The 144,179-nt window shown below is 42.1% G+C and overlaps 2 protein-coding genes across 3 annotated transcripts in view; one reads left to right on the forward strand and one right to left on the reverse strand.

The window, feature by feature from the left end:
* The window catches only part of LOC137660303 (nucleoporin NUP188-like), a 163,798-nt gene extending 132,259 nt beyond the window's left edge, over window positions 1-31,539 (forward strand). The window contains exons 26-28 of the mRNA XM_068395097.1: window positions 9,483-9,686; window positions 23,751-23,936; window positions 31,075-31,539. Of these exons, the coding sequence (XP_068251198.1) occupies window positions 9,483-9,686; window positions 23,751-23,936; window positions 31,075-31,230 (546 nt within the window). The 3' untranslated portion in view covers window positions 31,231-31,539. The remainder of the gene's footprint in view (window positions 1-9,482; window positions 9,687-23,750; window positions 23,937-31,074) is intronic.
* Window positions 31,540-42,171: 10,632 nt separating this feature from the next.
* On the reverse strand, window positions 42,172-117,443 carry LOC137660304 (pre-mRNA-splicing factor SPF27-like). 2 transcript variants are annotated; one of them, XM_068395099.1, is made up of 7 exons: window positions 117,247-117,443; window positions 101,926-102,082; window positions 68,219-68,311; window positions 58,411-58,583; window positions 46,829-46,939; window positions 46,385-46,581; window positions 42,172-42,422 (listed from the first exon to the last, which is right to left on the reverse strand). In XM_068395099.1, the coding sequence occupies exons 2-6, from the start codon at window positions 101,998-102,000 to the stop codon at window positions 46,398-46,400; spliced, it is 636 nt and encodes a 211-aa protein (XP_068251200.1). In that variant the 5' UTR covers window positions 102,001-102,082; window positions 117,247-117,443; the 3' UTR covers window positions 42,172-42,422; window positions 46,385-46,397. The 2 variants fall into 2 exon arrangements, with proteins under 2 accessions (XP_068251200.1, XP_068251199.1); XM_068395098.1 differs by having other exon boundaries at window positions 117,150-117,440.
* Window positions 117,444-144,179: the final 26,736 nt, after the last annotated feature.

Here is a 144,179-nt window from a genome sequence, read left to right on the forward strand (position 1 = left end):
ACTAAGATCTTCCAACCCTGTCGCTCATGAGAGATTAGAACAGGTGACTTCTCAAGTCCAATATAAGCACTCGTAATTGCACCAAGATACCACGTTGTGCTCTCCAACCAAGGACAGGCATTTGATGCCCCCGTAATGTTTGCAGACTGGCTGGCGACTATCCTGGGGGAGGAAATACTTCAGTGAAACATTGAGACCATCGATGTCATCGAAGAAGTCCAGAAGACCATTTCTCTCCCGGCGAGAGATACAGACCGTTACCAAGAATATTCCTCTTGGGAAAGAGATCCTGGTGTATTCTCGCCTCATTCGCAAGGTAAAAGGATGCATGTCGGAATGTACCCATCCCCAAATAGACATATTGGCACATGGTACAGGACCTCATGTACCCGCTACCTAAACTCTTGATATTTCAAGAACTAACACACTACCAGTAGGAATAAAGTGGTCTTTCCACTTATTGGATGTTTGTCTTTTCTCTTGCTCTTCAGGAGAGTGAGAAGCAGTCATCATCATCATTTCCTCTTATACCTATTGACGCAAAGGGCCTCGGTTAGATTTCGCCAGTCATCTCTGTCTTGAATTGTTAATTCAATACTTCTCTATTCATCTCCTACTTTGCACTTCATAGTCCGCAGCCATTTAGGCCTGGGTCCTCCAATTCTTCTAGTGCCATGTAGAGCCCAGCTGAATATTTGGTGAACTAATCTCTTTTGAGAGTGTGAAGAGCATGCCCAAACCATCTCCGTCTACCCCTCATCATGATCTCGTCCCCATATGGCACTCGAGTAATCTCTCTTATAGTTTCATTTCTAATATTGTCCTACCATTTAACCCCCCAATATCCTTTTGAGAGCTTTGTTCTCAAATCTACTAAATCTATATCATTGTCATACCATGACTCATGTCCATAGAGTAACACAGATCTTACTAAACTGATATATGCCATGATTTTTATATGTAATTTCAGGCAATTTGACTTCCAAATTTTACTTAACCTAGCCATTGTTTGATTTGCTTTTTTAAATTTTTCACTAAACTCTAATTCTAAAGACCACTGTATTGCAGATCATAGTTCCCAAATACTTGAATGATTCTACCTCACTAATCCTTTCACCTTTCAATGGCATTTAATCTTCCATTGCATACTCTGTTCTCATCATCTCTGTCTTTCTTCTACTGTATTTATTTTCAGCCCAACCTCATGTGATATTTCATGCATTCTGGTAAGCAAGCCTTGCAAATCCTGTGGGGTTCTGCTAACAAGGACAGCATCATCATCATACTCTAGGTTTGCTAAATTCCTATCACCAATCCAGTCCAATCCTTCTCCACCATCTCTTATTGTTCTATGCTTTACAAAATCCATGAGGAGGATAAACAACATAGGTGACAAACATTCCCTTGGAGTACTCCGCTGTTCACTGGAAATTCATTTGATAAGACTCCACTAACATTAACTTTGCACTTGCTATGCTCATACATACATACATACATATACCAAGGCACTTCCCCCAATTTTTGGGGGTAGCCGACATCAAACAAATGAAAAAAATAGGGGACCTCTCCTCTCTACGTTCCTCCCAGCCTGACAAGGGACTCAACTGAGTTCGGCTGGTACTGCTAGGGTACCACAGCCCACCCTCCCCTGTTATCCACCACAGAGGAAGCTTCATAACGCTGAATCCCCTACTGCTGCTGCCTCCGCGGTCATCAACGGCACCGGAGGAAGCAGCAGGGCCTACCAGAACTGCGTCACAATCGCTCGCCATTCATATAGCACGCTCTCTTGCCTCTCTCACATATATCCTCCTATCACCCAGAGCTTTCTTCACTCCATCCATCTACCCAAACTTTTGCCTTCCTCTTCTACTTCTCCCATCAACTCTTGCATTCATCACCTTCTTTAGCAGACAGCCATTTTCCATTCTCTCAACATGGCCAAACCACCTCAACACATTCATATCCACTCTAGCTGCTAACTTATTTCTTACACCCGTTCTCACCATCACCACTTCATTCCTAACCCTACCTACTCGAGATACACCAGTCATACTCCTTAGACACTTCATCTCAAACACATTCAATTTCTGTCTCTCCGTCACTTTCATTCCCCACAACTCCGATCCATACATCACAGTTGGTATAATCACTTTCTCATATAGAACTCTCTTTACATTCATGTCTAACCCTCTATTTTTTACTACACCCTTAACTGCCCCCCAACACTTTGCACCCTTCATTCACTCCCTGACGTACATTTGCTTCCACTCCACCATTTGCTGCAACAACAGACCCCAAGTACTTAAACTGATCCACCTCCTCAAGTAACTCTCCATTCAACATAACATTCAAACCTTGCACTTCCTTCCCTTCTCGTACATCTCATAACTTTACTCTTACCCACATAACTCTCAACTTCCTTCTCTCACACACCCTTTCAAATTCTGTCACTAATTGGTCATGAACAGACTTAATCAAATTCACATATTTAAGAGGAATTCTATATTAATGCAGGACTCTCCGCAAAATTGGCCGGTGCACATTATCAAAGGCTTTTTCATAGTCCACAAATGCTATCAAAACTGTATTGATATATTCTATGCATTGCTGTACAACATGTCTCAAAATAAAGATTTTGTCAGTGCAACATCTACCTTTTCAAAATCCTGCTTTTCATCTCTCAGCTTTTCATCAATCTTTCTCTTCACTCTCTTTAGAATAAGCATAGTATATATTTTCATAACTAATGTAAGTGTTATGTCTGTAATTATTGCAATCAGTCAGGTCTCCTTTTTTTTTTGCCATTTTCACCAACACTCCTAACTCCCATTCATCAGGTTTTGCCTCTTTATGCCACATTGTACAAAATAATCTTATTATATTCTGGAAGTCACTTCATTTTCGGCCAGCATCATCTCAAAGTATTCTGGGAGTCATTTAATTATCGGCAGTGCATGCCAATAATTTCCCAATAATGGAAACACCTATCCAAATAGGGTAGAGTCATCAAAGCACAGGACAATTGATCAGGCAGTCCTATTAGACATCGATCGATCCCTCTGCATGGTTTGTTGGAGAAGTAGCACTGTACCAAAACTCAGCACCACCTTATGTGTAAGTAACAACAAAACACTTATTTCTATCTAACAACACTCATTGATACTGTAGTGTATTATATTACTGTAATATATGTATAGTGCTATCACTACAGCAAAGCTTAATTAGCTAAGGTGAGACGACACATCACTTGTAAGTGATTGCTGTCTTTGTGAGGCCCATTCTCAACCCTACCAGCTTGCCGATTAATACATAGCCTGTATCTGCATACTGCATATTAAAGTATTTTGTACTGTATACAGTTGAAATACGATCGCTAGAGAGTTATAGGGTCCTTTGACTGGCCAGACAGTACTACATTGAATACTTCTCTCTGGTGACGGTTCACTTTCCCTTTGCTTACACATACACAGAATAGTTTGGCATATTCTTTACAGATTCTCCTCTGTCCTCATACACCCGACAACACTGAGATTACCAAACAATTCTTTTTCACCCAACGGGTCAACTACTGCACTGTAATTGTTTAGTGGCTACTTTCCTCCTAGTTAGGGTAGAAGAGACTTTAGCTATGGTAAGCAGCTCTTCTAGAAGGACACTCCCAAATCAAACCATTGTTCTCTAGTCTTGGGTAATGCCATAGCTCTGTACCATGGTTTTCCACTGTCTTGTGTTAGAGTTCTCTTGCTTGAGGGTACAATCAGGCACAGTGTTCTATCTAATTTCACTTCCTCTTGTTTTGTTGAATTTATATAGGAAATATTTATTTTAATGTTATTGTTCTTAAAATATTTCATTTCTCCTTATTTCCTTTCCTCACTGGGCTATTTTTCCTGTTGGGGCCACTGGGCTTATAGCATCTTGCTTTTCCAACGAGGGTTGTAACTTAGCAAGTAGTAAGAATAATAATAATAATAATAATAATACTGTTAGTAGTTCTTTTCCAATGAACGTATGAATATTCATCGTAAGATAATTACTATAACAGTAAAAATAAAAAAAAGACTAGTTCAAGTACAACGCCACTTACGATTTACGAAGTTTTAAGCAGCGAAATCTTGTGACTCATGATAAAATCCTTGAGGTATTGAATAGGAGGTGTACATGTATACGTGTTCCTACATGCAACAAATCCTTATGTAACTTGACACAAGTTGCTTTACAAACAGTTATTATTATTATTATTACTAGCTAAGCTACAACCTTAGTTGGAAAAGTGGGATGCTATAAGCCCAAGGGCTCCAACAAGGAAACATATCCCAGTGAAGAAAGGAAACAAGGAAATAGATAAACTACAAGAGATGTAATGAACAATTAAAATAAGTTATTTTAAGAACAGTAAGAACACTGAAATATATGTCATATATAAATTATAAAAACTTAAAAAAAAATAAGAGTAAGGAAGAGAAATAAGATAGAATAGTGGACCCAGGTGTACCCGCAAGCAAGAGAACTCTAACCCAAGACAGTGGAAGACCAAGGTAAACAGGCTATGGAACTACCCATGACTAGAGAACAATGGTTTGATTTTTTAGTGTCCTTCTCCAAGGAGAACTTCTTGCCATAGCTAAAGGGTCTCTTCTACCCTTACCAAGAGAAAGTAGCCCCTGAACAATTACAGTTCAGTAATCAACCCCTTGAGCAAAGAAAAATTTTTGTGGGATATTATTACGACTAGTGAATTACGTAAATTCCAGAGCTCTGAGAAAATTATGCAACTCCCAGACAGTAATATATATGAACACTGAATATCCAAAGGTCTCTTTACGTTACACTCAAAACAAAACTGGTCGATTACTTTACGTGAACTTCTAAAACCAACCCCTTACTTTTGTTCTTAGGGATGTGAGCCAAGTACTGGAATAAGTGTTGGTAATTGAAATAATACACACTTTTAAAGAATAAATATATTCTATAAAACATAACAATTAAAAAGAATTAACACCAAAAATAAATCACTCGAAATTTAAATCAGAACTATACCTGAGACTTACGACAAATCACTTCAGAAAATAATGAAACCCTTGTTTCACTAGAAATTAATTTTATAAAATATTTAATTTTGACAATTAATGAAAACAGTTAACACTTTAATGTATAAACCATAATGAAATTAACATATATGTAACTGTTACACTTATGTATGTCTTGTTTCACACAAGGTTACAGAATGGTTAAGCAAAATTTTTAATGCACTTCACTTTAACCTAACTATACAGGGCTAGTTACAAAATAATCTTCAATGTAAATTACATATAATACTCACTTCAATTTTCTTCTAAACAGATACAAAAATATATCAATGTTTCATGAACACTACACTTTTGAAAAAAAATACTATTCATGTATGAGAGGAGGCTTTAGCTGGAGAGGCACTTGAGAGACGGTTGGCCGAACGATGGCTTTCGTAATCAGGCTCGAATTCTCTGTCTGTCATGCCTTGCTAGGCCCCTTATATGTGCACCCTAATTCATTCCAGAACCTTCCAGTTCATCGTCTGGAAGCTTTGGGGGCAGGGCTTTACGGCACCAGAGTTGCCAACCTGTCAAGTTGATGACGGGTACCAACGTCACATGGCGAGGGCAACCTCTCGGCTAACTCCACCCACCACATCTCGTAACATTACAAAAAAGAGAAAATCTAACTAGAATCTTCAGGCACTTTCTAATCATAGAAAATAAGGACAAAATCCCTCGTGCTACCTCGTGTGTGTCATACAGCATACCTTAATAAGTTTACATAAGACTTCGTAACAAAACTACGTGAAATAAAGTTAATTCTTTAAAATGACGTAAATTTACATATATGGAACTGAATGAAAATACAATTAAAAGAATGATGGAAGTCTTGTGTAATTTACATATATTACTTAATCCTACGTGAATGGAACTCACCTTACGAGCTGGTTATACATCTCTTAAATACACAAATAAAATATGTGCATAAAATATCTTACTGTCATGAAGACCAGCCTCTTGAGAATATGCTTGACAAAAACTTTTGTGGAACAAAATTTCCATGATGATGGATGCTGGGAGAATGAGATAGACTTAGCGAGAGAAAGTGGCATTGTGCAGTGAGGGAAATGGCTCAAAAGCCAGGTGTAAAGAAGTGCTAGTGGTTTAAAAACGGACTACATGCAGAAGTTTGAAACAAGAGTTTCACGAAGAATCAAAACTTTATTTAATATATGCAGCTCTCAGTACTGTGGAATATTGAAATGGCAATTATAGAGGGCTGACTGTAATCCTATGTATAGTAGTACAATTTATTAAAATTTTATACAAATGTCATAAATATTTTTACTTCTCTCTATTGTTTCAAAGCTTATCCAGGTTAAGTAAAATATATGAACATGCATTTTAAAGTGCAGCTCTGAACTGTGTAGCATAGTGAAAAATGACAAATGTACTGCATACATGATACTGATCAGTATAAAAAAAGTATCCGCAAACATTAATGTGTGTAGTTAATTCCTGAACTGATTTTTTTAGAATTCCTAATCGTCTCTTGTCCGACAATGTCATATGTAAAATGGTAATGAGCATGCGCGATGAGGATCAAAGCGAAATACTATTAGTATGGGGGACTAATTGTTAGTCGTCAAGTAACAAAGGCTCTCGGAGGTAGCGAAACCAAAATGGCTGCCAGGGAGCGGTATCTCCGACTCCCGAAACTAAAACATTCAAGAAAATGAATATCACGGATATCGCTACTTACCAGAACCTCAAAACTCATAGTTTTAGTACTCAACTTGGTGGCAGAAGCTTGAATATCCGACATCTTGCGCAGGAAAACACTCAAAAACCGAAAGTCACAGGATCAAAGGAACGTGCGTGCAAATACTAAAGATGCTATGAAAGGAGTGAAGATGATCGCGTGGGTGGAGGTAGTAGTAGTAGCGATCAGTAGTGGAATGTAGAACGGCGCCTCGTAGTAACGGGGGTATTTGAAGAGGAGATATCTAAATGGCACGAGATCTCTGACAGTGGTTTTCACGCCCTAGTTATTATACCGACACCTTATATAAGTGAGCGAGCTGGGTTCATCCCTGGCATTCCAATGCAACTTTTTTCTCTGGTAATATATAGCAGTTATATACCTTATAAATGATGCTAAAAGGAGCATTTCACGAAGCGGCACAGGTTGAGCCCAGAAATAGATTTTTCCTTTGTCAAAATCCCTTTTTTGAGAAGTGTTATCTCATATCTAATTAGATGATCAGTCTTTTCCGACATTTGTAAGTTAAGACCTCATAATTTTAGGGGAGTGGATACCACTCAACCTTTTGATCCACAACACCTCAATTCCCTAACTTTTTTTTTTTACATTTTACTAAACTCGTCCTACCACAAAAAAATTTTAAGATAGGACTTGATGTTTTTTATCATATAGATGAATAAATTTCCTTTCCATTGATAACTATGTTACATATTTTATAAAATTTTCATATACGTAAATAATATTAGAGAAAAAAATGGTCATTACTGGATGTAAATTACAGTATGTCCAATGGCGTTGAAGGGATTAGAAATAGAGCCCATAAGTTACATTCAAAGGCACTCAAAGAGTTAATTTCATTAGGAGTTTGTCTTAGGAAAGGGTTATTGTTGCATAGTAAGGTTAGAATTCAGTTTTTGCTTCTCATTATTTGCTAAGTGTATTGATCTATTTAAATGAGTTAGGCTTTGCTTCCTATTGCTTCTCTGTAGGATTTTTAAAGATAAGTTTTGAGAAACTATTAGTTTATAGATGGTAGGTTTTTTTTGGGCCAAAAAGTTCTAAGTATAATTTGAGGTTTTGTGAGTATACATCCAGTAGTTAATAGTGAAGAAGCTTTATGTATATAGGAAAGCACTTAGTTAAGCTTGGTCCTCCTGCCAGAAATGTCTTGTTGTAGGGATTGATTTTGTCCAGATAGCCTCCCCTTCGAGGATTCAGTGGTGCGGTTGGCAGGAGAAGGATAAGTCTATATATCTGATGATGCATGGGTAGAATATTTTGAGTTAAAATGTGGTAAGTTTAGTTTTCGGATTGAATTCAATGGTTTTAGATGTTTTTTTAGGTTTAACCCAATCTGGTCGCCTTGCCAATTGGATACTGAACAATGTGACTTCCAGGTATGGGTCATTCAAATGAATTTAATGTAATTATAATGATACCCACTTCACGGCACTTTCCCCAATTTTAGCGATTTGCCGACATAAAAAAATACTGCTAGGGTGCCACAGCCTACCCTCCACCCTGTTAGCCACCACAAATTAATTTTCATATTCTGAATCCCCTATTGCCACTACCTCAGTGGTCACCAAGGTGACTGGATGAAGCAGCAGGGCCTATCGGAACTGTGTCACAATCACTCACCTTTCACATCTATCCTATCGCCTAGAACTTTCTTCACTCCATACATCCACCCAAACCTTGGCATTCTTCCTGTACTTCTACCATCAACTCTTGCATTCATCACCTTCTATAGCAGACAGCCATTTTCCATTCTCTCTACATGGTCAAACCACTTCAACACATTCATATCCACTCTAGTTGCTAATTCATTTCTTACGCTTGTTCTCACCCTCACTACTTCACTCCTAACACTATCTAATGAAGATACACCAGCCATACTCCTCAGGTACTTCATCGCAAACACATTCAATTTTTATCTCCACTTTCTTTCCCCACAGCTCCGATCCATATGTCACAGTTAGTACAATTACTTTCTCATACAGAACTCTACATTTCATTTCCAACCCTCTATTCTTTACCACTCCCTTCACTGCCCCCAATTTTTTACATCCTTCGTTCACTCTCTGACATACATCTGATTCCACTCCATCATTTGCAGCCACAACAGACCCCAAGCACTGAAACTGATCTACTTCCTCAAGTAACTCTCCATTCAACATGACATTCAACCTAGCACTACCCTCCCTTCTTGTGCATCTCATAATTTTACTCTTACCCACATTAACTCTTAACTTCCTTCTTATAGTCACATCATGTAATCTTGTCTCCCCCCCCTACTTTATATGGTATGGTAAATTTGTTAGAGGCTTCTCTCGGCTTCAATTAGAGTGATGTTCTATTTTGGTAAAGTTCTGATTCTTCACCAGCTAGCATCATTATCTAACACTGGAGGGAGTAAGTATTGTATATTAGCAAGAGTAAATTTTAATATTTTAATTTTATGGCTGAAAAGATCTTACTTTTAAGGATATAGCTCTGAAGCTCTGACTTCCAGGTAAGTATTGAAATAATTTTACGTAATTCTAAAAATTATGAATTTGTTTTCATAATACTTTTACTGTATATCTTTTCAATTTGAGTCATTTTAATTTACTATGTACTTCATTATCATGCAATTTGTTTCATTAAAATGCAGTGTGTACAGTTTATTGGACATTAATAACTTCTTCTAATTGTAGGTACTCTGCACCTGTCTTAGTGCTATAAATACATTGGGTCCAGACTTGACAGACTTGATGTGTGGGCCTGGGATTGATGTTGGGGCATGGACAATGTTTTTCCATCCTTCCTTTCGCCCAGTGTCTGCGCATGACCCTACTGCTCAACCAAGTTTAGCCTCCCTCACTTCTGTTCTGGATCTTTTTGACAGTCATGCATCCAAGGTAAGAGATTGTTTTCTGTTCATTTGCAGTGTAGAGTACTCAGTGTGTATTGTGTTAAGCTATCTGCATTATTATTTTTAGTTAAACTCTTGTGACCAGCTACATGAGAATTATTTATTTCAACTCCGTATTCTGGTTCAATTACCCAATAAACAGAATTTTATTACTAATAACATTTATTTCTTCTCTACTTACAGTGTAGTCATCCTGCTACTATCATAATCATACTGGCCTCCCAACTTTTAGGTAAAATAAGAAAATTCTCTCTCTCTCTCTATATATATATATTATATATATATATATATATATATATATATATATATATATATATATATATATATATGTATATATATATATATATATATATATATACATATATATATATATATATATATATATATATATATATATATATATATATATATATATATATATATATAAGTGAACCCTCGCTACTTCGCGGTTCGACCATCGCGAATTCACCACTTCGCGGATTTTTTAGATAACCCATATATATACAGTAACATATATATATATATATATATATATATATATATATATATATATATATATATATATATATATTATATATATGTATGCATGTATTTATGTATATATGTATGTATGTATATATGTAGGTATGTAGATATATATAATTGCTGTTCCAGGTGTTGAGGTGCCAGTGATGGGAGATGAGAATGAGAGAGAGATTACAATAGAGGAAGTGAGGAGAGCACTAGATGAAACGAGAGTAGGAAAAGCATCTGGTATGGATGGTGTGAAAGCTGAGATGTTGAAGGAAGGGGGTGTGACTGTCCTTGAATGGTTGGTGAGATTGTTTAATGTGTGTTTTGTGTTGTCAATGGTACCAGTAGATTGGGTCTGTGCATGTATTGTACCACTATATAAGGGTAAGGGAGATGTGCATGAGTGTTGTAATTCAAGAGGTATTAGTTTGTTGAGTGTAGTTGGAAAAGTGTATGGTAGAGTACTGATTAATAGGATTAAGGATAAAACAGAGAATGCAATCTTGGAAGTACAGGGTGGTTTTAGAAGAGGTAGGGGTTGTATGAATCAGATTTTTACAGTTAGGCAGATATGCGAGAAATATTTAGCAAAAGGTAAGGAGGTGTATGTTGCGTTTATGGATCTGGAGAAAGCATATGATAGAGTTGATAGGGAAGCAATGTGGAATGTGATGAGGTTATATGGAGTTGGTGGAAGGTTGTTGCAAGCAGTGAAAAGTTTCTACAAAGGTAGTAAAGCATGTGTTAGAATAGGAAATGAAGTGAGCGATTGGTTTCCGGTGAGAGTGGGGCTGAGACAGGGATGTGTGATGTCGCCGTGGTTGTTTAACTTGTATGTTGATGGAGTGGTGAGAGAGGTGAATGCTCGAGTGCTTAGACGAGTATTAAAACTGGTAGGCGAGAATGATCATGAATGGGAGGTAAATCAGTTGTTGTTTGCGGATGATACTGTACTGGTAGCAGACACAGAAGAGAAGCTTGACCGACTAGTGACAGAATTTGGAAGGGTGTGTGAGAGAAGGAAGTTGAGAGTTAATGTGGGTAAGAGTAAGGTTATGAGATGTACGAGAAGGGAAGGTGGTGCAAGGTTGAATGTCATGTTGAATGGAGAGTTACTTGAGGAGGTGGATCAGTTTAAGTACTTGGGGTCTGTTGTTGCAGCAAATGGTGGAGTGGAAGCAGATGTACGTCAGAGAGTGAATGAAGGTTGCAAAGTGTTGGGGGCAGTTAAGGGAGTAGTAAAAAATAGAGGGTTGGGCATGAATGTAAAGAGAGTTCTATATGAGAAAGTGATTGTACCAACTGTGATGTATGGATCGGAGTTGTGGGGAATGAAAGTGATGGAGAGACAGAAATTGAATGTGTTTGAGATGAAGTGTCTGAGGAGTATGGCTGGTGTATCTCGAGTAGATAGGGTTAGGAACGAAGTGGTGAGGGTGAGAACGGGTGTAAGAAATGAGTTAGCGGCTAGAGTGGATATGAATGTGTTGAGGTGGTTTGGCCATGTTGAGAGAATGGAAAATGGATGTCTGCTAAAGGTGATGAATGCAAGAGTTGATGGGAGAAGTACAAGAGGAAGGCCAAGGTTTGGGTGGATGGATGGTGTGAAGAAAGCTCTGGGTGATAGGAGGATAGATGTGAGAGAGGCAAGAGAGCGTGCTAGAAATAGGAATGAATGGCGAGCGATTGTGACGCAGTTCCGGTAGGCTCTGCTGCTTCCTCCGGTGCCTTAGATGACCGCGGAGGTAGCAGCAGTAGGGGACTCAGCAGTATGAAGCTTCATCTGTGGTGGAAATGTGGGAGGTTGGGCTGTGGCACCCTAGCAGTACCAGCTGAACTCGGCTGAGTTCCTGGTTAGGCTGGAGGAACGTAGAGAGTAGAGGTCCCCCTTTTTTTTTTTTTTTTTTTTTTCTTGTTGTTGTCGGCTACCCCCCAAAATTGGGGGAAGTGCCTTTGGTATATGTATGATGTATATGTGTATACATATAAATATATATATATATATATATATATATATATATATATATATATATATATATATATATATATATACTGTATATATATATATAAATAAATATATATATATATATATATATATATATATATATATATATATATATATATATATATATATATATATATATAATCTAAAGTAGGAAGATGTGATGTAGTTCTAAGGGAATAGTATGGGAAATATGTCTGGGTAATAAGCAAAGCTCTACCTCCAGTTTGTTTCTTCATTATGATCAGAGATAAATGTAAACAAAACATTGGTTGCCATTTTTTAACGTGCTTTTTAGCGTGTTTAGGAAACGCATGATATAAAATTGCCTTTAATATTTGTGCCTGTTTTAGTTTAGGGTACTGTAGTACATGCATTAAGTGTTCTGTACATTAAAGGGTAGTTTGTTAACAGTACTACGTACAAGGGAAGGTTTTAAAAGTCTGAATATACATGTTGAATAAATAGGTAAAAATGGTGTCACTACTTCGCGGATTTTCACCTATCGCGGCTGCGTCTGGAACCTATCTACCGCGATAAACGAGGGTTCACTGTATACATATATATATATATATATATATATATATATATATATATATATATATATATATATATATATATATATATATATATATATATATATATATATATATATATATATATATAAGGGATTTTGATGAAGGAAAAAATCTATTTCTGGGCAAGGAACCTGTGTCACCCAGTGAAATGCTCCTTAAGCAGCATTTCTAAGGCATAAATATTGCTAAATATAGCAGAGAAAAAAGCAATGGATGGAATGCCAGGAATTAACCTAGCTCGCTCACTCAATGAGTGTTGGTATAGATACTGGGGCGTGATAGAACCACGACCATAGGTCCCTCACCAGTTAGACCTCTCCTTCATCAACATCCCCTGGAACATCACCCGACTGCTGCCTCTACTCCTTGTTTTCAGCAGTAATCACCAAATCATCTACTTATAGCAACTCCCACAATTCTTCTTTTCTGATCTCTTCACTTAACACATCCAAGACCAGCGCAAATAAAAATGGGCTTAATGCTGACCACTGATACAATCCAACACTAACTTCAAAGGTTTCTGTTTCTCCAACAGCTGTTATTACTTTTGTCCTTTTGCTTTTGTATATCTTCCCCTATTATCCACCACAAGTAAAGCTCCATAGGCTGACTCCCCTACTGTTGCTATCTCAGCAGTCACCATGGTGACTCGAGGTAGCAGCAGGGCCTATTGGAACTGCGTCAATCATTCCTATTTCTAGCACACTCATTTGCCTCTCTTATATTTATTCTCCTGTCACCTAGGGTTTTCTTCACTCCATCCCTCCACTCAAACCTTGACCTTCCTCTTGTAGCCAACTTCTCCCATCAACTCTTGCATTCATCACCTTCTTCAGCAGATAACTATTTTACATCCCCTACATGGCCAAACCACCTAAAGACATTCATATCCACTCTAGCTGCTAATTTATTTCTCACTCCCATTCTCACCCTCACTAATTTGTTCCTCATCCTATCTAATCGAGATACACCAGCCAAACGCCTCAGACACTTCATCTCAAACACATTCAATTTCTGTCTCTGTCGCTTTCGTTCCCAGCAACTCAGATCCATAGATCACAGTTGGTTCAATCACTTTCGCATACAGAAATCTCTTTACATTTATCCCTAAGCTTCTATTCTTCACCCCTCCCTTCACAGCCCCCAACACTTTACATCCTTCATTCACTCCCTGGCATACATCTACTTTTTATCCCTAAGCTTCTATTCTTCACCACTCCCTTCACTGCCCCCAACACTTTACATCCTTCATTCACTCCCTGGCATACATCTACTTCCACTTCGTCATTTGCAGCAACTGCAGAACCTAAGTACTGAAACTGATCTACTCTCCATTCAATCTAGCACCATCCTCCCTTCTCGTACACATTAACTATCAACTTTCTTCTCTCACGCACCCTTCCAAACTCTGTCCCTAATTGATACAGCTCGTCCTCTGAGTCTGCAACCAATACAGTATCTTCCACAAACAACTACTGATTCACCTCCCACTCATATATCTAAGAATACACAAAATAAATAATTTTAATACTACTGATTTACTTATACACTATAAATTGTAAATATATAAACATAAATATTTTTGCAACGGAGGTTGATAAGTAGATGCTTGTACTAAACCTCATACTAGCCCTGATATATTGCCTAAATCTAGTTCTGCTTCATCACCGATATTAACTTGCTTCTATCGTGAGCTTTTCTTGTACCAACTTGACCTAAGGTGCCGTGTTTTTTATTTAAATGATTTGGCTTATGCCCGTATTCTAAAACCGAATGAAGACAACTTGTTTCTCCTTAAATTCTACTACCAAACTACCATTTTTATTTTAAATACTGTTCTTAATTAAATCAAGGGAGAAAGTTCAGTTTGTGCTGGGTAGCCAACGTAATGGTTATAACTACTGTATACTGTACCTTGATATTCCTCCCTTGGCCCTCTGTCAGGATGACCTGACATCCGAGGAAGTGGAGATGAGAAGGCAATTCTTTCTGTTTTATCTAGATGTTGAATAGCTAGTTAAAAAAAAGTTAAAAGTTAAAGTTGCGGGTTTTAGGTCTCCACAGAGACGATTTACATCGTCCTCCTCGGGTGACCATTAGCCAGCTGGGACTATCACTAGTCCCCTCTAACCTCCCCCCCAGGCGCCACGTGGGAGTACCCCCCGGTAGAAGGTCTCACAGTATTCGCGTCCCTGGGGGGGACCGAACTCGGGACCTCTATATTAGAGATCCGCGATGCTACCAACCTTGCTATCCGGAGTATAGTAACTTCAATGATATGAGCATGATGATTACAAAGTAAGATTAATTGAAATGATCATTATTTTCTAGTTTCTTTACAAAGGATTAAACTCTGTAAGTTTTGCTTTAGTGAATCCTCCTGATCTTTATTAGTTATTACTTCTGAAAAAGGAACTTTTCAAGAAAAATAAAAACAATGCTGACTTTACTCTACAATAACCCTAATCTGGTGGCACTTAATGTGTACGTAGTCTCCAGATTCTGGTTTGACCCATTACTCCTATCATTAGTCACTATTTTTCAGTTGTATCTGTGCTCAGGTCTCACTTTCACTGTGCTCTTAATGTTATGGAATTATCTTTCTTTCTCTTGTACTGTACTTGCATTTTTTCTGCCAATGCATATGACAGTGAAATCAAGGTCTATCACAAATTTCCTCATTATTGGCAAATCCCAACAGTGGAATGTTTTCAAAAGCTAAGGCTTTTTTTGCTTAAATAATTCATCTTTATTCCTTGCAATGTTAAAGTTTAGTACAACTATCCCACCATTTTAATTAATGTAGTGGTCAGTTAATGAAAATTCAGTGGAATTAATCACATACATACATATACCATGGCACTTCCCCCAATTTTGGGGGGTAGCCGACATCAAACAAATGAAAAAAAAAAAGGGGGACCTTTCCTCTCTACGTTCCTCCCAGCCCGACAAGGGACTCAACCAAGTTTGGTTGGTACTGCTAGGGTGCCACAGCCCAACTTCCCCTGTTATCCACCTCAGATGAAGCTTCATAACGCTGAATCCAATACTGCTGCTATCTCCGCGGTCATCCAAGGCACCGGAGGAAGCAGCAGGGCTACCGGAACTGCGTCACAATCGCTAGCCATTCATTCCTATTTCTAGCACACTCACTTGCCTCTCTCACATCTATCCTCCTATCATCCAGAGCTTCCTTCACTCCTTCCATCCACCCAAACCTTGGCATTCCTCTTCGACTTCTCCCATCAACTCTTGCATTCATCACCTTCTTTAGCAGACAGCAATTTTCCATTTTCTCAACACATTCATATCCACTCTAGCTAACTCATTTCTTACACCTGTTCTCACCCTCACTACTTCGTTCCTAACCCTATCTTCTCGAGATACACCAGCCATACTCCTTAGACACTTCATCTCAAACAGATTCAATTTCTGTCTCTCCGTCACTTTCATTCCCCACAACTCTGATCCATACATCACAGTTGGTACAATCTCTTTCTCATACAGAACTCTCTTTACATTCATGCCCAACCCTTTATTCTTTACCACTCTCTTAAGTGCCCTCAACACTTTGCTTCCACTCCACCATTTGCTGCAACAACAAACTGGAATTAATAAAATGAATTAATTTCAATAATTATCTGATCTTCATTGGTTGCCCTCCTGTTTTTTCTCTTTAGTGGTGGTTGTTAAGTTTCATTACACAATACAGCAAGAGAATTTGACTGCTAATGGTGGGCAATGATAAATCTCGACAAAGTCTGGCGACTACCGGGCTGACTAGCCTGGAAACTTGGTTTATTGCACCATGAAGAAATTTTTTTTTTTTTTTTTTTTTGGTTCAAAAGCTTACATTTTTGAAGATGATTTGGTAAGAATTGAAATGATAAATTTTATTATGAAAATTATATTTCTTCATAATTAACATTGCATCTTAATTTCATATTTTTCAATATCAAACTTACCCGATGATCATATAGCTGCATCCCTGCTGCCCGACAGAAAAAATCTACGGGCGGAATACGCCAGCGATCGCTATACAGGTGGGGTTGTACATCAACAGCGCCATCTGTCAAGTAGGTACTCAAGTACTCGATGTCAACAAAGAACCAATTTTCCCTCTGTCGTGCCACAGGCAAGACCTACTAAATACGCCGTCCCTAACTGGATTTGTTTTCACAACGATTTGGTGAAGTACACTATTCCAGTTTTGAGCTTTCGCTATGCAGGGGTTTTATCTTCATTTCAAAACTTGAACTCGTCTTGGCCGACCCTTCCCTTAGACGGAAGTGTTGGTGACGAAGAGAGTATGGACTCTCTTTCACTTTTAAATGGCCGACCCTTCCCTTAGACGGAAGTGTGTTTAGGTTTTTGGTAATTTTGCTTAACAAGTTATAGATCTATTTTTTTTATATCTCTCCGCCTTTATAGGCCTCTTCGATTAACTTTCCATTTATTATAAACTTATAAAAATTAATTTTTATGTTGTTTATATGCGACCTTTCCTAATAGTAGGCGGTCCTTACTTGGAACCGAAGTTAATTAACATTGAGCCCGTCATATCGTATTTACCTTTTAAGAATTTATACTTTTTTAATTTTAATGTTTTGAAAGAATTTCTTTGATAGTCTCGTACTGTTTTCAAAGATGAACTGACGTTTAGTTTAGTCTCCGCAGTTGTTGACGTTCAGAACGTTCAACATGCGCTCTATCGTTACGATAGAGAGAGAGTTTTTCACGGTTTCACGTTGCAGTAAGAGTAAACCGATTCTAGCGTTTCGTTCATTCTTTCTTAGCTTAAATGGTTTAAATTCTAATAAAGGAACTTTTTATTTGGGAAACCTTTCAGTTTTTTCCTTTAGCAAATAATATGTTTTAACGATATATAATTGGGCTCTTCTCTCAGGTTCTAAGTCAAGAGAGAAGAGAGAGAGAGATAGAGACGGAGGGAGAGAGAGGAGAATAAACGTTTTGTTCAAGCGTTTTTTTTTTTTTTTTTTTTTTTTTTTACTCTTCTCCCTAGTCGCTGTAGGGGAAGTAGGTAAAACGTTTCTAGAGTTTTATTCTTGTTCCCAGGCTTTATGCGGTGAGAGATTTTAAACGTAGTTTATTTGATCTAGTGTTTAGTCTCTTTTCCAGCCACTGAATTCTTTATCTTTAATTATGTTTTTCTGTTGCATTGTAAAACTCTTTTCGCAATTACTACCTTTTAATGAAGGATAGGATTGCGTGTTTCAGGTAGAAATCAGTTAAAGTTTCGATTTCAGTGAAATAAGTGCAAACAGAAAATCAAAAGTGATAAAGTGATATGCGCAAAGTGTTACAGTGTTGCGTTCGAGGGTTCGTCTGTTCGTGCCAGTTGTTCACCTAGTCCGGGACCTCTTACAAGCTCCCAAGCCCAGGGGAGAAGTAATGTCGAACGACTTATGGGTTCCACAGGCCTTGATCGACGAACAGACGTTTCCCTCGGTGGTTTCGGGTGTATCTACACACGTTGCCGACGTGATCGCCCCACCCACACAAAGACGAGAGAGCCCATTTATTCCTCGTCTGCGGAAGAGGTTTCTCGCAGAAACCATGGACCAAATCTTGCAGCTTTTTTAAGTGCAAGTCGGTCCCTTCCGCGCAAGTCCAACGGCCTAGGTGTAGCCACTGGGTCAGTTCGGATTCGCTGCAGTTATCCGACGACTGCACACCTCCCAAGAGAGGCAAGGTGGTACCGCAACAGGCAGTAACTCCGTCTGTTGCCGCACCAGCTGTTTTAGACCCTCAGTCACAACGGACAGTAGCTCCGTTTGTTGCCTTCATACAGGAGTATCGTGCTGAGAAGGTTGACACTGCACCTGTTAACCTACAACCTGCCACGGTTGTGCGCTCAGCAGATACTGCGGCTGCCTGCTCCCACACTCCACCTGTGAGAGCTCCACCACCGATGCGCAGTCGACCCTGCCAGACGCATGTTCATGCTGCACCCTCCGTTGACATGCGTGAGCTACCGCATCAGCAGTGGGAAGGTGCTGTCAAGCTGCCGTGTTTTGACGCAATGCGGCATGCTCCGCAGCCCACGGCAGTCCCTCCCACGCACCAGCACTCCGCTTTTGTTGTTGCCAGCTCCCACACTCCGACTACGGAGAAGGGTGACGATGCACCCGTTGGCCTACAGCCTGCCACGGTTGTGCGCCCAGCATGGCTGCCTGCTCCCACACTCTTGTTGTGAGAGCTCCTCCACCCATGCGCAGTCGACCCTGCCAGACTCATGCTGACTCCCACAGACACACGGAGCACTCCGTTGCCGTGCGTGAGCTATCACAAGCTGCCGTGTTTTGACACGGTGTGTCAGCCTCCGCAACACACTGTGGTTACCGCCACTCGCCCGCAGCAGACTAGTCAGTCAGGAGTTGAGGCTTCCCCACACAGCTTTGGTTGTTGCCAACTCACACGTTGCCTTCTGGTCTGCTACTAATGCACCAGTGCTGTATGTCCTCACGCACCTGTTGTGGTTGACAGTTCAGTTTTTGACAGTTCACAGACTGTCAAGCAATTACTTAACGTTGCCTTCTGGTCTGCTGCTTATGCACCAGTGAAACCCTCACTGAGATAACCTAGCTTTTCTCGGACATGGTTCCTGTAGATGAGAAAGTGCTGTTCTCCCTCCTTCTGATATTCCCTTGAGGACTCTGTCATTTGGAGAGGAGCCTTAAGCTGCTTAGCCTCCTATGGTCTTTAATTAAGCATAACATGCTTCCAGGGATGGTAAATGGTTCCGCTTCAGTCGCTAACCCCGTCTGTTGCCACACCTGCTCCCATAGACCTTGGGCTTTGTTGCAAGACATGCAGTCCAAGCTTAGTCCTTGATAGAGGATTTTTTACGGAGAAGAACCTTCTAGCCAACAACCTTCCTACCGGTTGGTTGTACGCCCTGTTGACGCTGAGGTATCCTACTCACGTCCGCCAGTTGAGATGGTTCCTCCACCGGTGCGACCCAGTGTGGGTTGCCAGTCGCACGTTGACGTTAAGCGACTCTCGGAGGTGGTTGTGGACGTTCAGTGTGTCACTAGGAAGAGGTTCAACAACCAGCAGAGGTGACTTGTTGTGACGCAGTGCGGCAACCTCAGCAACCCGATAAGGGGTTGTCTGCACAACCCAGACAGTCTAGACAGTTTCGGGTTGTCGCTGTACTTCCTCGCGTCCCCATGGTTGACAGTTCACAGACTGTGCAGCAGTACCATGATCTTGTGTCCGGCTCCGTCACGCATCCACCAGTGTGACCGGATTCAGCGAGTCAGATGTTGCCCACTCCGTTGCCGTTTCCTCATCAGTTTCGGATGAGGAACCCTCTGATGAGGACATGGCTGAACAAGACGATCAACCCCCAGCCCTGCTATCCATACAGAAGATGCTGAAGAAGGAACACGGCCCTGTCAGGCTGTGGATGAGTCTGGTTAGGACACTGTCATCCGTGGTTCAATTGGTGTCACTTGGAAGACTACACCTCCGTCCTCTTCGGTATCATCTAGCTCTTCACTGGAAAAGGACAAGACGCTAGAAGCGGTCTCGATCCCGGTTTCCGGAAGATAAGTCTGGTCTGACTTGATGAAAGGACTTTATCAACCTTTGAAAGGGTCTTCCCCTGACTGTTCAGACTCCCAACCACGTTCTCTTCTCAGACGCATCGGACGTAGGCTGGGGTGCGACCTTAGGCGGTAGGGAATGCTCGGGATTATTATTATTATTATTATTATTATTACTATCCAAGCTACAACCCTAGTTGGAAAAGCAAGATGCTATAAGCCCAGGGGCTCCAACAGGGAAAAATAGCCCAGTGAGGAAAGGAAATAAGGAAATAAATAAATGAAGAGAACAAATTAACAATAAATCATTCTAAAAACAGTAACAACGTCAAAACAGACATGTCATATATAAACTATTAACAGCATCAAAAACAAATATGTCATAAATAAACTATAAAAAGACTCATGTCCGCCTGGTCAACAAAAAAGCATTTGCTCCAACTTTGAACTTTTGAAGTTCTACTGATTCAACCACCCGATTAGGAAGATCATTCCACAACTTGGTAACAGCTGGAATAAAACTTCTAGAGTACTGCGTAGTATTGAGTCTATGGAACTCGAGTCAAAGGACAATGCATTTCAACTGCAAGAAGCTTCTGGCAGTACATCTGACCTGGAAAAGCTTCAGGTCTCTCCTTCAAGGCAAAGTAGTGGAGGTGAACACGGTCAACTCCCTGCTTTGAGGTACATCTCCTAGCAAGGAGGGACCTACTCTCTGACATGGTACGAGTTCGCAAGTGACCTCCTCTCCTGTTCAACAGGTCTAGACTTTTCACTAGTAACGAGTTTCATCCAAGGCAACTTGAATGTCTTAGCAGATTGTCTCAGTAGGAAGGGACAATAATTCCAACATATTGGACCCTCCACAAGGATGTATGCAAGAGACTTTGGGTCACCTGGGGCCAGCCAACCATAGATCTCTTCGCAACCTCGATGTCCAAGAGGCTCTCAATACTTTGCTCACCTTTCCCGGACCCAGCAGTAGTTCTTATAGATGCCTTTCTACTAGATTGGTCTCATCTAGATCTATATGCATTCCCTCCGTTCTAGATTGTCAACAAGGTACTGCAGAAGTTCGCCTCTCACGAAGGGACAAAGTTGACGCTAGTTACTTCCTTCTGGCCCGCGAGAGAATAACTTACCGAGGTACTTCGATGGCTAGTAGACGTTCCCAGATCTCTTCCCCTAAGGGTGGACCTGCTACGTCTGCCACGCGTAAAGAAGGTACTCCAAGGCCTCCACGCTCTTCGTCTCACTGCCTTCAGACTATCGAAAGACTCTCGAGACTAAAGGTTTTTCGAAGGAGGCAACCAGAGCGATTGCTAGAGCAAGGAGAACATCCACCCTTAGAGTCTACCAATCGAAGTAGGAAATCTTCCGAAACTGGTGCAAGTCAGTATCCGTATCCTCGACCAGTACCTCTGTAACTCAAATAGCTGACTTCCTCTTATATCTGAGGAAAGAACGATCTCTTTCAGCTCCCACTATCAAGGGTTACAGAAGCATGTTGGCATCAGTCTTCCGTCACAGAGGCTTAGATCTTTCCAACAATAAAGATCTACAGGACCTCCTTAAGTCTTTTGAGACCACGAAGGAGCGTCGTTTGGTTACACCTGGTTGGAATTTAGACGTGGTTCTAAGATTCCTTATGTCAGACAGGTTCGAACCACTTCAATCAGCCTCCCTGAAAGATCTCACCTTTAAGACTCTTTTCCTGATATGCTTAACCACAGCTAAAAGAGTCAGTGAGATTCATGCCTTCAGCAAGAACATCGGATTCTCATCCGAAACGGCTACATGTTCTACATCTTGGTTTTCTAGCCAAACACGAGCTGCCTTCTCGGCCTTGACCAATATCGTTCGATATTCCAAACTTATCGTATGGTTGGAAATGAACTAGAAAGAGTATTATGTCCTGTAAGAGCTCTTAAGTTCTATTTTAAAACCTTTACGAGGCCCGTCTGAAGCTTTATGGTGTTCAGTTAAGAATCCATCTTTGCCTATGTCAGAGAATTCTTTATCCTATTTTTATCAGACTGTTAATACGAGAAGCTCATTCCCTTCTGAATGAGGAAGACCAAGCTTGGCTGAAAGTAAGGACACACGAAGTTAGAGCTGTCACAACTTCCGTGGCCTTTAAACAAAATAGATCTCTGCAAAATATATTCGACGTAACCTATTGGAAAAGCAAATCAGTGTTCGCGTCTTTTATCTTAAGAATGTCCAGTCTCTTTACGAGAACTGCTACACTCTGGGACCATTCGTAGCAACGAGTGCAGTAGTGGTGGGGGCTCCACCACTACAATTCACTAATTCCAGAACCTTTTTAATCTTTCTCTTGAAATATTTTGGGTTGTCCGGAAGGCTAAGATGCCTTTCGCATCCTACTTGATTTGGCGGGTGGTCAAAATCATTTCTTGAGAAGCGCCTAGATTAGAGGTTTTGATGAGGACCTTTAGTATGGGTTGCAACCCTTCATACTTCAGCTCCTAGGAGTCGCTCAGCATCCTATGAGGATCGCGAGGCTCAGTAAGGAAGACGTACTTAAAAAGGCAGAGTAATTGTTCAAGTCGTCTTCCTTACCAGGTACTTATTTATTTTATGCTTGTTATTTTGAATAACTGCTAAAAAGAAATACGGAATACTTACCTCATAATGTCAACTTGTAATGCTAGTCTCTACCCACCCCCCTGGGTGTGAATCAGCTATATGATCATCGGGTAAGTTTGATATTGAAAAATGTTATTTTCCTTAGTAAAATAAATTTTTGAATATACTTACCCGATGATCATAAATTAAAGGACCCACCCTTCCTCCCCAATAGAGAACCAGTGGGACAGAGGAGAAAATTGGTTCTTTGTTGACATCGAGTACTTGAGTACCTACTTGACAGATGGCGCTGTTGATGTACACCCCCACCTGTATACCGATCACTGGCGTATTCCGCCCGTAGATTTTTTCTGTCGGGCAGCAGGGATGCAGCTATATGATCATCGGGTAAGTATATTCAAAAATTTATTTTACTAAGGAAAATAACATAATTTTTTTTATGATTTTATATTACCAAATGGGAATTTGGTGCAGTGCCAAATTTAAAGTCTGCTACAGTGGCAAGTGAATAAATTTTTGGTGTTTATATATTAATTTTGAATTTTCCCTTTTTTAATAGTAGTTATTGTTACTATTCAATTATTTATAATTGAAAAAAAGTAGATGAATACGTATACTGTATAGTATTGTACTAGAAAAAGAAAGCCAGAGGTTGCATGGGAAATTTTATATATTATGGTTGCAATTAACTAGTATACTTTTATGCACTTTGAAATTAATGTCTTTCAAACCCTTAGCTGAAAAAACTTTATTGACAAAAAGTATTTTCTCTTTAGGAAAGTAGAGGTGTGTCGCCTTGTCGAAGTGGTGCTCCAGAAATTGGACTAGATACCAGGGTTCTGGCTACATGTGCTGAGCAGGCACTACTGATCCTTCTAACCCAGTCAACTCTAGCACTTATGAGTCCAGAGACTGCCCCACGTGATGCACTTCGAGTACGCCATGGGCTCGGAGATGAAATGGTTTGTAATTTTTACCTTGATTCCTGTAGCTAGTTAATATATTTATACACCTGATTTTCTACCTCCTCAAAGAAATGAGTTGCTGAATCCAACTTGAATATTGTTAAGTATTTCAATGAGATCACTGGATCAAAATTTTAGATTGTCACAGGACTTGCCCAGTAATTTGTTGATAAATAATAGGCAAAAAATGGAGCACAGTGAGGTGGGTAGAGACCTAAGGGAATGGATAAAAAGTAATAGGCAGGAAACAGTCCAGTTTTGGAACATTTGGATGAGAATCTTTAAAACAATCTACTTTGTGATCTGCAAGGCTCACTATATGATATTACTTACTATAAAATAGAAGTAGCTGTAGATTTTATACAGGAATAAAAGCAATTACATGTATTACTGAAACACTTTATTCAGACTACTGGGCTGAAAGGATCTATAAGGAACCTTTATGAATTGTAAATTATGGCTACATATTCTCGGTGTAACATACCAGAGGCTGTTGCCCCACATTGAGAGAAAATAGCAGCAAGATTATACTAGTACATGGTAACATTTCATGCAATTTGCTGACAAAATTGTTCAACCATTTACATTAGTTACCTTGCCCAGTGTTTTTATCTACAGCCTCCGTGTACTTGTATTAACATCTTCCATTCGCTCTTTTGATAGGGAACTTCTACTAGTGCTCTTAGCCCCTGCATCCTCACAACTAACACATGTTACTCATTTCAGAAAATTTGCTCTTTTCTGTACTGTATCTTTTAAGACTTCACAATATCGTCTAAACCTTATAATAGATCCCAACAGATTTAGTAGTAGGCAATGGAACTCTAACAGGACCTCCTTTTTAGCTCGCAAGACCTATCAGTTGTCCAGATGTAAAATGACATTTATTTCTTACAGGTGAGGTCACCTTATCTAGATCCTTGACCCTTGCAAAGAACTATGGAGCTTTGCTTAAGTCGAAGAAAACGCATGAACTGATTCATCTGGCATCCACTTACCAACCTTAGAAATATTTTTCTAATTTGGATGATAGGCATGTGAAAATAAACATGTGACAGATTTTCCGAGAACAACCATAAAGACAGATGATGGGGTTTCATGAGAGAACTTTCTCACCACTAGGGATCTGTTGAGCCATGAGACATCTAATACTGGTTGCCACGCCCGATGACTTTGGCATCAAGAACAGGCAATGGTAAAAGGCAGGGAAGGACCTATGTAGAACTTCTCCAACAACTTTTAGACCTCCAGCAGCAAAGCCTTGGCCATAATACATTGTCCTGGAAGAGCTGCTGAAAGTAAAGGGTGAATCAGACCCTTTCTCCTCCTCAGAATCTGGAACTTTGAGAAATCTCTGACACTTTCTTCGATCCTTCCCTCTCTTAAATCTGTCACTCTTGACCCCGGTCTGTGAAAAATTGGCTAGATTTTTTTCGGTGGCAATTATCTCCCTAACAAGGGGTTCATACTTATGTGGATCCAATGCATTCTTCTTGATTTGGTTTTGACAGATGATGGCCTTTGCCTACTGGATCTGTGACCCTCTTTGGGCGTTCCAGTTATGTCGGTAAATGAACGTATTGTACCTGCTTTTCTGACACAGATTCAATGGCCATAGAGTCCACCACCATATCCTCTTTCTAAGTGATAGCATACTTTGCCAGTACTTTGAAAGAATTGGCAAAGCTATGTAGGTTAGTGCTGTCTGGAAAAAAGGCCCTTGCTATCTTGGCTTTCCATATTCTTTACTTGTGAGCTACCTTCGTTTTGAAGAAAAGGGATATATCTACATTGTATTCCTCTTTGCATGTTGACAGAGAGTAACACAGTTGTTCAGAATGGTGCCTAGCTGTGTTACTCTTTTACAAAAGTCCCACCCACAATGTCACAAGATTTGTTTTTTATTTCATTTCTTTTTTGCACAAGTATCATTTCTACAAAATATCATCTTCATGTCTTATATATTTCATATTTGCATTGAACATTGTTTTCACGAGTAAAAGTTAGCCAACTCCCATTATTTCCATTTATTGACATTCTATGTAGTATTTGTCATGTTCTTACATGAGCAGTCTATTTTCAAGCCTGTGATATACCAAAAACATGAATTACAGTGGAACCTCTACATACGAATGTCCTAATATACGAATTTTCCAACATCCGAAGTAAAATTCGACCAAATTTCTGTCTCGACACCCGAAGTGTTGCTCCAACATACCAAGTAAACATTACGCGTACGCGTGGAATTTTCTCGAAAGCGTCCAGTGTCGTTTGTTGTTGACGCCGCTAGACGGCAGCACATCGCAGGGACGCCAATCGAGCGTCAACTTGATCAGTCCTCACATCTCGTGCGCATCATGTGGTTGTCCTCTATTCGCTCAGTTTTAACAGTGTTTTTTATCTTCCTTTTTCACGTGTTGTTTTCTGTGTTCCGTAATCATGGGTCCTAAAAAGGAAGTAGTAGTAGTGGTGAGAAAAGGAGGAAGTCTATGCTTTCATTAGAATTAAAGCAAGAAATAATAGAAAAGCATGAGCGAGGTGTACGTGTTAGCGATCTGGCTAAACAATATGGCCGGAATATGTCTACGATCTCGACGATCATAAAACAGAAGGCAGCCATTAAATCAGTGAAACCTTCTTAGGGGATCACGATTATTTCCAAACGTCGTAGCCCTACCCTTGAAGATGTGGAACGACTTTTGTTAATATGGATCAAAGACAAGGAGATTGTTGGCGATATGATCACGGAAACGATCATTTGTGAGAAGCCCAGCGCTATCTACAGTGACTTGAAAGCGGTGCGCTCTCAGGGTGACGTGGGGGAGAGTTCAGCCAATCCTACGACGGAGGAATTCAAGGTGTCTCGAGGTTGGTTCGAGAAATTTAGGAAACGGACCGGGATTCATTCAGTTGTTCGTCATGGAGAAGCTTCGAGTTCGGACACCAAGGCTGCTAAAGACTTTGTTAAAAAGTTTGAAAGCATCGTGGCGGAGGAAGGTTCCGTAGAGCAGCAGGTGTTCAACTGTGATGAAACCTGTCTGTTTTGGAAAAAGATGCCTAGTCGAACGTACATTACCGCCGAAGAGAAGAAAATGCCTGGACATAAGCCAATGAAGGATCGGTTGACTCTTGCGCTTTGTGCCAACGCCAGCGGGGACTGCAAAATAAAGCCGTTATTGGTTTACCATTCCGAAAACCTTAGGGCATTTAAAGCACATAGAATTAATAAAGACCTGCTACATGTTCTATGGCGTTCTAATTCTAAGGCTTGGGTTACTAGGCATATCTTTGTGGAATGGGTAAACGTAGTTTTCGGCCCTGCTGTCAAGAAGTATCTTCAGGAGAGGAATTTGCCTTTGAAGTGCTTACTTTGTTTGGACAATGCACCCGCTCACCCCCCCCCGGACTCGAAGATGATATCATCGACGAATACAAATTCATCAAGGTGTTGTATCTTCCACCGAATACCACCCCTATCCTCCAGCCCATGGAGCAGCAAGTCATCTCTAATTTTAAGAAGCTGTACACCAAGCACTTATTTAAGCAGTGCTTTAATGTCACGCAAAGCACCAACCTAACTTTGCATGAATTTTGGAGGAGCCACTTTAATATCGTGCACTGCTTAATGATCATTGATCAGGCTTGGGAGGGAGTAACTCATCGGACCCTGAATTCCGCTTGAACGAAGCTTTGGCCTGATGCTGTTGCTCCCAGAGATTTCGAAGGTTTGGGGCCCGAGAATGAACCTGTGGTTGCCGCCAAGGAAGACGTCAAAGAGATTGTATCCCTTGGCAAGTCCATGGGTCTGGAGGTCGATGAAGATGACATCACTGAACTCGTCGATGAGCATCATGAAGAGCTCACCACCGAGGAACTCGAGGAGCTGCAAGCCATGTAGCATGATGAGTTCCAAGCGCAGTTGAGTGAGTCGGAGGAGATCGAGGAGGTAGGCCAAATCTTAGGTATGGCGTAAATAAAACAGATGTTGGCATATCATCAACACGTTGATTTCATCGACAAGCATCACCCACAGAAACTTCAGGTTTGCCATGTTGTTGCGCAGTTCTATGATGTTTGCTTAACGCATTTTAGAAATATCCTCAAAAGCCGTACCAAGCAACTTTCACTCGATAGTTTCTTTAAAAAATCTTTAAAACGGTCTAGTGATCATGATGAAAAGAAAGAAAGTGAAGCAAAGAAAAGGAAGACTGAATCGAGTGAAAGTGATGAAAATTAAAAATAAGAAAAGAAAAAATGTAAAAAAAAAATATAAAATATAAAAAGGAAAAAAAAAAAAATAAGCTAAGTTAAGTTAAAGTTCACGTAGTGTAAGTTAGTGTACAAAGTCACCGTCCCTACCTCCTCGCTGATCTTCCGTCTCCTCCTGCCTAGCAGTCCCTACACCTGTGCTGGCCTGTCGCTAATGTAAAGTGTTACATTAAAACCCCCTTTTTATTTATTATTTCATTATTATTATTCTTTTATTTTGGTTTGTATGTATTTATTATATTGTATTAATTTAATGTGTAATTATGTGTAGCCATTTATTAAGGATTTATTATGGGTTTTTAGACTGAGGAACGAATTAAATGAATTACCATGTATTCTTATGGGAACATACGATCGTTTTAACATACGAAGCAGTTTCTGGAACGAATTAAGATCGTATGTAGAGGTATCACTGTATGGTCGGAATATGTTTACGATCTCGACGATCAAGCAGAAGGCAGGCATTAAAGCAGTCACACCATCGAAGGGGATCACCATTATTTCAAAAACGTTGCAGCCCTACCCTGGAAGAGATGGAATGCATTTTTTTAATATGGATAAAGTACAGAGAGATTATTGGCGATAAGATCACTGAAACGATCTTTTGCGAGAAGACCAGCTCTATCTATCGTGACTTGAAGGCGGCGAGTTCTGTGGGTGACGCGGGGGAGAGTTCAACCGATCCTACGACGGAGGAATTCAAGGTGTCTCACGGTTGGTTCGAGAAATCTAAGAGACGGACCGGGATTCATTCAGTTGTTCGGTACAGAGAGGCTTCAAGTTCTAACACTAAGGCTGCTAACGATTTTGTTATGAAGTTCGAAATGATCGTGGAGGATGAAGGCTACGCAGAATAGCAAGTTTTCTATTGTGATGAAACCGGTCTGTTTTGGAAAAAGATGCCTAGTCGAACATACACCACCGCCGAAGAGAAGAAAATGCCTGGACTTGAGCCTATGAAGGATTGGTTGACTCTTGCCCTATGTGCCAACGCCAGCGGGGATTGCAAAATCAAGCCATTATTGGTTTATCATTCCGAAAACAGTTGGACATTTAAAGCACATAGAGTCAATAAGAACATGCTGATATTTTCTGGCATGCTAATTCTAAGGCTTGGGTTACTAGGCACTTCTTTGTTGAATGGGTAAACCAAGGTTTTGGCCCTGCTGTCAATAAGTACCTTGAGAGGAATTTGCCTTTAAAGTGCTTTCTTTGCTTGGATAATGCTCCCGCTCACCCCCCAGGACTCGAAGATGATATCATCGACCAGTTCAAGTTTATCAGAGTACTGTATCTTCCACCGAACACCACCCCTATCCTCCAGCCCATGGACCAGCAAGTCACCTCTAATTTTAAGAATCTCTACACTAAGCACTTATTTCAGCAGTGCCTTAATGTCACGCAAAGCACCAACTTAACTTTGCGTGAATTTTGGAGGAGCCATTTCAATATCGAGCACTGCTTGAAGATCATAGATCAGGCTTGGGAAGGAATAACTCGACGGACACTTAATTCAGCCTGGAAGAAGCTTTGGCCTGATGCTGTTTCTCCAAGACATTTTGAAGGTTTTGGCCCCGAACCTGAACCTGTGCTTGCCATAGAGGAAGATGTAGAAGAGATTGTATCCCTTGGGAAGTCCATGGGTCTGGAGGTGGATGAAGATGATATCACCGAACTCGTCGAGGAGCATCATGAAGAGCTCACCACTGAGGAACTCGAGGAGCTGCATGCCATGCAGAATGATGAGTTCAAAGTGCAGTTGAGTGAGTCGGAGGAGATCGAGGAGGTAGAGCACATCTTAAGTTCGGCTGCAATAAAAGAGATGTTAGCACATCATCAACACGTGGTTGAATTCATTTATAAGTATCACCCACAGAAACTTTAGGTTTGCCGTGTAGTTTTGCAATTCGATGATGTCTGTTTAACCCATTTCAGAAAAATTCTGAAAAGCCGTACCAAGCAACTTTCTCTCGATAGTTTCTTTCAAAAATCTACGAAGCGGTCTAGTGATCGTGATGAAGAGAAAGAAAGTGAAGCAAAGAAAACTAAGATTGATGTGAGTTAAAGTGATGAAAATTAAAAATCAAAAAGAAAAAAAAAGAAAATGTAGAAAAAAATATAAAATATAAATATTAAATTAAAACAAATAAGCTAAATTAGGTTAAAGTTCACGGAGAGTAAGTTACGGTACGTTATTGCAGTCATCATCTCTACCTCCTCGCCGACCGTCCGTCCTTCTCCTCCGGTGTAGCAAAGCCTACACCTTCGTTGGCCTGTCTCTAAGGTAAAGTGATAATAAAAACCCCTTTTTTATTTATTATTTCTTTATAGTTATTCTTTTTTTACATCTCTATTATATATTGCTATGTGTAATTATGTGTAGTAATTTATTAAGGAGTTATCATTGGTTTTTGGGCGGTAGAACAAATTATACAAATTACAGTGTATTCTTATGGGAATATTCGCTCCAATATAAGATCATTTTAACATAGGATCTAGGTCCCGGAACGAATTAAGATCGTATGTAGAGGTTCCACTGTATATAGCTTGAGTGGCGGTTCAGCTGCCTTGTAGTGAAGGGGTTAAAAGGACTTGTTTGTATAGATAGCAAAATTACAAAATTGTTTTAAAAACTTTCATTTCTGGGCTCGACCTGTGTCGCTCCGTGAAGAATATATTTGATAGCTTTATGTATTATACTGTAAGTACTTTTTCTTTTCTTTCATATTCTTATACTGTATTTTTTACATGAAATATTTTTTTATCAGTGTTATTTTTATTAGGCAAGTTTAATAGGATCATTTAGTGAAAAGTCAATAATTTTTAAGTACTGTAATGAATAATTCAATAATAATTTTACCACCAGAACTCGTTCTTCAATCGATGGTTGGGTAGACGACCCGCAGTTTCTCCCCTGCCCTCAAGCAGTGGTGGAACAGGACTTACCAGTTCATCACACATTGATCTCTCTTATCTACGCCTAGCTCAGCAGTTAGTGGGAAGATTAAGTGCAACAAAATGAAGTACAAATATATTAGGAGCTTTGGCTTTTTAATCAATTTGAATAAGTATTTTCCTTCCTCTTTTTTGGTTTTATATTTTAGATCAAGAAGAAAGTTGGATTGCCATGCTTTTACTGCAAAATTGTTTGGCTCACAATGGTATTTTTAAATTTCCACTTTCTTATAATAAAAAGTATATAACAGTACTACCAATCATTTATGTATATCATGTAAATACATCACAGTACCAGGTTTTTATATGTGATTTTGTATACAATGTAAGGTTTTATATTATTGTCTTAATACTTTAATAAAGTAATGTTGTATGATTTTATATTGTTTTTCATAGTAGAATGATTGAATTGGGAACTCCACAGATATTTCCTTTTAAAATAAAAAATTTGCTTGTCCAAGTTTAAAACTTTACATCTGAAGTGCAAAATATATAAAATGTATTACTGATCGGTTGGACTAATGATGTTATAATTAAATGCATAGGGTGGCTATTTCATTTATATGGAGTTACGAAATATTTTCGTAAGATTACTTATGAAACATTTATTGTAAAAATCACAAATTTTAAGTAATTTGTATTTTTCCTAACAGTACTTACCTCGAACTACTTTCTTAGGAGTATCTGGGATCTCCTCCCAACCGACCAGAGTTTTGTGTAGTTTACCCTAGTCCCGTTTTCTATGAGGGGTAACCTCAGATGGAGTGATACATGCCCTGAGGCTAACCCCAGGTCAGAGAGCATGCTTGCTCAGGTCTCGATCTCCAGTAAGTTCTTGATAGCTTAGGTATCTATGAAGTCCAGCAAGGCACTCGGGGTAGGATGGGCGGGCCATTACCCGAAAGTAGTTCGAGGTAAATACTGTTAATAAAAATACAAATTACTTAAAATTTGTGATTTGTTCCAACACGGAGTACTTACCTCGAACTACTTTCTTAGGAGACTTATACCTTAGGAGGTGGGAGTGTCATAAAGGACCTAGAGACCGTGACGAGAATAGAAGAGGAACCTAGGTAGGAGACTAGGTTCTGCTGATCTCAAAGAAAACACGAGAAAATAGGGAAAACTACGCAAAAAAAACCATCTTAGTGTCTAAGTAACTCACTTCTGCAAGAATCCAAGGAGACATGTCCTTTCAATGATAGTGTATCCCATGGCAGTTTCAGGGGGCTACCCGAGTCATTTCCGGTAAGGGAATAGGGGAAGGAAGAACAAGGGAGCTCATGAAGGGACCTGTGTCTCTTGGACTCACTACCCGCAGTTACCACTGGGGCTACTCCTTTAAACCGTTTGGAGCGCGGAAATGACGGGACCGAGCGAGAACCCGCCCAGGGACTTTCTCAAGTAGTCCTTCAAGTAGTGAGCCCTATAGGTCGACTGGTTAGACCAAGTACCTGCCCTCAGGATTTGGCCCACTGCCATGTTTTTCTCAAACACCAAAGAAGTATGTAGACCCCTAATGTCGTGGGGTCTGGGCTTTCCTGGAAAGGGGACCCCTGCACTACTGTAGGGCCTGACGATCACTTGCCTTATCCAGAAGGAGAAAGTGTTCTTTGAACTGGCTTCTTCACAGTCCCGAGGAAAATGAAGACTCTCGATCTCGGGATGAAGTCTAGCTGTCCTCTCTAAATACTGCCATACTGCAAGTCCCTCGGGTTGTCCGAGCGAGGGATAGCTGGCACTGAGAACCCTTCAACTTTGGGGTCTCAAACAACTGGATTCTGAGTCTTGGCTACGAAGGAGGGTAAGAATCTGAAAGTAGTTTCTCGCCAGCCCTTCGAGTGTGAGATCTCGTACGACAGGCCAAGAATCTCACCTACTCTTTGCTGATGCCAGAGCTAAACGAAAGACTGCCTTGAGGGTGAGCTCCTTGTCTAGAATGTCTTTTAGAGGCTCGAAGGGAGGTTCCAAAAGCATCTTCAAGTACCCTAGCCATCCCCCTGGGGCACACTAACGGCTTGGGGGGAAAACGACTACTCGAAGCTCTTGAAGAGCGTCGAGATCTACCTTGAGGCACCCAGGTCTATGTCCTTCAGGAGGAAGACTTGGGATGGACATGCCCACTTCATCCCTGAGATAGACCAGGAAATCTGCTATCCCGTGAATGGAGGCCCCTAACGGCCTGATGTTCTTCGAGGAGCACCCCTTAGAAAAGGTAGCCCACTACGCCTGGTACACCTCGACTGACGAATTCCTCAGGTACCCTGACATCCTTGATGCCGTCCTCGCCGGAAATCCTTCCTTTTTCAGGAGACGCTCGATAACCTCCACGCGTGAAGGAGGGACCAAGGGTTTTCGTGGAACCTCTGGAAGTGAGGCTGCCGGAGAAGGTCTGGTCTGTCTGGAAGTGGCCCAGGTGGAAGGCGTGCCAGTTCCTTTAGATCCGCGAACCAATGACGGAAGGCGTCCTCGAACGCTGCTGCTGGATCTGGCACAGGAAAACAAAACACGGGGAGCTGTGCGTTTAGTCTCGTGGTGAAGAGGTCTATCACCGGCGAGCCCCACTTCAGGGAGAGAGTTTTGACCACTTCTGGGTGTAGGGACCACTCGGGTCCTACCACTTGACCCATCCTGTTGAGGCCCTCGGCCAGGACGTTCCTCTTCCCCGGAGAGAACCTGGCTGAAAAATAGATATGTTCCACTTCAGCCCATTCTAGGAACTCCATCGTGAGACTGCATCGTTGCTTCGACTTCAGTCCTCCTTGCTCTTTCACGTAGGCCACCACCGTTGCGGTCGCACCCTGGAGCCACTGAGCTTCCCCGGGGTAGATGGACGAACTCTAGGCATGCTCTTTGTACGGTCCTCATCTCCAGCACGTATATGTGCAAGTTCGTCTCCTCGACTTCCCATTTACCTTTTGCCGTTTTGTCGAGAAGATGGGCACCCCAGCTCTCCTTGGATACGTCCGTGAACAGGAGCATCTCCGGAGGGTCGGTAGCAAAGGGCATTCCCTTGAGGGTGTTCGTTTCGATTGCCACCACCCCAGGACTTCCTTCGTCTCCGGGGACACCAGGACTATCTTGTGCTGGGAGTCCTATCAGTCTTTGCCAGTCCTCGGCTCTCCTGGGCTGGCCCGACAGGAAGGGCCAGAGTATCTGTTTCAGGGTGTCCAGTTTCTCCGCGGAGGGGAAGGCCCTCACCATCCGGCAGTCTAGAACCAACCGTAGGTAGGTCATCCTGGTGGAGGAAATCAGCCGGGACTTCTCCAGGTTGATGATGATACTCAAGACGTTGCAGAACTGCAGGAGCTTCTCGCCTTGCTCCCTCAGTACTTCCTCTGAGACTGAAAGCAACAACATTATCTAGGTACCGAATCTGGCGGACGTCCTGTTCGTGCGCCCAGCCTGAAACTGTTGCGAAGACCTTCGTGAAGCCCTGAGGGCTGTCGACAGTCTGAAGCATAGGGTTTTGAACTGCAACGTTTTGGTACTCCAATTTACCCTTAGGAACCTCCTGTTGGAGGGATGAACAGGGACCTGGAAGTAGACGTCTTTGAGGCCTATGGACCTCATGAAGTCCTCCTCCTTCAAGGTCGCTAGGACCGACTTCGGAGTGTCCATCTTGAAGTCGGTGTTGCACACGAATTGTTGAGGGCTGAAAGGTCTATGACCGGTCTCCAGAACCCTGTCGCCTTCTCCACCAGGAAGAGCCTGTTGTAGAACCCTGGACTCGGTTTCTCGACTGGTTCTACTGCCCCTTTCGCCAGCATTCCCGAGCCTTCTTCCTGCAATACTGCTACTCTCAAGTGGTCCTTGGGTCCCAACCACTCCGCCTGTTGATCTGGGATCCGAGGTGGGGGTCCGCTAGGAAGGGCAGCCTGTACCCCTCCTTTAGTACTGCTACGGTCCACGGAACCGCTCCGTGGTTCCGCCATGCTTGCCAAGATCGTTTGAGGCATCCCCCCACCTGAGGCGCCGGCAGGAGCAGGGGGCCTCCCCTCCTAACTCCTTCGAGAGCCGCGGCCTGAACGCCCTCTCCTGGAGCCCGAGTAGGAGGGTCTGAAGGCTAACTGAGGAGTCGAAGCTCCCTTACGGGCGCAAGGCAAGGGAAAGATTACGTGTGCCAACTTCTACATCCGACGGGCGGACGGAGCCAAAGAGGCACTGGGCAAAGGTGCGGGGGTCTCTCTCCAGCGGCCACTGAGGCAGGCACTGGAGAAGCAATAGCCCCGTTCGACCCGCTAGGGAGAAAACCACTTTGCCTTCGTCACGGATGGAGCCGTCAGGAACGGGGGTAGCCGTCATGGGTCTACCCCCTCCCGGGGAAATCCGTGGGGTTTAAGTACCCTGCCATTTCAGCGGCCGCCTCCGATGCTTGGATGGGGATGGCTGGGACGATGGCACAGATGGAGCCGCCGAGACGGAGGTAGCCGTCATGGGTGTGTCAGCGGCCACCTCCAATGCTTGGATGGGGCTGGCCGGGACAATGGAGCGGCTATCTCCATCACCGACGAAGCCACTGGGACGGAGGTAGCCGTCATGGGTCTAACCCCTCCCGGGGAAATCCGTGAGGTTTAAGTACCCTGCCATGCCAGTGGCCGCCTCCAATGCTTGGATGGGGCTGGCCAGGACAATGGCACGGCTGGCTCCATCACGGATGGAGCCGCCGGGACGGAGGTAGCCGTCATGGGTGTGTCAGCGGCCACCTCCAATGCTTGGATGGGGCTGGCCGGGACGATGGAGCGGCTATCTCCATCACGGATGAAGCCACTGGGACGGAGGTAGCCGTCATGGGTCTACCCCCTCCCAGGGAAATCCGTGGGGTTTAAGTACCCTGCCATGTCAGCGGCCGCCTCCGGTGCTTGGATGGGGCTGGCCGGGACGATGGCACGGATGGAGCTGCCAGGACGGAGGTAGCCGTCATGGGTGTGTCAGTGGCCACGTCCAATGCTTGGATGGGGCTGGCCGGGACGATGGAGCGGCTATCTCTATCACGGATGAAGCCACTGGGATGGAGGTAGCCGTCATGGGTCTACCCCCTCCCAGGGAATCCGTGGCGTGTGAGTACCCTGGTATACTAGCGGTTGACCACGAAGCCTGGATGGAGCTGTCGTGGTACCAGGTATGGATGCCATGCTGCCGGGTCGAGCCAGCGGCTACCTCCGCTGGAAGGATGGAGCTCCTGCGGAGATCCATGGAGCCGCGGGCTTCCCCGTGCTGGCTGGTTGGTTCCTTCGTTCAGGGCGGGCCATCGAAGAACCGGAGGCCGGGACACGACTGCCAGACCGAAGGGGCGACTCTCCGCTGGGCGGAAGGAGTCGGAACCCTCGCGGACTTATGCCGGTCTGCCAGAGCCTGCTGTAGGGTCGCCGGGGTTCACGTCGAAGGACGGGCATCGCCGTCGGAACCGGGGCCTCCGTCCTGGGTCCAACAACTATTCTGGAGGTTCTCGTATCTGCGGGCCTGCCGGTTGAGGAAAGCCGAGGGCTGCGCTCATGATGAGCTAGGTGGCCTTTGGAGGTCAGGACTCGGCTGCCAGACCGAAGGGGCGACTCTCTCCGCTGGGCGGATGGAGCCGGAACCTTCGCGGACTTACGCCTGTTGACTGGAACCTGCCATGATGAGTCCCTCCGTCGGATGCCGCTGCTGCCAGAGGAGTATCTATCCGGGGAGCTCGTCCTCAGACGCCAAGTTGAAGGGCCCGGCGCCGCAGCTAGCTCCAGCAGCCTGTCGAGGTGAACCAACACCCACTCACTGCTCTTGGGGGATCTTGAGCGCCGACTCTCGTGGCGCGACCTCGAGGGGGAGCGAGAACGCGACAACTTCTTGCGGGACTTCTCCCTTTGTCTCCTGAGCTTCCTCAGCGCCTCATCTTAGGGGGGAACCCACGCAATGGGGTCCGACGGCGGAGAAGGCTCCTTCTTGGCGACGTCCTCGGCTGCAGAAGTGACTGAAAAACACGCCAAAGAGGCTGGAGAAGAATCAGGGACATTTTTCCCCCACATGGGGTCATCAGAGACGTGGCCTGCTTGCACCAGAACTTCGTCTCCCATACACACTCCCGCCCCTCCCTCAGACCCCTCACTCGTCTGGAACGATGCCACAACCCCACTATCCTGAAGATCAGACTCTTGGGGAAGGGCCGCGGGCCTCTTCCCCGCAACAGACTTACCTCGTCCCCTACTCTGGGTAGGGGAGGGTGGTAGAGAAGCTCTGTCAGACGAGACGCCCGGCGAAGCAAGGGAGGAAGGGACGCTAGGCTTCTTAGGCGACCTCTTCATCGCCTACTTCTTCTTGGTGCTATACTGCACCCACTCAGACTCCTGGGGAAGAGCAATGGGCCTCTTCCCCACAACTGACTTGCCTCGTCCCCTACTCTGGGTAGGGGAAGGTGGCTGAGAAGCTCCATTCGACGAGGCATCGGGAGAAGTAAGCAGCGAGGAGAGGCTCGTCTTCCTATGTGACCTCTTGGACGCCTTCTTCTTTTTGGTGCCGAAGCGCACCCACTGCACCTCGTTCCAGGACTCGCACTCCGGACACGTGGCTGTAGGAGAACATAAGCTGCCCTTAAACGACGAACACAGAGGATAAGGGTAGGAAAGGGTATAGAATGAACACAATGGGTCCACGTGGGGACCGCGTAAGACACAAAAGGGGGGTCGGGGACACAAAGGGTCGCACTGGGTAAGGAGAGAGCGTCGAGATGTTATCGCGACGCGACCAGAGAACTTACTGGAGATCGAGACCTGAGTAAGCATGCTCTCTGACCTGGGGTTAGCCTCAGGGTGTGTATCACTCCACCTGAGGTTACCCCTCATAGAAAACGGGACTAGGGTAAACTACACAAAACTCTGGTCGGTTGGGAGGAGATCCCAGATACTCCTAAGAAAGTAGTTTGAGGTAAGTACTCCGTGTTGGAACAATGATGCATTATATTTAGGACTTACTGCTAGCTTATATGAAACCATGACTTTTTCTTGGCAATACATAAACCAATCCTTGAAAATGCTCTGTCAGTCACTGAAACATGAATAGCACATATTGCGTTGCAGTACATAATCAAATCTACCAAGGCACTTCCCCTAATTTTGTGGGGTAGCCAACATATAAAAAAGAACAAAAGGGGACTTTTCTTCTCTGCTCCTCCCAGCCAGACAAGGAATTCAGTCGAATTTGGCTGGTACTGCTAAGGTGCCACAGCCCGCCCACCCCAGTTATCTGCCGTAATGAAGCTTCATATTCTGAAACCCCCATTGCTGCTACCTCGTTAACCGGAGGAAGCAGCAGGGCCTACCGGAGCTGCATCACAATTGATCAATTTTCATTCCTATTTCTAGCATGCTCTTTTGCCTCTCTCACATAGAGCTCTCTTCACTCCATCCAACCACCCAAAACTTGGCCTTCTGCTTGTACTTCTCCAATCAACTCTTGCATTCATCACCAGACAGCATTTTTTCATTCTCTCTACAAGGGAAAACCATCTCAACACATTCATATCCACTCTAGCTACTAATTCATTTCTTAAACCCGTTCTTGGCCTCACTACTTTGTTTATAACCCTATCAAATCAAGATACACCAGCCATACTCCTCAGACACTTCATCTCAAACACATTCAATTTCTGTCTCCGTTACTTTCATTATCCACAACTCTGATCTATACATCACAGTTGGTACAATCATTTTCTCATACAGAACTCTACATTCATTCCTGATCCTCTATTCTTTACCGCACCCTTCACTACCCCCAACACTTTACATCCTTCATTCCCTCTCTGACGTACATCTACTTTCACTCAACCATTTGTAGCAACAACAGGACCCAAATACTTAAACTGATCTACTACCTCAAGTAACTCTCCATAGAACATGAAATTTAACCTAGCAACACCCACTTCTTGTGCATCTCATAACCTTAGTCTTGGCCACATTAACTCTCAACTTCCCTCTCTCAAACCCTTCCAAACTGTCAATAATCGACCCAGCTTCTTCGAGTCTGCAACCAATACAGTATCATCTGCAAACCAACCACTTATGATCACTCATCTATCAGTTTCAATCCTCAACCAAACACTCGAGCATTCACCTCTCTCACGACTCCATCAACAAGCAAATTGAGCAACCATGGCAACATCACACATCCTTGTCTCGGCCCCACTCTAATTGGAAACCCCTCAACCACTTAATTTCCCAAACTAACACACGCTCTACTGCCTATGTAGAAACTCTTCACTCCTTGCAACAACCTTCCACCAAGTCCATATAACTTCATCACATTCCACATCACTTCTTTATCAACTCAATCAAAAGCTTTCTCCAGATCCATAAATGCAACATGCACTTCCTTGCCTTTTGCTAAATATTTCTCGCATATCTGCCTAACTTGTCAAAAAATCTAATCCACACATCACCTATTCTAAAACCACCCTGTACTTCCAAGATTGCATCCTCTGTTTTATCCTTAATCCTATTAATTAGCACTCTACCATACTCTTTCCCAATCACACTCAACAAATTAATACCCCTTGAATTACAACACTCATGCATATCTCCCTTAACTTTGTATGGCAAAACAATACTCGCTCCCTGGTACCATTGACAACATTAAACAATCTCACCTACCATTCAAGTACAGTTATATGCCCTTCCTTTAACATCTTAGTCCTCACACTATCCAAACTAGGCACTTTTCATGCTCTTGTTTCATCTGGTGCTCTCCACTTCCTCTCTTGTAATCTCTCTCATTCTCATCTTCCATTACTGGCACCTCAACACCTGCAGCAGCAATTATATCTGCCTCCCTATAATCCTCAACATTCAGCAACCTTTCAAAATATTCAGCCCACCTTTTCCTTTCCTTCTTTCCATTCAACAACCTTCCATTTACCTCTTTCACTGTCTCTTCAATTCTCGATCCACCCTTCCTTACTCTCTTCATTTCTTTCCAAAACTTCTTATTCTCTTCATAACAAACAACCCAATCCCTGACCCCACCTCACCTCCAGTCAGCCGACCCCCTTTGCCACAGCTACCTTACGCTTTGCTTCCACATTTTTCTCTATATCTTTCATACTTCTCTACACTATTACACTGCAGTCATTTTTCAAATGCCCTCTTTTTATTTTCCACTTTCATCTTCACTCCTTCATTCTACCTTTCATTACCCTTCCTCATGCTGCCTCTAACAATCCTCTAGCCACACACATCACTTTCAATCCCTACATAATTTTTGTTTACTAACTTCCACTCCTCCTCTAAACAACCAGTTTCTTTCACCTTCAACCTATTACATGCCACTCCCAACCTTTCTTAATATTCACTTTTTACACCAGGATTTTTCAACTTTTCAACCTTCACTACCTCCCTTTTACGTCCCCCCACTTTTGCCACAACTAATTTTCCTTCAATCAAAATATTATCAGACATACCATTAGCCATACCCCTAAACACATGCACATCTTTCAATCTTCCAAATATCCTACTTATTAACACAATCCATTAATGACCTTTCTACCACTCTTAACCATTGGTTTCCGGTGAGAGTGGGGCCGAGACAGGGATGTGTGATGTCGCCATGGATGTTTAACTTGTCTGTTGATGGAGTGGTGAGAGAGGTGAATGCTCGAGTCCTTGGACGAGGATTGAAACGTAGATGAGAATGATCATGAATGAGAGGTAAATCAGTTGTTGTTTGCTAATGATACTGTACTGGTTGCAGACACGGAAGAGAAGCTTGGCCGATATGTGACAGAATTTGGAAGGGTATGGGAGAGAAGGAAGTTGAGAGTTAATGTGGGGTAAGAGTAAGGTTATGAGATACACGAGAAGCTGCAACTGGAGGAGAAGTTGCTCCTCGTCCCTCAGAAGAGCGCAAATGAGAAGGAGCTTTAGAGAGAGAGATTTGGGAGTGAGTGAAGAAGAACGACCTTCCCCCGCCCCTAAGAGGAAAAGATCACCCTTCGTCTTCTTTCGCCGCCCAAATTCCTCCTATTGGGAGTTGGGCCACTCCCTACATTCTGCACAGGGCGAACCCTGCTCGCAGCGATGCCCTCTGCACGAAGGACACAAGGAGTGCGGGTCGGTCTACAACAAAGATATGATAGTACCACATGCGGCACCCTCGCCCCCTGCACACGTTCACATGAAGGGGATCGTATAGAGAACACTCACACCTGAAAAAGAGAAAGCAAAATTTAAAGTCCATTGATAGTCAGGGAGAGAGAGGACACGTCTGATCTCTACCAAGCCAAAAGAAAAAGTGAAGTCTCTAACTGATGTGAGTAAATATAGAGGCGGCTGGGTAACCCCCAGCCCACCCACTCAAGCTGTTAGGCAGGGTTGCCACCTTGCAATTAAAGATTAATGGGTACCTTCCAGCTACACTGAAAGATAATCAATATAAATAACGGAAGGTTTGTTAGAATGGGAACAAAAAAGTTTTTAATTTATATATAAAAATGGTTATCCATTTATTGGATTCATAATTGTAGTTAGATTATTTTACAATACTTTAACCAAACCACTTCCTGTTCTCTAATTTTTAAAACTTCTTTATAATTCAAACTCAACTTTCAATCCAATAAACTTAATCACATAAGTTTCTAGGCTAAAAAATGAGAACACATTCCAATGGTTCTACCTGCCAATTATTAGCAGCCATTGTATGGTTCTCCAAGGTAATAGCTTGGGGTGGAGAGGGGGGCTTGGGCAGTGACTATATGCATATATATTCAGTACACAGGGCATTGCCAATACCCTAAAGAGCTGTTTCTTCTCTCTATAGCTTATAAGGGAACTTTTAACCTTTAAATATAAAGAAACTTTGAACCTTTCAAATAAAAACATATCTTGCATAAACTGTTCTAGGAATCTAATGTATGGTGTAATAATAAAGTACCAAATACTCAACATTAACCCAGGAAAGAATAAGGCAACATCTTATCAAAGTATTTTAATTAAAAGAAGTATTAACTTTATAAAAAAAAAAATATATATAAGTAACATTACTATTCATTGGTCAATGTTTCATGAGTACTCATAACTCATGTTTTAAGATACAGTAATTCCCCCTTTTTTTCTGTACTGACAATGCTTCAAGCATTAAGAATCAATCTCAAAATGTTGAAAATACCTTCAAAATCACTATATTGTATATTAATTGTTAGGTTTAATCTTGAGATATGACTAGGCTGCTCATATGAATCAACCCACTTACTTGTACTCACATCCAAATTATTACAAAGTATCAGGGAATCGTCAGCTGCAAAGTAAAATTCATAAAAAATGTCTTAGCAGCAATACTATAATGAACATAACTTATAAAAAGCATTCACTTCCGTAGTATAAATTTACAGGCAGAATATTAATCATGTAATATTTTTGTGATGTATGCACTAACTACAATTTTTTAAGATATTACCACACACTATACAGTATTACAATGGTCTGACTTAACAATAGGCAACAAAAACCCTGTATTTTTATTAACTTTGAGAATTCAATTTATTTCCTGTGCTATTAGTAATTATAATTTTAGCTTAAAATAAACTTGACAATTATCAGCAAAAAGTACTGTATCAGGTTTAAAAAGCTAGCATTGCAAAAGCCACCATCATGATGAAGCAGATAAACAAGTCAGAAAGTTGAGGGGTTATTATAATAGAAAAACCCTAAATGGATGCACCAATTTTCAGTCTGGTAATTTACCAAGACACCCCCAATTTTGTAGGGTAGCCGACATAAAAAAAATAAGGAGCAAAAGTGGACTTTTCCTCTCTTCGCTCCTCCCAGCCTGACGAGGGATTCAGCCGAATTTGATTGGTACTGCTAGGGTGTCACAGCCCACCCTCCCCAGTTATCTACCACAAATGATGTTTCATATGCTGTATCCCCTGCTGCTGCTATTTTAGCGGTCACCAAGGCGACTGGAGGAAAGAGCAGGGCCTACCGGAACTGCGTCACAATCGCTCGCAATTCAATCCTATTTCTATCATGCTCCCTTGCCCCTCTCACATCTATCCTCCTATCACCCAGAGCTTTCTTCTCTTCATCCATCCACCCAAACTTTGGCCAACCTCCTTTATTTCTCCCATCAACTATTGCATTCATCGCCTTTTTCAGCATACAGCTACTTTCCATTCTCTCTACATGACCAAAACACTTCAACATCATTCCTTGATTTCATTATTAGTGAAGACTGAGCAGCCTGTCCCTGATATATCATATTCTTGTAAAATTTATATGAAATCCCAAGCAGACTGGAATGGGATTTTGCATGATCTTTTGTGCTTGAAATGGTCACAATTATATAATAGTGTAGATCCTGTTGTCCCTTTGAATGAGAATCTAGTCAACATAATTGATAGGCGTACCCCTTCTCGTGTGCTAAGGTACCGAGTGAAGGACAAACCGTGGTTCAATGATGATTGTAGACGTGCTTATTTGGAGAAGCAGGAGGCCTATCACCTTTGGAAGGGTAACAGATCAGATTTGACCTGGAACAACTATACTCAGCTTCGAGCTTTTGCTCAGAGAGTTTATGCCTCAACTGAAAAGGAGTACAATTTAACCATAAAAGAAACACTTTCTGGTACAACTCAGGAACATAAATGGTGGTGTACCCCTAAATCTGCGCTCTTTGGTGTAGATGCAACAGTTCCTCCTTTACTTAAACCAGATGGCTCAGTCACTCACTGTCCAAAGGAAAAGGCAACCCTTTAGGCTGATGTTTTTGACAGTAAACAGAGTAATGAAAAACTTGAACTTCCTCATTCCTGTTTTCCTGAGGCTAAACTAACTAGTTTAGCTTTTCGATCTCGTGAGATTAAAGCTCTGTTGGTGGACCCTGATGCTTATGGAGGTGTAGACCCAAATGGTATTTTTCCTTTGTTTTTTATAAAGACAGCAATTTCTTAGCTCCAAAGTTATCTGTTATTTTGCGCAAGTTAGCAAGAAGAGGAGCTTTTAGAACTTGTTGGAGAATTGGTAATGTTACTCCTCTATGTAAATGTGCTTGTGGTAGCTCAAGTCCCACTGATTACCACCCAATTCCCATAACTCCTATATTATCTAAAGTTTTTGAACGTCTTCTGGCAAAACGTCTTAATAGGTTTGCTGAAGGTAATCATCTACTCCCTAGTTTGCAAAAGGCCTTGGAGCATGTGATGCCCTTCTTACAATCTCCAATGCTGTACAGAAATCCCTTGATTGTGGTCAGGTAATTCGTATGACTGGCCTTGATTTTAGTGCTGCCTTTGACCGTGTTAATCGTGAGGCCCTTGTTTTCAAACTGAAACAGTTGGGAGTGGGTGGATCGTTTCTTAGCATTATTATTGATTTTTTAAGTAATAGATTTCAAAGAGTTGTTGTTGATGGGCACCATAGTGATTATAGGAATGTGATATCCGGTGTTCCACAGGGTAGTGTTCTTGGCCCGTTACTTTTCATACTATATTCACATGACATGTGGTTTGGCCTAGAAAACAAGCTTGTTGCATATGCAGATGATGCTACTCTCTTTGCATCAATTCCATCCCCTGAATGTAGATCTGGGGTTGGTGAATCCCTTAATAGAGATTTAGCTAGAATTAGTGCATGGTGCAAATTATGGGGTATGAAGTTGAATCCTAACAACACTCAAAGTATGATTGTAAGTAGGTCAAGGACGATGGCTCCTCAACATCCGGATCTCAGTATTGGTAATGTTTCTTTAAATTTGTATGACCCTTTCAAAATTTTAGGTGTGATTCTCGACAGCAAATTTACTTTTGAATAACATATAAGGTCTGTGTCTTCTTCAATTGCACAAAAAATAGGCTTATTGAGAAAGTCTTTCACGATTTTCGATGATCAATCTATTCTGAAGAAGTGTTTTAATTCTTTCATTCTACCTTGTTTTGAGTATTGTTCTCCTGTCTGGTGTTCAGCTGCTGATTCTCATCTTAATTTGTTGGACAGAAACTTATGGTCTATTATATTTCTTATTCCTGATCTAGATATTAATCTCTGGCACCGTCATTCAATTAGTTCATTATGCATGTTGCATAAGATTTTTCATAACTCTGACCATCCTTTACATTCAGATTTCCCTGGATAATTCTATCCTGTTCATAATACTAGGCAGGCAGTTAATTCTAATAGCCAGGCCTTCTTCATCATGAGGCTCAATACTACGCTGTACTCTAGAAGTTTTATTTCAGCTGTTACCAAGTTGTGGAATGATCTTCCTAATCGGGTAGTTGAATCAGTAAAACTTCAAAAGTTCGAAGTTGGAGCAAATGCTTTTTTGTTGACCAGGCGGACATGAGTCTTTTTATAGTTTATTTATGACATATTTGTTTTTGATATTGTTAATAGTTTATATATGACATGTCTGTTTTGACGTTGTTACTTTTTTAGAATGATTTATTGTTAATTTGTTCTCTTCATTTATTTATTTCCTTATTTCCTTTCCTCACTGGGCTATTTTTCCCTGTTGGAGCCCCTGGGCTTATAGCATCTTGCTTTTCCAACTAGGGTTGTAGCTTGGATAGTAATAATAATAATAACACATTCATATCCACTCTAGCTGCAAAGTCATTTCTTACACCCACTCTCACCCTTACTACATCGTTCCTAACCCTATCTAATCGTGATACACCAGCCATACTCCTCAGACACTTCATCTCGAACACATTCAATTTCTGCCTCTCTGTCACTTTCATTCCCCACTACTCCGATCCATACATCACAGTTAGTACAATCACTTTCTCATCCCAAACCCTCTCTAAATTTATTCCTAACCCTCTATTCTTTACCACTCCCTTCGCTGCCCCCAACACTTTACAGCCTTCATTCACTCTGACGTACATCTGCTTCCACTCCACCATTTGCTGCAACAACAGACCCCAAGTACTTAAATTGATCTACTTTTTCAAATGACATTCTACCTAATGAATAAAATAAACCACAAAAAACGAATATTGCAATCATGATTTAGCAAATCATTCTTATATCTATTTTACACAAAGTTTATATGGTGTTCAACTCTAAACCAGGATAATAAATTAACTTTTCAATATCAATAATCATACTTCAGTCTCTTTCTATAGCAGAATTATACAAAAGATTCATTAAACTTTTCAGCTATTATAGTGTAAAACTGAGAACACAGTGGATCTGACTTTAATGAGAATCAGGTAAAAATTCCTAAGATATTGCAAAGAACGGAAATAAATTCCATACCTTTCATTGTTTTTCAATCCTGGTTACTTTTTTCCATCTCCAGTTTAGCTATTTGTGCTTCTAACATTACACAAGCCTGTTCAATTTCATAATTCCTGGACACTAAGGATACCCAACTACTCTCCAAATGACGGAGTTCTTCACCTGCTTTAGTCTGCATATTTTTTCTAGACCAGTTGAGCTCCTGAATTTCTTTCCTGTTACACAATGGATTAACAATTGTATTAGATTTAGTGGCATAAACCTTTTTTTCTAGCTAAAAAAATGACATTCACTTTAAAACCATGTATAATGGTAGCTACAACACTAAATATCTACATCAGATGCTCATCCCATTTACTAATGCACTATTCACTGATATGGGAGTTGAATAACTAACCATCTGATATTCATTTACACTGCTCTAAATACTTTAATGTAAAAACAGAGAATAAGTTTGCTTACTTTAGGTCCTGCAATAAGGCTTGTTGTTTAGTCAACATATTCTGAAGCATATTATTGTGGCTCTTCCAAGCCTCAGATCCATATTCTTCCATGAGCTGTAAATTTGTTATCCTAAAAACAAATTAGATTGTTACATTTTCAATCTAGTTATAAATTTCAAGTTTCAAGTAAAGAAAATAAAATTATTCATGAACCATGTTGCAGCATATTTTAAAATCTGTAAAGGTAATTCTGAATGGTACATATTAGATTGATTATTATATGATTATATTATGAGTTTGACCACTGCAAAAAATTACACTTGACTATTCTTACAGACTGATATCAAGGGTTCAAAGAGGTAAGTAGAAACATAAGAAAATTAAAAAACTACATGGCTAACTGGAAATAGACAAACATAACATAGGATAAGATTAAAGACAGAAAGTACTAAGTACTGTAGCTGGGGATGGAAGGATGCTGCAAATAACTTTCAGTGTTGCCTACATTGTGCTGGGCAAAACACAAAGTGGGTGGCATCTACCTTAAGGACTTTAAAAACCAAACAATTTTCAAAGTAACTTATATTTTTTCTAGCTATACAAAAATGAATTCTTTAAAATAGGGATATGTCTTGCTGTCAGAAAGGTGCTCGGTCATGTAACTCACCAGCATAAGACGTTTTGTTGTGGCTGCCATACCCCGTCAAGAGGGAAACAAAAAAGACCTAGTTATTCTACCCCTCCTTGAAACTTGAGCTGAATGCGTTACCTTAGACGGGATACATACAAAATCCCATGAGGGAGGCTGGGAGTGTTATGCAATTATTAGGTAGCTACTTCAGGACCTAAGAGAAAGGGGTCGAGAGATTTGTGGACAAAGTATATGAGGTAAAGTTGAATGCAAAGGTGGTCTGAAACCTTGAGGTCAAAGAATGCCAACAGGTAAACAAGGAGGGGATTGACAGGACTAGGCTTGAGAGTTCTTTCTTGAGATGGCAGAAGTACACATTGACCAGTTGCATATGCAAGAAAGTAGCCTCACCAAGCCAGAAGGATCAGTGTTTAGACAATTCCTCCTGGTTCTTGCTGGGGCTAACTATAAGGCTACGACACTTGCACAAGAGGTGTCAAGTCCTCCTCAAGTAGCACTGGAATGCTCTGATGTGCCATCAGGCAACTTAGTGTCAACTTACAAGTCCAGCGACTGGTACTGGGTCTCTATCATGTAATGCAAGACGACAAAGGTGGCAGAAACCCCACCCCTCATAGGTTTGATTTGATGAAGAGCCTGAAACTCTCATCCTCTCTTGCCAATGCAGAAGAGAGAGGGAGTCATTATACAGTAATCCCTCGCCATTTCGTGGCTAAAGTTTCGCGGTCTCAGTGCATCGCGGATTTTCAAAAATATTCATAAAAAATTAGAAAAAATTGTGCGAGAGTTACGCGGGCGCTAGCAGAAGGCAGAGAGTACAGTAGAACATCAGGTATCAACACGGAGATGGCGCGCAACTCAAAATCCACCTCTCTGATTCGCTGGCCATCTCGGCTCCAGAATCTCGCAAGCTGATTGACCAAGACGCCAAGACGCTACATAAAAAATGATGAAATGAAAATACGTAAAACTGCCTCAATAACGTTCTCCAAGGACACTAAGTGCGTTGTAACTCTTCGTAATAAGACGACTGTGCAAATGGAGAATGCATTATCAATGTGGATATCGGACTGTCGGGAAAATAAGGTTAGTCTCGATACCAACATGATTCGAACGAAAGCCAAAACACTGTATGATAGCCTAGTTCCTGAAGGAAATTCTAACAAAGACGACGAAGCTCTCATTGACCTGTGCAGTAAATCATCTTCATCTTTTTCACCTTCATCATACTGCACAGGTACTGTATTTCATCGTCATTTATCAAGATCATCATCATTGTTAGAGGTGAGTTACGGTTCTTGTTATAAGAATAAAAGTTCTAAAAACATATCTACAGTATATACACATACATTATTTATATCTACATATGTATGTACATGTACACTTACACTCTATTTATATTATTTATGTACAAATGTAAATGTAAATACAGTATATGTAATGTATTAAATACAGTACTGTATTTATATTACAGTATTTATACATTACAGTACTTTATTTTATGTACAGTATATAATTTATATTATCAATATTTATTTACAAGATTCTTTAATGTTCTAATGATAATATATGCATTTATAGGGTTAATATACACTTATTGTTATTATATGTACATGTACACAAAAAAATGTATGTATTCCAAAAATAGGGAGGGAACCTACTTCGCGGTTTTTCACCTATCGTGGTCGGTTCTGGTCCCCATTAACCGCGATAGGTGAGGGATTACTGTAATGCCTTCAGTTTAGCAGTAGTTGTATACCTAATTTCTCTTTTTTCTCATTTCAATATTAATGTAAAGGAACATAGCAGAATGCAAATATATCCAGGGCTGTCTGATTGACATTGTGGTATCTTTACGAGTAAAGTCGAGGTTGATTCTTACCCTCTGTGTCTGACATGTAGAAGGCACTGCTGTACCTCAGACTCCACTTGTGATGTGTGCAAGGAGTGGTTATCCTCCCAGAGAGCGAGATTTTGGAGATGGAGGAAGAAGAGATCCATCCGTGATCATTCTTCTGTGAGTTCGTCCTCAAGGTCGGGAAAGTTGACGAGATCCCGACTTCCAACTATTGAAACTCATCACTCTGCCCTTTTTCATTTACACTTCAGAGATCTCCCTACTTCCCCTAAAGAAACAGGGAGTCCTCCCACTGTGAAAAAAACCCAGTCTTCACTTTTGGAAATTCAATCATTTGAGCTTGCTCTGGCCAAAGCTCTCAAAGTCTCGGATGAGAAGCATCCTAGTGCGTTATCTCCCTCTTCGACACCCATGAGCATTGGCTTCTATGACAAAGACTTTGCCTCCGAGTTCTCTACCTAGTCCTCTGGGAGTGCTGTAATCAAATTCTTTCAGGACATAGCCCAGTTAAGCGTACTAGTTTGGCTTTTAACCCAGCGAAGAGTGCCCCTGTATCTCTTCAGTCTTCTGTTCTGAGAGATCTAAGTACAAATTTCCCAGTGGCATTCAAAGTTAAAAAAGTGCTTTCACCAAACAAGTCATTCTGTGAAGTGCGCTACCACAGAGAGCGTGAACCTCAGGCTCGTGAGGGCCCGCTTGTTAGTGACAAGCTTACATGAGCATGCCACTGAGTAGCGTGCAACTAAGGCACATCATTCAATTATAAACATCTTTTCCCACAAGAGCAGACACCTCCTCAAGGGGGAAAGATTTATTCAAATTTCATGAGAAGCTTATAATACTAATGATGCAAAAATATATAATAGGCAGTGTCTGCAGTGGAATGATACAGACCTAATTCATACTTTGTCTAATAATACCGATAAATTGCCAAGTTACTGAAAAACTTTAAATCAGAGCAACTTAGCTTGCTATTTAAATTAAACTAAACAGTAATTGTACAAAAATAATACATTTAGAAATAATTTGTATTTTTCCTAACATACAAACCTGGAGCTACTTATAGGGTATTACTTTTGGCAATGCTGAAAACCAGCCAAGACAATTTTAGTGAGGGATAATTACCCCATCAGCTAGTTAGCGGAAGGGGGTTGGGGTAGACTGGCTACCCCGCTAACTCACACCTGTCGGTTGAGTAACCACTTTTGCTTTCTGGCAGGACTAATAGGGGGACAGGGTGACGGGCCAATTTGTATAAATAGCTCCAGGTTAGTATGTTAGGAAAAATGAAAATTAAATTTGTTATTTGTTCCGACACAGATACAAACCTTTCGCTATTTATAGGGCGACATACTCTTAGGAGGGAGGACGTTCTACCAACTGGCCTTGGTCATGACCCGGGGTTCCCTCTAATTGATCTTTGATCCAATTAGTAGGAACCCTACCCTCGCTAAAATCAAAGTAGTTACAAGGTAACTCAATGATAGAGGCCTGCAGAAGTTTGTGCGGGACTCGTGGCTTGTCTTTACGTAGGAACTCGAGGATAAGCATGAGTTCTAAGGCATATCTAATACCCTCCCTCACGAGGTATTGGTGACGTAACAAAATATTCATTCATACTCGGGATGCACAAGGGAAATTAATCTTACCTGCAGAGGGGTGAGGTCAGCTATGCTTCGGTCTTGCGGAGCTGTTACCCCAGGGGGGTAGAAGGTGAAAGAAAGAAGGGAGCCAGACATTCTTTTCATTCATCCCAGACTAACCCAGGTAACCTCAGCCCTCAACCCTCTGCTACTTGTCCATCAAGAAGCCTGAGGCATTAGATTACTTGTTGTGCGGCCACCACAGGACCAATGGAAAAGGTTTCCATACTCCTGTGGGTTACGTCTTTCAGGTAGTGGGCTGTGAAGGTCGTCTGACGCTTGCAATACCTGTGCCACAGAAAAATTCTTCTTGAACGCCAGAGATGTTGCAATGCCTCTGACGTCATGAGCTTTGGGTCGGTTGGACAGAGGAGGGGCTGGATAGAGCGTATTCAATTACTTTCCTTATCCAGGAGGAAATAGTATTCCTCGTGACTCTCCTCTTGACCTTCCCCGTGCCGACAAAAAGTGCTTGTACACGGGGGCGAGCTTTTGCTGTTCTTTTTAAGTTACACCTCAGACTCCTTACTGGACATAGTAACAGTTGGTCTGGATCTTCGGTTACAGAACGAAGACTCTCTATACGAAATGGGCTGAACCTGGAGCCCAGCACACCCGGATTTTAAGTCTTAGTTACAAACTCAGGGACGTAATTGAGGATTACTTCCCCCCATCTCCTAGAGTGGGAGACATCAGCAGATAGACCATGAAGTTCACTGACTCTCTTGGCCGAAGCCAGAGCGAGCAGGAATACCGTCTTCCACGTGAGGCGACGATCGGAGGCCTGGCGTAGTGGTTCATAGGGGAAGCCCTTCAGAGACCTGAGGACCCGAACCACATTCCAAGGGGGAGGTCTTAGCTCTGCCTGGGGACAAGTAAGCTCGTAACTACGTATGAGCAAAAAAAGTTCCAATGAGGAGGAAATATTGACTCCTTTCAGTCTAAAGGCGAAACTCAAGGCTGAGTTTGACTGCCGAGACCGAGAGAGGCATTTCTTCCCGAAGGTATACAAGAAACTCCACTATAGTTGGAACAGAGGCATCGAGGGGAGAGATACCCCTTCCATGACACCAACCACAGAAAACTGACCACTTCGCCTGGTAGACTGCCTCTGTGGATCTCCTGAGGTGTCCAGCCATTCTTTTCGCAACCGGTTGCGAAAAGCCTCTCTGTGTGAGGAGGTGCTGGATAGTCTCCAGGCGTGAAGTCAAAGCGAAGCTACGGGTTTGTGGAACATGTTGGCATGTGGTTGTTTGATGAGGTCGTGCTGTGGAGGGAGCTCCCTCGGGATCTCTGCGAGGAGTTGCAGAAGGTCCAGGAACTATTCTGCGTGATGCCATAGCAGAGCTATGAGGGTCATTTGCAAGTTGTTGCTTGCTCGTACCTGGTTGAAGACTTTTCTCATCAGCGTCCAGGTTTATCCACCGTTGTTGGAAAGCATCTTGCCAAAGAGCTTGGGGATCCGGGACTGGGGAGCAGTACAACGTGAGCCTGAAATTCAGGGCCGTTGCGTCTGATGGGAACGCTTTGTGCCTTAGGGTGTCTAATCACATGCCTAAATATACCAGTTCTTGAGAGGGGAGCAGATGAGACTTCTCAAGGTTTACCACAATCCCCAGATACTGGCATAACCTTAGAAGCTCGTCTCGGTGGCAGAGAAGGGCCGCTTCCGAGTCTGCCAGAATCAGCCAGTAGTCCAAGTATCTTAGGAGACGGATGCCGACTCTGTGAGCCCAAGATGATACTAGGGCAAATACTCTCGTGAATACCTGGGGTGCTGTGGAAAGACCAAAACACAGTACCCTGAACTGGTAATGCTTCCGTTGAACATGAATCTCAGATACTTCCTGGAAGACGGGTGAATTGGGGTCTGGAAGTATGCGTCCTTTAGATCTAGAGTGCACATGGAGTCCTGAGGTCTTATCGCTTGCCTGACTGTGTCCGTTGTCTCCACCGTGAAAGGTGTCTGTTCGACAAACCTGTTCAGGGCCGAGAGGTCGATGACTGGTCTCCAGTCTCCAGACACCTTTTTCACAAGAAAGAGTCGACTGTAAAAGCCTGGGGACCCGTCGAGGACCTCCTGGAGAGCGTCCTTCTCCGACATGGACTGGACTTCTGCCCTGCGGGCAAACTCCCGTGCAGATCCCTTCGCACAGGAGTTCGATGGAATCGGCACTCGAGTCAGTGGAGGGAGAGAGAGCGTGAATGGGATACGATACCCTGAACGAATCACCTCAACCGTCCAAGGTTCGGCCCCGTGGTGAAGCCACCTCTGCCAGCAGCTTTGCTACATCCCCACAGGTGGGCAAATGGGAGGATTACCTGTCCTATTGGGACCGGCCTCAGCCGGATCCCTTCTTTCCCTTTCCTCCACAAAAGGACTTTTTGCGGTGAAAAGCCTGATTCGCACCCTTTCTATCCTGCTGTTTTGGGTCTCTAGCCCTTTTTGGTTGCGGGTTTTGCTGTGCTTTCTGCTGTGGCTGAGAGGTGTAAGGTCTAGCTGTTAAGACCTTTTGGATGAGGGAGTCCTGGCTGGAGTTCCTCCACCTCTCTGCCACCCGCTCAACATCCTCGGGATAGAACAAAGAATTGCCCTCGAAAGGAGCATTTCTCAGTCTCACTACTTCGGCCTGAGGGAGATGTCCATGGAACTTGCTTATGACGGCATCTCTCTTCTTCAGGATAGTGTTGGCCCAAAGGTTCACTACCTGATGGGAGAGGAACTCGATGGCACAAGTGCCAGACAATGGGAAAGTCTCCAAAGACTTCCTGGATGACTCCTGAGACAGGTCCTTAGACCGCATCAGTTGTCCTAAGGATACTAACCAGAAGTCAAGCCATGAAGTAGCCTGCATGGCGTACTCCGCCACCCTCTGGTTCACAATTTAAGAGGCCGAAAAGGAGACAGGAAGTCGCATAAGTTTCTCGCAGGGTGTGGCCTTCGAGAGTGCCTCTATAAAGTGGTCGAGAGGCAGCGTTGGAAGAGATTCCCCGAGGATCTCGTCGTACCTCCTCTAAAACACATACAGAGGAGGTAGGATCTTAGAGGACGACCTGGAGCGGAGAGAGGAGGTGGACCCAGTAGCCTGGGACACTGCCTTTTATTTGGCACTCTTCAACACCTTTGACCAGCCAGGACAAAGCTGCACTGGTCCTCTGAGGTTTCTGAGTGCCGTAGAACTGGTCAAGGTCCATTTCTTTTCCATCCAGAGGGGCTGCCGATGGATCTGGTAGCCCATTGATGGTACGGATGCAGGCTAGGACCTGCCAGAAGGCATGTTCTAACGCCTTCCTCTCATCCTCCGTAGGCTTAGGCCTAGCGGCTGCTGGCAGAGCGTTGTCCTCGAGATCGCTCTGCCCTTCCATGTCCGAGCTCTCCTCCATAGGAGGCCGGAGTGGGTCGAAGTCGTCAACTGGATAGACTGGGTATAGGAAGACTGCCGAGGAGGTGCTCGCTTACGGCTGCCTGGGAGGCAGTGAGGAAGGAAGCCTGGCCGAGGATTTGGGGATGGTGAACAAATCCTTCGGTTCTCTCCCACAAGGCCGGAGGTCCTCTGTCTACAAGGGCCTAGAGGGCTCCGTCGGCTTTCGGGTGGAATGTAAGTCCGCTGCCATATGGGGTGAGTCCCGTCCAGTCAAAAGTCGTGCCTCCTTAGACACTATCTCAACCGGTGAGGGACGGAAGGATCTCCATAGGAAGTAACTCTATCCTCCTTGGGGGGCAAAGGATAAATCCTTTTCCTTTTTCCCTTTGGTCTGGCCTGTGGCATCTTGAACTGCAGGGGACTACCCTGAGGTTCTTGCCTAATCTCCTCCAGAGGTCTTTTGCGAGGGGATGACCGTTTCCCCTTGCCAGAAGGACCCACATGCGCAGAATCTTCCGAACTCCTCCTAGGGTCGGAGGGAGGAGAGAACCCTGGGATAAGAGGAGGCAATAAATGGATCCTAGGTGTGTCACCTAAGGGGTGGGAGCAGGGAACGACTCTTTCATGGCTTGGCGCATTACACTGAATGAGGCGCTAAGCCATGGGGGGTCACGGGCTCCTGAGGAACTGAGGGGGAGGTCCTTAGGAAGACACTGCTTCCTGGGTTTAGGAACCTGGGCAGGTTTCCTAACCCTCTTGTCTGAGGGAGGCTTTCCTACAGGCAAGATCGGCACAGGCCTACCCTTAGGGGTAGGATCTGAGCTCGGTCGCGCAGGGGACTGTTGTCTCTGTTGAGGCCTAGGAGGATTGAGAGATTTATTGTGAGCGTCAAGATGGCTGTGCGCCGAGCTGTTGGTAGGCGGAAGGGTGCTCGTGCGCGCACCCTTCTTGATTGTGCGCAACAGGTTGTTCGCGCTTGTGGCGCGGAAGAGGTTGCTCGCGCGCGTGGCGCGCAACAGGTTGCTCGCGCGCGTGGCGCGCAACAGGTTGCTCGCGCGCGTGGCGCGCAACAGGTTGCTCACGCGCGTGGCGCGCAACAGGTTGCTCGCAAGCCTGGCGCGCAACAGGTTGCTCGCGCGCGTGGCGCGCAACAGGTTGCTCGCGCGCCTGGCGCGCAACAGGTTGCTCGCGCGCCTGGCGCGCAACAGGTTGCTCGCGCGCCTGGCGCGCAACAGGTTGCTCGCGCGCCTGGCGCGCAACAGGTTGATTTGCGCGCGTGGCGCGCAACAGGTTGCTCGCGTGCGTGGCGCACAACAGGTTGCTCGCGTGCGTGGCGCGCAACAGGTTGCTCGCGTGCGTGGCGCGCAACAGGTTGCTCGCACGTGGCGCGCAACAGGTTGCTCGCGTGTGTGGTGCGCAACAGGTTGCTCGCACGCGTGCCGCGCATCAGGTTGTTCGCGCGCGTGCCGCGCATCAGGTTGTTCGCGCGCGTGCCGCGCAATAGGTTGTTCGCGCGCGTGGCAAGCAACAGGATGTTCGCGCATATGGCACGCTAAAGGTTGAACCCGCGCTCCATGTTTGCCATTTCGTTTGCACGCGCCAAGTTGGTCGTGTGCGCCAAATCGGTCGTGTGTGCCAATCCAATCGTGCGCGTCAATTTGGCTCTGCGCGCGAGAGCTCTCAGAGTGGTGAAAGAACTCACTGCTACGCTCATCCGAAGGTTCACGATAGCTTGTGTTGTGTGAGCGCGAATGATCAACACAACGAGAGTTCAAAAACTCTCTGTCATAAAAAGAATGACCATGGTCACGAGAACCCGAAGGTTCAGCGTGAACTGTGTTGCATGAACCCTAAGGATCAACGCAATGAGAAACCGAAGTTTCTCTGTAACGAGACCCCGGAGGATCAACCTGATTAAGGCTACAAGAGACCAAAGACCCAAAGTAGCCTGTGTTGCGAGACCCCGAAGCGTCAGCGCAACGAGAAACCGAAGTTTCCCAGTCACAAAACGCCGAAGTATAAGCGTGACTAAAGTTACAAGAGCCCAAGGGTTCAGCGTAACTTAGGTTACGAGACCCCCAAAGGGTCAACGTAACGAGGAACCGAGGTTCTTCTGTCACGAGACCCCGAAGGGTCAGCGTGACTGACGGCATGAGAAACCTGGAGGTTCAACGTTACCATCGTTACGAAAGCATTATGGTTCAGCGTAACAGAAACCCGAAGGTTTCAAGCCGCGAGAGCCAGAAGGTTCAGCGCGACGGAGTCCCAAAGGACTCCTGCTGTCATGAGAACCCGCAGGATCAACATGACGAGAGCCCGAAGGCTCACGATCAAGTCAGCCCAAAAGGGGATCGCCATGAGACCCCGAAGGGTCAACGTGAGGAGAACCAGCAGGTTCAAAAAGACGTCCCCTCACAGCCCAAGGAGGAGAACGTCTGGGGTGGAGAGGGGTTACCCACGCCTCCACTCTACGAACCTCCGGAGAGTAACGTTCAACAGACTCCGCCCAAGGGAGAGACTGATTGAGGTCTACAGTCCTCCGCAGGGGAGAAGAGTTCACCCGAAGGAGAACTACGCTTATAACAAGGTTTTCGTTCCGCCCCTGGAGGAGAACCAAAAGCGTAAGGAGATTGCCGATGTAAAGAAGCAATCTTCTCTCGCGAACGAGAGATATGTTCCCCTGAAGGGGAAGCTTGCCTTGGAGAGAGCCCTGCCACCGACCCTGGTGGGTTAGCTGACTCCTCGGCGTTGGAACCAGACTCTCGGCCTGACCGACAGGCAACAGCACCTGTGCCCACGAGAGGAGGATCAACCTCCGCAGAGAAAGGAGATGACCGCCTTCTCTCTGCTCCTCTTCGGAGGAGTTCAAGGAGAACTTCCTTCGAAGGGGGACCATCAACGCCCAGCGATGGCCACAAAGACACAAGGTCTGGAAAGGAACAGGTGCTCCCTGGGGGAAGGGAAGAAGCTGACTCACTAGGGGAGCCGACACCTTGCCTATCCCACAGGGTTGACCTCGAGTCACAAGCCCTACGCTACTACTCGGCCGTTCTCCAGAAGGGCCTGGTCGAGAATTAGCTTCGGGCAGAGATTTGGGCGTAGAGGAAGCAGAAGCCCGCGATTTCTTCGATTTCAAGGAAGACCCCGAAAGCGAAGATTCGCGCTTAGACTTCTTCTTACGTGCAAACCTCTTCCACTGGGAGGAAAGAGAGACGGTACATCTGCACTCTAAAGAGCCAAAAGTAAAAGTGGTTACTCAACTGACAGGTGTGAGCAAGCGGGGTAGCCAGTCTACACCAACCCCCTTCCGCTAACTAGCAGATCGGGTAATTATCCCTCAATAAAATTGTCTTGGCTGGTTTTCTGCATTGCCAAAAGTAATACCCCATAAATAGCAAAACGTTTATATCTGTGTCGGAACAACTACAAAATGACAATATTATACTGTATTGTACTGGTAGGAACTCTGACTACCTTGTTGTTTAGGGCACTTTACATTGTGAAGTGAATAAAATAGAAGCAGAAATATAAATCCTAATATGATATTGGAGAGTAGAGTGAAGGAAAGAGAAAAAATTCACAAAATTTTCCAGTACTGCTACGGGAAATCTAGAGAATGGCTTGTTAACGGTAATACAGAAATATGAACAATACTGAAGCCTGTATTGATTCGTGAACTGATGGATCTTTATGCTGTACAAGTGTAAAATACCTGATTACAGCCATGTACTTCCTGCTTACCAGTAATAAGGGAACATTTCATGACAAAGTGGAAAACATAGATTGAGGAAAAGATGAAAGGAAAAGTAATACCGGTATCTAACTATACATGTTCACTTGATGAAAGTGAGATATAGCCAACACACAAATGCTTATAACAAGGAATATAAACCAAAAATACTTAGAAATTGTAGGAAAACTGAAGGTCAGTTTTAGGCTTACGAAAATTCTGTCTTTTTGAAGTTATTAATTCTATGAATACCTAACTACTAGGAAATAATGTCTAAACTTCACATATAGCTACAATAAGAGAGCATTCAATATATTTGTGAAGATCACATAAAAATAAACAAGATAAACTACCTTGTAGCCTGATGTTCTAATTGCGCCATAGAATTATCTACGCACTCACTCCAAGCTGCTACATCAGTCATTTTGCCTGGAGGTGGTGGTGGTAATTCATAACGTTTCATGCTTAGTGTGTCCATTGGCTGTCTGGCAGATACACGTTCAAATTCCACACGCATGACCTCCGTCTGAAGTATTGGTAAGAAGTTTCAAACTTTTGATGTATAAATATTCAATCATAATACAAACATTGTCAGTTTAAAAATTAACTCCATCTGTATACCAAGGCACATCCCCCAATTTTGGGGGGTAGCCGACATCAAACAAAGGAAAAAAAAGGGGATCTTTCCTCTCTACGCTCCTCCCAGACTGACGAGGGACTCAACCTAGTTTGTCTGGTACTGATATGGTGCCACAGCCCACCCTCCCCCGTTATCCACCACAGATGAAGCTTCACAATGCTGAATTCCCTACTGCTGCTACCTCTGGGTTATCCAAGGCGACCGGAGGAAGCAGCAGGGCCTACCAGAACTGTGTCACAATCGCTCGCCATTCATTCCTGTTTCTAGCACGCTCTCTTGCCTCTCTCACATCTATCCTCCTATCACCCACAGCTTTCTTCACTCCATCTATCCACTTAAACCTTGGCCTTCCTCTTGTATTTCTCCCATCAACTCTTGCATTCATCACCTTCTTTAGCAGACAGCCATTTTCCATTCTCTGAACATGGCCAAACCACCTCAACACATTCATATCCACTCTAGCTGCTTACTCATTTCTTACACCCGTACTCACCTTTGCTACTTCGTTCCTAACCCTATCTACTCGAGATACACCAGCCATACTTCTCAGACACTTCACCTCAAACACATTCAATTTCTGTCTATCTGTCGCTTTCATTCCCCTCAACTCCGATCCATACATCACAGTTGGTACAATCACTTTCTCATACAGAACTCTCTTTACATTCACGCCTAACACTCTATTCTTTACCAATCCCTTCACTGTCACTAACACTTTGCATCCAACATTCACTCTCTGACGTGCATCTTATTCCACTACACCATTTGCTGCAACAACAGACCCCAAGTACTTGAAATGAAAACATTCCATTTGATAGCTTTTCTATATCTTTCAGAGTTTTCATTGTTAAAAGCAACCATTTCTATTGTACTGAACCTTTACTTGCAATTATTTCACCTATCATAGCTATATCAGAAGATGTACTTCTGGACAAAGAACATCTATAAGCTAATTCTTATTCAATCAAACCTAAAAATGAACAAATATACAAAAGTGATAATAATGTGGAATGACACTGCAAAATGATAAAAGCTAAGAATATTTTACCAAAAATGTTAAGAATAAGATATTTACAATATACTTGAGAATGAATTGCCACTAAAGCTTAAATAAAACAAATTTGGAAATAATTTGTAATTTTCCTAGCTATACAAAACCTGGAGCTCTTTATGTAGGAGTACAGTATTTATTTTGGTAATGAAGGTTAGCCACCGAGTGTTAGGATCAGCCAGTTGTCCAGAAGTCTTTGGAGAACGAAGCCGATCATGACAGACCAGGTTGACACTAGGGTAAAAACTCTCATGAAATCCTGAGCTGCTGTCAAAACTGATGCACTGCACCTTGGCATGGTGTGCCTGTACGATCGAAGATACTTCCTTGATGACAGATGTCCTGGAATCTAGGAATATGAGTCCTAGGGGTCGAACATATACAGGAAATCTTGTAGACTAATTGCTCTTCTGACCGTATGCCTTCTCCGGCAAATCTACCTGCCAGCCAAAAGAGCAGTTCGTCACAAAGAGCCACTTTACCCGAGAAGGAAAACTAGCGAGATGGGAAGTGTGACATTAAATAGTGGTCACTACCAGAGGATATGATGAGCTGCCTGTCACACAGAATTATTTGATTTATAAAGTAGTTTTTATGGTATGATTTTCAATACAATTGATGTCATATCAGTGGAGAAAAACAATACCCAGTTTTTCTTTTTAAATCACGATTTTTGCTAATAAATCAAAAGGTTTTTGATCAAATGACTTGAAATTTTTGTATGATGAAGGTATTATATGTCTAAAACATATACAGTATAGAAATTGTGCATTTTGAATAATTAGAAAAAAAAATGCAAGATATAGCGGACAGTCCACTTAAGAAGATATTATCCAATCTAAAAAAGCATGATTTCTAAAAGATAATTGTGCTGGAGTGGATATGAATGTGTTGAGGTGGTTTGGCCATGTTGAGAGAATGGAAAATGGCTGACTGCTAAAGAAGGTGATGAATGCAAGAGTTGATGGGAGAAGTACAAGAGGAAGGCCAAGGTTTGGGTGGATGGATGGAGTGAAGGAAGCTCTGGGTGATAGGAGGATAGATGTGAGAGGCAAGAGAGCGTGCTAGAAATAGGAATGAATGGCGAGCGATTGTGACGCAGTTCCGGTAGGCCCTGCTGCTTCCTCCGGTGCCTTGGATGACCGCGGAGGTAGCAGCATAGGGGATTCAGCATTATGAAGCTTCATCGGTGGTGGATAATGTGGGATGGTGGGCTGTGCCACCCTAGCAGTACCAGCCTAACTCGGTTGAGTCCCTTGTCAGGCTGGGAGGAACATAGAGAGTAGACGTCTCCTTTTTTTTGTTTCATTTGTTTGATGTCGGCTACCCCCCACAATTGGGGGAAGTGCCTTGGTATATGTATGTATGATTAAAGCATTTTTCACTTTTGTTTTCTATTCCAGGTGCATTTTAACCATCAACTATTAATAACTTTTTTTTTTGTATAGTATCACTGAGTGATGTTAGATACAAGCAAGTGTTTTGTTGAAAAGTATACAAAGCGTTGTGAGGTGGTGACCGAGTCGTGGTGATTTTTGGTTTATTAGTTGTTTTACCTTGTAATGAAGTTGTGTTAATAATGTACAATTACATCTGAAAAGTAGTAAGAACCAAAATACCATAACAGAAAGCACCGGAAAAATAATGTAGAGCAGTAGAGTTGGCTACCTAGAGTTAGTCAACCGCGAGTAGGTAATGGTTGGCCAGTTCGTAGGTTGAGTCGACCCATACATGGGCAGCAAGTATTCGCAGATTCTTGCTTTTCGCCCAGGTCTCTGTTACCAAAACCCCCGCTATGTACTAAGTGTGCGACAGGTGAACCGTGATATGCCAAAGAATTATTATAGAAACAACGGCTCAAAAGGACAGTTCAATAAATTAAGCTTGCTTGCTTAACAGTTTCAAAACATATCAACTTTTTCCTCAAAAATTCTTCAGTACATTTACAAAATGCAATAAAAATGTTATTTTCATTAGTAAAATAAATTTTTGAATATACTTACCCGATGATCATGTAGCTGTTAACTCTGTTGCCCGACAGAAATCTACGGTCGGGATACACCAGCGATCGCTATACAGGTGGGGGTGTACACAACAGCGCCATCTGTGAGCAGGTACTCAAGTACTTCTTGTCAACAAGAACTCAATTTTCTCCTCGGTCCACTGGTTCTCTATGGGGAGGAAGGGCGGGTCCTTAAATTCATGATCATCGGGTAAGTATATTCAAAAATTTATTTTACTAATGAAAATAACTTTTTTCAATATTAATCTTACCCGATGATCATGTAGCTGATTCACACCCAGGGTGGTGGGTGGAGACCAGCATACATGTTAACAAAGAAGCTAAGTATCCCGTATTTCATTTTATTAGTTATTCAAAAATAACATAAAATAAATAAGTACCTGGTAAGGAAGACGACTTGAACCATTACTCTGCCTTTATTAAGTACGTCTTCCTTACTGAGCGTAGCGGTCCTCTTAGGATGCTGAACGACTCTTAGGTGCTGAAGTATAAAGGGCTGCAACCCATACTAAAGGACCTCATCACAACCTTTAACCTCGGCGCTTCTCAAGAAAGAATTGACCACCCGCCAAATCAACAAGGATGCGGAAGGCTTCTTAGCCGACCGTACAACCCATAAAAAGTATTCAAGAGAAAGGTTAAAAAGGGTTATGGGATTATGGGAATGTAGTGGCTGAGCCCTCACCCACTACTGCACTCGCTGCTACGAATGGTCCCAGGGTGTAGCAGTTCTCGTAAAGAGACTGGACATCTTTGAGATAGAATGATGCGAACACTGACTTGCTTCTCCAATAGGTTACATCCATAACACTCTGCAGAGAACGGTTCTGTTTGAAGGCCACTGAAGTAGCCACAGCTCTCACTTCATGTGTCCTTACCTTCAGCAAAGCAAGGTCTTCTTCCTTCAGATGAGAATGTGCTTCCCTAATCAGAAGCCTGATTTAGTAAGAAACTGAGTTCTTAGACATTGGAAGAGAAGGCTTCTTGATAGCACACCATAAGGCTTCTGATTGTCCTCGTAAAGGTTTTGACCTTTTTAGATAGTACCTAAGAGCTCTAACTGGGCAAAGTACTCTCTCCAGTTCGTTCCCCACCAAGTTGGACAGGCTTGGGATCTCGAACGACTTAGGCCAAGGACGTGAAGGAAGCTCGTTTTTAGCAAAAACCCGAGCTGCAAGGAACATGTAGCCGTTTCAGATGTGAAAACTATGTTCCTGCTGAAGGCGTGGATCTCACTTACTCTTTTAGCTGTTGCCAAGCACACGAGGAAAAGAGTTTTTAATGTGAGGTCCTTAAAAGAGGCTGATTGGAGAGGTTCAAATCTTGATGACATAAGGAACCTTAGGACCACATCTAGATTCCAGCCTGGAGTGGACAACCGACGTTCCTTTGAGGTCTCAAAAAACCTAAGGAGGTCCTGTAGATCTTTGTTGGTGGAAAGATCCAAGCCTCTGTGGCGGAAAACCGCTGCCAACATACTTCTGTAACCCTTGATCGTAGGAGCTGAAAGGGATCTTACGTTCCTTAGATGTAACAGGAAGTCAGCAATCTGGGTTACAGTGGTACTGGTTGAGGAAACTGCATTGGCCTTGCACCAGCTTCGGAAGACTTCCCATTTAGACTGATAGACTCTGAGAGTGGATGTCCTCCTTGCTCTGGCAATCGCTCTGGCTGCCTCCTTCGAAAAGCCTCTAGCTCTTGAGAGTCTTTCGATAGTCTGAAGGCAGTCAGACGAAGAGCGTGGAGGTTTGGGTGTACCTTCTTTACGTGAGGTTGACGTAGAAGGTCCACTCCTAGAGGAAGAGTCCTGGGAATGTCGACCAGCCATTGCAGTACCTCTGTGAACCATTCTCTCGTGGGCCAGAGGGGAGCAACCAACGTCAGCCGTGTCCCTTTGTGAGAGGCGAACTTCTGAAGTACCCTGTTGACAATCTTGAACGGCGGGAATGCATACAGGTCGAGATGGGACCAATCCAGCAGAAAAGCATCCACGTGAACTGCTGCTGGGTCTGGAATCGGAGAACAATACAACGGGAGCCTCTAGGTCATCGAGGTAGCAAACAGATCTATGGTTGGCTGACCCCACAGGGCCCAAAGTCTGCTGCAAACATTCTTGTGAAGGGTCCACTCTGTGGGGATGACCTGACCCTTCCGGCTGAGGCGATCTGCCATGACATTCATATCGCCCTGAATGAACCTCGTTACCAGCGTGAGCTTTCGATCTTTTGACCAGATGAGGAGGTCCCTTGCGATCTAGAACAACTTCCTCGAATGAGTCCCTCCCTGCTTGGAGATGTAAGCCAAGGCTGTGGTGTTGTCAGAGTCCACCTCCACCACCTTGTTAAGCTGGAGGGACTTGAAGTTTATCAAGGCCAGATGAACCGCCAACAACTCCTTGCAATTGAATTGGAAGTGTCCTTTGCTCCTGATTCCATGTTCCCGAGCATTCCTGTCCGTCCAATGTCGCACCCTAGCCCGTGTCTGATGCGTCCGAGAAGAGACGGCGGTCGGGTTTCTGAACAGCCAAAGGTAGACCTTCCTTGAGAAGAAAGCTGTTCTTCCACCACGTTAGAGTAGACCTCATCTCTTCGGAAACAGGAACTGAGACCGTCTCTAGCGTCATGTCCTTTATCCAGTGAGCAGCTAGATGATACTGAAAGGGGCGGAGGTGGAGTCTCCCTAACTCGATGAACAGGGCCAGCGATGAAAGTGTCCCTGTTAGACTCATCCACTGCCTGACTGAGCATCGGTTCCTTCTCAGCATGCTCTGGATGCATTCTAGGGCTTGGTAGATCCTTGGGGCCGACGGAAAAGCCCGAAAAGCTCGACTCTGAATCTCCATACCCAGGTAGACAATGGTCTGGGATGGGACGAGCTGGGACTTCTCTAAATTGACCAGGAGGCCCAGTTCCTTGGTCAGATCCATAGTCCATCTGAGATTCTCCAGACAGCGACGACTTGTGGGAGCTCTTAAAAGCCAGTCGTCTGACGGAGCCGGACACAAGATCATGGTACTGCTGCACAGTCTGTGAACTGTCAACCATGGGGAAGCGAGGAAGTACAGCGACAACCCGAAACTGTCTAGACTGTCTGGGTAGTACAGACAACTCCTTATCGGGTTGCTGAGGTTGCCGCACTGCGTCACAACAAGTCACCTCTGCTGGTTGTTGAACGTCTTCCCAGTGACACACTGACTCCGTAAAAAAAAATCCTCTATCAAGGACTAAGCTTGGACTGCATGTCTTGCAACAAAGCTCAAGGTCTATGGGAGCAGGTGTGGCAACAGACGGGGTTAGCGACTGAAGCGGAACCATTTACCCTCCCTGGAAGCATGTTATGCTTAAATAAAAGTCCATAGGAGGCTAAGCAGCTTAAGGCTCCTCTCCAAATGACAGAGTCCTCAAGGGAATATCAGAAGGAGGGAGAACAGCACTTTCTCATCTACAGGAACCATATCCGAGAAAAGCTAAGTTCTCTCAGTGAGGGTTTCACTGGTGCAAAAGCAGCAGACCAGAAGGCAACGTTATGAAACTGCTTGACAGTCTGTGAACTGTCAAAAACTGAACTGTCAACCACAACAGGAGCGTGAGGACATACAGCACTGGTGTATAAGTAGCAGACCAGAAGGCATCGTCATGTAACTGCATGACAGTTTGTGAGTTGGCAACAACCAAAGATGTGTGGGGAAGCCTCAACTCCTGCCTGACTAGTTTGCTGCTGGCGAGTGGCGGTAACCACAGTGTGTTGCGGAGGCTGTCACACCGTGTCAAAACACGGCAGCTTGTGGTAGCTCCCGCACGGCAACGGAGTGCTCTGTGTGTGGGAGTCATCATACATCTGGCAGGGTTGACTGTGCATGGGTGAGGCTGCGGTGAGTTGAGGAGCATGCGGTATGGTATGCAGAGCATGCTGTAAGGTATGCAGAGCATGCTGTAAGGTATGCAGAGCATGTTGTAAGGTATGCAGAGCATGCTGTAAGGAATGCAGAGCATGCTGTATGCAGAGCATGCTGTAAGGTATGCAGAGCTTGCTGCATGGCATGCGGCTCATGCTGCATGGGATGCGGCTCATGCTGCATGGTATGCGGCTCATGCTGCATGGTATGCGGCTCATGCTGCATGGGATGAGGCTCATGCTGCATGGTATGCGGCTCATGCTGCATGGTATGCGGAGCATGCTGTAAGGTCTGCAGAGCATGCTGCATGGGCTGAGGAGAATGCCGCATAGTGCTGGAACCCGGCAACTCCCGATGCGGCAGCTCACGCATGAAAGCAGAAGGTGCAGTAAGAACATGCGTCTGGCAGGGTGGACTGCGCATCGGTGGTGGAGCTCTCACAGGTGGAGGGTGGGAGCAGGCAGCTGCAGTATCTGCTGAGCGCACAACCTCGGCGGGTTGTAGGTTAACAGGCTGCATTGTCAACCTTCCAGCATGATACTCCTGTATGAAGGAGCAAGCTGAGACTGTATAGTCTGCAGCATGGACCACTAGGGTCTATGAAAGACAACAACAAACGGAGCTACTGTCCGTTGTGACTGAGGGTCTAAAACAGCTGGTGCGGCAACAGACGGAGTTACTGCCTGTTGCGGTACCACCTTGCCTCTCTGGGAGGTGTGCAGTTGTCGTACTGCAGCAAGTCCGAACTGACCCAGTGGCTACACCTAGGCCGTTGGACTTGCGCGGAAGGGACCGACTTGCACTTAAAAGCTGCAAGATTTGGTCCATGGTTTCTGCGAGAAACCTCTTCCGCAGACGAGGAATAAATGGGCTCTCTCGTCTTTGTGTGGGTGGGGTGATCACGTCGGCAACGTGTGTAGATACACCCGAAACCACGGAGGGAAACGTCTGTTCGTTGATCAAGGCCTGTGGAACCCATAAGTCCTTCGACATTACTTCTCCCCTGGGCTTGGGAGCTTGTAAGAGGTATCGGACTAGGTGAACAACTGGCACGAACAGACGAACCCTCGAACGCAACACTAACACTTTGCGCATATCACTTTATCACTTGTGATTTTCTGTTAGCACTTATTTCACTGAACTCGAAACTTTAAGTGGTTTGTACCTGAAACACGCAATCCTATCCTTCATTAAAAGGTAGTAATTGCGAAAACAGTATCACAATGAAACAGAAAAACATAATGAAAGATAAAGAATTCAGTGGCTGAAAAAGAGACTAAACACTAGATCAAATAAACTACGTTTAAAATCTCTCACCGCATAAAGCCTGGGAAGAAGAATAAAACTCTAGAAACGTTTTACCTTCTTCCCCTATAGCGACTAGGGAGAAGAGCAAAAAACGAGAACAACGTTACCCGCTTGAACGAAATGTTTATCCTCCTCTCTCTCCCTCCGTCTCTATCTCTCTCTCTCTCTCTCTTGACTTAGAACCTGAGAGATGAGCCCAATAATATAAATCGTTAAAACATATTATTTGTTAAAGGAAAAAAACTGAAAGGTTTCCCAAATAAAAAGTTCCTTTATTAGAATTAAAACCATTTAAGTTAAGAAAGAATGAACAAAACGCTAGAATCGGTTTACTCTTACTGCAACGTGAAACCGTGAAAAACTCTCTCTCTCTATCGTAACGATAGAGCGCAAGTTGAACGTTCTGAACGTCAACAACTGCGGAGACAAAACAAAACGTTAGTTCAACTTTGAAAACAGTACGAGACTATCAAAGAAATTCTTTCAAAAACATTAAAATTAAAATAGCATAAATTCTTAACAGGAAAAAACGATATGACGGGCTCAATGTTAATTAACTTCGGTTCCAAGTAATGACCGCCTATTATTAGGAAAGGTCGCATATAAACAAACATAAAAATTAATTTTTATAAGTTTATAATAAATGGAAGTTAATCGAAGAGGCCTATAAAAGGCGGAGAGATATAAAATAAATCTATAACTTTGTTAAGCAAAATTAAGAAAGAGAGTCTAAACTCTCTTCGACACCAACACTTCCGTCTAAGGGAAGGGTCGGCCATTTAAAAGTGAAAGAGAGTCCATACTCTCTTCGTCACCATAACTAAATCAAATTAATTCCAAAAGCTTGCTAAGCTAATGATAAAGCTTCCTGAATAGCGAAGGCTAAACTCTAGAGCAAATACATCACCAAATCGTGAACAATAACTCCAGAATCAACAGCGTATCCAAGTAGGTCTAGCCGGTGGCACGACAGAGGAAAAATTGAGTTCTTGTTGACAAGAAGTACTTGAGTACCTGCTCACAGATGGCGCTGTTGTGTACACCCCCACCTGTATAGCGATCGCTGGCGTATCCCGACCGTAGATTTCTGTCGGGCAACAGAGTTGACAGCTACATGATCATCGGGTAAGATTAATATTGAAAAACCAGATGTAATATACAGTAATATTGACTGAAAAAAATTATTACCACAACTTAAAAGTACTGTATACAAAAATATTTCTAAAGCACTCAAGTTCTCTTACCTCAAATGCAGACAAATTTAGGGGCTGAAGGTGTTCAAGATAATTTTTTGTAGGGCGGTATCTCTTTTTCTCATCTTCAACCATAGCAATTGCCTACAAATACAAATAAACATTAGGATACTGAAACCACTAAAAATGGAGGGATACAACATTGTATTTACTTAATTTTAATCCATAATTTATGATATTCTATGATAAAATTAACAAGAATTTTGTTAGCAGGCAATTTCATAATAAAAAAAAAAAAGAAAAAAAAAAAAATCTCAATGCTATACAAACCAATAATTTCAATTAATACAAACTGGTGTTTCCTTGAATTCTAGACAGTTCCTTCTGATTATTGGAAATATCAGCTGCGGCCTGACTGGCAGCCCCGTGCATGTGAACGTATGTTAATCATGAACGTAGTCCAGTCATTCAAGAGCAACACTATTTTTGTGCAGTAAAAAATTATGGCAGTTAGAAACAAAAGGGGTTAGGAGAAGAGTGAAACAATTATAAAGAGAACTGTAAAAAATCATAGACTTACATTAAAAAAATCTATTTTCTTTTTATAAAAACTTGAATGGTTTGACTTAAAAACACATGAATTTTGGATCATTATTAGTTATTACTTCCTAAGCTACAGCCCTAGTTGGAAAAGCAAGATGCTATAACCCAGGGGCTCCAACAGGGAAAATAGCCCGGTGAAGAAAGGAAACAAGGAAAAATAAAGTATTTAAAAAGAGTAATATTAAAATAAATAGCTCCTATATAAACTATAAATTCTTCAACAAAACAAGAGGAAGAGAAATAAGATAGAATAGTGTGCCTGAGTGTACCCTCAAGCAAGAGAACTCTAACCCAAGACAGTGGAAGACCATGGTACAAAGGCTATGGCACTACCCAAGACTAAAGAACAATGGTTTGATTTTGGAGTGTCCATCTCCTAGAAGAATTGTTTGGTAATCAGTATTGTCAGGTGTATGAAGACAGAGGAGAATATGTAAAGAATAGGCCAGACTATTCGGTGTGTGTGTGTAGGCAAAAGGAAAATTAACCGTAACCAGAGAGAAGGATGCAATGTAGTACTGTTTGGCCAGTCAAAAGACCCCATATCTCTCTAGCAGTAGTATTTCAACGGGTGGCTGGTGCCCTGGCCAACCTACTACCTATAAAAGATGAGTTACAGCTATAGCTTTACCCCTCAAATCAGTCAACTATAAATAATGGTCAAATTGAGATAAACCATGGGTCCAAGTTTAGCACATATACCCAATACAGTACTCTAAAGGACAGGGTGTCATAATTTTTTTATCAAAATTCAGTGAGTGGAGGAAATAGAAAGGTCTGTAATTGTCGGATACTGGGATAAAGTAAAGTTAAGGCCTAATAAGTGAAAACAGTAGCTACAAATACCAGACAGCTCCTGACTAACAGAGTGTCAATCATAAAATAAAGCTTGGCATGATAGGAGAGGAAACAAAACAATTCCCAGCATAAAGAAGTCATGTGTTAAGGTATCACACAATCCAAACAGCAGAGTCTGACACAAGTTTAAACTATTTTCTTTGATGCAGTGTCTTTTTCAGAAGTAACAAATGCTTGCTTACGTTGCCATCCCAAGATAATTACAAGGAACTTCATATAAAGAAAAAAAATGAAAAGGGTTTATGTGTTAAACTGCATAATGAAAAATCACTACCTCTTGCCATCCTTCCAAAAAAACTGAAAAGGGTAACAAAGGAAAGAACAGAAGGACTTAGGAGGAAATCCCAATCAAAGAGTTTGCAAAGACCAAGCATAATGTAGAGGCGATTTTGAGAAAAAGCATCTGGACACATCCACTAGGTTAGCATGATGCTACATTGATGAGTCATAAACAGAGGCATTTTACCAAAAGCCTCCATGCCCAATTACGGTGTATGACCAGCAGTATTGTCCTTTGATGAAGACTCGTACAATAAAATTGCTAAACCTTTGGAAAATAAGACTAAAGCAAAGTTCTCCATCCTCCAGACCATGTCTTTGTATCGTTGTGAAAATAACAGATTTAAAGGCAATTTATATTTTTCTTAGATATATAAAATTGAGCCCTTTAAAATAAGGAATTCTTCTGAGGAGTTGGAATGGCTGTTGAATTTATCAAAAAAATGGACGGTGTACATACACATAAGAACAAATGTAGCCTAGAAGTCACAGTCCTTCCTGACTCATTGTTTCAACTGGTTGTGGTCACCTTTACTCTCTAGAGGAGGACTTTGTTAAAGGTCACAAAACATTGGCTTTTGAAATCTAAAGAGGCTGTCTTGAACAGACAATTAACCACATATTCACAGACGAAAGCCCTATGATGAAGGAAGGGATTAACATCTGGATACCTTTTTCATTCTGCTGAAGTTGGAAGGATCCTTAAACACTTCACATGGATCTGGAATAGGGAAACAGAACATGGGGAATTTCATGTTTACCCATGTTGCAAAGATATCAATTATTATCATTATTACTACTATTATTGTTATTGTCATTATTACTAGGTAAGTTACAACCCTAGTTGGAAAAGCAGGATGCTTTAAGCTTAAGGACTCCAACAGGGAAAATAGCTCAGTGAGGAAAGGAAATAATTAAACAGATGGAATAGTGTGTCTGGGTGTACCCACAAGCAAGAAAACTCTAACCCAGGACAGTGGAAGACCATGGTATAGTGGTTATGACATTACCCAAGATTTGAGAACAGAAACTTATGGTCTATTAAATTTCTTATTCCTGATCTAGATATTAATCTTTGGCACCGTCGTTCAATTAGTTCATTATGCATGTTGCATAAGATTTTTCATAATTTTGACCATTCTTTACATTCAGATCTCCCTGGACAATTGTATCCTATTCGTAATACTAGGCAGGCAGTTAATTTTAATAGCCAGGCCTTCTCCATCATGAGGCTTAATACTACACAGTATTCTAGAAGTTTTATTCCAGCTGTGTCCAAGTTGTGGAATGATCTTCCTAATCGGGTAGTTGAATCAGTAGAACTTCAAAAGTTCAAAGTTGCAGCAAATGTTTTTATGTTGAACAGGCTGACATAAGTATTTTTATAGTTTATACATGAAATATCTGTTTTGACTTTGTTACTCGTTTTAGAATGATTTATTGTTTATCTGTTCTCATCATTTATTTATTTCCTTTCCTCACTGGGCTATTTTTCCCTATTGGAGCCCTTGGGCTTACAGCATCTTGCTTTTCCAAACAGGGTTGTAGCTAGGCTAGTAATAATGATAATAGTAAAAAATAATGGTAGATTTTAGTGTCCTATTAGAAGAGTTTCTTCAACCCTTACCAAGTGGAAAGTAAGTCACTGAAAAGTTAAAGTGCAGTAGTTAACCCCTTGAGTGTAGAAGAATTTTGTTATCTTGGTGTTGTCAGGTATATAAGGACAGAAGAGAATGTGAAAAGAATAGGCTAGACAGGTAGGCAAAGGAAAAATTTACCCAGAACTAGAGAGGGATTCATCATAGTACTACCTTGCCAGTCAACAGACTCAATAATTCTTTAGCGGTAGTCACTCAATACGTGGCTGGTGCCTAAGCCAACCTATTACCTAGCGGTAGTCCCCAGAAATTAAGGAACCTTCCTGCCACACCCGGCTGGTGGAGCCCCTTTTAATCTACAACATGCCCCTGGCAACTGAGAGGGTCTACCAATACATTCCTCTTGCCTGGAAGGAATCTCGCTGACAGCTTTACAACATTGTCCACTGACCAGATAGGCATCTGCTTCATCAACTGGCAAAGACTGCAAGAGATAGTCCCACCTTGCTTTATGATGTATGCTACAACAGTACATCAGTGTTGTTGTTCATCTGCACTACTGAGTGCCCCCATCAAACTCTGTTAAAAAGCTTGCAGTGCTAGGATTGCTGATTGCATTTTCAACAGCTTGATAAGCGAAACTTTCCTCTGGGACCACACACATGAAGTGACTTGATCCCTAAGGTGTGCGTCCAAACACTCCTTGGGTGCATTTGGGAGAGTTGAATGAAACCAACCTTGTGAGACTTTTCATTGTTCAACCACTGGGAAAGATTGTCCCATACCTCCTGCTCCTCTGGGCTAAGGTAGGAACAGAGAGTGGTGGCTGCCAACCAGTGACCCTTCAGACATTACTGAGACGATCGCTGGTTGAGGAAAGAGTTTCTCAAAAGAAAGATATCTCAGAAGACATTGCCACAACCGAGTCGGGAGTTCTGGCTTAAATAAGAACGATTACGTTACCTTACTGAGCGATCTTGTGAAGGAAAGACTGTAACTACTGCTATGTCAGTATGGCTCGGTACTTCATCCTCAGCATTGACATGAGACTACTTTCCACTATTTCCCATCACAACAAAAAAAGAGCAGTCGATTTTGAACCTGAAGCAACTACCTCTCGGAAGAGGCCAGGACCCGCCAGTAATTAAGATACTGTACTTCAATGGACGTGTTCCATTCAAAAGGGGTCTAGCTTAGACCAGAGCGAAAACTAACCTGAACACTTGGGGGTAGCAGTGGACAGTTCAAAGCCCAAGACTTTGAACTGGCACACTACTTACTCATGGATGTAGTGAAGGTACTTTTGTAGGACTGAAGGATAGGCATATGGAAATAAACATCCTTCAGATCCATTTAAAGCATAAGTCTTCCTTTCTAATGGCACACTGTACAACTTATTGTCTTCTATGTTGAACATAGTTACATGAACCAACTTTTTCCGTGGCTAGAGGTCGATGACTAGTCTCCAGCCCATGGTAGATTTTTCCACCGGCAAGAACAAACTGTAGCACTCAGGACAGCCCTTGAGAATGACATTGAGCAGACTCTTCTCCTCCATAGCTTTCCCCTCTGCTGCCAAAGCTAGATCTTCCAGGAATTTTAGAGGCACACTCTGGAACACCATAAGAATGCAAGTGAGTGGACGTTAGATCTTCAAAGGGTAAGTGGCATCAGTCCCTAAGTACATTACCTCTATAATCTACTGCTCTGCTCCATGTTGCTGTCACCTACCAAAATGGTGTGACAGGCATCCCCCCATATGGCAGCTGGAGGAGGGGACTACAGACTTCAATGTCCCTTTCCTTCCTTCTTACCTCTACTGCCCTCCTGCATTGGCCAGGCAAAGCATGATAGGGTAGAGCACTCTCTGTGCATTTCTTATAGGAAGAAGCAACTGAAGATCCCAATTGTGCTTTTCAATCTGATCCTGATGGTGTAGCAGACAGTCTTAGCACAGCCACCTTCAAAGGGTCCACTGGTTAGCTGTTTGTTGGGCCAGAAAGGTAACTGCCTTTCCACCAAACACCATGAGTCTGCTGTACTTCTCCAAAGAGTCAGGAGTTGATAACCCTGTTATACATACAATATTTATGAAATACATCACAGAGCCTGACCACTGGTTAAACTGTGAGACTGATTGGAGGGAGGCTATAGCAAGACTTCATAGCTGCCGAATCAGAAGCCGAGAGGCAGTGCTTACTGATGTGAGTTTCTCCAAGGCGAGACTTACTGCCAGTACACACCTTGAAAGGTTAACCTAAAAAGATAATGATGCAGAAGACTCCGGCACGTACAACCTTCGCTGTCTTAAGAGGGCGGGGAAGGGTGGGGAATACTTTACTTTCCTTACTTTAAGGGCTGCTTATCTGGTCCTGTACAGCAGGGGAACCCTACTCTCTTGTCCTTCTCCGAGGAAACGAGATGTCTATTAACTGTTACCACTTTCGAGATCACCGCTGTTCCTAAGTAAGGAAAGGATGCACTACTTTCCTGAGTCTAGTGATGCGATCCCCGATGGAAAAGGCTCTGAATGCTGTTGTATCTATCAGCATTCTCAGGTACCCTGTCTTCTGCTTAAGCACAGGACTGACCTTTTCTCGACTAACCACAATGCACAGATTGTGGCAAATGGAGAGGAGCTTGTTCTAATACTGAAGAAGCTTTCCCAAGGAGGACAGAATCATTCAATTATCCAATTATCTAAGGAGACATATGCCACTGGCATACGCCCAAGCAAAGACGAGTGTGAACACTACTGACTGTAAACTCTTGAGGGGCGGTACATAGTCTAAAACACATAACCTTGAACAGAAATACCTTCCCAACAATGACCAACCAGAGGAACTTTGAGGATGACCAATGGATTGGTAACTGAAAGTAGGTGTATTTCAGGTCGAGAGACATCATGAGGTAATTTCTCCTGATGGCAGCTCATACGATGCTCAACACCTCTATCTTGAACGTGGTCTACAACACAAACTCATTTAAAGGGGAGAGGTTGAGGACTGGTCTCCTGGCCCCAGTTGATTTCTCCACTAGGAACTGATGACTGTAAAAGCCTGGAGAACTGTCCAGTACTCTGCAGTGAGCTTTTTTCAAGCATTTCCCTTACTACTGCCTGAAGGGCAAAGGCCTTTTCTCAAGTTGAGAGGTACAGTGTGGACACCATCAGAATCCAAGTGAGGGAAAGATGAGAGCCAATGAATGGGAGGCAACATCTGTCCCAAAGGATCCAATCCTTGTGCCTGTGATACTATCGCCTTGCTCACCAGCTTGACAGCATGCCCACCACTTGTAGCAGTTGCAGAAGGAAACAGCTGACCCTTCCTCTTCTGGCCTGGCTAGAGCAGGAACAGAAAGGTGAATGATTACGAGGCTCTTCAAGAAGAAGAGGTAGGAGCAGACTTAGCTCGTGTAGTCGAGGATAACTTCTTTTAGGCTGACTTCAAAAGGGATTGAGGTTGCTTTTGAGTTCAATTTAGATGTCCCAATACCCATGAAGATGACACCTCAGTGGAATAGGGGGTCCTGACTAGTCTTCCTTCAATTTTCCATGTCTCCAACTTCCCTGGATTTGAAGAGGGCTGCGCTGGGTCAAATTAAGGAATCTTAGAGTGCCAACACCTCCAAATGTCTCACTTGCCTGACAAATATAGCCACTACCAAGTCCCTCCAATTGAGCACCCAGTTGGCTGAGAGAGTGATTGCTTTTGCCCCTGACAGAACTTCGTCTGTGAAACTATTCTTGTTTTGGGGATTTGCCAGACCCTGAGAAGATGCGATACAAGCCACTAAAGTGATCTAATCAGTAGGTTGACTGGAGGCTCGCCATGGAGTTCATTTACATATTGGCAGACTCAGGACACCAAGAAAATTGTCAAACCTATTCCAATTTTTTCTACCTAAGTCCCCTGTATTGATGGCTTCCTCTGATAAAAAATCTCCTCTGATGAGAGAGTGCAGAAGGTAGAATATTATTTGAGCAACTCAAACAGAAAAAGTTGTTGGTCTTAGGAGACATGAGTATCTACGCTCTCTATTGCTTCCAAGGCCAGTTTAGACCAGGGTAACTCATGGGTAGGCCTTGAACCATGAGGGGCACCAAAAAGGCAATCAATTTAAGTCTTCCTACCCTTGAAAGTATCTCTGGTTAACATCACTAGTTTGTTAAATTTTCTGATATGAGATAAAACCTCAATAAAGGTTGACTCAGTTTCCAGGCTTTCCGCCTTCACCAGGGCAGACCATGAATCTGGAGTTGAAGGGTTTATTGTGTCCTTGGACTCCTCTCTTCTCCCTTGGGCAGGGAGAGGACTTAATTTGCTCTGAAGGGTAGTATCAAAGTTTCCCCTCCCTCTCTGGGCTTAAGACCAAACCTGAACAATATCCTCAGGAAGTCGAAGCAGTTACTAAACGGCCTGCTTCCTCCTTAGTCCTACAGGTGCCCTTTGTTTTCCTGGAAGTATTGGGCAACAGAGCAAAGGCCTGCACAGTCGATGTCAAACCTGATGCAATAAATTTCCGAGGATTTATTTGAAATTCCCTAACTGGCAACTACAACCCGTATCACAAAAACTTATTTTTGCCCCACATTGAAAGCTCTATCAAACAAAATAAATCTAACATATGATGTACAAATATAAAATCTATGATATCTATAAGAATCATAAGAAACAAAATATAACAATAATCATTTCAAGGAATAACAATTACTGCACTTCAAACTATATAAATATGTTATTTTGATAATAAAATAAATTTTTGAATATACTTACCCGGTGATTATAATAGCTGCAACTCTGTTGCTCGACAGAAAACTCTAAGGTAAAACTCGCCAGCGATCGCTACACAGGTTGCGGGTGTGCCCAACAGCGCCATCTGTCGTCCAGATACCCAGTACTCAATGTAAACAAAGACTCAATTTTCTCCTCGTTCCACTGCGTCTCTATTGGGGAGGAAGGGAGGGTCCTTTAATTTATAATCACCGGGTAAGTATATTCAAAAATTTATTTTATTATCAAAATAACATTTTTCAATATTTAACTTAGCCGGTGATTATAATAGCTGATTCACACCCAGGGGGGTGGGTAGAGACCAGCAATATATGTTTACATTATTATGAGCTAAGAGTTTTTATTTCATTTTAGAAGTTATCAAAATAACAAAAACAAAATAAATAGGTACCTGGTAAGGAAGTCGACTTGAACAATTACTCTGCCTTTTTAAGTACGTCTTCCTTACGGAGCCTCGCGATCCTCTTAGGATGCTGATCGACCCCTAGGATCTGAAGTATCAAGGGTTGCAACCCATACCACAGGACCTCATCAAAACCTCTAATCTAGGCGCTCTCAAGAAATGACTTTGACCACCCGCCAAATCAACCAGGATGCGAAAGGCTTCTTAGCCTTCCGGACAACCCAAAAAACAACAATAAAAACATTTCAAGAGAAAGATTAAAAAGGTTATGGAATTAGGGAATTGTAGTGGTTGAGCCCTCACCCACTACTGCACTCGCTGCTACGAATGGTCCCAGTGTGTAGCAGTTCTCGTAAAGAGACTGGACATCCTTAAGATAAAAAGACGCGAACACTGACTTGCTTCTCCAATAGGTTGCGTCCATTATACTTCGCAGAGATCTATTTTGTTTAAAGGCCACGGAAGTTGCGACAGCTCTAACTTCATGTGTCCTTACCTTCAGCAAAGCTTGGTCTTCCTCACTCAGATGGGAATGAGCTTCTCGTATTAACAGTCTGATAAAATAGGATAAAGAATTCTTTGACATAGGCAAAGATGGTTTCTTAACTGAACACCATAAAGCTTCAGACAGGCCTCGTAAAGGTTTAGTTCGTTTTAAATAGAACTTAAGAGCTCTCACAGGGCATAAGACTCTTTCTAGTTCATTGCCAACCATATTCAATAAGCTTGGAATATCGAACGATTTCGGCCAAGGTCGAGAAGGCAGCTCGTTTTTGGCTAGAAAACCAAGTTGTAGTGAACATGTAGCTTTTTCTGACGAAAATCCGATGTTCTTGCTGAAGGCATGAATCTCACTGACTCTTTTAGCTGTGGCTAAGCATACCAGGAAAAGAGTCTTTAAGGTGAGATCTTTCAGGGAGGCTGATTGTAGCGGCTCGAACCTGTCTGACATAAGGAATCTTAGTACCACGTCTAAATTCCAACCAGGTGTAACCAAACGACGCTCCTTCGTGGTCTCAAAAGACTTAAGGAGGTCCTGTAGATCTTTGTTGTTGGAAAGATCTAAGCCTCTGTGACGGAAGACTGATGGCAACATGCTTCTGTAACCCTTGATAGTGGGAGCTGAAAGAGATCGTTCTTTCCTCAGGTATAAGAGGAAGTCAGCTATTTGAGTTACAGAGGTACTGGTCGAGGATACAGATACTGACTTGCACCAGTTTCGGAAGACTTCCCACTTCGATTGGTAGACTCTAAGGGTGGATGTTCTCCTTGCTCTAGCAATTGCCCTGGCTGCCTCCTTCGAAAAGCCTCTAGCTCTCGAGAGTCTTTCGATAGTCTGAAGGCAGTCAGACGAAGAGCGTGGAGGCTTTGGTGTACCTTCTTTACGTGTGGCTGACGTAGAAGGTCCACCCTTAGAGGAAGAGTTCTGGGAACGTCTACTAGCCATCGAAGTACCTCGGTGAACCATTCTCTCGCGGGCCAGAGGGGAGCAACTAGCGTCAACCTTGTCCCTTCGTGAGAGGCGAACTTCTGCAGTACCTTGTTGACAATCTTGAACGGTGGGAATGCATATAGATCTAGATGTGACCAATCTAGGAGAAAGGCATCTATATGAACTGCTGCTGGGTCTGGGATTGGTGAACAATATATTGGGAGCCTCTTGGTCATCGAGGTTGCAAAGAGATCTATGGTTGGCTGGCCCCAAGTGGCCCAAAGTCTCTTGCATACATCCTTGTGGAGGGTCCATTCTGTTGGAATGACTTGTCCCTTCCGACTGAGACAATCTGCCATGACATTCAAGTTGCCTTGGATGAACCTCGTTACTAGCGATATGTTTAGACCTTCTGACCAGGTGAGCAGGTCCCTTGCGATCTCGTACAATGTCAGTGAGTGGGTCCCTCCTTGCTTGGAGATGTACGCCAAAGCCGTGGTGTTGTCCGAGTTCACCTCCCCCACTTTGCCTTGAAGGAGAGACTTGAAGCTTTTCAAGGATAGATGTACTGCCAGTAGCTCCTTGCAGTTGATATGCATTGTCTTTTGACTCGAGTTCCATACTCCCGAGCATTCCCGACCGTCTAGTGTCGCGCCCCAGCCTACGTCCGATGCGTCCGAGAAGAGAACGTGGTTGGGAGTCTGAACAGCCAGGGGCAGACCCTCTCTGAGGCTGATACTGTCCTTCCACCACATCAGGCAAGACTTCATCTTCTCGGAAATGGGGATCGAGACCGCTTCTAGCGTCTTGTCGTTTTTCCAGTGAAATGCTAGGTGATATTGAAGAGGACGGAGGTGTAGTCTTCCTATTGACACAAACTGTTCCAGGGATGATAGCGTCCCTATCAGACTCATCCACTTCCTGACTGAACATCGTTCCTTCTTCAGCATGTCCTGGATGCATAACTGGGCTTGGCTTGTTCTGGGGGCCGACGGAAAAGCCCGAAAAGCTAGACTGTGAATCTCCATCCCTAAATACACAATAGTTTGGGATGGGATCACTTGTGACTTTTCCATATTGACAAGGAGACCCAATTCCTTGGTCAGATCTAGAGTCCACTTTAGATCCTTCAGACAGCGACGACTGGAGGAAGCTCTGAGAAGCCAGTCGTCCAAATAGAGGGAGGCTCGGATGTCCGCTAAATGAAGGAATTTGGCTACATTCCTCATCAGCCTCGTAAACACAAGAGGAGCTGTGCTTAGGCCAAAGCACAGGGCTTGAAACTGGTAGACAACCTTTTCGAAAACGAATCTCAGAAAAGGTTGGGAGTCCGGGTGGATGGGGACGTGGAAGTAGACGTCCCTTAGGTCTAACGAGACCATCCAGTCTTCCCTTCTGACCGCTGCTAGAACCGACTTTGTGGTTTCCATGGAGAACGTCTGCTTTGTGACAAAGACATTCAGCGCACTGACGTCTAGCACCGGCCTCCACCCTCCTGTCTTCTTTGACACCAAGAAGAGACGGTTGTAGAATCCCGGGGTTTGATGGTCCGGGACTTTGACTACCGCTCCCTTCTCTAGTTAGAGAGACACTTCCTGTTTCAATGCTCGTCTCTTGTCTTCCTCTCTGTACCTGAGAGAGAGATCGATGGGAGACATTGCTAGAGGGGGTTTTCGTACAAACGTGATCTTGTACCCCTCTCTGAGCAACTTCACAGATTGTGCATCTGCGCCTCTCTTTTCCCAGGTCTGCCAGAAGTTCTTGAGTCTGGCTCCCACTGCTGTCTGAAGAAGCTGGCAGTCAGACTCTGCCCTTAAAGGACTTGGTTCCTTTCTTCTTTCCACGTTTCCCTTCGGCACGAGCACCTCCTCTGCTGGAGGCTCTGCCACGAAAGGGCGGAATAAAACGGGACGCTGGAGTGTCCATCCTTGGTCTAGCTGACAAGGTAGGCAAAGGGGTGGCTTTGCGAGCTGAGGACGCAACAAGATCGTGAGTATCCTTCTGTATCAAAGAAGCGGCAATTTCCTTAATCAGGTCCTCTGGAAAAAGGCACTTGGAAAGAGGAGCAAACAGAAGTTCGGATCTCTGGCATGGTGTAACTCCAGCTGAAAGGAATGAGCATAGGTTTTCACGCTTCTTAAGGACTCCGGACACAAAAGATGCAGCAAGCTCATTAGACCCATCACGTACGGCCTTGTCCATGCAGGACATAATGAGCAAGGAAGTCTCCTTCTCTGTCGGAGAGATCTTTCTGCTTAGAGCTCCTAGACACCAGTCTAAGAAGTTAAAAACTTCGAAGGCTCTAAAGATACCTTTCAAAAGGTGGTCCAGGTCCGAAGATGACCAACATATCTTTGAGCGTCTCATGGCAAGGCGGCGGGGAGAGTCTACAAGACTTGAGAAGTCGCCCTGGGCAGAGGCAGGAACTCCCAAGCCGAGAACTTCTCCCGTGGCATACCAGACGCTCGATCTAGAAGAGAGTCTAGCAGGGGGAAACGTAAAAGCTGTCTTCCCTAAACTCTTTTTGGACTGCAGCCATTCTCCTATCACCCGCAAAGCTCTCTTGGACGAGCGTGCGAGGACGAGTCTAGTAAAGGCAGGAGTGGTTGACGGCATGCCTAACACAAACTCTGACGGAGGAGAACGCGGAGCCACAGACACAAACTGGTCCGGAAACATCTCTTTGAACAGGGCCAAAACTTTCCTAAAGTCCAAAGAGGGTTGCGTAGACTTAGGCTCGTCCAGTTCTGAATGCAGTTCATCTACGTGTGCAGCACCATCATCATCAGAAAGTCCCTCATCCGAGAACTGATGAGGGAACGGCAACGGAGTGGGTAACGGCTGGTTAGCTGAGTCCGGTCGCACGGGTGCATGCGTGACTGAGCCGGACGCAACGTCATGGAACTGCTGCCCAGTCTGTGAGCTGGCAACAACCATAGCAGCGCGGGGACGCACAGCGTCTACTCCAGACTGTCTGGACTGATGTGGGTGAGCAGTGGCAACCACACTGGGTTGCGGAGGTTGACGCACCGCGTCAAAACAAAACAACTCTGACGGTTGTTGAACCTCACGAACGTCAACGGATACTTCCGTGCGTCACTGAACGTCAACATGTGGCTGGCAGATCACACTGGAACGCATGGGTGGCGGAACTCTCTCAACTGGAGTGCATGAGAAGGTTACCTCAGCGTCCCCAGGACGCACAACCGATCGTGTGGGTGGTTGTAGGCAAGGAGCTGCACTAGCTGGTGCGGCAGCAACCTTCTCCGCACGAAAGTCCTGCATAAGCGACGTTAGTTGAGACTGCATGTCTTGCAGTAAAGACCACTTAGGGTCTACAGGAGCAGGTGCGGCGACAGACGGTGTAACTGTCTGAAGCGGTACCGCTTTGCCTCTCTTAGGAGGTGAGCAGTCATCGGATGACTGCAGCGAGTCCGAACTGACCCAGTGGCTACAGCTGGGCCGTTGGACTTGTGCGGAAGGGACCGACTTGCGCTTTAACGGTCGTGAGACCTTGGTCCATGGTTTCTTGCGAGAAACACCTTCCGAAGACGAGGTATAAATGGGCTCTCTCGTCTTTGTTAGGCAGGGGCGATCTTGGGTAGATACGCCCGATACCACGGAGGGAACGTCTGTTCGCTGATTAAAGCCTCTCGAACCCATTTGTCGTACGACATTGCTTCTCCCCTGGACTTGGGAGCTTGCAAGAGGTCCCGGACTAGGAGGACGACAGGCACGAACAGACGAACCCTCAAGCGCAACACTATCCACAACACTATCACTCACTTTAACACTTCCCACTGCACTTCTACACTTCAGCTCCTTCACATCCGCCATGAGCTGATTACGGTCACTAGCCAGGGACTCAACTCTCTCACCCAGAGCTTGGATGGCACGCATCATATCAGCCATCGAAGGTTCCTGAGTGCCAGAAGGGGGATTAGGAGCAACCACTACAGGGGAAGGAATAGGTTGTGGGGCATGAGGAGAGGAAATTTCAATAGAACGAGAGGAACTTCTCCTAACTCTATCTCTCTCTAGCCTACGTGTATACTTTTGGAATTCGATAAAATTGAATTCCGAAAGCCCAACGCACTCCTCACATCGATCTTCCAATTGACAGGTTTTATCCCGACAATTGGAACAAACAGTGTGAGGGTCGATAGAAGCCTTCGGAAGACGCCTTGAACAGTCCCTAGCATTGCACTTCCTAAATTTTGGGACATGTGAAGGGTCAGCCATTTTGAATTGGTCAAAGGGGAATTAAAAAACTATCAAAAAGTCATCAACAAAGAATCCGTAATCAAAAAGAGTTCAAGGATTTGTGAAGAGAAAGCCTGCACAGCGAAAGCTCAAAACTAGAATAATGTACTTCACCAATTACTTGTGAAAACAAATGCAGTTTAGCAACAGCGAGTAAGTACGTCTTGTCGGTAGCACGACAGAGAGAAAATTGAGTCTTTGTTTACATTGAGTACTGGGTATCTGGACGTCAGATGGCGCTGTTGGGCACACCCGCAACCTGTGTAGCGATCGCTGGCGAGTTTTACCTTAGAGTTTTCTGTCGAGCGACAGAGTTGCAGCTATTATAATCACCGGCTAAGTTAAATATTGAAAAGAAACAATTTTGAAATTTTTGTTCAACACAGGATTAAAAATATTACCAATGTATATTTCAAGCAATATGGAAACAATTATATAATCACCATCATCATCACCTCCTATGCCTATTGACACAAAGGGCCTTGGTTAGATTTCTCCAGTCGTCGCCATCTTGAGCTTTTAATTTAATATTTCTCCATTCATCATCTACTACTTCACGCTTCATAGTCCTCAGGCATGTAGGCCTGGGTCTTCCAACTCTTCTAGTGCCTTGTGGAGCCCAACTGAACGTTTGGTGAACTAATTTCTCATGGGGAGTGCGAAGAGCATGCCCAACCTATCTCCAACTACCCTTCATCATGATCTCATCCACATATGGCACTCAAGTAATCTCTCTTGGTTTCATTCCTAATCCTGTCCTGTCATTTAACTCACAATATAATTCCGAGGGCCTCGCTCTCAAATCTACTAAATCTATTGGAGATTGCTTCATTGTCATACCATGACTCCTGTCCATACAGTAACACCAATCTCATTAAACTGATATATAGTCTGATTTCTATATGTACGGTAATTTCAGGCAATTTGATTTCCAAATTTTACTTAACCTAGCCATTGTCTGATTTGCTTTTTTCAATCTTTCACTAAACTCTAATTCTAAAGACCCTGTATTGGAGATCATAGTTCCTAAATACTTAAATGATTCAACCCCATTACCTTTCTCCTTCCAATGATATTTCATCTTCCATTGCATACTCCGTTCTCATCATCTCTGTATTTTTTCTATTTATCTTCAGCCCAACCTTGTGTGATGTTTCATGCATTCTGGTAAGCAAGCATTGCAAATCCTGTGGTGTTCTACTAACAAGGACAGCATCATCTGCATACTCTAGGTCACCAATCCAGTCCAATCCTTCTCCACCATCTCTGACTGTTCTAAGCATTACAAAAACCATGAGGAGGATAAACAACATGGGTGACAACACATTCCCTTGGAGTACTCCGCTGATCACTGGAAACTCACTTGATAAGACTCCATTAACATTAACTTTGCACTTGCTATGATCATGAACAGACTCAATCAAAATGGAATTTTTATTATAAAATTAATTTTTAAATATACTTACCTGGTAGTTACATATATATAGCTTAAATTCCACTTCCGTCGCGCACACAGCAGAAATTTGAATTTCGCGGAAATCGCCGCCATGACAGTAGGTGGTCATACATGAGTGCCATCTCTCATAGGTTACCAAAATTATTCCCGACATTCCTCAGAAATTCCATGCCCCTGTTTACAGAGGGGAGGAGGGAGGGCCCTTTTATATATGTTTCTAACAGGTAAGTATGTTTAAAAATTAATTTTATAATAAAAAATTCCATTTTTAAATATGTAAGTTCCCTGGTAGTTACATATATATAGCTGATTGACACAAGTGGTGGTGGGTAGAAAACCTCATCCCATTGGGAATTCGTATAATCATTAATGGCTACAATTAGTAGTACCAATAATCTAGTTCTCACCTGATAAGGAAGCTGGCTTCAAAGTTATCTTGCTTCATTTCGCCTGCATTCTTAAGAGACTCAGCGATCCACCCAGGGGACTGTATAAGTCTCTGTGGGGCTGCCACAAGGTCCTCGACCTTAACGTGACTAGACCTCCACCCTTGCTAACCTGGCATAGCCATGGATACTGATTCTGACCACCTACTCCAAAATTAAAAACACACACCATAAAAAAACTAAACTTGACTTGCATCCCAGACTGGAAGGCTGCAACAACCTTCACAGACAACCTGTGAACACAAATACAAGAAAAAGGCAAGGATATATATAAAAAAAAGGTTATGGGGAAGAGGCAGTAGACCCTTCTCCAACTACGACGCCGGAGGTAACGTAAGGACCCAGGGAACAGCAATCCTCATACTGGGTCTGGACATCTTTGAGATAACAATCTGCGAAGATTGATTTACTTCGCCAGAAAGTAGCCTCCAGAATTGACTTCAACGACTTATTGTGCTTGTAAGCCATAGAAGTTGCAACAGCTCTAACCTCATGCGGTTTCACCTTAAGGATTAGGAAACTTCTTTCCTCACAATTCTGGTGAGCTTCCCTTATCAAATCCTTGATGAAAAAAGCTAGGGCATTCTTTGATAACGGCAAAGAGGGTTTTTTAACTGAGCACCAGAGGTTGTCAGTTTGACCTCTCAGGTTCTTGGACGTGTGCAGATAAAATTTCAGAACTCTTACTGGACAAAGGCCTCTCTACTTCTCCCGTCCAACCAAGTGAGATAGCCCTGGAATGGTAAAAGATCTAGGCCAGGGTCGAGAAGGATTCTCGTTTTTTGCGAGAAAACCCAGCTGAAGGGAGCAAACTGCATCGTTACCATTAAAGCTTACCTTCTTGCTGATGGCTTGTAACTCTCCTACCCTTTCAGCTGTGGCCAATGCCACTAGGGAAAGAGTCTTTTTGGTAAGATCCTTCCAAGATGCTTTATCCAAGGGTTCAAACCTACTTGAGGTTAAAAAGGGCTGGACTACATCCAGGTTCCAAGAGGGAGTTGGATTATCTTTCCTCTTAGTAGTCTCAAAAGATCTAATGAGATCTGAGAGATCCTTGTTACCTGACACGTCAATTTGTCGATGACGAAAGACGGAGGCTAGCATGCTGTGATAACCCTTAATGTTAGGCACAGCCAGGTTCTCTTTTGTTCACAGGTACAACAGAAAATCTGCTATAATGGCTATAGAGGTACTGGTAGAGGAAAATTTGTTATTCCTGCACCATACTCTAAATATGTCCCACTTGGATTGGTAAACCCTAATAGTGGATGTCCTTCTAGCTCTGGTGATAGCTCGAGCAGCCACCCTTGAAAAGCCCTTCGCTCTTGCCAGCTTTTCGATAGTCGAAGGGCAGTCAGATTGAGAGCAAGGAGATTCTGATGGTACCTCTCTAAGTGAGGCTGTTTGAGTAGATCGCTCCGATTTGGTAGTGATCTGGGGGTATCTACCAGCCACTCCATCATCTCCGCAACCCAAGGTCTCATGGGCCAAGATGAAGCTATCAGGGTCATGCGGGCATTGGGTGATTCCCTGAACTGTCTCAGGACACTGTCCAGGATTTTAAATGGAGGAAAAGCGTACACGTTTAGACCCTCCCAGTTTAGAAAAAAAAAAGCGTCCATTGCGGCTGCTTCCTGGTCTGGAACTGGAGAGCAAAATACCGGCAACCTCTTCGTCATTTGAGTGGCGAAGAGGTCTATCGAGGGTTGACCCCACAACATCCAAAGGCTGGTGCACACCTCGTCTCTCGCAGCCTCGTAAAGTCCGAACGGGTGCCTCCCTGCTTTTTTATTTAAGCCAACGCAGTGGTGTTGTCTGCATTGATCTGAACCAATCTTCCTCGGACTTCCTCCTGAAAGTGGATGAGGGCTAGGTGAATGGCTACTAACTCTTTGATATCTATGTGCCATATTCTCTGAGACTCTACCCACAGACCCGAAATCTCGCCCTTCCCTAGTGTTGCACCCCACCCCATGTCTGAGGCGTCGGAGTACAACACTAGGTCTGGGTTCCTCTGATACAGTTCGAGACCTTCCTGGAGTTTGTTGGTATCGTCCCACCAACTCAAGTGAATTCTGACACCCAAGGGGATCGGCATCCACTTTTCCAGACTTTGACCTCTCTTCCAAAACTTTGCCAGATGAAATTGAAGAGGCTGTAGATGAAGTCTTCCCAGGGAAACAAACTGCTCTATTGATGAGAGGGTACCCAGGAGACTCATCCAATCTTTCACCGAGCAGGACCTTAGGTCTAGGAAATGTCATACCTTTATTAGGCAATCTAGGACCCGTTTCGGGACTGGAAAAGCCAGAAAAACCGCTGAGTGAATTCTCATCCCCAGATAAATGATATTCTGTGAGGGTGTTAGTTGAGATTTGGCCCGGTTCACCATCAGACCCAACTGTTGCGTTAAGGACATTGTTATTTGAAGAGCCTCCAGACACTTTTCCTTTGATTCTGCTCTGAGTAGCCAGTCGTCCAGGTACAAAGAAATCCTTACTCCCTTTAGGTGAAGCCAGCGAGCCACGTTGGCTACTACTCGGGTAAAAACGTAGGGAGCCATGTTCAGTCCAAAACAGAGTGCTTTGAACTGATAAGTGGTCTTGAGGAACACGAACCTTAGAAATTTACTGTGGTTCGGGTGTATCGGGATATAGAAATACGTGTCCTGCATATCCAATGACACCATCCAGTTTCCCTGTCTGGTGCCTGCAAGACCTGACGCTGACGTTTCCATGGCAAATTTTACTTTGCTGACGAACTTGTTCAAGGGACTGACGTCCAGAACAGGTCTCCACCCCCCCCCCAGCTTTTCAGAACTAGGAAAAGTCTGTTGTAAAAACCCCCCAAAGAGGTGTCCTCTACCACTTCTATGGCTGATTTTGACAACATAAGGGTGACTTGCTCCTGAAGAGCTGCTGCCTTGTCCCCTGAGAAGGTTGTTGTCAACTATAAGGGTTCCGATGACATGGGAGGCATTCTCAGGAAGGGGATCTTGTATCCTTCCTTGAGGACATTGATTGTCCAGGAGTCCGGCCTCCTTTGGCTCCACTCTCGCCAAAAATGGGATAGCCTGGCTCCCACTAGTGTCTGAAGGTTGCATGTCTCACTTTTTTAATTTGGTTTGCTTTCTTGGGAATCTGCAGGCTTGACCTCCAGCAGCAATTCTTTGGGTCCCCCTTGAAGGGGCTCTCCCACGAAAGGGCTGGGAGTGGGAGGAGCTTCCTTCTGCTTCCTTGCAAGAAAACTAGCCGGGAGGACTTTCTTAGCAGTCCTGGAGATAAGATCTTGCGTAGCCTGTTGTGCCAGAGCTGCAGACAAGTCTTTCACTAAGTCTGGAGGGAAGAGATGATTACCCAAAGGAGCAAATAAAAGTTCTGATCTCTGAGCAAGGGTCAAACCAGTGGATAAGAAGGAACATAGCATAGCCCTCTTTTTAAGAACTCCTGCAGTTAAAAGGGCGGAAAGTTCGACAAGCCATCCCTCACGGCCTTATCCAGACAAGCAATCAGATGCATTTGAACCTCGTTCTTAGGAACTGTGGCCTCTGTGAGAGCTCCTAGAGTCCAATCCATAAGGCTGAAGACTTCTATTGTTCAAAAAATCTCTTTCAGTAGATGGTCCATCTCGGAAGTGGGCCATATAACCTTTGACTTGCTCATGGCTGACCTGCGTGAGGCGTCAACAAGTCTGGAGAAGTCTCCCTGGGAGGAGGCAGGAACTCCCAAACCGAGAACCTCCCCAGTCTCATACCACACGCTAGATCTGGAAGCCAGTCTAGTCGGTGGAAAAGAAAAGGCAGCCTTCCCTAGATTTTTCTTCTTGGACGTCCATTGGTTGAGAGTAGAGAAAGCTCTCTTAACCGATCTAGCAAGAACCATCTTCTTAAAGGCGGATGGTTTTCAGGGTCTGCCCTTCAAAAACTGAGAGGGCGGGCTCTGAGGCATAGGCTGAGAAAAGTCCTCTGGGTATAGCGATGTAAGAACTGTCAGTAACTTCTTAAGGTTAGCTGCTGGCAGCGTTTCCTGGGATTCCTTCTCTAAAACTTTGGCTAAGGGAATATCGATCCCCTGAGTCGAATGGGTAGGAGACAAAATCGCGTCATCCTGTCGGTTATCGTCTTCCATAAAAATGTCATCCTGTTGTGAAAAAACATCGTGCAGGATACTATCCATTTGCGAGGAAGCGTCACGCTTGCGTCCCGCATGTCTTGAAGGAGAGTCAGGTTCAAGTGCTTCCAGCATAAGTCCGTCATGCTGTAAGGAATCTTCAACATCATGACCTGCATGCTGCGAGGTAAAGTCTTGCTCGCGTGCGTCCTGCATGCTGTATGTTAACAGCGTGAAGCGAGGAAGCGTTCGCTGCGCGTCCAGAAAGTCGCGAAGGAGAGACAACAACCTGTCCATCATGCTGCGGTGACAAGTCCTGACTGCATGCGTCCTGATTGCTGCATATGTCCAGATTGCTGCATACGTCCAGATTGCTGCATACATCCAGATTGCTGTATGCATCCAGGCTGCTGTGAGGTCGCCGCGTGCTGCATGTGTCCAGCATGCTGTTGACGCGAGGAGGCGTAAGAAGCGCGTCCAGCATGACGCGAAGGAGAGACAAATGCTTGTCTATCATGCTGTGGAGAAAAACCTGACTGCATGCGTCCAGACTGCTGCATGCGTCCAGGTTGCTGTGAGCATCCAGAGTGATGTACAGTGAACCCTCGTTTATCGCGGTAGATAGGTTCCAGACGCGGGCGCGATAGGTGAAAATCCGCGAAGTAGTGACAGCATATTTACCTATTTATTTAACATGTATATTCGGACTTTTAAAACCTTCCCTTGTACGTAGTACTGTTAACAAACCACCCTTTACACCCTGTAATGTACAGAACACTTAATGCATGTACTACAGCACCCTAAACTAAAACAGGCACAAATATTAAAGGCGATTTTATATCATGTGTTTCCTAAACACCTAAAAAGCACGATAAAAAATGGCAACCAATGTTTTGTTTACGTTCATCTCTGATCATAATGAAGAAACAAACTCATTTAGTGTACACATATATGTACGTATGGTTAGTTTTTGCATCGATTATATTGATTATACAGTACTGTATGTTGATTTTTTTATTACCAATGTTTTAGTTTACGTATTTTTCTTAGGACTTCTAAATGAAATCTTTTTCTTTATGACGCCGCCTGAAACGACGGCGTGTACGCTCAGTAAACAACCACGCTCAGAACAAACAAGGCATTTAACACGCATGATGATAGTGATAAATAATGATACAGTACATACAGTATTTACAGTACAAAGCATTTACAAAATATGTTACCTTACAAATATAAATTATACAGTACTTGTACGTAGCAAAGCAGGAAAACAATTTGAGAGAGAGAGAGAGAGAGAGAGAGAGAGAGAGAGAGAGAGAGAGAGAGAGAGAGAGAGAGAGATTGTTTTACGTACGTAAATGTAAATTTTAAACAAAAAAAATATGATAGGTTACAACATGTAGACTTTTAAAACCTTCCCTTTAACTTAATGCATACAGTACGTACAGTACTAAACTATAAAACAGGTTAAAGTAAAAAATAAAGATTGTTACTGTACTCACCACGAAAGAAGTTCCAGAAAAACTTGAATGACGATGGCGATGAATTTGCTGCACCGTAGAAATGATGATGATGAAGCTGATGATGTGTTCTACTGTGCAGTCAATGATAGTATTTTACGTCTCTTCAGACGGAGGTGTCTTTTCCTGGGACACCTCTTCAACTTCTTCAATTTCTTCCGAAGGCGTACTAGCAGGAGGAACTGGCTCTTTTTTGCGAGGCTGAAAAAACATTGTGATCGGAAGTTGTTGCCGCTGCTTCTTTTTTCGATCCAAGAGCATCCTGTAGGGAGTCGTGATGTCATCGACCTTGTTGCAGAATTGCATCGCGCGAACCATATCCTCGTCCCACTCTTGCAACATTTCTTTCGCCTCCTTCATATGGTTGCAGAACTTGGCGAGCCGTTCTAATGTTAAGCCCGTTTCTTCTACATTTTCTTGGGTCTCTTCCTGGGTACCCTCACTCTCTTCCTCACTTGCCGATTTCGTCAGGTCTTCGAGATCTGCGTCAGTTAGGGGCTGGGAATGGCAGTCCAACAACTCGTCGACGTCTTCAGTCGTCATGTCGCCAAACCCGTCACCCCCAATTATGGCAGCCAACTGCACAGATTTCCGTATTGCAGTGTTGGATTTCCGACGGAGTAAATCCCTTGTCGTCGTAAACAATATCGGGCCACAGCTTCTTCCAGCTCGCATTTACGGTTGCAGGTTTCATCTCTTGAAGTGCCTTTTGAATATTCTGCAGGCACGTGGCTATGGTGTACTGCCGCCAGTACGCCTTCAAGTTGAAGTCTTCATCCTCGTCATCTTGGGCAGCATCCACACACGCAACGAGGTCCGCCAAGGTATTCTTCGTGTAGAGGGCCTTGAACGCCCTGATAACCCCCTGGTCCATTGGTTGAATTAATGACGTGGTGTTGGGTGGCAGGAACTCAACCTGAACGCCCTCACGCGACAGGTCAGTTGCGTGTCCACCAGCGTTATCCATAAGGAGAAGGATCTTGAATGGCAAGCCCTTCTCTAAGAGATATTCATGGACTTGCGGGATGAAACACTGGTGGAACCAGTTGGAGGTCAGCATCTTCGTAATCCATGCCTTTTGATTATGCATCCAGTACACGGGAAGGAGATTCTTATTTTTGTTTTTCAAAGCGCGAGGATTTTTCGACTTATAAATAAGCCCCGGCTTTAACAAAAATCCAGCAGCATTGCCACACATCACGAGGGTAACGCGATCCTTGAATGCCTTAAAGCCAGAGGCTTTGGCTTCCTCTTTGAACAGGAAAGTTCGCGACGGCATTCTCTTCCAAAACAAGCCGGTTTCATCCATATTAAACACTTGTTCCGGCTTGTATCCACCTTCAGCGATAATGTTCTTGAAAGTCTGGTTCACGTAAGTTTCAGCAGCGGCAGTGTCAGCGGAAGCAGACTCCCCATGCAGGGAAACGCTTTTCAGGGCGAAGCGTTTCTGAAACTTCGCGAACCATCCTTTGCTGGCGGAAAAACGTTGTTTCTGACGCTGGGAATCAGTGGAGGTCCCTGGTTGAGGATCATCTACATCATCATCTTCTTCAGCATGGTCGCCATCGTCGTCATGAGGTTCCTTTGCCGCAAAATTCTCATACAAGCTCAAAGCCTTTGTTCGGATGGTGTTCGTATCCAACGCTATGTTCTTCTTCCGACAGTCGGCAATCCACACAGCTAAAGCACCTTCCATGCGTACGATCGTTTTATTACGCGTTGTAACGACTCGCTTCGCTGATCTGCTAAAGGTGATTGCAGCAGTCTTTCTAATGTTCGCCTCGTCCTTCCTGATGTAGCGAACGGTGGATTCGTTGATGCCAAAATGGCGGCCGGCGGCCGCGTAACTTCTACCATCTTTTAACATGTCGAGAAGCGTAACCTTCTCAGCTATCGTCATCATTCTTCGGTGGCGTTTAGGCTCACTACCAGCCTTACTAGAAGCAGAACGCTTGGGAGCCATTGTAACAGAAAGTTCAACAAAAAGTTCAACTTAAAACAGTCGCACACAGCACAGATTCAACTTCACAAACTTAAGAACGTCTACTCAGCAATACGCGGAAAGAGAAAGTGAACGATCAGTCCCGCGAGAACTCTGATGCTGCGGGTTGGAGATGCGGGCAAAACACCAATCACAGGCTAGATAACAAAACTTGAGTTTTGATTCGTCATCTATCAGCGCTTGAACCAATCACAACCCGTCTTATACAGTACTATGGTGCGTTGGTTACTCATAGAAGATGTCCCGCGCACACTGAACGTACGTAGATTAAGTACAATACCGTAATAATAATAAATAATGATAATAATACTGTACAGTAATAATAATAATAATAATGATTAATAATAATAACAATAATAATTTTATTAACAACAACAACAATAATAATAATAATAACAATAATAATAAAAATTTACGTACGTACGCTATTTTACGCCTCTCTCTCTCTCTCTCTCTCTCTCTCTCTCTCTCTCTCTCTCTCTCTCTCTCTCTCTCTCTCTCTCGTACGCTTACAGTACTTATTCGAAATGTGATTTTTGCAACAAAGAATATTATTGGATGCAGTACTGTACTACGTACGTATACATACAAAAGATTCATGGAAAAGAAGCACATCCATTACAGTACACACCATTCTAATATGGTATGACTGCATCTGATTTGCGTTTCATGTTCGATTTAATTTTACTACGTACTGAATTATCGTATGATCACATTCTCTTTTCGTGTTTTATTTCTTTCTGTGCTGAATTATATATCATATGTAATGCAATGAACAATCAGTAAGAGCAGATATTACTATAATTACAGTATTAATGGAATTACAGGTAACAAAATATCGTATTTGGTTATCTTCAGATTTCGCGGTATTTTCGAATTTTCCGGGAAATCCGCGATATGTATATATATATGGGTTATGGGAAAACCCCGCGAAGTGGTGAATCCGCGATTGTCGAACCGCGAAGTAGCGAGGGTTCACTGTATGCATCCAGAATGCCCCGAGGGAGCATCCACAACCCTGTCGCTTCCTGTAACGCCTCCCGACCGCTACGAGGGAGCGTTGGTGAGCGCAGGAGAACTTCCCTGTCCGGTAACGCCTTGGTTAGCGGCAGCTCCTTTCTTTGGCCTGTTGACGTCTTTCAGTTCCTTTAAACAACCCCTCTGTTCGAGAATTGTATGCGTCAAACAGGGACGAAATTGACCACTTCAGCTCAGACAGATCTGACACTTTCGGCGCGCCGTGTGCGTGCTGCGAGGGAGTGTCACAATTCTTATCGCTAGCTGAACCGTAAACTGATGGCTGCAAGAGATCGTCAACCGTTGTCGAGTGACCACCAGGGGAAAGTCCTTGTGACATTTCCCAATCCGGGGGAGGAGGAGAAGCGGTACAGAAGTAAACTGATCACCCTCTTCCTCCGACGAACTAAGTGCCTGACGCGATTGTTTTGACGCTGGCACGTCGTCTTCTACTGACATAAAAACTTCCGGTGAGCTCCAGTTACTGCAGGATGGTTTAGCAGGAGACAAATGTCTCTTGAGAGGCCTTGAACACAGTGGTTGAAGCCAACCATATCGTGGTTTTGCGTCATCAGACGAGGACGCACACTTTCTTACCTCGCCTTTCCAGCGGCGAGGGGGAGCAACCTGGGGATCGTCAACAGGATCGCTCGAGGGGACGTCCGTTCGCTGATTAAGGTCTGACATAGCCTTTCGCCTTTCGACATTCCTTCTCCCAGGGGCTGGGGAGCATGGAAGAGGTCCTGGGCTGGGGTTATGACGGACACGAACGGACACACCCTCCACTTCACTGTCACTATTCATGAGCTTGCTTTGCAAGCCACGCACTGCACTCCACATAACTTCTTTTTCCGAAGTCAAGGAACTTACCTGTGCACCTAAGGCTGAAATAGCAGCCATCACATCCTTTAAAGAAGGTTCACTTACCTCCGACACCTTAGCGGGGTCTAGAACTACTGCCTTAGGATCAGGAATAGAAATATTAGGTTGATGTACATTAGGAGGAAAATTACTATCAGAAGATCTATTTGAAAGAACACTGGTTGATCTAAGTCTTCTAAGTCTATCCCTCTCTAGTCGCTTAAAATAGCGATCAAAATCATTCCACTCAAATTCAGACAAAGACCGACATTCGACACATCTGTTATCAAAAGTACATACCTGACCTCTGCAAGCATTACATATTGTGTGAGGATCAATAGAGGCCTTGGGCATACGAGTCTTGCATCCTCTAACACACCTTCTTATAGAGTCAGCCATTTTGTAAACAGAAAAACAAGTCCAGGTCAAAATCCAACTGTCAATCTAAATTGTAGTAAAAAGTCAAAAGAATACAGTATCCAAAAACAAGCAGCGAAAACCATTAACAATAATCAGACAAAAGGTACTTCACCAAATTGTAAAATAAAGTAATATCAGCGAAACGAATTTCCTAGGAGTTGACTCGATCAACGGCAGGGAATTTCTGAGGAATGTTGGGAATAGTTCTGGTAACCTATGAGAGATATCGCTCATGTATGACCACCTACTGTCATGGCGGCGATTGCCACGAAATTTGAATTTCTGCCGTGCGCGCGACATTTAAGCTATATATATGTAACTACCAGGGAAGTTACATATTTAAAATTCACATATTTAAGAATTCCACAAAACTGGCTCGTGCACACTATCAAAGACTTTTTCTTAGTCCACAAATACCATCAAAGGGGGATTTCTATATTCTATGCATTGCTGTACATGACTCAAAATGAAAATTTGGTCAGTGCAACTTCTACCTTTTCTAAATCCTGCTTGTTCACCTCTCAGCTTTTCATCAATCTTTTTCTCCAGTCTCTTTAGAATATGCATACGATATATTTTCATAACTGACATGACAAATTTGTATATAATTTGTATTTTTCCTAACGATACAAACCTTAGCTATTTATTTAGGTGTATTACTTTTGGCAGAGCTGAAATGACGAGCCATTAAAATTTAGCAAGGGTTAACTACCCATACCTCTAGTTACCGGGGATAAGGGAGGGGTAGCTTGCTACCACTGCCGCTAACACACCGGTGATTTAGCTCACTTTGCTTGGAGGTAGGACTTCAAGGGGGATAGGGCTGGCAGGTAAGTTTATAAATATCTAAGGTTTGTATGGTTAGGAAAAATACAAATTATCTACGAATTTGTCATTTGCTCCGTAACTGGAATACAAACCTACGCTATTTATTTAGGGGTGACTCATCCATTAGGAAGGGTGGACGTCCCTGCCAATCTGGCTTTTGGCTTTACCCCGGCCTCCTTATCTGAGTATATTAGTACTCAAAATAAGGAGTTCCTGCGCCTAGCTAAAACCTTGCTACGCAAGGTCCGCGGCCTATGCAAGCTGTGTGTTGAGATATTTAGAAGTGTGACTGTCCAGGTAAAGTTATTCAGTCTTTTTGTAGGAAAAACTGTTGTAACCAAGACTTTCCCAATACCACGTCGTCAGGGTATGGGGACGCAACAGTATTAGCTTAATACTAGGTACACAAGGGAGCATGGTTTACCTGCAGTGATTTGAGGTCAGCTTATGCAGAGAACCCAGGATGCTGCTTTCCCCACGAGAGGGGAGGATGAAGAAAATAAAAAGAGCCAGTCAAACCTTTTCATTCACGCAGACTAAAACCAGGTAACAGTGCCCTCAACCTTCTGCTACTTGTCCAATAAGGAGCTTGAGGTATACAACCAGCTCTTGTGCAACCACCACAGGACTGATAAGAGATGGTATCGAGTTCCTGTGGGTCACGTCTTGCAGGAGATAGGTTGTGAAAATCACCTGGAGCATTCCCACCCTTGCTTGTAGAACCTGCATCACAGAGTAATCTGCTTAGAAGGGCCAGGGGCATAGCTATGCCCCTAATATCGTGGGTCGACGTGTTGGATGAGGATCTGGATTCAGAGCGTAATTGATGATTTTGTGAATCCAGCAGAGATGATATTTTGTTGATCCTCCTCTTGTCTCTCCCAGTGCTGACGACAAGAGAAGGGACCCAGCTGGGCTGTCGCCATTCTCTTGAGGTAGAGCTTGCAAACCTCACCCCCGGTACAGTAACAAATGATCTGGATCGTCAGTTACTGTGTGGAGACTTGTTGTCTAGGATCCGTCACCTCTGGAGACTGTCTCGCAACAAACTCGGAGACGAAACTGAACGTTGCCTTTCACCCTTCTCATGAATGGGTGATGTTGAAAGAGAGACCATGAAGTTCTTGGACTCATTTAGCCACTGTCAAAGTGTGTAGGAACGCTATCTTCTTGTCACGTAGACATCGTTTGAAACCCCTGTTGGAGGTCATGTAAGTGACCTTTGCCTGCTGGTTCGCCTGGGAATGCATGCTGTCTCAGCTTCCACCGGCGACAGGATTCTGTCACCGTGTCAATCTGCAGACAAAGGATTTTTTTCTGTCACCTCATTGTTCTTACAGATTGCTTGGGAGAGCAACAGCCACGAGACGAAGGCCTTCCGGATAAACATCCGGTAAAAGACAAGACAGACTACTACCTCGATACCTCTAGGACACGTGGCATCTCCCCATGGACGTCATGTGCCACAACCGGCGGTGTGCCACGCCTGGTAGTTAGTCGGGTTAGAGCCGCTGTAAAATTAAAAGGGCTCGTAATTACTCCGTTGTTCAAGACCACCACCATAAGAACTTTGTGTAAAATTATACTTGGTTTTTTGAAGTAGACATATGAAGTGTGAGTAACAATAGTTGATTTTATGTGACTGTATTTTCGTCTCCTCGCTGCTTGTTCGCCCAAGAATAGTATTTTGATGTTTAAAAATGTAAAGGAGCATTTATCAACATTGTGAAAAGAAAGACGCTTTGCTGAATTTTCAAGTAACTTAAGTGTGCTCAAGAAACTATGTAACATTTTACTTAAATACAATAAGTTGAATCACAGCCTCACAACTGTCTCATCCCGCTTTCTGAAAATTTATTTTGTTTTAAATTGTCGGTAACTTGACATTCTAAACTAGGTAAAATTTTGTTGCCTGGTGAAGTGGAACGTAGGGAGGTCTCCTTAGAGACCGGAGAACTCGAACCATGTTCCGAAAGGGAGGTCTCAATTCCGACTGAGAATTTGTTGCATCAGTTTTGATGCCAACTGTACCATTGAAAGGGTCACAGAATACCTTGTCCTTGGGTTGTGGTCACTCAAGGAGTACCTAGAGGTACAGTAGGGTCCTGAATTATGCGTGTTCGAATTATGCGATTCCCCATTTATACAGTCGGTAGTTTAAAAAAAAAAATTGTTTCTGCAAAGCTGTTCAAAGTCTGCAAGTCAAGCACTACAAAATATATCAAATCTATTGTCTTTTTAGGTATATTGGTAGCCCTAAATACAGTGCTTGATAATAAATGTTACCAAACGATATTTATCTTACATTTTATTAACATAATTTCATAATAAATAGCCGCTTAAAGGATAAAATTCCATATCAACAATGAAATAAACTTTTAACTATGCGAATCCAGCTGACAAAATATAAACAGAATTGTGGTTACATTCTCGGCAATCTTTATCTTTCTCTAACCTTTCGATAATTTTAATGGTATTGTTAATGAAGGTATATTCAAGCATTATTTTTATTTAGTATAGAATATATAAAAGCTTTAGTTTTCCCTGTGGGTATTCAAGTTTTCACACGTAGGCTGGGTTCGTTTATCGGCAGTGAATAGCGTAAATTTCGGTAACAAGTAGGCAATACTTTGTCATCTAAACAGTATAGATTTGCTTTACAATGATTTGTTTTGTATAGTACAAGGTGTAATTATAAAATCCTCTCTCCAAGAGAGAGAGAGAGAGAGAGAGAGAGAGAGAGAGAGAGACTCAAATCTCTCTCTCTGTATGTGTGTAAAAAATAAAATCTTAGTTCACATATTACAACCTTAGTTTAAGAATGAAATTAACATGATTATTATTAGTTGCGGTGATCATTTCCTCGCTTCAAGTGGTACAAGAAACAAAAACATGGCATTCTATTACAACAGCTGATTCTCTCTCTCTCTCTCTCTCTCTCTCTCTCTCTCTCTCTCTCTCCAGTGTTATACAATACTTGCATATACTGTGGATAAAGAACCCAAAATAGGTTTTATTAAAAAGCGTCAATTAAATATAAAACAAAAAATTATACCGAGTATAAATCCATTTCAATCGTAGCTTAAAATATGACATCCGATTTCGTCAGCAAACCTTCTATTTTTAGGAAACTTCACTTTATTCTTGAAAATTGCTACTATTTAAATAGTTAATTGTGCTTTAAGAAAACCCTTTACTTTTGTTTTAAATTTCGGAAATGTTTTATAAATCAAGTATTGCCGACTTATTTTTGTTTAACTTTTGGCTGTGATCAGATCAGCTGATGTCTAGCTCTCGGTCTCAAAAATATGAGCGTACGAATACAATAACAAAGCATTGTTTATACCATTTCTTAACTTATTCAAACCATCTATACAGTTAATATTACATAAGCACCAATGTCTTATAACCTATCATATTTATTGTTTATTACATTTAAAACCATATATATCTCTCTCTCTCTCTCTCTCTCTCTCTCTCTCTCTCTCTCTCTCTCTCTCTCTCTCTCTCTCTCTCTCTCTCTCTCTCTAGGATACCTTTCGCTACCCCTCATTTCTTACCCCTCTCTATCTCTCTGATGTTGTTTCACAAAGATGTTTTATTAAAAATCAAGCATGATTCAATTTTCCTTACTTCTCCAATCTCGCACCTTCTCTATCATATCGAACGTTCTAGCTGTAACCTAATTGTTTGATGACTTTAAAAACCGGCCTGGGACTTTCTTCTTCTTTTACCTTTTTTTCCAAATGGTTCCATAATTGAGGTGGGTACAAGTTGACTTATAACTGCAGCTAAGAAAAGTATTTTGGATATGGAAAGGACAATTATCTTTCGTAACAGTTTAGAATTATCGTAAATTACCATACTGTTAATAGCGGCTCTGTGCTATTGTTGATAAACGTAAGAAAAAAGTTTTCCTGCTTTGCTACGATTTTAGGAATTTATATGGATACGGTAAGTAAAATATTTGTAATAACATAATGTTTACTAAATGCTTTTAATATCAATAGTAATCACTTTGATCATGTGTGTTTAATGCATTCGTTTGTTTATTATGATAGAAGATGGAGCGTACAGTAAACAAATGGAAGGTTTCCGTTTCAGGCGGCGTCATAAAGGAAAACGTTTTTTCATTTATTTCGAAGTTCTAAAAAAATTAAGCAGAGCAACATTGGTAATAACAAAATCATCATATAAAACTAACCTATACAAATATGTGTAAATGCGTTCGTTTCTTCATTATGATCAGAGATAAACGTAAACAAAACAATGGTCGTCATTTTTCATTGTGCTTTTTGGCGTGTTCAAGAAACTCGTGATATGAAATCTCCTTTATTTTGATAATTTAGGATTTTCAATGATACAACAAAAGCTACTCTATACAGTGATGGTTTTGCTTTTCACCAGTTGTCTTATACAATAGATATGACAAACATTAGAATTTGTCTGTATTTTGGGTCCTGTTATAACGAGAAATATACGTTGTTTACACACATCCTGATTGTAACTTTAACTTTTTTTTCAAGTTATTAGAACTTTAAAGTATATTAAATGTTTGATTTATTTACAAAAACAATTTGATAGTATAAAATAATACAGTATAGTATATAGAAAGTATTGAAAATGGGTGGTAAACACGTTTGAATAGGCAAGTTGCTGGTTACCATGGCCCAAATGTAATTATTTCTGTTAGTTGTGTGTTTCGAAATATGCGATTTTCCATTTATACGAGGTCATTGATCGACCAAATTCTCGCATAATTCGGGACCCTACTGTACCAGGCAATGGAGTTGATTCCCTAACTCACAAGGGTTCCGAGTCCTGCTTCGTGCAGAGTGATTATATATAATGAAGTTCTTCTTCAAGAATGTTGCCCTGTATGATGATTGTGAGAGGAACAATCACAAAAAGCCCTAGTGTGACATGGCATAATACTGGGAAATCAAACACATGACATAATGGACCATGTCGAAGACCTAAAACCTTGAGAAAGACCTCTCAAAAGGTGTGCGTGATGACCTACCTATGTGTGCAAATCTAGAGCTTGGGGATCCAGCATGTAACATTCTGGTTCAAAGAGATTTCATGTGTGGAGAACTATTGCATATGGTTTAGTTTCATGAAGATTTCACGTATGAAGGACTGATGCGTAAGGATCCAGCGTGTGCGGATCCAGCATGTACAGTCTGGATTGTTGGGACTCGGAGTGTAAGCTTCTAGCACGTAGGGGTCCAGTGTGGGGAACCTAGTACTGTACTGTATGTGAAATCTTAAGCATGAGTTTCTGGATGTGAATCTCTAGCTGTGACATAGCCCTGAGATGGAGATTTCTTGCGTGAGCCCCTTGCATGTGGGGACCTTACAGGTAGAGACCAGGCATGTGGGAACCTAGGATGAGAAGATCTACCGTCTCTAGCCTTACTAGCAGATGACCGTACACTCTCACGTGCGCGTAGGGGGTGATCGTGTGCGTGACTGTGAGCGTAGACATGGATGAGACCTTGCGCAAAGGGAATACTATATGTGTGAAATGTAAGGCTGTGGAGACAAATGTGCATGCATAGGGCTATCCTTCGAAGATGGTACGCGAGGAGAATCCTACGGAGATCTTACGCGTACAGCTGTACATGACCGTGAAGATTTCCTGTATACTCTTTGAGCGTAGTAGTCATAAGGTCTCTCTCATTCTCTGCAATGGCAAGTCCCTGAATCTCGTCACCTGACAAAGTGAGAGCATGACATGTGTCTGCAGCAGGAGCAAAAGATATTGTCTCTAGGACAAAGTGCACCCTTTCTGTGACACTAAGTGAAAAAGATGCAGGAACAGGCTGGGCATATGTAAGACGTTCTCTCTTTGCCTTTGGGAGATAAAAGGTCACAGGAGACCAAGCGGCAAAGAAAGAGGTTGTTTGCTTCCCTTCTCAGAGGTTATAGTCAAGAATTTCCTTGCCAAAGGTGATGAAACTACAGATGTAGAGGATCGGCGATCACAACTGCCCATTCAGAAGGCTAATCCTAGAAGGAAGCACACTCTCTTGCATAAGGGACACAGGAAGAAGGCACAGCAGCTCTGTTGATGGAATGGCCTCCAATCCTTAGGGCCAGGTCTTCAGCAATCACCAGCGTGGGCTCACTATGAAGCAAAGGGTGGGAAATACCTCATTTGCTAAGGGAAGAAGATATGGTTGCCTTACCTGCAGCTTGCCCCGAGGGCAGGTTCGAGTCCTCATCCTTCTTCGTGTTTCCGCAAGAGGAAGACAAAGATGGAGCAGAAACTTGAGGACTGGAGAGTGACGAAAGAGCCAGTGGCTTTCTTCGATTTTGAGGAAAACCCCGAAGATGAAGAATCTCCCTTTGCCTTCTTCCTCCTCCTGCAGTACTCGGACCACTGTGAAGGAGGCACCTCCCTAAACTCATCACTGCGAAGGAGGCACCTCCCTAAACTCATCACTGCGAAGGAGGCACCTCCCTAAACTCATCACAGTGGGATGACTGCACAATCATGACCCCTGTAAAGGGCACATAGATGGGAGTCCCCATCAGACATGCTCATGAACTTACAGCTAGATATACCTGGGTAGGCCTACATACCTACATTTAGATTCTCCATAATCACTTAACCACAATTACTCTGAAAAAAGAAAGCAAGGATTAGAAAATACAGCCAAGCCTTGTTACCCCTGAGAGTATGTCCATACTGCTCAGCCACTGAAGTCAAAGAGGCTACTCAGTGTAACCACCGACGCCTTGTTAAATGTTCTAACAGCAGAGTTCCAGCTTCACTGAAATCATACTCCCATTAAAGGATAAGGGTTGATATATGAGTAGGAACAACTAAAAATTAACAGAAATTAATAGATAAAACCTTACTGCTTCTCTAACTCCAGGTTCATCATAACCTGTGTCGATATAGGGCAAAGCATCGACAATCACATCATGACTCATCTTTGGAAGTTGTTTATGGCTACTTTTCTTAAAGTTGTCAGAGTGCTTCTCTCTTGTGGGCTGCTTCCTATTTCATAAACACCTGCAGTGAAAAATCGAAGTAAATATATGTACCTGTGACATTCAATACACAAAATTGTTTAGATTATACTAAAAGTAACCTGTCAGGAGATGATCTTAGCCGCAAGAATATTTTAGTTGACATTAAAAAAAAAAAAATCTGAAATGAGAATTTACTACAGCAAAACTATAAGAACAAGTCAAACAAGGAATGTATGAACTAACAGCAAGATGAAAACATATGTTGCAGTTTTCTCCAACTGCAATAATAAACACAATATCAACTTTATATATATAAAGAGCACTATATCCTGTTTTCACAAACAACTGCTTTCATAAAGCATAGCTAGAGCCACAATTTACCAAATGAATTTTTTGTAGTCTATGTTTATGATAGGCTAGGCCTGAATTTCTTGGATAAAGACAAGGTAAACTTTCTAACATGCGTAGTTTGAAGATTACCTGAGCATTAAACAAAACTTACCATATTCTGTAGTAACTAGTATAATGGCTGGAACACACGCACACACACACACACACACACACACTCTCTCTCTCTCTCTCTTCAAAACCTATGTGCTCATATTGTTTTAAGCAAATTACCATATACTGTATACTGTAGTATAACACCTGGTTGATAGCCAGTTGTTAAAGGATACACAAACACAGAGAGAGAGAGAGAGAGAGAGAGAGAGAGAGAGAGAGAGAGAGAGAGAGAGAGAGAGAGAGAGAGAGTTACAATAAGTCCATCTAAAAAGCAAACTGGACAGGATGGGATACTTAATGCAGTAGGTAGTAGGTAGTACGCCGGCCAGGACACCAGCCACCCATTGAGGCACTACCGCTAGAGAGTTATTGGGTCCTTTGACTTGCCAGACAGTGCTACATTGGATGCTTCTCTTTGGTTATGGATTATTTTACGTTTGCCTACATATACACAGGATAATCTGACCTATTTTTTACATATTCTCCTCTGTCCTCATACACCTGACAACACTGAGATTAGTAAACAATTCTTCTTCACCCAAGGGGTTAACTACTGCACTGTAATTGTTCAGTGGCTACTTTCCTCTTTGTAAAGATTAAAGGGACTCTTTAGCTATGGTAAGAAGCTCTTCTAGGAGAAGGACACTCCAAAATCAAACTATTCTTCTCTGGTCTTGGATAGTGCCATAGCCTCTGTACCATGGTCTTTCACTGTCTTGAGGTAGAATTCTCTTTCTTGAGGGTACATTCAGGTACATTAATCTATCTGATTTCTCTTCCTCTTTATTTCTTAAAGTTCTTATGGTTTATTCATGAAATATTTATTTCAATGTTGTTACAATTCTTAAAATATTTTATACATACATACATATACCAAGACACTTCCCCCAATTTTGGGGGGTAGCCGACACCAAACAAATGAAACAAAAAAGTGGACCTCTCTTCTCTACGTTCCTCCCAGCCTGACGAGGGAATCAACCGAGTTGGACTGGTACTGCTAGGGTGACACAGCCCACCCTCCCCCATTATCCACCATACATGAAGCTTCATAACGCTGAATCCCCTACTGCTGCTACGTCCGCGGTCATCCAAGGCACCGGAGGAAGCAGCCGGGCCTACCGGAACTGCGTCACAATCGCTCGCCATTCATTCCTATTTCTAGCACGCTCTCTTGCTTCTCTCACATCTATCCTCCTATCACCCAGAGCTTTCTTCACTCCATCCATCCACCCAATCCTTGGCCTTCCTCTTGTACTTCTCCCATTAACTCTTGCATTCATCACCTTCTTTAGCAGACAATCATTTTCCATTCTATCAACATGGCCAAATCACCTCAACACATTCATATCCACTCTGGCTGCTTACTCATTTCTTACACCCTTTCTCACTCTCACTACTTCGTTCCTAACCCTATCTACTCGAGATACACCAGCCATACTCCTTAGATACTTCATCTCAAACACATTCAATTTCTGTCTCTCCGTCACTTTCATTCCCCACAACTCCGATCCATACATCACAGTTGGTACAATCACTTTCTCATACAGAACTCTCTTTACATTCATGCCCAACCCTCTATTTTTTACTACTCCCTTAACTGCCCCCAACACTTTGCATCCTTCATTCACTCTCTGACGTATATCTGCTTCCACTCCACCATTTGCTGTAACTACAGACCCCAAGTACCTAAACTGATCCACCTCCTCAAGTAACTCTCCATTCAACATGACATTCAACCTCGCACCACCTTCCCTTCCCGAACATCTCATAACCTTACTCTTACCCACATTAACTCTCAACTTCCTTCTCTCACACACCCTTCCAAATTCTGTCACTAATCGTCCAAGCTTCTCTTCCTCGTCTGCAACTAGTACAGTATCATCCGCAAACAACATCTGCTTTACCTTCCATTCATGGTCATTCTCGTCTACCAGTTTCAATCCCCGTCCAAGCACTCGAGCATTCACCTCTCACCACTCCATCAACATACAAGTAAAACAACCATGGCGACATCACACATCCCTGTCTCAGTCCCACTCTCACCGGAAACCAATCACTTACTTTATTTCCTATCCTAACACATGCTTTACTACCTTTGTAGAAATTTTTCGCAGCTTGCAAAACCTTCCACCAACTCCATATAACCTCATCACATTCCACATTGCTTCCCTATCAACTCTATCATACGCTTTCTCCAGATCCATAAACGCAACATACACCTCCTTACCTTTTGCTAAATATTTCTCGCATATCTGCCTAACTGTAAAAATCTGATTCATGCAACCTCTCTTCTAAAACCACCCTGTACTTCAAAGATTGCATTCTCTGTTTTATCCTTAATCCTATTAATCAGTACTCTACCATACACTTTTCCTACCACACTCAACAAACTAATACCCCTTGATCATGCACATCTCCCTTACCCTTATATAGTGGTACAATACACGCACAAACCCAATCTACTGGTACCATTGACAACACAAAACACATATTAAACAATCTCACCAACCAGTCAAGTACAATCACACCCTCTTCCTTCAACAATTCAGCTCTCACACCATCCATACCAGATGCTTTTCCTACTCTCGTTTCATCTAGTGCTCTCCTCACTTCCTCTCTTGTAATCTCTCTCTCTCATTCTCATCTCCCATCACCAGCACCTCAACACCTGCAACAGCAATTATATCTGCCTCCCTATTATCCGCTACATTCAGTAAACTTTCAAAAATTTTTGCCCACCTTTTCCTTGCCTCCTCTCCTTTTAACAACCTTCCATTTCCATCTTTCACTGTCTCTTCAATTCTTGAACCAGCCTTCCTCACTCTCTTCACTTCTTTCCAAACATCTTATTCTCTTCATATGAATGACCCAATCCCTGACCCCACCTCAAGTCAGCTGCCCTCTTTGCCTCACTTACCTTGCGCTTTACTTCCACATTTTTCTCCCTATATTTTTCATACTTGTCTACACTATTACTCTGTAGCTATTCTTCAAAAGCCCTCTTTATCTCTTCCACTTTTACCTTCACTTCTTCATTTCACAATTCACTGCCCTTCCTCGTGCTGCCTCCAACAAACTTCTTGCCACACACATCACTTGCAATCCAAACAAAATTTCTTTTACTAACTTCCACTCATCCTTTAAATTACCAGTTTTTCTTACTTTCCCTTCGTCATATGCTATTTTCAACCTTTCTTAATATTTACTTTTTACTACCGGTTTTATTAGCTCTTCAACCCTCACGAGCTACGTTTTACATCCACATACTCTATTCCCCCACTCTTTTGCTACAACTAATTTTCCTTCCACCAAAAAATTATCAGACATACCGTTAGCCATACCCCTAAACACATGCACGTCTTTCAATCTTCCAAACATTCTTTTAGTTATCAACACATAATCCATTAACGCCCTTTCTACCACCACTCTTCCATTTGCCACTCTTACCCATGTATACTTGTTTTTATCTTTCTTTTTGAAAAAGCTAGAACTTATCACCATCTCTTGCTCAATACACATATCTACCAGTCTCTCACCACTCTCATTTTCACCTGGTACGTCATACTTCCCAATGACACCTTCTACCTCTCACGTGCCTGCTCTAGCATTTAAGTCACCCATGAAAACTACATAATATCACAAATTTTAAGTAATATGTTATTTTCATTAGTAAAATAAATTTTTGAATATACTTACCCGGTGATCATATAGCTGTCAGCTCTGCTGCCCGACAGAAAAACCTAAGGACGAAATACGCCAGCGATCGCTATACAGGTGGGGGTGTACATCAACAGCGCCATCTGTCGAGCAGGTACTCAAGTACTCGATGTCAACACAGAACCAATATTCTCCTCGGCCCACTGGGTCTCTATTGGGGAGGAAGGGTGGGTCCTTTAATTTATGATCACCGGGTAAGTATATTCAAAAATTTATTTTACTAATGAAAATAACATTTTTCAATATCAAACTTACCCGGTGATCATATACTGTAGCTGATTCACACCCAGGGGGGTGGGTAGAGACCAGCATAATGTTAACATTAAGAGCTAAGTATTTCGTATTTCATTTTAGCAGTTATTCAAAATAACAAACATAAAATTAATAAGTACCTGGTAAGGAAGTCGACTTGAACAATTACTCTGCCTTTTTTAAGTACGTCTTCCTTACTGAGCCTCGCGATCCTCATAGGATGCTGAGCGACTCCTAGGAGCTGAAGTATGAAGGGTTGCAACCCATACTAAAGGACCTCATCAAAACCTCTAATCTAGGCGCTTCTCAAGAAAGAATTTGACCACCCGCCAAATCAACCAGGATGCGAAAGGCTTCTTAGCCTTCCGGACAACCCAAAAACAACAATAAAAAGCATTTCAAGAGAAAGATTAAAAAGGTTATGGGATTAGGGGAATGTAGTGGTTGAGCCCTCACCCACTACTGCACTCGCTGCTACGAATGGTCCCAGGGTGTAGCAGTTCTCGTAAAGAGACTGGACATCTTTAAGGTAAAATGATGCGAACACTGACTTGCTTCTCCAATAGGTTGCATCCATTACACTCTGCAGAGATCTGTTTTGTTTGAAGGCCACTGAAGTTGCGACAGCTCTAACTTCATGTGTCCTTACCTTCAGCAAAGCATGGTCCTCCTCATTCAGATGGGAATGAGCTTCTCGAATCAAGAGTCTGATATAATAAGAAACTGCATTCTTCGACATTGGTAAAGAAGGTTTCTTAATGGCGCACCATAAAGCTTCTGATTGTCCACGTAATGGCTTAGTACGTCTCAAATAGTACTTAAGAGCTCTTACCGGGCATAGTACTCTTTCTTGTTCATTTCCAACCAAATTAGCAAGGCTTGGAATATTGAACGATTTGGGCCAAGGACGAGAAGGAAGTTCGTTTTTGGCTAAAAAACCAAGCTGTAAGGAACATGTAGCCGTTTCAGATGTAAATCCAATGTTCCTGCTGAAGGCGTGTATCTCACTGACTCTTTTAGCTGTTGCTAAGCAGACGAGGAAAAGAGTTTTCAAAGTGAGATCTTTTAAAGAGGCTGATTGAAGTGGTTCGAACCTTGCTGACATAAGGAATCTTAGTACCACGTCTAAGTTCCAACCTGGTGTGGCCAACCGACGCTCCTTCGAGGTCTCAAAAGACTTAAGGAGGTCCTGTAGATCTTTGTTGTTGGAAAGATCTAAGCCTCTGTGACGGAAGACTGCTGCCAACATGCTTCTGTAACCCTTGATCGTGGGAGCTGAAAGGGATCTTTCCTTCCTTAGGTATAAAAGGAAGTCAGCTATCTGAGTTACAGAGGTACTGGTTGAGGATACTGATTTAGACTTGCACCAGCTTCGGAAGACTTCCCACTTCGACTGGTAGACTTTGAGAGTGGATGTCCTCCTAGCGCTAGCAATCGCTCTGGCTGCCTCCTTCGAAAAGCCTCTAGCTCTCGAGAGTCTTTCGATAGTCTGAAGGCAGTCAGACGAAGAGCGTGGAGGCTTGGGTGTACCTTCTTTACATGCGGCTGACGCAGAAGGTCCACTCTTAGAGGAAGTGTTCTGGGAACGTCTACTAGCCATTGCAGTACCTCGGTGAACCATTCTCTCGCGGGCCAGAGGGGAGCAACCAACGTCAACTTTGTCCCTTCGTGAGAGGCGAACTTCTGCAGTACTCTGTTGACAATCTTGAACGGGGGGAACGCATAAAGGTCTAGATGGGACCAATCCAGAAGAAAGGCATCTATGTGAACTGCTGCTGGGTCCGGAATCGGTGAACAATAAATTGGGAGCCTCTTGGTCATCGAGGTTGCGAACAGATCTATGGTGGGCTGGCCCCACAAGGCCCATAGTCTGTTGCATACATTCTTGTGAAGGGTCCACTCTGTTGGGATGATTTGACCCTTCCGGCTGAGGCGGTCTGCCATGACATTCATGTCGCCTTGAATGAACCTCGTTACTAGGGATATGTTTCGATCTCTTGACCAGGTGAGGAGGTCCCTTGCGATCTCGTACAACGTCATCGAATGAGTCCCTCCTTGCTTGGAGATGTACGCCAAGGCTGTGGTGTTGTCGGAGTTCACCTCCACCACCTTGCCTAGAAGGAGGGACTTGAAGCTTCTCAAGGCCAGATGAACTGCCAGTAGCTCCTTGCAGTTGATGTGCAACTCGCTTTGAACCGCATTCCACGTGCCCGAGCATTCCCGACCGTCCAATGTCGCACCCCAGCCCGTGTCCGATGCGTCCGAGAAGAGAAGGTGGTCGGGGGTCTGAACAGCCAGTGGCAGACCCTCCCTGAGGAGAATGTTGTTCTTCCACCAAGTCAGTGACGACTTCATCTTCTCGGAAATAGGAACCGAGACCGCTTCTAGCGTCTTGTCCTTTCTCCAGTGAGCAGCTAAGTGAAATTGAAGGGGTCGGAGGTGGAGTCTCCCTAACGCGATGAACTGGTCCAGTGATGAAAGCGTCCCTATCAGACTCATCCACTGTCTGACTGAACATCGGTCCTTCTTCAGCATGGACTGGATGCATTCCTGGGCTTGACTGATTCTGGGGGCCGACGGAAAAGCCCGAAAAGCTTGACTCTGAATCTCCATTCCTAGGTATACTATAGTTTGGGATGGGACGAGTTGGGACTTTTCTATATTGACCAGGAGACCCAATTCCTTGGTCAGATCTAGAGTCCACTGTAGATTCTCCAGACAGCGACGACTTGACGCAGCTCTTAAAAGCCAGTCGTCCAAATAGAGGGAGGCTCTGATGTTTGCTAAATGCAGGAATTTGGCAATATTCCTCATCAGTTTGGTAAAAACTAGAGGTGCCGTGCTTAGGCCAAAGCACAGGGCTTGGAACTGGTATACAACCTTCCCGAAAACGAACCTTAGAAAAGGTTGGGAATCTGGGTGGATGGGGACGTGGAAGTAACGGTCCTTTAGGTCTAACGAGACCATCCAGTCTTCCTTCCTGACCGATGCTAGAACCGACTTTGTCGTCTCCATGGTGAACGTCTGCTTTGTGACAAAGACATTCAGAGCACTGACGTCTAGCACCGGTCTCCACCCTCCTGTCTTCTTCGGCACTAAGGAGAGGCGGTTGTAGAAGCCCGGGGATTGATGGTCCCGGACTATGACTACCGCTCCATTTTGTAGTAAGAGAGACACCTCTTGCTGTAAAGCTAGTCTCTTGTCCTCCTCTCTGTACCTGGGAGAGAGGTCGATGGGAGTTGTTGCTAGAGGGGCTTGCGCAAGAATGGAATCTTGTACCCCTCCCTGAGTAACTTCACAGACTGTGCGTCTGCGCCCCTGTTCTCCCAGGCCTGCCAGTAGTTCTTGAGACTGGCTCCCACTGCTGTCTGAAGAAGGTGGCAGTCAGACTCTGCCTCTAGAGGACTTAGAACCCTTCTTCTTGCTCCCACGTTGACTTCCGGCACGAGCACCTCCTCTGCTGGAGGCTCTGCCACGAAAGGGCGGAATGAACCTTGACGCTGGAGTGTCCATCCTGGGTCTAGGCACGGAGGGCAAAGGGGTGGCTTTGCGTGCGGATGACGCCACCAGGTCATGGGTATCTTTCTGGATCAAGGAGGCAGCAATCTCCTTGATCAACTCTTCAGGGAAGAGACACTTCGAGAGTGGAGCAAACATAAGCTCCGACTTTTGACATGGGGTGACTCCAGCTGACAAGAAGGAGCAAAGGTGATCCCGCTTCTTGAGGACCCCAGACACGAAAGAAGCCGCAAGCTCACTAGAACCATCCCGTATGGCTTTGTCCATGCAGGACATAATGAGCATGGAAGTTTCCTTATCAGAAGGGGAGGTCTTCCTGCTCAACGCTCCCAAACACCAGTCCAAGAAGTTAAAGACTTCGAATGCACGGAAAACTCCCTTCATAAGATGGTCCATATCCGAAGGAGTCCAGCAAATCTTGGAGCGTCTCATTGCCAGCCTGCGGGGAGAGTCTACCAGACTTGAGAAGTCGCCCTGGGCAGAGGCAGGAACTCCCAAGCCGAGAACTTCTCCCGTGGCATACCAGACGCTAGATCTGGAAGCAAGCTTGACCGGGGGAAACATGAAGGATGTCTTCCCAAGTTGCTTCTTGGACTGCAACCACTCTCCCAGTACCCTTAAAGCTCTCTTGGACGAGCGAGCGAGTACGAGCTTCGTAAAGGCGGGTGCTGCTGACTGCATGCCTAAAGCGAACTCAGAGGGAGGCGAGCGTGGTGCTGCAGACACAAACTGTTCCGGATATAAATCCTTGAACACCGCAAGCACTTTCCTAAAGTCTAAGGAGGGAGGCGTGGTCTTGGGTTCTTCGATGTCCGAGTGTTGGTCGTCAAGATGTGCAGCTTCGTCATCATCAGAGATTCCATCGTCTGAATGTTGAGGAGGAAGAGGCAACGGAGTGGGTAAAAGCTGGACGGCTGAGTCCGGCAGCACGGGTGCATGCGTGGCTGCACTGGACCCAACGTCATGCCACTGTTGGTCAGTCTGAGAACTGGCAACAACCAAAGCTGAGTGGGTGCGCAAAGCGTCTACTCCCGACTGTGGAAGGATAGCGGAGACCACCATGGGTTGCGGAGGCTGACGCACCGCGTCAAAACACGGCAGCTTAACTCCACCCTCCTGTTGTTGTGGTAGCTCACGAACGGCAACGGAGGGTTCCGTGCGTCTGTGAACGTCAGCATGCATCTGGCAGGGTCGACTGCGCATGGGTGGAGGAGCTCTCACAGCTGGAGTGTGGGAACAGGCAGCCTCAGCGTCTGCTGGGCGCACAACCGTGGCAGGTTGTAGGCTAACGGGTGCAGCGTCAACCTTCTCCGCACGATACTCCTGCATAACAGCAGCTAACTGAGTCTGCATAGACTGCAGCAAAGACCACTTAGGGTCCACAAAAGCGGGAGCGGCAACAGACGGAGTTACTGTCTGTTGTGACTGAGGGTCTAAAACAGCGGGTGCGGCAACAGACGGAGTTACTGCCTGTTGCGGTACCACTTTGCCTCTCTTAGGAGGTGTGCAGTCGTCGGAGGACTGCAGCGAGTCCGAACTGACCCAGTGGCTACACCTGGGCCGTTGGACTTGCTCGGAAGGGACCTTACGTTTAAGAGGCCGTGAGACCTTGGTCCATCGTTTCTGTCGAGAAACCTCTTCCGCAGACGAGGAATGAACGGGCTCACTCGTCTTCTTGTGGGTGGGACGATCTAGGAAAGATACGTCCGAAACCACGGAGGGAACGTCTGTCCGCTGATTAAAGCCTGTCGAACCCTTTGGTCGTACGACATTGCTTCTCCCCTGGGCTTGGGAGCTTGCAAGAGGTCCCGGACTGGGAGGACGACAGACACGAACAGACGCACCCTCATGCGTAACACTGACACTTTTCACTGCACTGACACTCACTTCACTTCCCACTGCACTTTTACCTTTCAACTCTCTGACGTCAGCCATGAGTTGATTGCGGTCATTCGCCAATGACTCGACTCTCTCACCTAGAGCCTGGATGGCACGCATCATATCTGCCATTGAAGGTTGACGAGAGCTAGCAGGGGGGTCGGGTGCAACCACTACAGGGGAAGGAATAGGTTGAGGGGCATGTGGAGAGGAAAAATCAATTGAGCGAGATGAACTCCTCCTGATCCTATCCTTCTCTAGCCTACGTGCATATTTCAGGAATTCTTGAAACCCGAATTCCGAAAGCCCAACGCATTCCTCACATCGATCTTCCAATTGACAGGCTTTACCCCTACAATTGGAACAAACGGTGTGCGGATCGATAGAGGCCTTCGGAAGACGCCTAGAACAGTCCCTAGCGCTACACTTCCTGTACTTGGGGACTTGAGAAGGGTCAGACATCTTGAATTAGTCAAAGGGGGGAATTCAAAATCTATCCAAGTCGTCAACAAATAATCCAAAATCCAAAAAAGAATGCAAGAAAGTATTGAAGATAACTTCTGCACAGCGATAGCTAATAACCAGAAATGAATACTTCACCAAATAACGTGAAAATCAATCCAGAAAACAACAGCGTATTCAATAGGTCTTGCCGGTGGCACGACAGAGAGAAAATTGGTTCTGTGTTAACATCGAGTACTTGAGTACCTGCTCGACAGATGGCGCTGTTGATGTACACCCCCACCTGTATAGCGATCGCTGGCGTATTTCGTCCTTAGGTTTTTCTGTCGGGCAGCAGAGCTGACAGCTATATGATCACCGGGTAAGTTTAATATTGAAAATTGTATTTTTCCTAACAGTACTTTCCTCAAAATACTTTCTTAAGAGTATCTGGGATCTCCTCCCATCCGACCAGAATTTTGTGCAGTTTACCTTATTCCCGTTCTCTATGCGGGGTAATCTCTGGCGGAGTGATACGCGCCCAGAGATGACCCGGGGTCAGAGAGCATGCTTTCTTAGGTCTTGCTCCTCAGTAAGTTTCTGATTGCGTTCGCGTTAACACACCGACGTTCTCTCTCTAACCCAGTGCGATCATTTGTGTCCCACACGGTTCCCATGTGGTCCCTTATGTGCTTCCCTTTCTTCCGTGTTGGAAGAATCCTATTTTATATTAATTGTTAATTACTTTTCTTGTAGTTTTCTTATTTCCTTTCCTCACTGGCCTATTTTCCCTATTGAAGCCCTTGGGCTTATAGAATTCTGCTTCTCCAATAAGGGTTGTAGCTTCGTAAGTGACCATAGGGTTACCTTACAAGTCAATTGCTTCACATACTTGCATGGCAAGATCTACATTAGTCGCACATGCACTCTCACCCATACGCCACCAGACCCCCCCGGGAAGGTAGAACATTTGTCTACATAGCGATTACTACAATAGAGGTCTTCCGATCAATTGCTCCTCCCGTCTTCTCCTAGGATTTGGAACCAGACTCGTGAAACAATCCTTCAGGATTATTTTCTTCATCTTCTCTTTACGAGTTAGAGAAGAGATTTTTCCCTTGTATCTTTAGTATTCAAAACATACCCAATTTTGAAGGGGTATAACTATCAAAAACCCCGATTTTTCAAGTTACAAAACAACCTGACACAAGAAGGTATACCTGAAAAACTATATTGACAAAGGAAACAAACACACGGATGAGACCTGATCCAAGTTTCTCCAACTAACCTAAATCGTCTTCTCCTTACAAAGGGTAAAATTGTATATGTAACCAATATTCCTTTCAGAGATAAGCTGTGTCCCTGTTGTATTTTCTGGTATTATAAACGATTTAGATGACAGTACAGTAACTGTTTGAAACGAATAGTTTTCGAGTTATAAAGAGAACCCCTAACTCTTATGTACCAACACCGATAAGTTACCGGTGACCAATGTCTGTGTTAGTGTAACGTTGGATTAAGTTCACCTACCACAAAGGAATATCATGTGATGAATTGTGCAATATGTAACAATTGTGATACGGTCACGTAATTCTGAGATACAACTAAGGTGAATATAACCAATATGGTTCTACTGTAGTTTATTACAGGGTAATGTAACCTAGGGGAAAAAAACTACTTTTTTCAATAGAAAAACGTCCCTTCTCTTCGAAAATGACACTCGTTCCTGTCGGAAATGAATAGTTTCAGAAGTATACGTATATCTCTACCCACCGATAATGGAGTACCCCCAGGCGGGAACTCGAGGTTCTGGGTGAGGAGAACATACTGGGGAAACGGTATATAATGGTAAAACAAACCTTTTCTTCTCTATACATTACCTTCTTGGATGTATAATAAACCAATGAAAAAATACGCTAACCATTATATTTAGTGTTGCTAATGTTAGCGTGCGCAGCTCAACATTACCGCTTGCCAGTACATAGGAGCTTGATGTTTACATTTTCTGGCAAACAAAGCGAGCCCGCGGCGGAACAAGAGGCATTATATTTAAACATTTTAACAAAAAATATATGCTTTCCTCTACTAAATAACATGATTTAACCGGTTTTCACCTTAATTTCAACGGCAACAATAACAACCAGTTCGGCTACTTGAAGTTAGTCGAACTGGTTATTCTGTTTGGGTATTATTTTACTGTATTACAGATCAATGTAACCTAGGAAAAAAACTACTTTTCCTGTAGAAAAAATTACGCTCTCTTCGAAAATGACACTCGTTCCCGTCGCAAATGAATAGTTTCAGATATATATATATATATATATATATATATATATATATATATATATATATATATATATATATATATATATATATATATCCTACGATAATGAGGGACCCCTAGTGGGAACTCGGGGTTTTGGGTGGGGAAAACATACTGGGGAAACGATATATAATCATAAAACAAACCTTTTCTTTTCTATACATTACCTTCTTGGATGTATAATAAACGGAGGAAAAGACAAAACAGTATAACTGGATAAACTTTGGAGGAGCCGTTGCAAAGGCTATGTCTCATGAAAAGATAAGGTAACCAGAGCTGCCAACGTGTGATGTAGAGCTGTGGCAATGTTAGCGTAACATGCTAACATTAGCAGTGTTTTTCATTTAATTTTTCTCATTCTACTTGCCGGTTGTAGTCGCTCCCATTCGTTCGTTTGTATATAGCAGGTTTCCACCTTCTGCGCAAAAACCCCGCCTCCTTGCGCAGAGGCTCCTTCACCAATAGGATTTCTTCTTCTCTATCCGTGAAATGTAACTATTCGTCTTCTTCACAAGCTTTATTCAAGTCTATTACTTGATCCAGTTCAACTATACCATTACTTTTATGTAATACCCTCGTATACATATTACGATTGACCCCAGTATTACACATTTTATTATCCGATACCTTATAAAATCACCCCATTTTATATTCCCATTAAATATCATTTATCATACATTCCATTTTATTTTCCTATATTACTTTTATTCATTTTGTTATTACCTTGTCACCCCGATTTCACATAAATACTTGCTCTGGACAAGTTTCCCATTCTAGTTCATTCATGTTTACCCTCTAGACTCTGTTGTTTTCCCGTTACCCAATCACGAACCCATACGTATTGAAAGTTTGCACAAGGGGGTTGTCGGTTAATATTTCCCTACCCCCTTCCCTTATCTCTTTAAGTGGTCTATTCATACCCCTTCCACCAAATCCTTTTCCGTGGAAACCTTTGTCCTAGTCAGGTGTTCGTTATTTCAAGTGAGATTTTTTTTTTCATATTTTGCGATGGAGGAAGTTATAGAAACTTGTAGCGGCTGCAGTATTTCATACCTAAAAGCATTTGCTAAATTTCATGGGGATTTTTTTAAACGACATCCAATGTTGATAATTTCCTTAAAGCACACATTGTAATACCTCAACGTTTACAGTGCCCCAAGTGCCGTTCCTTCCTATCTTACAGGAAAGACATTCACGTATATTACTGTAATACCCAAACCAAGATATCCGGTTTAAACCAAAAAGAAACGCAAATGTGGTTATACTGTTACTGCATATAAGGGTACATTTTTGGGAAAAAGTCGCCTACCCCCATGGAAGATATTATTTGTAAACCATTTTTTACATAAACATTGGGATCATGATAGTTAAGATGTCAGTCTCAACCATCCTGTGACCCGCTAGTTTCGTCGTCCGGGTCATAAAGGTAAGTCATTCAACAAAAGTCATTATATTGCGTTTGTGACATGGGAACTTCTAGGTTAGGTTAGGTGGGTTTGTTGGGTTTTGTACCCTTTTTGTACCTTTTTATATATTGTGTATAGGGTATTTGGAGAAATTCTTTAAAGTAAACATGATAATATTACCGTAGCATTGCTAACGTTAGCAATGCCACCGTAACATTGGTAACGCTGTGTGTCATTAGTAACGTTGCTAATGTTATCGTTCGAAGTACATACGTGAGGTTTGTGACCTGGGAACTTCTATGTTCGGTTAGGTGGGTTTGTTAGGTTCTGTACCCTTTTTGTACCTTTTTATATATTGTGTAAAGGGTATATGGAAAAATTCTTTAAAATACAAAAGGTAATATTACCATAGCATTGCTAACGTTAGCAATGCTACCCTACCATTGGTAACGCTGTATATCATTGGTAACGTTGTTAATGTTATCGTTCGCAGTACATACGTGAGTGAAGTGACACGGAAATTGAACAAGTCATTTTATTTAAACATTTTAACACAATATATATAATAATAGACTTTATATTTAAACATTTTAACAGAAAATATGTTTTCCTGTAAAAAATAACGTGATTTAACCGGTTTTCACCTTCATTTCATCCGTAATAACAGCAACCAGTTCGGCTACTTAAAGTTAGTCGAATTGGTTGTTTTGTTTGTTTGTGGTTGAAATGAAGGTCAAATCACGGTATTTACAACAAGAAAACATATATTTTCTGTTCGAAATCAGAATCTGTAATACAGTAAAACTTTACCTCTGTTTGTTTGCGGTTGAAATGAGGTCAAATTCGGTTAAATCACGTTATTTGCTACAGGAAAACATATATTTTCTGTTAGAAATGATACACTGTAGACTTGTAAAACTTTATCCCAATATTGTGTACTATACGAGAGGTCACAAAACTAATTACCGAAGCCTAACCTAGGTCTCCTGCTACTAGTGTCCTACAGTAACTTAGCTCCAAAGACCTGCGCTACGGTAAATAACATGTATAAATATATCATAACTTACGCTTGTTTCTATCCAGTATCCAACTGTTTTCTGCCCTCGTTATGAATAACGACAAAACGCTTTTTAAATGTTAGTCAAAATAATTCGATTTACTTGCATTAAATTCAGTCAACCTCACTTAGCGAGTTAGTTAGCGTCCAGATTTCAAGTTTCTCGTTGCTCTCTACATAACACTGAGCAATTCAGATTCAGGTTGAGGCTTGGCCTTTGCAACGGCGTCTCTGTGTCTTTAAATTACGTGTGTTCGTTACTTTCACTAGTTTTTCTCTTTTCATCCACATTTGTTACAGTATACTTTCCTTATTTTCAATATTTTCTTCACAAAAATGAATTTTCCAACTGTTTGTGCACTATCTTCTTCGTGTGGTTGTTGGAGCTCAATTCCTTTTATTCTTGTATCACTAAACTGTGGACAATATAACATGAAGTAGTTATAATTTTCTTCTACATCACAGAATACAAAGTTTATATTTCCACCTTGGTGTCTATTTTTTATATTCAAGCCCAAGGTGTTTGTCCTTGCTCTGAATAATAAAATTGTGGAATTTGTGGGCACACTACTAGAGGCGTAGTGCAAAGAGCTGGATTCTGCAGAAAATTCATTGTCATTAGTTACCCTCTACAGAGACAACGCAGCTTGCGTATTTTTTTCCTCTAACTTAGTTGGTGTCTCTAACTTCCCTGATTCTATGCCATTGCTTCTGAATTTTATTAATTCCTTACGGATAAACATTTGCCCAGTTGTATCATCTGCCTCACTAAACAACACACAAAACCTATCCTTTTCATTCCTATTTCTAACATTTCATTTGAATTCTATCATATTCAACCTTCTTTTCATAACCATTACTGCTTCCTTAATTTCAAGTTCTCCAATGTAACCTTTTCTGCCATTAATGTTTACAAACCTCAGTTTGGTCATTTCTGCCTTCTTTTCGTCTATTTTTCTTTAAATTTCATTTGCAACTTTACTTTTTAATGCTTTCTCGAGTTCTTGCTCGTTATACTTTCTTACGTTTTTTTCAATTTTAATACCCTATTTTGCCATACTTCTATAAGATTTATCGCCAGCATTCCCCATAAGGTTCCATTATTTGGTGTGCTGCTATCTCCTTAACTAATCGTCTATCATCTGATATTATGGAACAGCATCACCTTTTTACACTATTCTATTTTCAACTGGTCATATTCTTTTTTGTTTCCCCTATTATCCAACAATAAGGTGTGGTTGCAACCTGTTTAGACATTCCTCCCAAGATCTTATACTAAATCCACTCTAGTTCTTTCATTTCTTTTTTTACACCCCATGTCTCAATATTCGCAAACATTGTAGGTACTACTACTGTTTCATAAATCTTTATTCTCACAAGCAATGCCAAATCTTCTACTCAGTTGCAGTCTCCTTACTGTCTTGTTCCTATCTGCCCACTCTGCATTCCGCAAGATGAGTTTACGGGCACACTATCGCATTTGAGATAGGTGCTAAGCTTCTAAGCTTATACTCATCACCATCATCAATTCATCATCTCCTACGCCTATTGACGCAAAGGGCCTCGATTAGATTTGTCCAGTCGTCTCTATCTTGAGCTTTTACTTCAATACCTCTCCATTCATAATCTCCTGCTTCATGCTTCACAGTCCTCAGCCATGTGGGCCTGGGGCCTCCAACTCTTCTCGTACCTAGTGGAGCACAGTTAAATGTTTGGTGAACTAATCTCTTTTAGGGATTGCGAAGAGCATGACCAAACCATCTCCTTGATCTGATCCACATATGGCACTCGATTAATCTCTCTTATAGTTTCATTTCTAATCCTATCCTGACAATTAACTCCAAATACTCTTCTAAGGGTAATGTACTTAAATCTACAAAATCTGTTGGATATTGTTTCATTGTCAAACTCCAGGTCATGTCCATACAGTAACATTAATCGCACTAAACTGATATATAGCCTGATTCCTATATGTAATTTCAGGCGATTTGATTTCCAGATTTTACCTAACTTAGTCATTGAATGATTTTTTTTTTTTTGTCAATCTTTCATCAAACTCTAATTCTAAAGATCCTGTATTACAGATCATAGTTGATAGATATTTAAATGATTCCACCTCATTAACTTTCCCTCCTTCCAGTGATATTTCATCTTCCATTGCATATTCCATTCTCATCATCTGTCTTTCTTTATTCATCTCGAGCCCAACCTCAAGTGATATTTCATGCATTCTGGTAAGCAAGCATTGCAATTCCTGTGGTGTTCTGCTAATAAGGATAGCATCATCAACATACTCTAGGTCAGCTAATTTCCTGTTACCAATCAATTCAATCCTTCTCCGTCATCCCTAACTGTTCTATGTATTACAAAATCCATGAGAAGGATGAGCAACATAGGTGACAACGCATTCCCTTGGAGTACTCCACTGTTCACTGGAAATTCATTCGATAGGACTCCACCAACATTAACTTTGCACTTACAATACTCATGAAGAGACTTAATCAAATTTACATATTTAAGAAGAATTCCATGATAACGAAGGACTTTTCACAAATTTGGCCGGTGCACACTATCAAGGGCTTTTCCATAATCCACAAATGCCATCAAAAGTTCTACCTTTTCTAAATCCTGCTTGTTCATCTATTAGCTTTGAATCAATCTTTCTCTTTAGTCTCTATAGAATAAGCATATTATATATATTCATGATAACTAACGTCAGTGCTCTGTTGAAATATAACAACAACAGTGGCAAGTTAAAAGTGAAAATCGTTAAGTTAATAATTTCCAACATTATTAAGTTATATCAATTGGAATCAAAGTCATTGGAATACTAAATAGTGCAAAATTACAAATTAATAGTTGATTATAACTGGGACACGGGTAAGAGTTACCAATTATGGTTTTCCCGACTCATTTGGACTTAAACAAGGTGTAAACTACAAAAATGTTAGGAGCCATTAAGAAAATTAGAAAGAAACCTCATGAAAAGACTGAAACTGGAAAATCAGTTGCAGAAGAAACAAATGAATTTTTATAGATAATGAAGAGTATATCAGTATATGATAGTGACAATATGGAGGAAGGTGCCTGTGGAATAAATGGTGAATCAGCGAATGGATCGTTGGACACCGTGGAATCTGATGACACTGAATTGTGCGGGCACTGCAAGACTGTCGCTGCCGGTGATGCAATTTGTTGTGATAGATGTCAAAAATGGTATCATTTTGAAAATGAATGTTCTGGATTAACAGAAAATTTATCACAAACCCACATAAGGCTATTGTGTAATGAACATATTTCTTACAAGTGTAGGAATTGCACTGATAAGATCAATGAGGATGCAACAAACATACAAAGAAAATTATTGGATGAAGAAGTCGTAATGTCCCATCATTTGGTTCAGGTCTTGATGAATAAAATAGAAGAAATGAAGGATAGCATGACGGAAATGAGAAATAAAGTGCAAAAAACAAGAGATGAGATGCAAGAATTAAGAAATGAAATGAAAGAATTAAAAAATGAAAAGAAAAGGAATGAAGATGACATAGATAGGAAGCATAAAACTGGTACATGTGCTGAAAAGCTGAAATCAAAGAAAACATTGATTGTAAAATCAACTGATGAGGTGTCAGCAGTTAATAATAAGAAAACAATTATGACCAATATAAAAGCCCAAGTTGAAAGCACTGGTGAAACAAAAGATGGCCACCTGATCATAAAATTTGCTGATAAACAGAACCTGGAGCAGGCAAAATCAGAATTGGAACAAGGTAATGTAAACAAGATCACTGTTGCTGAAAAAGGAAAACTTAAAAAACCGACAATAAAACTTGCTAATGTACCAGAAGATTATGATGATATTATTCAAAGTCTAAAGCTTAAGAACCAGTGGCTAAAAAGACACACTGTAGAAAATGACGATCTGACTATCATAATGCAAGAGAATTCAAGAATGGATAAACATAAACACTATATTATAAAATGTACACCTAAGATATGTAAAGCAATCTATGAAAATGGAGATAAACTTAGTACCACATATAGAATATGTAATGTTTATATGCCCATTACATGCCCTACCAGTGTTACAAATGCCAGGAATTTGGGCATAGTGCAGCGAGTTGCAAGAATAAACAGTCGTGCCCCAAGTGCGCAGGAGAACTTAAAGCGGGTCATTGCAGTATTGTTGAAGTTAAATGCATAAATTGTGTGAGAAAGAACTATGATGACACAAAACATAAATCTTATGATAGACTAAACTGCGAAGTTTATAAACAAGAAATAACAAGAGCCAGAAACAATACTGACCATGGCTTTGATTAATAAAATATCATGTAATCTAATAAATATACAATCCATTGGCAATAAAACTCATATCATTAAGAAAGTCGTAAGTGATCAAGATGTGGATATTTGCTTATTAACTGAAACTTGGTTGAGTGGGAATGTGAGTGACAGATCAAAAATAAATGAAATGACACCTAAATCTTATAACTTTTATCATGAACCAAGAGAAGACAAAATAGGTGGTGGCATTGGAATCTTAATTAAAAAATCATATAAAGTTACGGTAAGAAAACATCTCATAGTTAAATCATTTGAATATATGAATATTAAAATTTTATCTAGAAATGTAAATCTACAAATAGTTATACTCTAAAGACCACCGAGCAAAAGCAAAAGAATGTTTCTAGATGAATTTAATAACTTACTAGATACATTGAACGACAATAGCAATATAGTTATATGTGGTGATTTCAACCTACATCTTGATAACAGTGTAGACCCATATGTCAATGAATTTAGAGATTTGATTGACAAGCATGACCTTGAAAACATAGTGTCTGAACCAACAGCTCTGTCTAATCATATACTAGATCTAGTTATAGTAAATAAAAACATCATACCAAATATGGAGATTGAACCTGACTGCTCTATATCCCCAATGCATAAGTTAATGTCTTTTGAAATAGATTAGAAAAAATAAAGCAATACAGAAGGAAATCACATACAGAATTAAGACCAACTTTGATCCAAAAGAGTTCACTGAACAAAGCCTAGAGGATATAAAAGGGATAACACCAGTCTGTAACTGTGAAGAGAAGCACACCCTAGTAGAGAAACAATCCTGTGTAACTGCAATACTGATAGAAGTAAAACAATACTTGCAACTAATTATAATAATAGGTGCCAGGAAAAAACAAAAATAATCACAATTAAAGAAAAATCGAATTGGTTTGATAACGAATTACATGAAGAAAAAAAAGAAAAAGAAAAATGGAGGATAAATGGAAAAAAAATAAAAATAATGAAAACTGGCAACATTACAAATCAGCTAGAAATCGCTACAATTACACTATCTTAGTTAAAAAAGGCCTATTATATAAAAAAGTGTGCAATGAAAATGACCCACGGAAAATACATAAGAACCTAAAGAAACTATTAGGTCTAAAGACAGAAATAGTATTGCCTGACATAACTAATGATCCTAAATGCCTAGCAAATGATTTTATTGATTATTTTGAAGAAAATATAAATCAAATCTGCTCCAGTTTTCGCAACATCGGCACAACAGAACGAAGGAATACATCAGCAACAGGTGTAAGTAAGCTAAGGGTATTCAAAGAGTTAAGTCAGAGTGATTATATGAGAATAATAAAGAAAGTAAAAAAAAAAAAACCTACTGCGGAAATGACCCATTTCCAATTGACGATGTAAAAGATGCTGAACATTTCACCAGACTACAAGAGACCTACCGAAACATGGTAAATATGAGTCTAACACAGGCAGTTTTCCCTGATTGTGAGAAAGTTGCATGTATCAAGCCTGTCTATAAAGGAAAAGGTGAGATAGACAATTCAAGTTCATATAGGCCAATATCAAATCTGTCATATTTTTCGAAAATTATTGAAACTGCTGTACATGAAGAAACCTGGAAACATCTGAAACAATCTAATGCCATACCCGATGATCAATCTGCATATAGAGAAAATTACTCCACAGAAACAACAGTGTTAGCGATTAAAAATGACATAACAGAAATTATAACAAATGACAAGTGTTGCATTCTTGTGATGCTTGATCTAAGTGCAGCATTTGATACTGTAGAACATACATATCTGATGGAAGACCTTAAAGCTGTGGGCATCGTAGAACGAGCATATGACTGGTTTGTGAGTTATCTTGAAAACCGCAAAGTTAAAGTGGTAATATCAAATGTTGAATCTGAGACAAGAAAACTAACCAAAGGGGTGCCTCAAGGCAGTGTACTAGGTCCCCTCCTGTTTGAAATTTACACGATTGAACTGGCAAATATACTTGAAACTCACAGAGATAAGTTTAAAATATACGCTGATGATACACAATTCTATTTCCCAATAGAATCAGTTGATGAAGCTAAAAGAAAGATACATGAAATAATGAATGACATTAAGGCTTGGATGTTAAAAAAAAATCTCAAGCTCTATGAAAGATATAAAAAGAATCAAATGCTTCCTAAGAATTGAAATAGGTCAATCGATCATTGACCTATCAATCGATCATTGACCTAAAGAAATCTGTCAGAAATCTTGGAGTAATCATGGATGATAGACTGACAATGAATGAACATATAAATAATATGGTAAGAAATTGTAACTATCATATTAGAAACATAGCATTTATTAGAAAATGCTTAAACTTAAATGAAAAATCTATGGCCATACTCAATAATCACCACATATTTTCAAGAATTGATTACCGCAACTCATTGTTCTATGGCTTACCAAATTATCAGCTGAAGAAAATTCAGAGAGTACAAAACAGAGCCGCTAGATTAATAAAAGGACTACACAATAGGGATAGAATTACCTCTGCACTAATTAAATTACACTGGCTGCCGGTAAAGGCGAGAATCGAATACAAGCTACTCTTACTAACGTTTAAGATACTGAACCAAAATATCTGAAAGAATGCCTGAAAAAACTAGAACTAGAAACAAATGTTACCATAAGGCACAGGAGTGACAAACATAGACTATCTGAACCAAGAACAAATAGTAAATTTGGTGAAAGGGCTTTTAGCTACTATGCGCCTAGACATTACAATAAACTGCCAACTGAAATGAAGGACCTAAAGGGAGCAATTGAATTTAAGAAGAAACTAAAGACATTACTTTTCACAAGATCATATTATTTGGAAGATGCTACAATCAAAGAATTGTATAAGTTATAATGAAAATGTTTCGTTAGATGATTAATATGGACCCATCCGAGAAGTAATTCACTCGACTTCAGTGGAGGGTTGGATTTAAACCCAAAACAAGTAAACAAGTAAGTGTGATGCCTCTGTAATTATTGCAATCCGTCAGATCTTTTTTTAGCAATTTTCACCAACTCTCCTAATTCCCATTCATCGGGTTTTGCCTCTTCATGCCACATTCCACAAAATAATCTTGTAAGAATTCTGGGGGTCACTTCATTTTCAGCTAGTATCATCTCAGCAGTTATTCCATCATATCCAGGGGCTTTACATCTCTTGAGTTTTTTAATGATAGCTTCGACTTCAAACACACCGATTTCATTCATGGACACATCAAGGTCTTTATCAGCTTCAGGTATATCAGTCAAATTACTCCCTTCATATCTCCTATTCATGACCTCACTAAAGTGTTCCATCCAATGCTGTCTTTCATCCCCTTCTGTTGTTATCACAGACCCATCTCTCTTTTTGATGTGTATATACTTCTTCTTCTGTACCCCCTTGGAGGTATTCATTAATAATTCTTACACCATAGCCGATTCCTGAATTCATATCTTTGTCAGCTTCATGTGCTTTCCTGTCTAAGTTCTCTCCAGTCATTTCTGGCTTTTCTTTTGATTTCACTATCAATACAGGAATACTTGGCATGATCTACCTTGAAATCTGTGTTACATCCTCGAAAACTTTCGGCAATCAATTTCTATCTTTGTCTCCTTTTTATAGTATCCCAAGTATCATTTGATATCCACGACTTTCTCCTTGTAGTTAAATGTCCTAAAACTTCACTACCAACTGATTGGTATATGTTTTTAATATCCCACCATTCTCAATCAACTGTCTGTTCTTCATCTCTCAAAGTCTCTAAGACGGCAAATCGATTCCTACATTCAATTGCAAACGTTTCTCTGTATTCATCTTCTAGAAGCTTAGTTCTATCAAACGTAGGTATTCTATCTATCTTTCTGTTTGGTGCTTTTAGTTTTAATTTCAGTGTGGCAATGAGGAGCTGGTGATCACTACCAATATCTGCACCTCTATAGCTTCTTAGGTAGTAGGTTGTAGGTTGGCCAGGGCATCAGCCGCCTGTTGAGATACTACCGCTAGAGAGTTAAGGGGTCCTTTGACTAGTGAGACAGTACTACAATGGATCCTTCTCTCTGGTGTTGGTTCTTTTTCCTTTGCCTAAACATACACCAAATAGTCTGGCCTATTCTTTACAGATTCTCATCTGTCCTCATACACTTGCCAACACAGAGATTGCCAAACAATTCTTCGTCACCCAAGGGGTTAACTACTGCACTGTAATTGTTCAGTGGCTACTTTCCTCTTGGTAAGGGTAGAAGAGACTCTTTAGCTATGGTAAGTAGAACTATGTCATCTGAAAATCTTAAGTTGTTAGGGTAATCCCCATTAATGTTAATTTCTATATTTTCCTAAATTTTAAAAAAATTACTTCTAAGCATACTGTGAATAAATCAGGAAAAATAGGATCATCTTCCTGTTTAACTCCAGTCTCAATTGGGATATTCTCAATGTGTTTAAGTAGTTTATGGATTGCTGTAGGTCCCGTATCAATATCTTCAACTGTTCTAACATAAGATTCATGCATTCTTTGTCTTTGAATGGTTTTCTTTACTGCTGAAGGTTTGACAGAATCAAAAGCTTTCTCACAGTCTATAAATGCCATACATAGTGGTTTGTTAAACTCTGTTGTTTTTTCCATTAGCTGGATGTGATCAGTTGTTGAATACCCACTTCTAAAGTCTGCCTGCTATATTGGTTGATTAAAGTCTAGACTTCAATCAACATACTGTATATATACATATACTATTATTATTATTATTATTATTATTATTACTATCCAAGCTACAACCCTAGTTGGAAAAGCAAGATGCTACAAGCCCAGGGGCTCCAACAGAGAAAAATAGCCCAGTGAGGAAAGGAAATAAGGAAATAAATAAATGAAGAGAACAAATTAACAATAAATCATTCTAAAAAAAAGTAACAACATCAAAACAGACATGTCACATATAAACTATTAACAACATCAAAAACAAATATGTCGTAAATAAACTATAAAAAGACTCATGTCCGCCTGGTCAACATAAAAAGCATTTGCTCCAACTTTGAACTTTTGAAGTTCTACTGATTCAACTACCCGATTAGGAAGATCATTCCACAACTTGGTAACAGCTGGAATAAAACTTCTAGAGTACTGCGTAGTATTGAGCCTCATGATGGAGAAGGCCTGGCTATTAGAATTAACTGCCTGCCTAGTCTTACGAACAGGATAGAATTGTCCCGGGAGATCTGAATGTAAAGGATGGTCAGAGTTATGAAAAATCTTATGCAACATGTATAATGAACATTGAACGACGGTGCCAGAGATTAATATCTAGATCAGGAATAAGAAATTTAATAGACCGTAAGTTTCTGTCCAACAAATTAAGATGAGAATCAGTAGCTGAACACCAGACAGGAGAACAATACTCAAAACAAGGTAGAATGAAAGAATTAAAACACTTCTTCAGAATAGATTGATCACCGAAAATCTTGAAAGACTTTCTCAATAAGCCTATTTTTTGTGCAATTGAAGAAGACACAGACCTTATATGTTTCTCAAAAGTAAATTTGCTGTCGAGAATCACACCTAAAATTTTAAAATAGTCATACAAATTTAAAGAAACATTATCAATACCCCATAATTTGCACCATACACTAATTTTAGCTACCTCTTTATTAAGGGATTCACCAACCTCAGATCTACATTCAGGGGAAGGAATTGATGCAAAGAGAGTAGCATCATCTGCTTTTGCAACAAGCTTGTTTTCTAGGCAATACCACATGTCATGTGTATATAGTATGAAAAGTAATGGGCCAAGAACATTACCTTGTGGAACACCGGATATCACATTCCTATACTCACAATGATGCCCATCAACAACAACTCTTTGAGATCTATTACTTAAAAAATCAATAATAATGCTAAGAAACGACCCACCCACTCCCAACTGTTTGAGTTTGAAAACAAGGGCCTCATGATTAACATGGTCAAAGGCAGCACTAAAATCAAGGCCAATCATACGAACTTCCTGACCACAATCAAGGGATTTCTGTACAGCATTGGAGATTGTAAGAAGGGCATCACATGCTCCAAGGCCTTTACAAAAACCAAATTGCAAACTAAGGAATAGATGGTTACCTTCAGCAAACCTATTAAGACGTTTTGCCAGAAGATGTTCAAAAACTTTAGATAATGTGGGAGTTATGGAAATTGGGCGATAATCAGTGGGACTTGAGCTACCACAAACACATTTACATAGAGGAGTAACATTATCAATTCTCCAACAAGTGCTAAAAGCTCCTCTTCTAGCTAACTTGTGCAAAATAACAGATAACTTTGGAGCTAAGAAATCTGCTGTCTATATAAAAAACAAAGGAAAAATACCATTTGGGTCTACACCTCCGTAAGCGTCAAGGTCCATCAACAGAGCTTTAATTTCACGAGATTGAAAAGCTAAACTAGTTAGTTTAGCCGCAGGAACACAAGAATGAGGAAGTTCAAGTTTTCATTACTTTGTTTACTGTCAAAAACATCAGCCAAAAGGGTTGCCTTTTCCTCTGGACAGTGAGTGACTGAGCCATCTGGTTTAAGTAAAGGAGGAATTGTTGCAGCAACACCAAAAGAGTGCAGATTTAAGGGTAGACCACCATTTATGTTCCTGAGTTGTACCAGAAAGTTTTTTTTTATGGTTAAATTGTATTCCTTTTCAGTTGAGGCATAAACTCTCTGAGCAAACCTCGAAGCTGAGTATAGTTATTCGAGGTCAAATCTCATCTGTTACCCTTCCAAAGATGATAGGCCTCCTGCTTCTCCAAATAAGCACGTCTGCAATCATCATTGAACCACGGTTTGTCCTTCACTCGGTACCTTAGCACATGAGAAGGGATACGCCTTTCAATTATGTTGACTAGATTCTCATTCAAAGGGACTACAGGATCTACACTACTATATAATTGAGATCAATTCAAGCAAAAAAGATCATGCAAAATCCCATTCCAGTCTGCTTGGGATTTCATATAAATTTTACAAGAGTATGATACATCAGGGACAGGTTGCTCAGTCTTCACTACTAATGAAATCAAGGCATGATCAGATGTCCCAACTGGAGAACCAACCTCACTAGTTATAACGCCAGGGGAGTCAGTGTATACGAGGTTCAAGCAATTACCAGACCTGTGAGTAGCTTCATTTATGATTTGCTCACAGCCTGATTCAGAGATAAAGTCTAAAGCTCTTAAGCCATGGTGATCAGTAGGAGATGTAGAACTTAACCACTCCCTATGGTGAGCATTAAAATCACAACAAAGACAAAAGAAGCCTTTCTATCATCTTCTTGTATCTTAGCCATAATGGTAAGAAGACAATCGAAGATAGAACCATCTATGTCTGGATTCCGGTAGATAGAACACAAATAAAAATTGTTATTCCTGCCACAAACTTTCATTACCTAAATCTCATGACATCCACATTGATAGCAGGACTTATGAGAAGCAGGGTACTCAGTCTTAATATACACCACCATTCCCCTGGCCCTAGGGATGAAATCACGTTTCAACATTATCTAAGAGCAGTCACAGTGATATCTTGTGTTAGGAATTTCACACTACATCTATGACTAATTTTCTTATCCTATAATTTTATGTCTAAAACAGCACACTTTTATCTGACTTCTTGCATCAGTTCATTCATAGAGATGATAAAATTCTACATATATAAGACTCATATATGTCTTAAATGCATGTTTGCACCATACTAATAGTGACTCTCTCACCTATAAATTCTAACATGCTTCTCTTCTATAATAAAAACTTTCTTATTGATCTTAACACCTAATGTTCTGCATTGTATCCTTAATACCCTACACATAGTCTCCCAATCAATTTTATTATAAGCTAAATAAAGCTTTATATCCCCTTACATTATCTTCCCAAAAAGTATCATTTTCCAATTACCACCAACCAACATAACTCCCCAAAAAATTAAGATTAAATTCAGCTTTTGAAGACCAGATCGGAGAAAAATATTCGAAACAAGATAGAATGACAGAATTCAATCCTCTCCAATTTTTTTTAATAAGCCTTTTTTTTATGCAACTGGAGAAGAAACAGATTGAATGTGCTTCTCAAAAGTAAATTTACAATTAAGAAGCACACCAAGAATTTTAAAGGAGTTGCAATTACTTAGAGAAACATTGTCAATTCAAAGATCTGACTGTTGAAAAGCCACTATTTTCAACCTGCTTACTATCACACTTTGTACAGTATTTTGTTAAGGTTCAACTTCATGCACCATAATATGCCTTTTGCACTAATTTTAACTAGATCTCTAGTAAGGGAGATCTTTAGTAAGGGATTCAGAACCACATGTCTATATTCAGGAGATGGAATTGATGGTAAGAGAGGAGCATCATCTGCATATACAACAAGTTTGTTTTCTAAGCCAAACCGTACATCATGCATATATAGTATAAAAAGTAATTGAGCAAGAACACTACCCTAAGGAACCCCAGTTATTACATTCCTATAGCCACTATGCTGACCATCACAACAACAACATTTATAATCTATTACTTATAAATTCAATAATGATGCTAAGAAAATACCCATCAATTCCAATCTATTCAAGTTTAAAAACAAAGGCCTCCTGATTAACATGGTCAAAGGCAGCAGTAGTATCTTCGTAACCACAATCAAGAGATTTCTTTACAGCATTGGAAACTGTAAGAGGGGCATTACCTACTACAAGGCATTTGTGAAAGCCAAACTAAAAATTAGAGAAAAGACTAAACTTCATCATACCTATTCAGACATTTGTCCAAAAGACATTTAAAAACTTTAGATATGGTCGTCATGATTATTGGGTGGTGTACTCTACGTGTTTCATACATGCTCGTATATTGTTAAAGGTTTTTATTTTTTATCCTAACACTCGCTTTTCCCTGCACTGTTAATGGATCATCCTGTTTTTTAGGCTAGCAAATGATTTTTCATGTTTGAATTTTTGTGACATTCTAACTTGCAAATCGCTGTATAAAAAATGATGATTGTTTAATAAAGTTTAGTTGCATTCACTTCGCCTCTCAGTTATCACCTAACTGGCACCTCGTTCATTGATGACCAGCAGAATGTTCGCTCCCTCACTGCTGTGCTCTACTGTTTGAAGATGCCAGCCACCGAACCTGCATCTTAGGCACACGTTGCCTCAATGAAACTACTTTCCTTTGCAAGCAGAGAAGCGTTCGCCTGGTTCCGTGCTGAAGTCCAGTTTTGCATCAAGGGGATGACTTGATCAAGCACCAAAGCAGATTACGATCTCCCGACAATCCCAGAGGACACTTTCCCGGAAATTTCCGATTGGCTGTGCGAGCATGGGAGTACCCCCAATAATGTACGATACCCTAAAATCATCCCTCTTGGAGCAGTACTCGCCACAGCTTGTCACCTGCATAGTGAAACTTTTTCAGCTCTTAACAAAAGTTGGAGAACTAAAAGTAATCGCTCACCCTCAGGGAAATGACCAGTATTGCTCGCCTGCAACCTGCCGCAAACAGTTCTCCTCATGAAGCAAATGTACTTCATGTCCTTTGGGTACAGCGCCTACCCGAACCTGTAGGCGCTGCCATCCCCGATGTACATATTTTGCCTATGAAGGACCTGATGATCAAAGTCGATGCCCTTATGGACAGTCCCTTCACCACCTTCAAGACCTTCACTAATGCCTCCACTCCTGACAAATTGGATAACTATTCAACATCCACCGAAGCCGAAGTGAATGCGGTAGGATACTGACGCCCACCAGGTGACATCCTGGAGCTGCGACAAAGCCGCCCACCACCCACATATACCACGCCTCACTTATGCCCCTTACCAACACCCATCGGCCTCAGTTAAGCTGCTGCCACTCCAAATTCGGGGCTGCAGCGAAGAAATGTGTGAAGGGTTGTCAGCGACCAAAAAACGTAAAAGAAGGCCATAGCTTGCGGTGGTGGCCTCCCCTGTCACTAATCTTTTTTTTTTTACATGATGCATGTACGCGCATGCAATTTTTGGTAGACACAGGTGCTTGCCATTCTCTTCTGCCAAGGCCACTCTCCAGAACACTACGGACTCTGTCTAAGTCTGCCGATGTCCGCCTAGTAGCGGCCAACGCATCTGCGATACCCTCCAATGTCATACCTGGATGTTTTCCATCCAGAACTTTGTCAAACGTCCATGGTTCCTCCCGCAGAACACAGTGTTTATCACCATATCAAGAAGACGGGGCCCCCAATATTCATCCGATTCAGGCATCTGACACCGAATTGTTTGGCAGCCCCTTAACAAATGTTAAATAAACTGGAAGAAATGGGCCTTTGCCAAAAGGCCTCAACCTAATGGTCGTTACCCTTACACATCATTCTGAAGAAAGATGGCTCTCTGCATCCGTGTCGGGATTACAGGCGCCTGAACATGCAGACAGAACCGGATTAGTACCCCTTCCCAAACATCACTGACGTGGGCTCCTACTTGCACAAAGCAAAGGTTTTCTTCAAGCTCGACCTCCTGAAGGTTACTATTAGGTACCGATGAACCCAGAAAACGTCTCCAAGACCGCCATCACTACCCCCTTCGGTACATACACGTTCAATTACACCTGTTTTGGCTTTCGTAATGCTGTGGCGACTTTTCAACATCTCATGGACAGCTGTACGAAGTGCTGTGTAGAAACATATTGTTATTTGCTTAATAGCACTTCATAAAATGAATGAAATACTTTGGATTACGTTTTTACAAGCTCGGAGACTTTGTTATACAGGCAGCCTGGCCAATCGTTTCTCTTTTGCTAAACAAAGCATTGCCTGTTACAATGTAAATCTGACAGACGTCGCCTTAGCTTACCATTAAGTGTAACGGAATTAATGAAACCAACTGTACCAGAAAGGGTTTCTTTTATGGCCAAACAATTTAGTTGAAGCATAAATGCTCTGAGTAACAGGTCTTGGCTGAGTACACTTATTCCAAGTAAAATCTGATCTATTACCTTTCCAGAAATGATAACTCTCCTATTTCTTCAAATAAGCTACAATCATCATTGAACCAGGGTTTTTCTTTCTACTCGGCATCTCAACACACGAGAAGGTATACCCCTATCAATTATGTTAGCCAGATTCTGATTCAAGAGAACACCAAGTTCTGCCTTTTTACACATTTGTGACCAATTCAAACGCAAAAGATCTCTCAAATGTCTTTCCAGTCAATTTGAGATTTTATATATATCTTCAAAGAGTACGAAATTTCAGGGACAGGCTGCCCAGTCTTAATTACTAACATAAGCAAGGCATTTCACGAAACATGCAATCAAACTAATAATTAATTCTCCAAAGTTTAAAAGACATTGAGAACACTGTCAACATTCATCAGACACCACGTAGTTTTTTATTATTAGCTATCAAACTACTATTTTTCACCTTGATCTTTTTCCAATACTTTTTTCACATATTTTAAAAGTTTGCTAATTAATTTAATAAATTTGGGTATATCATCCTCATTATATTACTAGCCAAGCTGCCACCCTAATTGGAAAAGCCGTATGCTACAAGCCCAATGGATCCCACAAGTAAAACAACACAGTGCAGAAAGGAAATAATAAATTAACTATATATGAGATGTAATGAAAACAAAATTTAAAATATTCCAAGAGCAATGCCAACATTGAAACAGATCTGTCATATCTAAACCAAGATGAGAGACTTGCGTCAACCTGTCCACCAGAAAAGCATTTCCCACAAGTTTGAACTTCTGAAGTTCCACTGTCATATTATAAATCATATACAGTAGGTCACGAGTTTGTCTATTCAATCGCAGCAGTGACAGGAAACATTACTTTCGCTAGGTTATATAGTGAAACTCTAGTATACAGTATATACATTCACATTCTGAAATTTGATATTTTTTACATGAATGGACTGTCAATTCACTACGTGATTAATTCAAATCCAGCAGCATGTCATTAGCCAAAACAGAAAATTTTAATGTTGTATTCGATTTAATTAATTTAATTTATAATAATCAGACGATATTTTTTGGTGTCTGACCTCAATGAGCTATAAATTGCATCTGCTACTATTTATGTCCGCGTCAATGACCTGTGATTATTGCAACATCGCATTAGTTTCGAAATCAGTCGATTATTGATTCAGAAGCTGAACTGTATGTATGTAGAGTATGTATCAACACCCTGAATCCATGTGTTCTGCTAGTAGCATATGTCTTAGGGTGAAAGGGTAGGTCAAATCGACTATGTACACTTTAGTTAACTTTCTATATAAGATTTACATGTGCTCAATCAATGAAAGGTTTTGTAGCTCATAAAATGGCGAACTGTAACGTATTCACAAAGAAATTCATCAATATATAAAGACCATGTACATTTAAGTAAACTGTTTAATAAATTAGTATATCTAATTCAAAATATGTAAATCGAACAAATGTTCTATGCCTAATCTGAATAAAATCGCAGGTCACTCAGACCTGATATCACTGTACAATAGCTCAAAGAATGTTGGTTAAATATCAAGTCTCAGCTTCTTTTAGAATACTAAGTCTTCTTCCTCTGAAGAAGTTAAATAAACTGGTCCCTCAAATGCAACAGACTAGACTCCTTTAGTTCAACTCTTTGGCCAACAATTTACAAATCAAGAAGTGACACCGAGTGTTTTAGAAATTTCACACTCTAATTATGACCAGTGTTCTTAATCTATAATTCTGCACCTACAACTACAGCCCTTTCTCGGACTTCTTGCATCACTCCATTCATAAAGATAATCATTAACAGTGACATGACTCATATTTGTCTGACCTATTTTTACATCGAGCTAATCACTATCCCACCTAAAACTTCTGGTTCATGCTCCACTTCCATAATGAAATCTTCACAATGATCTCCGCAAATCTTCTGTCTTCTATAGCATGCATCTTCGACATACTTCCCATGGTCTTTCCATTACTTTTAGTATAAGCTTTTTCCAGGCTAATATATTCTCAATAAAGTATCATTCTTTTACTTTTATACTTTTCACAGAACCAATTAATAACACTTAGTTCCCATATAGCATTCAATGTATAAACCAATAATGCTCTTCTCTTTTCAATATTTTGTTACCGGTTTTACAAATCAAATAAGTGTCTTTCCGCATACCATCCATGATATTCTAGGCAGTTCTAAGCTAATAAATGTTTTTTTATTTCTCTATCATCGTTACAATTTTACGATAGGACAATAATTTCCCTCGGTTTGGTTTTGGTTAAGGTTTTCCCCACTCAGAGAACGTAAATCCCCTCATTCCTTTATTAAGGAACTTCTCAATCCAGATACACACTGGTAAACCAATATACATATTCACCAATGTACTGCAGCTTCTCACCCGTAATTTCATAGATTCATAGGGTACTTTCCATTCTTTAACATTTAAATTTTTTTTTGCTAACAGAAATAACAATTACTTCTGTTAACATCAAGCTTAATATATAATTATCTTCCTTCACTCTTTCATGATTAAGTTGAACCTCCATTGCTTCTTGAATATTCAACAACGAGTCTAATAAATATTCATTCTAACTCCTGGGGACTTCAATGTATCAGACACCATTCCTCCATTCGCTTTAAAGAACAACTTATTATACATTGTTTTCTACTTTCGTTTACTTTCTTACTTTTCTCTCTACCTCTCTGTCCATCCTAAATCATGTCATGCAATTGCACCTCAATAAATATGTTTTACCCACCCATATATATATATATATATATATATATATATATATATATATATATATATATATATATATATATATATATATATATATATATATATATATACCGTATATATATATATATATATATATATATATATATATATATATATATACACTGTATATATATATATATATATATATATATATATATATATATATATATATATATATATATATATATATATATATATATATATATATATATATATATATATATATATATATACTGTATATATATATATATATATATATATATATATATATATATATATATATATATATATATATATATATTACTTGCTAAGCTACAACCCTAGTTGGAAAAGCTGGATGCTATAAGCCCAGGGGCTCCAACAGGGAAAATAGCCCAGTGAGGAAAGGAAACAAGGAAAAATAAAATAGCTTAAGAACAGTAACAACATTAAAATAAATATTTCCTAAATAAACCATAAAAACTTTTAACAAAACAAGAGGAATAGAAATAACATAGAATAGTGTGCCCGAGTGTACCCTCAAGCAAGAGAACTCTAACCCAACCAACTACTCGCTGCTATAATCCATTCTACCGTCTTTTCTAAAAATACATATTCCATGTTCTCTATTACACCTTCCTGGAACTGTATACTATATTCATATCCTCCTCCAACTTCTACATCTTCAACTATAGCCATTTTTATCATAAAATTACCTCTCTTACATTCTACACACAGACAGACAAACAGACACCCACACTATATATTTATATATAAATATAGAATATATATATATATATATATATATATATATATATATATATATATATATATATATGTATATATACATATATACATATATGCTTATAGATATATATAGCTATATATATGAATTGACATGTCTGAGGCCTTTGTTCTGCAGTGAATTAGAAACGGCTGCATTTTTGTTGAGTGTGCGTGTATATATACAGTATATATATATATATATATATATATATATATATATATGTGTGTGTGTGTGTGTGTGTGTGTGTGTGTGTGTGTAATATACACACAACAACAAATACAGCCGTTTCTAATCCACTGCAGAACAAAGGCCTGACATGTCAATTCATATATTTAGCTCTCTCTCTATATATATATGTGTGTATATATATATATATATATATATATATATATATATATATATATATATATATATATATATATATACTGTATGTATATATATATATATATATATATATATATGTGTGTGTGTGAGTGTGTGCATATATATACATATACATATATATACATATATATACACACACATATATATATATATATATATATATATATATATATATATATATATATACAGTATATATATATATATATATATATATATATATATATATATATATATATATATATATATATATATATATATATATACAGTATATATACACATATATATTTATATATACAGTATATATATATATATATATATAGTATATATACATATATATATATTTATATATATATATATATATATATATATATATATATATATATATATATATATATATATATATATATATATATATATATACAGTGAGCCCGCCTTATCCGAGGATTGACCAACTGCAGGTTCACTTATCCATAATTGAGCTACTGGTAAAACTCAGAATTATACATGAAAAATCACCTAGAGAAAAAGTTTACCAAAAAGTAAAGAAACAAATTTCCAGAGACAGCGAATAAAATCCATTTTCCCAATGTGCCAAAAGAAGTTCACCTCTCAAAACCTTCCCCAACCCTGAGACTTTTAGGTTGAAAGCTTGGGACACTTTCTTTCAAATCTCTTACATAAATGAAAAAGAAAAGGTTGGGTAGAGTTGCACTTATCTAACATTATTATTTCAGATCTCTAAAAGAACTTTCTTTTAGAAGAAAGTTATTTTTCATTGGAAAATAAAAGTTATCAGATCATTAGAAATTTTATATAAATTCTGTCTTCATTATTTTTCAACTTGAAACCAGATATTCTATTCAGAAATAAAACTACCCAAACTTATGATAAATTAAGATAACTTCCTTCCACGACTTTTTCGCCTTATTTATTGAATAGTGAGAAAAAGAAATATACTGAAATCAGTTCTTCCTACTGTATTCAATTTGCAATATTTCTTATCTTGCATGCTATATTATAAAATGTTACAAGCATATATGTAAGTATTTAGAGCCTCTTTTGATATAATATCTATTGGTGACATCATTAATTATGAATGACTTAGTGGGCCAAAGCTTGCTGGCACACTTATGACTGAGAAGTAAATCCATTTTCCTCAACCAGCCCCTCACCCAACTCTCCCTGAGACTTCAAAAGAGAAGGAAATTTTCTTTTAAATCTCTTACAAAAATAAAAATAGTGGAGGTAAAGTTATCTGATTTTATAATTCTTTATCTCAAAAATCATACTTTTAGGAAAAAAGTAAAAATTCAATTAGTAAATGAGAAAGTTCTCAGATTGTAAGGAGTTTTGCTTAAATCTTAATTCGTGATAAACTGACAACAATTAAATTCCTTACATTTTCTGCTGAAAGAGAAGAAAGAGAAGAAAGAGAAAGACTATTGAAATTGTTCCATTTTACTCTATTACATATTTCATAACGGGATGCCATTCCTATAGTAAGGGGAATGGCATTCTATGTTAGGACTTAGGAGCTCTATGTTAGGACTGAGTGCCCTGCTCCTCATAAGTCATGCTATGAATGCAGATGTCATAAGATTCAAGTAGTAAATAATTATGGCAGGCATAACAACTTCTATTTTTGTGTTTGATCTACCAGAATCCGGACTTGGGTGATTCTATTTTTTATTGTCTTCTTACAATTATGGTTCAGATACAAGATGATAAAAAGATCTCTTTTGTTCTTGTTGGTGATTTCAAAACTAGCCATAGGGAGTGGTTAAACTCTATTTCTCTTACTGATTGCCATGGCTTAAGAGCTTTGGACTTTGCCTCTGAATCAGGCTATGAGCAAATCATACGTGAATCTACACGCAAACTTGGTATACAGACTACCCTGGCATTATAACAAGTAAGGTTGGTTTTCCAGTTGAGACATCTAAGCATGCCTCGATTTCACTGGTTATAAAGCTGAGCAGCAGCCTATCCCTGATGTGTCAAGATTTATATAAAACCTCAAACAAACTAGTATGGCATTTTGAATGATCTTTTGAATTTGAATAGGCCACAATTATGTAAGTGTTGAGCCCGTTGTTCTTTTGCATGATCTGTTCAACATAATTGACAGGTGTATCCTTTCTCGTGTGCTTTAGTACGGAGGAAAATAAAAACCCTGGTTTAATGATAATTGTAGATGTGCTTATTTGTAGAAGCAAAAAGCCTATTGTTTTTGGAAGGGTAACAGATCAGATTTGATTTAGAATTACTATACTCAGTTAAGAGCTGTTGCTTAGAGAATTTATGCTGCAACTGAAAAAGAAAACAATCTAACCGTAAAACAAACCCTTTCTGGTACAACCCAGGACATAAGTGGCACGCTAGCTTCAAATCTTCACTATTTGGTGTAGACTTACCAGTTCCTTCTTTACTTGAACGAAACGGCTCTCCCTCACTTTGTGTGTATATACAGTATATATTGTGTGTGTGTATATATATATATATATATATATATATATATATATATATATATATATATATATGTATGTGTATGTGTATATATATATACATATATATATATATATATATATATATATATATATATATATATATATATATATATATATATATATATATATATATACATACATATATATATATAGGCCTATATATATTATTATTACTAGCAAAGCTACAACCCTAGTCTGAAAAGCTAGATGCTATAAGCCCAAGGGCTCCAACAGGGAAAAATAGCCCAGTGAGGAAAGGAAATAAGGAAATAAATAAATGATGAGAATAAATTAACAATATATCATTCTAAAAACAGTAACAGCATCAAAACAGATATGTACTATATAAACTATTAAGGTAAAAAACAGCTATGTTATATATAAACTATAAAAAGACTCATGTCAGCCTGGTCAACATAAAAACATTTGCTCCAACTTTGAACTTTTGAAGTTCTACTGATTCAACTACCCGGTTAGGAAGATCATTCCACAACTTGGTAACAGCTGGAATAAAACTTCTAGAATACTGTGTAGTATTGAGCCTCATGATGGAGAAGGCCTGGCTATTAGAATTAACTGCCTGCCTAGTAATACGAACAGGATAGAATTGTCCAGGGAGATCTGAATGTAAAGGATGGTCAGAGTTATGAAAAATCTTATGCAACATGCATATATATGACTCGAGTCATATATATATATATATTTGGGCTCAAGCGATGACGTCCTGATGGAAGGTTCCTTCAGTAGCTTCCTAAGGGTATATATGACTACAGTAGATATTCCCAGAGAATTAAACTAAAGGTTTCACAGAATTCTAACTTCTGGCGCGAGTACCTATAAGGTTTCCCTTTAGGATATCGTATAATAACAGGGGACGCATGCTTGACACGCCACATAGCTATCTGTACCCCACATAGTGTTTACGCTTCGAGGGGGAAGTGTGGCAAGTATGGGAGGAGCCGTTACAAAACTTTCCTCCTGCCTTACTGTTACGGTACCTAGTGATGTAAACAAACGGCCGCCATAGCTGGCCGCCATCTTGACTGACGTCACATCCGCGCGCCTAATTCCTTATTACGTAGCGTCCCTGACTAGGTGTTTTTTCCCAGTGCTCGCTAAGTAATTTTCATCATGTCGCAATCTTCACCCTCGTCTTCTTCTGGAAAGTTGAGTACCATATTCTTGTATTGTTTAAATAAGCTCCAGCTGTAAAGTAATGATTTTTTATCTTTAAATCTTGTGTTTTGTGGCGGAGCTGTGCCCCGATCGGAGGCGTCATGTTACAACGCTGCTGTTCGCCTCGCATGCTTTATTTAGTTAGCCAGAACAGCCTTCTCGGTCTTATAACTAATTATCAACATTAGTTAAATAGTCTTCATTGCTAGGAATTAGTTATATTATGCCGATAGTATTCGTTTTCGGCGATCACAGTTAGCCGACCCTATGCTAGATTACTAGCCTAGTCCCTAGGCTCAATAGCCTAAGTGTTCATGTTTACTTCTTGCATGATATAATAAGTGTTCCTAGTGTTATATTACGAGATGAAGATACAGTATAGGCATTTAAACATACAAGATTCAGTGATTGCACAGATGTTTTTTCGCCTTCTAGGAAGTATACAAGGGGTCTCGGTGATCTTGGTAGTCGACTCCCTTGCCCCTAACCTAACGCTAGGGCTCTTGAATACTTCCTCACCTCCCCAGTTACCTTATCTAAGGTAATCTCCTCCCTCTGAGGTAACCTAGGCTACATCCTAGCCCTCCTAACCTCGATACATTCGGGTAGGTTAGGCTAGGATTGTTCCTTCCCCACTCCTTGCCATAGTACATGCGCTTTGAGTTTGGGACGGAACCTCAGAGTATTAGTCGTTTGCCCCCAGCCCTCCTTTAGGAGAATGTACTCTCCTTCTGGTCCCTGTTGGAGGGCGAAGGTGGTGGGGCTCTGCCCTTCCCCCTAGTCCACACTTGGTTGGGTTACGACCCTTCCTCCCTGTGGCCTAGCGACTTGTCCTACCCCTGCCTTTCCTGGTCTAGGAGACTAGCTCACCTAGCCTAGGTTAGGCAATCCTAGGGGATTCTGCTTCTTTATAGTTTAGGACAGGAAACTAGTGCTGTACCTACTGTGTGCTAACCTACCCTAGGCTGGAGAATGGACTCTTCCTACCTAGATAGGCTAGCCCTGAACAGAATCCCCACCCCTGGGAGTACTGGTGGGAGCTATGCTTCCCCCATACACTCCCCCTCAGGACTCTCTCCCCTCCCCCTCTATCCCTTTTGTGTTGGTTAGCCATCACACCCCTGTCCGCCGTCCTACAACTCCACCGCGTGCCGGCGGGTTGTGGATTTGGCTTGGTCCTTTCGTTGGTTAGTCTGTACTGCTACGCTTCCCGCATATAGTCGAACTATGGAATATCATTTGTCGGTCGGTCTGCCGGCGGAGGACCTCCCTTCTTTAAGTGTTCTTCGGTCCTCCCTTGGGCCGCCACTGGCAACATAGCCGACTGCCAGCTCTCTGCCGCCGCATGAAAGGCGCATCCCTCCCTTTCATTTAAACACTTCTTCCGGAGGAAGAAAGGAATGGGTACTGGGTATTACCCTTCCCTCTCTCTCCTCTTATCCTATCCCTCTCTCTCTCTTAGTGTCAGTCCACTGCCGCCTCCACTCTACCGGCGCTAGCCGTCAGTGTCTTCGGTACCCTACCTGCCTCATTGAATGATGTCAGTGTCGGTATGCCGTTACCGGCCATCTGCCGGGGGCCGCCGGCTTGCTGGCAATCTGCCATCACCTAAGGTGTCACCCTCTCTCTCTGCCACATAGACTGATGGCTTGGAAGGGTCCATCCTTGATGGGGACCTGCCGGCGCCAGACGAGCTTCCGGCATGCCACCAGGCTGCCAGCGCCACCAATCTTGGCTCTATAGTGGACAGTCACTCCTCCCTCCTGCCGGCCCGGTGCCGGCAGCTATGGATAATAGCCATTACACCTATGGTATAGTTATACCCTAGACTGAAAACTATTGTGTATAGTTGTACAGTAAAATCTTTCCAGCATATTCTGCGCATCCATGCGCAGTCTCTTGCCGGGACCTAACCTGATAAGGGGGCTTAGCTTATCCCCCTTTTCTTATACACTGAATGAATTCAGCTTCCCCCTCTCACCGTACCTAATTCCCTAGAGGAAGCCTAAGCTTGGCTCATCCAACACGAATGCTCTTCCTCCTCCCAGGGCCCACGACGGTCCTCTTGAATTAGTTACAGTGTGGGGTCGCGGCAATTGGCTGGGCGGGATGCACAAGTATGTGTCTTTCCTACCTCCTTTCTAGCTTACCTATCCTAAGCTTATACATAAATGGAATCTTATATTATAAGTTTATTAACTTAATTCTAATCTAAGATTACTGTAAGTCATAATTGTATTGACTTCCAAATACTCATTTCCTCTTTCTTTTACAGGAGGAGTATGTGAAGTGCGAGAGCGCCTTCTGCGGTGTTCGTCACCCTCACTTCTACGGCCACCTGGTGTGCCGAACCCACGCTGGCTGTTCCATCTCGAAGGGGAACCTTCGCTATTGGGATCCGCAGGCCTGCACAGTATGCAAGAACCTGCTTGATGAGGCGTTCAATAACCCTCCGTCAGCGGAGGCCAGGGATAACGCCCGAGAGAAACTGCGCAAGAGGGTGCGCGGTTTCCAAAAGAACGCCACGGGGCCTTATCTCCCAAACAAGGAGATGAGAGCCCTGCTCTTTCCTAAGGCATCTGCTGATGCCGTTATTCCCAAGGATGAGATCCCCTGCGTCCAACTGACGGTCAAACCGAATGTTTTGGATGCTCTCCAAGGCTGTCATATTGACGAAGTGGAGAGGATGTCGGATGTGTCCGAAGACACTGAAAGGACCCTGATGGCCGAGGGTCAAGAAGAGGAAGAGGATCAAGTGGGGACCCCTGATTCTGAGGGCGAGATCGCCCGTGCACCCTCCGTGGCTTCCGTCGTGATTTCAGAACCAGTCCCCTCTACATTTGCCACTCCAGTACCTGCGGTGGCGGGCACCCAGGATACCCTCCAAGCTCTGGTGGCATTCCTGGATAAGAAGTTCCGCCAGGGGCACGCGGACCTCAAGAGGGAAATCATGAGCATGAAGAATCAGCCGAAGAAGGTCTCTGTCAAGGATCTTCCCTCCTGCTCAGTGACCAATCCCTGGAGGCATGCAAAACATATGCCCATCACGACCGGATGCATCTTTATTAATGACAAACTAGGCGCCATCCCCCTTGAAGAGGTGGAGTTCTACCCTAGTTTTGACACCTACCCGGACTGTTACATCCGACTTAAGTCCGAACCAGTCTCCAAGGAGGAGACTGAACCTAAGGAGGTCATAGTGTTTGACCACTCCAAGGCTCAAGCTATGCTGGCCGACTGCCTCAAGAGCAGGGGCTACACCAACTCCAAGATGCCGGCCCTAAGCAAGAAACACTCGTCCTTTCTTGCTCCTCCCACCATGGTATTTCCCTTAGCGGAAAAGGCCTTGCATTCTGTGTTGAAGGCAGTGGAGGAAGGAAAACCCTGCCCTACATTGGAGGAATGTAGGCCTCTCTCCGTCGCCCTACCTCCCGATGATAAAAGCTGGAAAGACATCCAGTTAATGTTCACGGTTGGAAAGCTGGAGGCTGACGTGGCTGGACGTCAGTTTAACGAGAACCTCCCCAAGCTCACTGAGTACCTTTTGCGTCGGGAACAAGACACAAAGGAGAGGCTGGCTGCCTCTCTGTCTCTTCAAGTGCAACTCGAGACAATGGCCGGGGACATTCGAGTCCCAGGCTTCTACATGGTTCTCGCAAAGACCCACCTTGCCACCTTGCTGAAGGACTTATACAGCTTCATCAAGACCCGGCCTGTAGAGAGTTCGTGTTTGCAGATGCCACCGTCAAACACGAACCCCGGAAACTGATTTCCTCCAACATCTGGGGCAAATATCTCTTTCCCGTGGACCTTGTGAAAGAGATCGCGGACAGAGCCGCCACTGAGAATAGGAACCTTCTCAACAAGTGGGGCATGTCCCAAAAGAGGAAATCTTCTCAGGATGACGCTCAACAGCCTAAGAAGAAGTCCAACAAGCCCCGACCCCAGCAGCGTCAGGCCAAACGCCAGTTTCTGGCACCCGCTACTCCCCAGCTAGTGGCTCAGCCACAGCAGACCTTTCAGTTGGTCCCTCAGCCGGTGGTGGCCCAGTCACCAGTCTTTACCCCTGCCTATGAAAGGCAATCCACTACCTTTCGCCCCAAAGGTAGAGGTTCTGGCAA

This window comes from Palaemon carinicauda, chromosome 20 (assembly GCF_036898095.1).
Source record: "Palaemon carinicauda isolate YSFRI2023 chromosome 20, ASM3689809v2, whole genome shotgun sequence".
Lineage (NCBI taxonomy): Eukaryota > Metazoa > Arthropoda > Malacostraca > Decapoda > Palaemonidae > Palaemon > Palaemon carinicauda.

Excerpts from the sequence above, each read along its gene's own strand:
- LOC137660304 (XM_068395099.1), bottom strand. The coding sequence starts at position 102,000 with ATGAGTCATGATGTGATTGTCGATGCTTTGCCCTATATCGACACAGGT. Across the intron at positions 68,312-101,925 it reads AACCTGGAGTTAGAGAAGCA|GCAATTGCTATGGTTGAAGA; the intron begins GTAAGGTTTTAT and ends TTGTATTTGTAG. Across the intron at positions 58,584-68,218 it reads TAAATTTGTCTGCATTTGAG|ACGGAGGTCATGCGTGTGGA; the intron begins GTAAGAGAACTT and ends CCAATACTTCAG.